Raw genomic sequence first — 144,179 nt, 5'->3', positions numbered from 1 at the left:
GTAATCAGGGTTATGCTATCCAATGTATCCTTTTTCAAAATCATATATGAGGGAGATTTGGCTAATAATTCAAGGAAGTTAAGTGACAATGTGGAGGCTCATACAATAACTTTTTTTATAAATTTGTTGAAAGGGATGTGCAGAGCAGGACTAGCTGTTTAATTGATCTTGTTTAATGTTTCAATGTTCTACTCCTTTTGAGATAAATTTTATTCTTCATTCTTATGCGATGTCAATGAAATAAATACATATAAAATACAATATAAAATTGCCTCCCTTTAAAATACTAATTGAAATCATATATGGATGGTTGCATCATTAGAGTATTGGAAAAAAATATGTTACGGTACCTAGGAACATTTCTTTATGTTCTGATTTCAAAGCATATTCAAGTCCATTTTGTCATTTATTCTTCCGAAGGGGTAGTTACTAACGTAAGTCCTGAAATCAACTATAATGGACTTATAGTCCCTCAAGGCCTCACTCCATTGTCGAACACCAGCACGTGACCATTGGGTATCTTTAATGGAGTCAACTCTTTTGAAAGCATTTGGTTAAGGTCTTCACTTTCTACAGCCACTCTTGGAAGCACTAAAAAATAAAAGGTCGTAGATACTGTTATTTCTTCCAGAACTAAATGTAAAATTAAATTGATAATAATATTTGAAGCTAGACATTAATTTAGTCATACTACATATTTGTTTCAACAGCAAATAATACTATAAGTTTCTTTCTGGTTTGGATTAATATCAGTATGTTGGTTTCAATATCAAATTTTCAGTAATAGGATAGCAGTTTCAATATCAGAATATCAGTTTCTATATCACATATTTAGTTTCAGTAAACAGATATTGATTTCAATAGTGAGATATTAGTTCCACTATATGGTTCGTTGCCAAGATATCTCTTCCAATATTGGGATATTAAAATTGATATCCAAATATGAAGGTGTCAATATCTGAATTTCTGTATTATGATAAAGATTTCAATATCAATATATAAGATTATCAATGATGCAATTTTGGGATATAGCTTTTCAAAATCTAAAGGAAACATAACTCTGTTACTCTTTATTAGATAAAACTCAGAGAACTGTTTATTAACTTTGATACTTTCAATGATACTACTGTAAATATCACAGACTCAACAGACCTTTAAATTAAATAGTCAACATTTTTATTCTCTAATGTACTGGATTGTCAAGTCTAATAAACACAATTTTCTACCATTGTTAAAATGCAAGCAATTATCTGTCAAAACTTATTTCACTGCTAATATTAAGTCCAACTACTTATGATAGTGAAATGCAGAAAACTGAGTTAACTGACTGCCCAGATTATCTGCCAAAATTTTTAACTGATCGTTTTCTGCTACTGGCAAAGCATACATTGCTAACACACTTAATCTTAACTCAGTTGATTTAGATGTAAACAGATATTGTAGAGTAAGAACAATTGTATGCAGAACACTCTGAAACTGATAGGTGCTTTCAACTTGTATCACTAAATGGGTTCAGTGTGTGTGAACTGCACCAGCTGAAGCTATCAGAATTGGGGGTGGAATACTTTTATGAAGAGCTATAAAATTTTGGGTATTTCATTGATATATATTATGTAACAATTAAGTTTAATATTGATTTCAGTATAATTTTAATATGGATTTTAAAAGTTTTAACTTTTAATTCTGTTGTTTTCTTACTGAACTTTCATTTTCACCACACAAAACTATCATCATCGTTTACTGTACTATTTACTTTGGTATGGTTTCTATGGCTGGAGGCCCTTCCTAACACCACCTACTTTACTGAGTGCTTTTTATGTGGCACCAGCAGCAGTGAGATCACCAAGTAACTTCCAAGACAACTCAGCTGAGGGAGGAAGAGAGGGACAGAAACAGGTGTCTTGCAGTAAAGGAGATGCATGTCTACCTCAGTAGGAGAGAGAGAGAAGAGAAATAGGATGGTGAAAATGTGATGGGGGTACACTGAATGGGGTGAGTAGGTGGGTATGTTCACAAGATTGTGAAAGAATAGTGGGAAATGGAGAGGAGGAGAGGCATTGTCACTGCAAAGCAAACTTGTAAACCTGAAAATGTTAAACTCTAGTTAATCTATCCTGTAAATCCATATCGTATGAGTTGCAAAGTATCTCTTTCCTTCTAAGGAACTCATTATATGACAGGAATATCAAAATACCAATGTTCTCAGAATCTTTGATCCTTATTTGTCATTTATTGTATTTCTTGAGTTGTGATGTCATTATCATCATCATCGTTGTCATCGTTTAATGTCCGCTTTCCATGCTGGCATGAGTTGGATGGTTTGACTGAGGACTGGCAAACCAGGAGGCTGCACAAGGTTCCAATCTGATCTGGCAAAGTTTCTACAGCTGGATGCCCTTCCTAACACCAACCACTCTGAGAGTGTAGTGGTTGTTTTATGTGCCACTGGCACGAAGGCCAGTCAGGCGGTTCTGGCAACAACTACAGTCAAACAGTGTTTTTTTACGTGCTACCTGCATTGGAACCAGTCCAGCAGCTCTAGCAATTACCACGCTCGAATGTTGTTTTTCACATGCCACTGGCACATATGCCAGTAAGGCGACACATGCAATGATCACGCTCAAATGGTGCCTTTTATGTGCCACTGGCATGGGAGCCAATTAGCAGCTTTTGCAACAATCACATTTGAATGGTACTTTTAATGTTCCACAGGCACAAGTGCCAATCAGGTGGTACTGTCATCAGCCACATCAGCAATTTTGATTTTGATATCACTTGCTTCAACAGATCTTCGCAAGCATAGTTTATTGTCCAATGAATGAGGGGTACTCATAAGTGGGCTGGTCACACCCACTGGAATAGGCCACGAGTTATGATCTCACTTGGCTTGTCGGGTCTTCTCAAGCACAGCATATTTCTAAAGGCTTCAGTCACTAGTGATTGCCTCGGTAAGGCCCAATGTTCGAAGATTGTGCTTCACCACCTCATTCCATGTCTTCCTGGGTCTACCTCTTCCACAGGTTCCCTCAACTGCTAGGGTGTGACACTTTTTCACACAGCTGTCCTCATTCATTCGCAACACATGACTATACCAGCGCAGTTGTCTCTCTTGCACAACACATCTGATGCTTCTTAAATTCAACTTTTCTCTCAGGCCACTTGCACTCTGACATGTATGCACACTGACATTACAGATCCAGCGGAGCATACTGGCTTCATTTTTTGCAAGCTTACGCATGTCCTCAGTAGTCAAGGCCCATGTTTCACTGCCTTGTAGCATGGCTGTTCGTACACATGCGTCATACAGTATTTTACTCTGAGTGATAGGCCCTTTGTCACCAGCAGAGGTAGGAGCTCTCTGAACTTTGCCCAAGCTAATCTTATTCTAGCAGCTACACTTTCAGAGCATCCACCCCTGCAACTGATTTAGTCACCTTGGTAATGAAATCTATCAACTACTTCTAGTTTTTCCCCCTGGTATGCAACAGAAGCTGTTTTCTGCACATTTTCAGTGTTTATTGCCCCTGAGCATTTGCCACACACAAAAAATCTATTTTCCTGCTTAGCATTCCTTTGATATTGCTGCACCTCCTATCCATCCATAGTTTACACCGGGTACATCTTATGGAGTTTCTTCCAACCCTTTTTCTACAGATTGAGCAGGGTTATTTACCTGAAGGGATTTGTGGTTTGTCTGCCTTCCTACTTATTAAGACTTTGGTTTTAGCTAGGTTGACTCTAAGGCCGTTTGATTCTAATCCTTGCTTCCATATCTGAAACTTTTCCTCTAGTTCTAATAGTGACTCAGTAATTAGAGCAAGGTCATCAGCATAGAGGAGCTCCCAGGGGCATCCTGTCTTGAATTCCTGTGATGAATAAGAGGAGGCTGAGGACTGATCCTTGGTGGACCCCTACCCCTACTCGGAATTCTTCACTGTACTCGTTGCCAACCCTCACCTTACTGACAGCACCCCTGTACATGGTATACACAGCTCTCACTAACCCTTCATCTATCCCTAGTTCCCTCATTGGCCACCAGATAAGGGATCAGGGGACTCTGTCAAAGGCTTTATCCATGTCAATTAAAGCCAGGTACAGAGGTTTATCTATGGCTAGGTATTTCTCCTGCTGGTGTCTTACCAGAAATATAGCATCAGCGGTGCTTTTCCCTGGCATGAACCCAAACTGCATCTCTTCTAGACTGACTCTTTCCCTAATTAGTTGGGTTATGACCCTCTCTGTGACTTTCATTACCTGATCCAACAACTTGATACCTCTGTAATCATTTGTATCTAAAGCGTTCATTTTTGCCTTTCTTTTTTTGCCCTTTATATTTCTGGAATGTCTATTGATTTGATACATTCTGGCTTGTCATCAATTAATTTTGTAGTGTACTATCTTTCAAGTAGTATTTGTTTTTATTCTTAGTGTCATCTATTTTGAGTTTTGAATTTGGATATGGGTTGGATGAGTCTGCTCATCTAGACAGGTAAACGGAAACTACATCACATTCACATTTCATTTTGGCTTGAATTCCATTCTTAACACCAATCACTTTACAGAATGTACTGAGTGTTTTTTTATGCCACCAACACTAGAGGGGTGTCATGTCCTTGACAAGACTAAAGAGTCCAGCCCTTACAAGTTCACGTCAGCTCATGCATCCACTTCTTTACAGAGTAAGAAGCATGAGTGATAGTGATGAAAAAGATGTGTTATTGTTGGTTGAATTGATAAGAGCTCTTAGTATTCTGAGATAAGTGTGGGAGAGCAGGAAATGTTTGAAGTCTATGTAACTTCATGGTAAGAGCAATGACAGAGGCTTAGCAGAGATCAATGATGTGTGAGGCATACTGACAAATAAAGTGATACTGGATGATAAAGGTAGTAAACAAACAAAAGGGTAAGGTAGAGTGAACTGGGCACCAGTTGTCCAATATATCTGCCTACGAATATGCATCAAGATGAGCAAAGTGAGAGGAGAGACGAGAGTGGCAAAGGTGGGTTCTGTGCCAGAGAGTTTCATAAAGGAGTAATGGAGAGAGATTCAGAATAACAGCAATGGGATCCTGACTGGAAGTAATGTACAATAAACAGAAGAGATACAATTTTAACCTCGATCACACTAGAAACTAATACATGGGGAATTGAAAAGAGAAAGTTATTAGGAAATAAGCAATGGGTACAGGTAAAAAAAAAAAAGATCTATAGTGAACAGATGACCAGCAACAAAAGTAAAGTTTAGAAAGTGCAGTGTCAAAAAGTCATATCTATCTATCTATCTAATCTATCTATCTATCTATCTATCTATCTATCTATCTATCTATCTAACCAGGTTCACATAAGTCACTGCATTCCCCACCTCCACTCCCTACTTGTGCCTTTTTGGCAATACCCAGCCATGTATATTATGACCTCTACACCTTGAGGGTATGCCCTGGCACTTGCTATCATTTATCACTCATTTCCTTACTCTTCCATCCCATCTATGCTCTGATCCCCGTCCCTTGTGAGTATACCCTGGCATATCAATCCTGCTCTCTCTTGCACTTCTGCTGTCTCTCACTCTCTTTCTCTCCTTCTCCTGCTCTTCCCTCAGGCTGGGTAACCATATATTTTGTCTACAGCAGCACACCTGTTTCTGCCCTCATTCTTAATCCCTCTCTCTCTCTCTCTCTCTCTCTCTCACTCACTCTCTCTCTCTCTCTCTCTCTCTCTCTCTCTCTCCTTTACTTGCTCTTCTCTCTAGCCAGGTAACCGTATATCTCCTTTGCAGCAGCACACTTGTGTCTGTCCTCTTTCTTCTTGTTAACCCTCTCTCCCCTCTCTCTCTTTCTCTCTTTCTTTCCCCCCTCTCGCTCTGGCTGGGTAATCCTGTATCTCCTCTACAGCAAGACACCTGTTTCTGTCTCTGTGTTTCTGTTACACTCTATCCTTTTGTTATCTGACACAAGTTCACCTCCTCCAATGTCGCTCCCCTCTCAAAAACTCCTTGTCCTGCATGTTACTTAGTGACCCTACTAGTGCTGGTGCCACATAAAAAGCATCCAGTCCACATTGTAAAGTGGTTGGCATTTGGAAAGGTATCCAGCTGTAAAAACAATATCAAAACTGACCTCACTTGTGCTGATGCCACATGAAAAGCACTCAGTCCACTCTGCAGGGTGGTTGGTGTTAGGAAGGACATTCAGCAGTAAAAACCACACCAAAAGTGACACAGAAATCTGGTCCATCTTCTGCCTGGCCAGCTCCTCTGTATCCAGCCCATGCCAGCAAGGAAGGTTAAACAATGATGATGATGAAGAAGAATTTAGAAACTTTAGAAACTTCAAGAGATGTAAAATAAATCTTTTTGAACAGTCGACCTTGAAGTTGATAAAAGTATAAATAATAGCACATGAATATTAGGTTAAAAAAATTCTTAGATGGAAAAGATGTATGTGTATATATGTGTGTGTATGTATACATAAATATATGTATATATTTGTGTGTGTGTGTGTGTGTGCGAGTATATATTTTTGCAAAGTATTGAGATGATTGTTTACAGTCAAATGCATTAAACTGGTTGTATTGTATACTAGGTTGCCCAAGCGATTGTTTTATGGAGAGCTTTCAAATAAAGATGCCAAGTCATAAGCCAAAGAAGTGATTCAAAGATGTGGTTAAGAATAATTTGAAGATTCTGGTGTATGGACATTAGAAATTGGGAATTCTTAGCAATGAAGTGAACTGGCTAGTGTTGTATAATCAAAGATGGTTGTGAAAAGTCTGAGGCAATGTTATTGAACATGCAGAGCTCAAGCAATCCTTGCAAAAGGAAGAAAACAGAGAGATTCCAGAAGATTTCAATACAGAATTTAAATGCAATAAGTACAACAGAGTATTGCTTTCTAGAGCTGGTTTCATTAATCACCAAATATTGCATGTAATAAGGAAGTCACTGGCTGACTCTGATAATCATTTATGCAAAGGCCAAATAATTATGTTTGTCATGTCTGTGGAACACTTTGTCATTCACAAAGTGGTTTGACCAAATACTGTAATTTTCATTATCAACATGATCAAGGCTGCAATTTTTGCTTCCATAGTCACATTTGTGAGAAAGTATGTTGCTCTGGGGCCAGGCATAAGAGCCTCTTATGTTCCCACAGCTGGATGCTTATTGATGGCTTTTGGAAAGATGGCAATATTCTGAAAAGAAGTAGTAATCATAACTGTTGTACATAACAGGAACTGCAATTGGGGGATGAAATGTAAGGGGAAATGCCTAGTCTGCTACTCTTCTTCACTTCACAACTGAGTAGATGATAAGTTTAGTGTTCACTTTTTAATGTAAAATGCTTTCCTATAAATGTAACCAATGAGCATGCATAGCTTTGTAATTTCTTTTGTTAATTCAGTCACTTTTTAAATTTAATTATCTGGTGTATGTGAGTGCATGTATGAGTATGTGTTTGTATGTTAGGTAGAGGTAACAAGAAAGAAAGAGAAAGAGTGTGAAAAAGTGATGTAAAGTTGAGGAGAGAGAGAGAGAGAGAATGAGTGAAAGAGAAAATGTGCATCAGCACATACAGATACGTTTTTAGGTGTGTGAGCTTTATTTTAAATATTCTGCAACTTTTCACTCTCTCTCTCTCTCTCTCTCTCTCTCTCTCTCTCTCTCTCTCTCTCTCTCTCTCTCTCCTCTCTCTCTCTCTCTCTCTCTTATATACATGTACCAGTTTAGAAACTCAGCACTCAAGGTATTTAATATAAAGTAGTTCTTGACCTTTTAACTGTCAAATCCTCTGAATATCAAAAAGGCAACAAGAGATGAAATAATGAAAGCTGCTAACCAAATTCTTTTACAGATTAATTCAATTCCCATGCAAAAATGAAAGAAAACATAGAGAAACAAAGAAAAAGTACAGAAAAAAAAGAGAAAATTATTTTGGAAAGGAACATTGGCCAATATGAAACAATGTTTTCAAAAACTAACACTGACACTTTTACTTTTATGTAAGCTGCAGATTAGTAGACAAGAAATGTATCTAGTATGACTTTTGTAAGTTTGGAGGTTTTGATGTTGACAAAGAGATGTGGTCAAAGAGATGAAGTCAGTTGGTATAGATTTTATCAGGGATATTGTACAGATTAAAACTGGAAATGCAGTGTATGCTACAGGTTTGACTTATGGCAGTTTATAATATTGACTGAAGTACTGAGACAGAAAAGAGTACAATTGAAATTGTTACTCAGCTGAAAGAATCATGCAAGAGTATGTAATCATCATCATCATCATTTAACGTCAATTTTCCATGCTGGTATGGGCTGGATGGTTTAACTGGAGTTGGTTAGGCCAGGTGTTGCACCAGGCTCCATTGTCTGTTCTTGTATGGTTTCTATGGCTGGATGCCCTTCCTAATGCCAACCACTCCACAGAGTCACTGGGTGCTTTTTATGTGTGTCAGCACTGGTGCTTTTAATGTAGCACTAGCTTGAGTGCTTTTTATGCAGCACTGGCACCTAATATCAGTTCTACTGTGACAGACAGGTCTTCTTGAGTACAGCAATGTAACTGTATCAAAAATGGATTATGAATAATTAAATATATAAAAAGCACTCTGTATATCTTACTTAACATGAATATACTGTAAGAAATCCTCCATACTGTAGTATATATCTTGAAAAGGTGTCTCTCAAAAAGATGTATAGCGCTAACAATTACAGAAGTATCAGTCGCAAACAAAAAGATGCCCAGCAACATGGACCTAGCAGTTCCACAGATGTAGTTGAGCATTTTGTGCCTGTTCTTGATTTTGTACTTTTATACTTTTTAGTGTTTTTGTACTTTTTAACCCTATACAACACTATTAGTTGCCTTTTTAAGATAAATACTGCAGTATTGTGGCTTTGTATTAGTACATCCACATTAAGTAAGACATAGAGATTACTTTCCGGTACTAATACTACTTCTGTAGCTAATAACAAATGAAATATAAAGAATCATATTTATCTATCCTTCTGTCTGTCTGTCTGTTTCTGTCTGTCTGTCTCTCCCTCTCTCTCTCTCCACATGCACACTCATATGCACATATGTATGTATATCTATGTATATGTAAAAGATGCTTTGTGAATTTTGGGCCGCTGGGGTACAACTTACAGAGACAACTTGTAATGTGCATTGAGGAGGACCTTCATCCAAAGTATTCCAACCAAACCCTCCTATTCAAGCACAGTATATAAATTTATTTTGCAGTACATTGGCCACTAAGTTAGAATATGATTTGTGAGGTGATGTTGTTAACAGTTCAGATGACCATGCAGAGCTTATCTTGTTGGCTCATGTGTATGTGTGTGTGTGTGTGTGTGTGTGTGTGTAGTGTAGTGTAGTGTAGTGTGTGCGTGTGTGTGTAGTGTGTGTGTGTGTGTGCATGTGTGTGTTTGTGTGTATCTGTATTTGTGTGTGTGTGTTTATACATGCATATGTACATATGGTACATATGTACATACACACATTTATACATATATATATCTTTTTGCATGAACTTTCAATGTTGACATGTTTTCTGTGGCTAGATGACCTTCCTAGCTCCAACTTAATAGAGTGTGCTATGTGTATCTTATCATAGTACCAGTATTAACGATTGTTATGAAAAGCCTAAGGAATCTCTCAACCCTCAACTATATTGCAGCTCATTTTCCACAATACATTGAACACAGAGTGTTCTGAGTATATCCTCATGATGCGAGCACTAAAGAAGTTGTTTTGGTACCCCGCAACTTAGTAGGAAGGTCTCACTGCTCTATATTATCATTTTTCAGTGTAATCTAATGAACAGAGTGAGTAAAATGTAGGGAGATGAGAGAAAATGGATTATGATGAGATGAAAGAAATGAGAGTATAATGAGGACACCAATTTGGGTGATAGTGTGAAAGAGGAGGGAGAAATAAAAGAAACAATGCAAGAAGAGTAATGAAGAGAGGCAGTAAAGATAGAATGTAATGAGTAAGATAGTAAGAGCACAATGTAATGGGAGTTTCAGAGAAGAATGCAGGAGTGATGTATCATTGTAGAAATTGTCACTGACAAGAGAATGGATTAACGCCATTACTGAGCGACCTGGCGAATTGGCAATATAGAAGGGTTGTTATTGTCAGTTTGTAAGGGAGAGTACAAATAATAGATGGTCAAGGCTGTGATAGAAAGAGAGTGATGGATGTCAATAAAAAAGTGGTATTAGGGAGAAAGGAAGTGACGGTAGACAACACTAGAGGGTGAATGGGATAGCACACTAGATACCAATAGATTCAATGCAGTCATCTCTTATTCAAATATTGAGATAGGAAAGAAACACTTGTAGCAGTAACATCATCATCATTTAAAGTCTGTTTTCCATGCTGGCATGGGTTGGTAACATGTTTTCTGGTAAAAGATAGAGGGGAATGGTATGTGTAAAGTCATAGCCGTATATATATTACTAATTCTATAAATAGATATCTTACTAATTCTATATATGTTGATGATGATTCAGGTACTAACTGTGCATACATCCTGATGGTTAATGTAGTAACTCTGCATTTAAAACTAAATGTAATAACTGTATATTTAGAACTATATGTAGTAACTGTGTCTATATTACTGATGATCAATGTAACTGGTTAGTTTAGTAATTTTGAACAATATAGATAATTAATGTTTAACGGTGTATATATTATTTGGAGTTAATGTATTAATTGTCTCTATATTATTGATGGTTAACACCTAAATTCCAAGCAATAAGAAATGACATTGTTTTATCAATAGGAGTAACTATTCAAATGGAGTTTTATATTAACAGAAAAAGGAATGTTGAAGTAAGGAATAGCAAAGAATTTTTGACCACTGAAGGAGTTGACAGATTTGAAACTAAATGTCAAAAAGTGATCAATAAAGAGAATGCTAATGAGAGTTGTATGAAAATTTCAGCTCATAAACCAAAGCTTTATTCATTGACTACATCAATTACAAATTCATCTCTTGTTGCTTTTGTGCTATAATATCTTTGTTTATAATATTACAAAAGGCTTTCTTTGTTGCTTTGATTCTTTGATATCCATATTGGTTATTATTTCAACAAAACAGAGGAGATCTTTGGCCTGGTACTTATGAAAATATAGATTTTTGATGTGTATGTATCTTTCCACATTTCTAAAATTGCAGGAATTCTTACTGTTTGTTGATCATTATGATAATATGTATGAATATTTTAAATATAGGTTTATGCCCAGAGCTGTTAGCTGTTACTACTGTGTGGGAATATATTGTCAGGGAACCATCTCTGCAATTAGCATTGGTATTCCACTTGAAACTATTCTATTATATCATTAACGCCTTTAGGAATTGCAACATCACAGGGAGTTCTTTCTCTTATAAGTCTTCAGCATCAAACTCTAACAAAATGTGCATGTATTAACATTATACGTACTTGTGAGTATAGGATCTGTTGAGAGATTTAACCTTTACAATAGTTCCCATATAAATTAGCTGCCTTACTGAATTAGGTTCTTTGATTCCTTTGATTTCTGTGATGTTGCATCATTTGGGAAAATCCATTTATTGTAGGACAACCAGTAGATATTGGTGACATTAACTGGTTAAATGTATTAAGAGAATAAAACCACACCAGATGATAGCTTCTAACTTATACATGTGTGTATATATATATATATCATCATCATCATCATCATCATCGTTTAACGTCCGTCTTCCATGCTAGCATGGGTTGGACGATTTGACTGAGGACTGGTGAAACCGGATGCCAACACCAGGATCCAATCTAATTTGGCAGAGTTTCTACAGCTGGATGCCCTTCCTAACGCCAACCACTCAGAGTGTGTAGTGGGTGCTTTTACGTGTCACCCGCACGAAAACGGCCACGCTCGAAATGGTGTCTTTTATGTGCCACCCGGACAAGAGCCAGTCCAGGGGCACTGGCAACGATCTCGCTCTAAAACCCTACAAAGGCCAGTCAGGCGGTATATATATATATATATATATATATATATATATATATATATATATATATATATATATATATATATATATATATATATATATATATATATATATATATATATATGTCTGTACGTATTGTCGTCGTCGTTTAACGTCCGCTTTCCATGCTAGCATGGGTTGGACGATTTGACTGAGGACTGGTGAAACCAGATGGCTACACCAGGCTCCAATCTGATTTGACAGTGTTTCTACAGCTAGATGCCCTTCCTAAAGCCAACCGCTCAGAGAGTGTAGTGGATGCTTTTACGTGTCACCCGCACGAAGGACAGTCAGGCGGTACTGGTAAAGGCCACACTCATCGCGCTCGAGAAACCTCATGTGTCACCCGCACAAGAGCCAGCCCAGGGGCACCAGCAACGATCCCGCTCGAAAAATCCCAGAACCCCACACAAGAGCCAGTCCAGGGGCACTGGCAAGGATCTCGCTCGAAAAACCTCATATGTCACCCGCACATGAACCAATCCAGGGGCACTGGCAACGATCCTGCTCGAAAGACTTCATGTGTCGCCCGCACATGAGCCAGTCCAGGGGCACTGGCAACGATCCCGTCTCGCTCAAGGCATTTCATGTGTCACCCGCACAAGAGCCAGCCCAGGGGCACCGGCAACGATCTCGCCCGAAAGATTCCATGTGTCGCCCGCACACGAGCCAGCCCAGGGGCACCGGCAACGATCTCGCTCGAAAAACCTCATGTGTCACCCGCACAAGAGCCGGCCCAGGGGCACTGGCAACGATCTCGCTCGAAAGATTTCATGTGTCGCCCACACACGAGCCAGTCCAGGGGCACTGGCAACGATCTCGCTCAAAACATTTCATGTTTCACCCGCACAAGAGCCAGTCCAGGGTCACTGGCAACGATCTCGCTCGAAGGATTTTGTGTGTTGCCCGCACATGAGCCAGTCCAGGGGAACTGGCAACGAAACCGCTCGAAAAACCTCATGTGTCACTCGCAGAAGAGCCAGTCCAGGGGCACCAGCAACGATCTCGCTCGAAAGATATCATGTGTCACCCGCACATGCGCCAGTCCAGGGGCACTGGCATCGATCCTGCTTGAAACATTTCATGTGTCTCCCGCACATGAGCCAGTCTATGGGCACTGGCAAAGATCCCGCTCGAAACATTTCACGTGTCACCCGCACAAGAGCCAGTCCAGGGGCACTGGCAACGGTCTCGCTCGAAAGATATCACGTGTCGCCCGCACATGAGCCAGTCCAGGGGCACTGGCAACGATCCCGCTCGAAAGATTTCATGTGTCGCCCGCACATGAGACAGTCCAGGGGCACTGGCAACGATCCCGCTCGAAAGATTTCATGTGTCACCCGCACAAGGGCCAGTCCAGGGGCACTGGCAACGATGTCGCTCGAAACATTTCATGTGACACCCGCACAAGAGCCAGTCCAGGGGTACTGGCAAGGATCTCGCTCGAAAGATATCACGTGTCGCCCGCACATGAGCCAGTCCAGGGGCACTGGCAACGATCCCGCTCGAAAGATTTCATGTGTCGCCCGCACATGAGACAGTCCAGGGGCACTGGCAACGATCCCGCTCGAAACATTTCATGTGTCACCCGCACAAGGGCCAGTCCAGGGGCACTGGCAACGATCCCGCTCGAAAGATTTCATGTGTCACCCGCACATGAGCCAGTCCGGGGGCACTGGCATACGATCCCGCTCGAAACATTTCATGTGTCACCCGCACAAGAGCCAGTCCAGTGGCGCTGGCAACGAACTCGCTCGAAAGAATGTGTCGCCCGCACATGAGCCAGTCCAGGGGCACTGGCAACGATCCCGCTCGAAAGATTTCATGTGTCACCCGCACATGAGCGAGTCTAGGGGCACCGGCAGTGATCTCGCTCGAAAAAACCTCACGTGTCACCCGCACAAGAGCCAGTCCAGGGGCACTGGCAACGATCTTGCACGAAAGATATTATGTGTCGCCCGCACATGAGCCAGTCCAGGGGCACTGGCAACGATCCCGCTCGAAAGAATTCATGTGTCGCCCGCACATGAGCCAGTCCAGGGGCACTGGCAACGATCCCGCTCGAAAGATTCATGTGTCGCCCGCACATGAGCCAGTCCAGGGGCACTGGCAATGATCCCGCTCGAAATGTCTCCTTTTTAATTCTTTGAATTCTAGCAGAAGGAAAGATTTGTGTTTAGAAAACTGCCTCATCATTGCATCATTGGAGCATTCTGGTAACAATAACAGTAAAAATCCACATGTTGAAGTTTAGAAAAGAACTTTGTATTTTCATTGTTCCACATAGAGATTGAATTTGCAGAATATGAGTTAAATAGTCTATTTCTTTACCTAAACCTTCCTATGATGACATCTTTGGGCAGTTACTAATCATGTGTAATGCCTTTCACAGATATGCAACTGCATATAATCAACATTTTCGGCTGCATCTTTGGTGTTTAAGGGTTTCACTATCACTTTTGTGTATAAGGTAATTAGTAGCTATCTCTTTGCTCTTACACTTGAAAAAGTATATCCTTAAACATGTGATGGAATGTAATGATAATGAGCATGAGAGATTACACTTCCAGTCAATTTTCATATATATCATTCATAAAGAGTTCACTCATGACTCAAATGATGTAGCCCTCCTTAATTTTGAGCACTTAACTGAGTTATATGTTGCTGCTATTTTTTAGCAGACACTGAATAATTTATCTTAAGACTCTCTTGCCATAGTTTTCTGTAACTTTTGCTATTTGTCAGGAAACTTAGAGTTGCTGTTAGGAGTTTATTGGTTTTGATGCAAATAGAACAAATTTCCTTCATAATCCAGTTAAATATTCCAAATGTAGGTATCTGTACTGGTAACATTGCATTGTAAGACAATTGTAAAATATTCTTTTGTTACTCTATCTTTGCTTACAGTAGCTGTGTATGATAAAGTTTTATCATATAATATAGTATTTGTAGCATTCTTTGTTTGAAGCCAGAGAGATAGTTTGGAAAGTGGTTTTTCCACATGCTGCTACCAAATATGGACATATTTTATTGGTGAAATTCTATTGCAATATCAGTTGAAGATGTTGATATTAAATGCAGTTGTCTCAGGAGCCATTTCTAATATAGATATTCAAATCATCAGAAGCATCATGGATAACATTAGCGTTCCACTGCTGTACACTATAGCATAACAAGCATTAGATTTCTGTAATGGGAATTACAGTGGATTTAACACCAAAATAAACATAGCAGCACAGATAGTTTTTCCTTGGAATATTCTTTTTCTCAAAATTTTTATATCAAGCAACCTTTTTGATTGATGAGGATTGTTGACCAAGTTTTTGAATGATTTTCAGTAGTATTGTTTATTGCAGCAGGTACTTGTACCAATACTGTGACTTCAGCATCCATGCATCAAATGCCATTTTCTAATCATTACTTTAAGCTACACCTCTATTTTGAATAAAAGTTGTTCAGCATATCCCTTAAATTTCCATCCTTCCAGCCTCCTGCTCATCAGATACTATACAATGATCACTGATGGATTAGGTTAAACAGCTTAGGAATATATTTGAGCATTAAATGAAAAGTAAGCTTAACATTTTCATTGAAAAGATATTTTCCTACTTGCTAGTGCCATGACAAACCAGTTTCCTGAGCAAATTTGGCTTTTCATAGTTATTTTTTTCAGAATGTATGCATCGTGCACTAAGATACAACTACAAAGCACAACTTGCTGGATTTCCATTGGACATTTTTTGTACATCTTCATAGAAAGTTTTAAAGTAGATAGCGTATTTTTTACTGTACTAACATAGTACAATATTCCTCTCTGGTTGAATTTCAACTATGATAAAGGTAGAATCAAAAAGTTTCTGGACTAGTTATGTTTAATAGAAATAACTTATGTACCAAAGTTTTAACATCATCCCCTTCGAAATAGTCACATAGCACAGGATTTCACCAGTCCCAGCATTTCTACCACTTTTGGAATCTGGTCTGGAAGTCATTTTCCATATGCAAGTCAAGGGACTTCAGTGATTCACTCTGGATCTTGACAATGGTGTGAAAAAAGCAACTTTTGAGTGGCATTTTATTTTGAACAAGAAATGGAAGTCCACGGGTGCTAAATCTTGTGAATAGGGAGGGTGCAGAAGTAACGCTAAGTTGTTTTTGGTGAGAAACTCATGAGTGAGGAAAGCTTAATGACAGAATGCATTGACATCACGAAGAATCCAATCCTTCTTTCTCTACAGATCTGGTTGCTTTTGCCAAATATATTCCCTCAAATACTTGAAAATGTCACAGTAGAACTCTCAGTTGATGGTCTGGCCCTGAGGGACGAATTCTCGATGTACAATACTGCGGATGTCAAAAAAAAAAAAAAACAGTGAACATGCTCTTGATTGAGCTGTGGCTGTGTCATGTCTTCTTTGGTCATGGTGATGAAGGGCTCTTCCATTATGATGACTGCTGCTTCATCTCAGAGTTGTACTCTTAGACCCAACTCTCATCACCAGTGATCCTTGACATGAAGGATGGTCATCAGCAGCAGGCTGATGGAGATTTTGGCAGACTTTGATGCGATGTTCTTTCTGCTCAGTGGTCAGCAGGTGAGGGACAAATTTGGCAGAAACACACCACATGCTTAATTCTGACGTTAGGATTGCTTGCACAGACCCATACAACACGCCAACAACATTAGTAATGTCATTGATTGTCCTCCAACGATCCTCATGCACAAGGTGATGAATTTTCTCCCTACTTCTGGGAGTGACGCTTGTGGCAGGTCTTCCAGATCATTCATTGTCTTCCAGGGATGTTCTCCCACTTTCGAAGCATCCATACCACTCAAAACATTGTAAGCTTGCTGAAGCATGTTCAATGTCTCTGTAGCAGACTTTCCAAGTTTAACCCAAAATTTCATGTTGACTCTTCGTTCCTCTCCATGACAAAATCACAGACTACAGCACACACATGATCACAAAAACACTAATTTCATAACTTGCAAAGTAAACACAGTGATGTCACTCGACACATTGTCTCATGAAGGTTACTGCTAGCTCTCATTGTGCACACAACTGTGTGCTGCCATCTGTTAGCACACTACATAACTAGTCCAGGAACTTTTTGATACCAGCTCATATTAAGGCTGATATTTTTCTTTTCATTCCAGATCTTAGATAAAATAATTGATATTTCTGAGGAGAGGTTATTTTAAACAGACATCATTCACTTTCATCCTAGAGACATTTTCCTTTCATTCTGTTATTCCCCAGATTGTCTTATGTTAAATAATTTCCTAACTATTTTCAAGGCAAGTATATTCTATGCATTGTTTGAACAGTAATAAGGATTTCTGTTACTTGTTGGATACTTGGAGCACCTCATAAGGTATTCATTTCCATCATACTTTTAGGATATTTTAGTTTTGCAGAGATTGTTGTACTCTTGAAGAATCAATTAAACTTAGTATTACAAGCTACAGAAAATCCCACCAGTCTTAGAGACATGCTGTTGCTCACAATGGTGAGTTGTTCTCACTACACAAAATGTATTTACAACAAGGTGGACTAGATAATTTGGTAGTTAAGTGGTTTATCTGTAGAATCAATTCTAATGCTGAGAAAAACACAAAGCGTAGATTTTCCAACCAGTTGTTTAGGTTTTGTTGTTTTTTATCATCTTTACCTTTCTATCTCATGTGTCTGCATATAATTTCCAGACTGTTTTCTAAAGTGTACACAATTTTATTGGTCTCTCCATTTCTAAGTACATTAACAAAATCTAAAATGAAATAAATGTATCATCATCCTACTAACCCTGTGCTTTGAATTATATATAAGTTTCTTCTTGAGGAAATAAAATGTGCATAGTGTTTCTTTAAACTTCTTGTGAAAGTGCAATTGTCTTAGGAAATACTGCCAGTGTAAATACTCTCTTTCACGCACACACATACATACACATTCTTTTCTGTTTTTTTTTTCTCTCATCATCATATTAAGTTTGTTTATCAGGACTAACATGATTTGGACAGTCAAGTATTAATTCAAATATATTGACAACCTTGTGACATCTGATCAAAGAAATGTAGTGTTTTGATATCTTACCTAGCTTCTTTCAAATTATCCTTGGTCAATCGTTTTATCTTATACTAAAATACATGTTTATATAAACTCAAACAAATATGTCTTGGTTAGCCACACAGATATGTATATATGCATGCTTTATGAACATGATATATTTACATTTTGGTATAAAATGTAAAAGAAATACTGCAAGTAGAGTGGTACCGAACAGTTATTTACAAATTTCTGACTTTATTTCCTTAAATATCTCATATAAGTATTGTAATAGTTACTTTTTGTCTTTCTTTATTGAAATTAGTCTTCTTCAGAATTACTTTAAAGATACACAACAGGCAAGTTCCTTTTATCATTAAAGATAATTTACCATTTGCTTAAATTGTCTGCATCCATTATAAAAATGGACAGACTTTTTGGTTTTTCTGATTTACTCCTTGAAATTAATGCCACAAACAATTAACAACAAACTAGAAATTGATTAAGTAATTATACATGAGTTCCTGATCATCTGATATTAGGATTGAAGAATCTCTTATTCATATAGAAACACCAAAGATTGTATTGGTAGATTACTTTAATCTGAGGGAACAAAAGAATAGAATACCATCATTTCAAAGGTTTAATCAGTAATAATTGTTACTATCATACAAGACAATACTGGAACCTTAAATGGCATTGTTTTATCTATTTTCTAACGTTCAATAGAGATACTAAACCAATTATGATATCTTGCTTTTCATGTCTCTAATGCCACTAAAACATACACACACACATTGTTGTGTAGAACTCAGCTTATGTTATTCAAAACCCTGAGTAAACTGTCCATTTTTGATATGATAAATATATCTATCTCAATTATAGAGCACATTGAGTTGTATATCAGATAATGTTTGTACTATATAAAATATGCTTTAAAATGTTTTGCAAGGCTACATAATATTATTCTATATTATTAAGTAGGGGAGAAACAGAAGAGACATTATCTGATATTTTTGTTGACTTTGCCTGGTTAGATGTATTGATATGTTTAAAATACAATTTGAATTATCATAGGTTGATATCTATTCTCCACCAAGTAGTGCAGTTATTCTTACAACTTTACATATAACTGTTAGTCCTGGACAGTCTATTTGAGACATGTGTGTGTTTGAAATAATAGTAGCACTAGCCTTTCAAAAGAAGCACTTCTCCAAAGCTGCAAGTTCTTTTGAGTTCACCATTCAGGGCACCAGCATGAATCAGATTGTGTCACATGGGTTGGATTTGAGTTACCATCTCACAAGTGTCAACTGTTAGGTAGTGCTTAATTTTCTTTTCCTGCTCCCTTTCAAACACTGCACTTCTACATAAAGTATCCCTACTGCACCCACTGGCAGAACAATATTCTGGATACTGAGGTGCCTTGGCAGACCAAATTGTTACTTGGACCTTCTGCAAGTGAGTGCATAGTCCAGAGACAATACATTCCTTTGCAAAATGTTCAGATAAGGTGGGAAAAACATATCAGTTACATAGTGAAACTGCACATCGCAAAGTATCTTCTGTATAGCAAGCCCCTTCAGGGAAAGCATGGTAGTGATGGTGGTGATGGAGAAAGCTCTCAGGAGGTGACTACCTAAAAATTACCTAAAAGGTTCATCCTGATTTACACTGGTACTTCACCTGTTGAAAGCAAAAGACAGTTGATGAGAATAAACATTCATTCTATAAAGTTAGGACTACCATTACTACAAATGTTGTATTTTTCCTACATGCTCCATAGTAGAAAGGATCCTTGACCTGGATAGACATTTTCTAATCATGTCTGAATTCACCAGACCAGAACATAGAAATCAATCTTGAATCATGATCATCTTTGATAATGAAGAACAAACAAAAAAGAAATTGATAACTTTATGCAGATGATTAAAGAGGTAAGAAGGTTGATGTTATTTACATAGCAATGTGTTTGTGCTTGGTTAGATGTGACAACATCTAAGTTATTGCTTAGTGTCAAGAAAAGGTAGATAATTTTTTGTGGACTATAGGAGTCTGGTGACAAACACATTGATCATTAGAGATCTTATAAGTGTTTATTAGTTTAAACCGCATTAATATTATTATTTATTAGTACTGTCTGCATTGAGTTATATCAAAGTGTATTAATAAGGAGTAATTGTATGGAGTGGACTACTTTAGTGGTAGCAGATGTGTGTATAGAGTGACTTTAAGGTATAATGAGTATGATATAGCAAAAAGATTAATGACTTATGACTTAGGAGCTCAAACTACATTGCAGCTTCTTCATTGTTTTCATTCTGCTTGCATGAGTGAGTTCATCTAAATTTGTATATCAAATTCCACTCGTCATGTATCTTAGATTGACTAGTGCCTTACTTCAGGGATGATTTGTTTCCTCAGCACAGATTTCACTCAGTGAAATATAATAAATATGTCATAGATCTGTGTGTGGGAGATACATGCAAGTATAATGATAACAATATTTTACATTTTCTAAGGTGAGATAAATTTTGTTATGCAATATAATGAAGACTGTATATTGAATTAACCTTGGCATATTTCTGATAATTATCTTACTATTATTGAATGAATGAATGAATAAAAATGTTGATGTCTGAGTAAAGTGAATGTAGCAAAATGAAGAATTGCACTAGATTATGAAAAATATGAATCTCCATCTGCTTCATAGTCTTATCTGCTTTAATGAACTTGCTAACCAATGAAGGAGTCTTAACATGGACCTGCTGAAAAGGGTTGTCTGATTTCACTCAAATCAAACTGTACTGTTTTAAAATCTGGCTGTGAATATTGAATGATGTAGTCACAGATTCACTCTCTGTAAGGAAAAAACAACATAAATGCACTTTGAATGTTTTTGATCTCAGGTTTACTGATTCAACAAAACCATGTGGTTAAAAAACAATAATGATAGCAAAAGCAAGACTGTAGTTAATAAAAAATGATTTCCAGCATAGGTAAAGGACCACACATGCTATTGAAGCAAGTATAGTCAATTAGATGAACCTGCAGTATTTGAGAAGTACTTATTTTAGTGATCATTAAAGAATGAAAAACAAAATAAATTAAGAATTGCTTTTCAAGCACATAATTTCAGATTCAGTGTCATATTGACTTCAGCATGTAAAGCAACAGAAATAAATACTGATAGTCTAATGTTATATATTGGTATCAAACTTGGCCTGACAGCTAAAATAAAATATTCATGGTCTGTGATGTTTAAATATATATATATATATGTATATATATATATATATATATATATATATATATATATATATATATATATATATATATATATATATATATATATATATATATATATATATATATATATATATATATTTAGCAGCTCTATTTATTTTACAAGGTAGAATATGATACAAACCATACCAGATTTTGAAGATTTATATGATAATACTTCTCTGGAAGGAGGGACATGTTTGTTTGTGGCTGCATGTGTGCATATGTATAGCTGTGGTGGTTTAGAATTTTCAAACAAGATAAACTTAATTATGTAGTTTGTAGGTACATGATTTATATTTATGAAAATAACATGTAACATTGTGTTAGGTTACATATATAGGTGTGTGCACCTACATATGTATGTATGTAAGTATATACAAATACAAACAGAGAAATGTAGACAAATATGCATGTACATATATGTGTATATGTACATTCACATACCTCCCTTTTGCATACACACGCATATGTAATATGTATATATATATATATATATATATATATATATATATATATATATACACACGCACACACACACACACACACACACACATATATATATATACATACATACACACACACACATAAACACACTTACACACTTACACACACACACACAGTTGAAAAGTCTACCCACTGCATTTGGTTAGAAGGCGATGATGAGCAATGGCTAGAAAAATACTCTCTCTTTTACTTGTTTCAGTCATTTGACTGTGGCCATGCAGGAGCACCACCTTTAGTCAAGCAAATCGACCCCAGAACTTATTCTTTGTAAGCCTAGTACGTATTCTATCCGTCTCTTTTTGCCGAACAGCTAAGTTACGGGGACGTAAACACACCAGCATCGGTTGTCAAGCGATGTTGCGGGGACAAACACAGACACACAAACATATACACACACACATATATATATAAATACATATATACAACAGGCTTCTTCCAGTTTTCGTCTACCAAATCCAGTCACAAGGCTTTGGTCAGCCCGAGGCTATAGTAGAAGACACTTGCCCAAGGTGCCACACAGTGGGAATGAACCCGGAACCATGTGGTTGGTAAGCAAGCTACTTAACACACAGCCAGGCCTACGCCTATTGAGCTTTATTAGATAACCAGTTGATCTAGCAAGCAGGGCCTCATATCAGTGAGGAGGGCTGGTGCGCGCTGATGCTGTCAAGAGGTAGGCCCTGAAATGGCATGCATTCTCTCTTGATGACCCCTTACACTTGCTGGCTTCTGGTATGCAGAATTCTCAACTAGTAGTACTTACATGTTCAAGTTGTTTGCAAAACATATATATACATATTATATGTATGTATATATGTATATGTACACACACACACACACACACATACATATATATATTATACATATGTATATTATATGTGTATATATATATGTATGTGTGTATATATATATAAATATATATATATATATATATATATATATATATATATATATATATATATATATATATATATATATATATATATACATATATATATATATATATATATATATATATATATATATACACACATATATATATATGTATATATACACATATATATATGTGTGTGTATATATATTATATATTATATATATATGTGTATATCTATCTAATATATATATATATATATATATATATATATATATATATATATATATCATCATCTTCATCATCTTCGTTTAACGTCCGCTTTCCATGCTAGCATGGGTTGGACGATTTGACTGTGTACTGGTGAAACCAGATGGCTACACCAGGCTCCAATCTGATTTGGCAGAGTTTCTACTGCTGGATGCCCTTCCTAACGCCAACCACTCAGAGAGTGTAGTGGGTGCTTTTACGTGTCACCCGCACGAAGGCCAGTCAGGCGGTACTGGCAACGGCCACGCTCAAAATGGTGCAATTTATGTGCCACCCGCACAAAAGCCAGTCCAGGGGCACTGGCAACGATCGCGCTCGAAAAATTTCATGTGTCACCCGCACATGAGCCAGTCCGGGGGCACCGGCAATGATCTCGCTCGAGAATCCTACGACGGCCCCGCATAAGAGCCAGTCCAGGGGCACTGGCAACGATCGCGCTCGAAAAATTTCATGTGTCGCCCGCACATGAGCCAGTCCGGGGGCACCGGCAATGATCTCGCTCGAGAATCCTACGACGGCCCCGCATAAGAGCCAGTCCAGGGGCACTGGCAACGATCTCGCTCGAAACATTTCATGTGTCGCCCGCACAAGAGCCAGTCCAGGGGCACCGGCAACGATCTCGATCGAAAATCCCACGAAGGCCAGCCAGGCGGCACTAGGTCCCACTTGGCTTGCCGAGTCTTCTCACGGACAGTATATTTCCAAAGGTCTCGGTCAGAAGTCATCGCCTCGGTGAAGCCCAGTTTTCGGAGGTCGTGCCTCACCACCTCATCCCAGGTCTTCCTGGGCCTACCTCTTCCGCAGGTTCCCTCAACTGCTAAGGTGTGGCACTTTTTCACACAGCTATCCTCATACATTCTCGCTACATGACCATACCAGCGCAATCGTCTCTCTTGCACACCACAGCTGATACTTCGTAAGTTCAAATTTTCTCCCAAGGTACTGATACTCTGTCTAGTATGCATACTGACATTACACATCCATCGGAGCATACTGGCTTCATTCCTTGCGAGCCTACGCATGTCCTCAGCAGTCACGGCCCATGTGTCACTGCCATGAAGCATGGCTGTTCGTACACATGCGTCATACAATCTGCCTTTTACTCTGAGAGAGAGACCCTTTGTCGCCAGCAGAGGTAAGAGCTCTCTGAACTTTGCCCAGGCTATTCTAATTCTAGCAGCTACGCTTTCAGCGCACCCACCCCCACTGCTAATTTGGTCACCAAGATAGCGGAAGCTATCAACCACTTCTAGTTTTTCTCCCTGGAATTTGGGAGAAGTTGTTTTCTGCACATTCACAGTATTTATAGCTCTTGAACATCTGCTACATACAAAAACTAACTTCCTAGTTAACCTTCCTTTGATACTGCTGCATCTCTTATGTGTCCATAGCTTGCACTGGGTGCATCTTATAGAGTTACTACCCACTCCTTTTCTACAGATCGAGCAGGGCCATCTACCCGAAGAGGTTTGTGTTTTGTCTACCTTCCTACTTATTAGGACTTTGGTTTTAGCTAGGTTGACTCTAAGGCCCTTCGATTCTAGTCCTTGCTTCTACACCTGAAACGTCTCTAGTTCTGATAGTGACTCAGTGATTAGTGCAAAGTCATCAGCATAGAGGAGTTCCCAGAGGCATCCTGTCTTGAATTTCTCTGTTATAGCCTGGAGGACTATGATAAATAGGAGGGGGCTGAGGACAGAACCTTGGTGGACCCCTACCTCTACCCGGAAGCCATTACTGTACTCATTTCCAACTCTCACCTTACTGACAGCGTCTCTGTACATGGCTCGCACAGCTCTCACTAACCATTCTTCTATCCCTAGTTTCCTCATTGACCACCAGATAAGGGATCGGGGGACCCTGTCAAAGGCTTTCTCCATGTCAACGAAAGCTAGGTACAGAGGTTTATCCTTGGCTATGTATTTCTCCTGAAGCTGTCTTACCAGAAATATAGCATCAGTTGTGCTTTTCCCAGGTACGAACCCAAACTGCATCTCATCTAAACTGACTCGCTCCCTAAGCAGTTGAGCTATGATCTTCTCCGTGACTTTCATTACCTGATCTAAAAGCTTGATACCTCTGTAATTATTTGTATCTAAAGCGTCACCTTTATCTTTGTAGCAGTTGACTATGATGCTGCTACACCAGTCATTGGGAATGACTCCTTCGTGTATCACCTGGTTCGTAATACGGGTGACTAGGCTATAGCCGACACTACCAGATATTTTGAGCATCTCTGCATTGATTCCTGATGGGCCGGGGGCTTTCTTTGTCTTCATACTCTTAATTGCTTTATCTACCAAGGTACTGTCGATTCGGATAGCTGGTCTCTCTGTTGGGTCGACATTCGGCAGACTCTCTTTCTCCCATTCATTCTCTTTATTGAGCAACATTTCATAGTGGTGTCTCCAAACCTCTCCCTTTGCAGCCTCATTTAATACAAGTGAATCATTATCCATGCAGACACATTTCTCTCCTACGACATCATGATTCTCTCTCACACATTGTCTTGCAACACGAAATACCTCAAGTCTTTGGTCCTCACGGCGCAGAACATTGGCAAATCTTTTCTTATCTGCTTCCCCTCTGGCTAAATAAACCTGTCACCTAGCTTCCCTTCTGGCATATTGGTACAATTCCCTGCTACCACCGTTCTTCCAGTCCCTCCAAGCCTGTTTCTTTTGTCGAATAGCCATGTCTACCTCCTTGTTCCACCACCACGTTATTTTCGGTCGAGAAGAGACTTTACCCCAGCCACAGATCTGGTCGGTGGCTCTCAGCAGGTTGTTCCGCAGAAATCTCCAATTGTCTTCCACGTTGTATGATGCTATATCCCCTTCTATTTCGTCAAAATCTTCAAGTAACTTGTCTCTAAGTCTCTGTCCATTTGCAGGGTCTTTAAGCTTCCACACCCTTCTCCTCCAAGCCGGTCTACTTCTGGGCACCCATATTGCTTTGATCCCGAAGTCGCTAACTACTAATCGATGTTGTGGGGTACATTCTTCGCCAGGGAAGGTTTTGGCATTTATAAGCCGCTCTCTTTCCCTATTTCTGGCGAGGACGTAGTCGATTTGGTCTAGAGTGTCTGCCAGATCGGTAGGTGACCAGGTGACTGGCAGGTTTCCTGAAGTTGGTATTGCAGACCATAAGATCGATTGCATCACAGAACTCCAGCAGTCTGGTTCCCTCCTCGTTGCGGGAACCGAAGCCATAGCCTCCATGTATGCCATGGAAGCCTCCAGCACGACGTCCGACATGACCATTGAAGTCTCCAGTCACAAAGAGAAGGTCCCTGTCACTCGTCAACGAGGTAGTTTGCAAGAGGGTGTCATAGAATTGGTCTTTCATCCCCTCCGGGAGCCCCGGTTGAGGGGCATAGGCTGAGATGACAGTAGCTAATCTATGATGAAGCACTAGTCTAATCTTAAGTACTCTGTCACATACTCTAACTACCTCGATTACCTTATCAATCCATTTCTCTGCTAGAAGTATTCCTACGCCCCCGACCCCGTCAGTGTTCCCTGTCCAGAAAATCTAGTACCTATGTTCTTTGCCTGTGAGGAACCTCGCAGAACCTCCTGTCCATCGTACTTCCTGGATGCAGCACAGATCTACGCGTCGTCGTTCAAGCATCTCAACAATCTCACCAGACCTACCTTTCAGTGTGCCGACGTTGAGAGTGCCAATCCTGACCCTGGGGTGGGGGAAAGCAGTGTCGTGTACCTGAAAAGATATATATATATTGATATATAACATCAATATAAGATATTGTCTTATATATATATATATATATATATATATATATATATTATACATGTTGTGCTCAAGAAGAACAGCCATCAAGCCAAGCAAAACCACAGTCATGGCAGATATTGGTGTCATGCAAATGGCACGTAAAAGCACCCATGCACTCTCAGAGTGGTTGGCAATATGAAGGGCATTCAGCAGTAGAAAACCATGGTAAATCAAACTGGAGTGTGGTGCAGCCTTGCAGCATGCCAGCCTGGTCAAACCGTCCAACCCAAATGATGATGATGAAAAAGATGATATATATATATATATATATATATATATATATATATATGCACAATATATATATATCCTATTATATTATATGATATTATATTTTTGAACTTAATAAATTATATATGCATATTTATGTACAACTGTTTAAACATATTTGCAATGGTATAATACACACACACATATGCTTTTGTGTATATTTGCATGTGCTTGAACATGAAATATTTATTAGTTTGATGTATTTCTGACAATCTTCCAAACTGCTTTTCACATGCACAATCGGCATTTTAAAATTTTTATTTCATTCATGTTATTAGTTGTAATTGATAATTGCACATCTAAAAGATTGGTTCATCATAAATCATTGTTTTATTTTATTTTTTAATATCAATTCAAACATGTAAAATGAATGGCATTAAGCACATAAAATACTCAGTGGAATTATTTCTCTCTTCAAAAATTATCTTTTGATGTTGGTTTTCAAATAAATCACTGAATTCTTACCAATATTTTTCATTTCCCTTTCATCGTATGCTTTCTTTAAAATACTGTACATCTCTTTGTGTTTGTTTGCTGAATTAAATACTTGAGACATCAAACAGAAATGCACTGGGGGGCATTATGTAAACTGGTTTAAAATATTCATTTGAATATGTTGTACTCTCACTTTCCCCACTCTTCCACACTGAATATGAAGCTTCATGCTTCTGTAAGAAACTTATACTAAAATATTTAAGAATGCAGGGTTGTTAGCAACACTTTAAAATTTTGAATTTTTTCCCTTAGATTAAATTCATTTTTTTCCTTCTGTATTCAGTCTCAGTAAAGTTTGGCGCATTGATTTTGATTTCTTTCCTCATTATTTGTGGCAGTGAAGAAACCTCTTCATAGTTATGTGATTTGCTAGAAACAGTAACCAAATTTTCTCAAATCACAGTCTACTGTTTTAAAATGGGAAGGCATACTGGATAACATCAGATATAAAACAGATGGAACAGTCCTGGCTATAGACCTTTGATAAAAGGTCTGCTGAAGTCATAAAATCCATTGGAATACTTCCCAGCATGACCATTAAAGTTACTTGCCATGAAGATATTGATATTGTCTTTTATTGTTATGGTAGTCTGTGGAAAGGATTCACAAAAGCTGTCCTTCAGATCTCTATTAGTTTGATATGTGAAGCATAAACACAGATAAATGTCACTGTTGTATTAATCAAGACTACTTTTAGTTTAATAGTTCTATCACACACCCTGACTACCCCAATCACCTTCTTCATATATTCTCCACCAAAACAATATGTACACCACCTATTCAGTCACTACCACCCACCCAGAAAAATTTGTATCTATGTTGCTTGCCCACAAGTAGTCTAGCTGAGACTCCCCACCATCATACCTCTTGCACACACCACACTTCTACATGCCTCCACTTGAGCATTTCAACAATTTCGCCAGACTTGATTTTCATTGTACCAACGTTGCCTGGAAGCAGCAAGTCCTTATGTATAGTGAAAACAGGTATTGGTTGCAGTTTAAATGACACTTTTTTTCTGTCCCATAAAACCTTCATGGGTACACAACTGCTTGTAGGGATATGTGATAAGATACAGTTTGGGAAGGGGAAAGATAATTCTTTTCAGCCAAGAAATAGTATCTCTCTTAGAAGTACTAATAAGGGGCTCTATATCCATTATATTTCTTTAACAATAGTGTCTATTTCAAAATAAAACTTAGAAGTTTATTATATTATCAAATTTTCAGTGACTGGACACCATATTATGTTATAGTATTAATGTTAATAACTAGTGTTAAAATAGATAAAAGAAATTATTTAAATACCAAGTGAAAACAGTAGGGAATTTTTTCTTTCCACAATAGAAATGGGATCAAGCATTTTTTGTCTTCATTGTGCCTGTGTGAATAAGATAATGGTGGTTATCAAATATCGAAGCTCTTCACATTTTCTTATTAGTATTTGACAACTATCAAGCAATTGCCAATCATATTTACAGACACAGTGACTACTATCTCTCTCTTTCTCCACACACACATACACATATAAATATATATATGGTGTCTGGGCTAAATTTGATAGTTTGCATGAAAGGAGAAGAAAATACAATATCTCATCCAAAAATAAAAGTATTTCAAGAAATCAAAAATGTCAACTAGATTATGGCTGGGAAATAACACTTTACTCAAAGTAGCCACCCTCAACTTCTACCATGGACTCAAGACAGCTCTGGAACCTGGTATATGCATTCCTTAATGCATCTCTGTAAAGATCTCTTTGATCTTAGCCACCTTCTTGGCTTTCATGTTGTAGGTAGAGTGGTTGGTGTCTTTCTCAACCGTGCCCCACACATAGTAATCATGAGATTAAAAATTCAGAAATTATGTGTCCAGAAATCGGGGTAGATGAAATTGTCTGACAATCACTTCTGATTCTTTCTGGAGATATGCCAAAACGCTGAATTCTTCTGCCTCACATGTGACTTTTCAACAGCAACCTTCTCCAGCCAAGGACTGACGACAATCTCCACCACCTTCAAATAGCTGTCTGAATTGGGCCATCGGTATTTCTACTTTCGTTACTTCCTTCGTTATGACTCTTTCCTTAAGCTGATTTCTATGTTTCATTTCCATTCCATTTCTGCTTCTTACACCTTACATCATTCTTCCAATCTATGTTACAATTTCTTCTTCCCAGTATTGCTTGCCATTTTTGTATATTCTTACATATACCTTATCATCTATTCTAAAGAAGTTTGGCATGTCTTTAATTGGTAAAACATGACCATCCTCAAGTATAGCAATTAATGTATATATTCATATTATATTTATATGGTAGTTAGTCCATTGATGTTTGATGATGAGAAAGTTTGTGTATATAACACTTGTTCAGGAACTTTTTGATACCACCTTGTATGTCTGTACATACATATATATGGTCTGATCAATAAGTATCTGGATTGTTGTAATAATAACGAAACTAAAGTACACAGAGTGAAGCCAATTTGTAAAGATTGACCTTGAACTTTGTTGTGCATGTGCACTAAGTTTTAACATTCTAACTCACATCTGCTGTTTACAGCAGTGCTTGGAAGGAATGTGTGTAGTGTGTGATTATAGCATTGAGCATGACAGAGAAAGCTGAGCAGAGAATCGGCATCAAATTTTGCCAAAAGTTTGGTGATACCTGCTCAGAGGCCTACGTAAACTTTTCAAAAAGTTTACATCATTCTCGACTTGATCAAGGAGATTTTATGCAACTGAAACCGAGGTGTCTTTTTGGTCAGCTGAAAGCAGTTTTGGTAGAAGCTTAGCGGACATGCATCTAATACTCAAATCTTCAGTCATAATGGACTAAACTGAATCACAATTTATCTGCACATCCTCTGATAACTCATGGAGGATGATTCGACGATTTCCCATCACAGCTGCAAGCACATCTGCAATGTTTATCTCAGTTCTGCTGGTTGCGGGTCACCCAGAACATTCGTCAATAGCGACATATTATCAGCCATCTTGGAAACATCTGAACCACTCGTACACTTGTGTGTGGCTCATACACTACTCTCCATACACTTTCTGCAACTTTGTGTAGGCCTCTGAGGAGGTATTTCCATGACAACTTCCTCTGTCATGGTCAATGCATCAATCACACATTACACACCTCCCTTCAAAGCACTGCTGTAAACAGTGGAAGTTGGTTAGAATGTTAAAACTTAGTGTACATACACAGCAGAGTTCAAGGTCAATCTTTGCCAAGCAGTTGGACTCTGTGTGCTTTAGTTTCGTTGCTATGGCAACAGTCTGGATACTTATTAATTAGACCTCATGTGAGCATAAAATCTATGTATGTATGTATGTATCTATCTATCTGTCTGTATGTCTGTCTATACACTTGTGTATGTATGGTTGTGTGTATGTGTATGCTTATATGTGTGTGCATATAAATGCATATAAATAGTGGTTCAGCAACAGAAACCAATAAAATAAGTACTAGGCTTAAGAAGTAAGTCCCAGGGTCAATTTGTTTGACAAGACAGTGCTCTAGTATGACCACAGTTTATTGACTGAAACAAGAAAAAGTAAAATAAAAGAATATATTTATATTAACTATACATACACACAAACATATATGCATATGCGGGTAGTGCAGGAATCATGACAGATGAACTGTAGACAGGAACTTCGCTGTGGTTAGCTAGGGAGTTGGCCTGCAGCAAAGTGGACTTCCAGACAAAGAAGGGAAACAAAATAATGCTAGCAGTGAGAGTTAAATGAATCTGAATTAACTAAACAGTAATAACTGGTGACTTAAGCCCCAATGTGCATAAAGCAATAAACGTTTGATAAACATATTCTTGCCTCCACTAATTTGTTTGTGTATAGCCTAACAAAGCTATAACTGGTGACCCCAACGATAGAACAGCAGCTCTCATAATCGATACAAACATGGCAAGTGGCAAAACAACACACACGCTTCCATGTCTCTGGCAACGTCTACAAATGACACCCCCGCATAGCAACCATCTCACAGACTGAGAATGAATTCTCAAATCTTCATGCAAGTCACCCAAATCTCACCATTCCGACATTTTCCAAACCTACATCCCAGCATGGGGGTGACACACCACATCTCCACCACTGCCCTCTCCCCAGTGCATGGTTGTGCACATCATCTATCACTAGACAAACTTGCAATTGCAAAGGCCGAATTCAACAATATGGAGGCATTGGGAATAGTTCGCCGATGAAGTAGTCCCCGGTCATCACTCCTGCATGTGGCCCCCAAATCCAATGGAAGTTATCAACCTTGCAGAGATTACCACAATCTCAATGCAAATATGACACCTGACTGCTACCCCACTCCATTCGTACAAGATTTCTCAGCTCAGCAAGGTGAATTCTTGGTTTTCTCAAAGGTTGACCTCATCTGAGGATACCATCAAATACCAGTACAAGACGATGATGCACTGAAAATCACTGTGATCACTTCTTTCAGTCTGTACAAATTCCTATGTACACCCTTTGGTCTGAAAAACAGCACAATCATTCCAATGCTCGATTTTGTCTTTGCATACTTAGCTGATATCCTTATTGCAAGCCAAAGTGCAGAGCTAAATAAGCACCTAGAGACTCTTTTTGATAGACTGGGACAGTATGGTTTAGTAATCAACCCACCAAGTGCGTCTTTTGGGTGTGACAGAAATCAACTTCCTGGGAGATACACCCTTGGCAGAAAAAGTGAAAGCTATTCTATCCTTTCCACACCCCACCACAAGCAAGCTTTACACTAATTTGTGGGCATGGTAACTATTTACTATCACTTCATTCCTTCTGCAGCAAGAGTAATGAGACCCCTATACAAGGCACTGTCAAAAGAGGGTTCAAAAAGATAGGTGGAGTGGGATAGTACAATGATTTCAGCCTTTGAATCCACAAAACAAGCCCTGACTAAAGCTGTCCCATCCTCATATGTCAGCTTGGACTGCACTCACAGTTGACGCTTCTGACACATCAACAGTCTGTGGCGATTGCTCACCTTCTTCAGTCGACAACTATGACCCCCTGAACAGAAATACAGTGCTTTGGACAGTCAACTACTGGTTGTCCATCTAGGTGTCCGTCACTTTCACTGTTTCCTTGAAGGCTGCACATTCACAGTGTTCATAGACCACAAACCACTCACTTTTGCTATAAGCAAGCCCTCAGAGCCTTGGTCTGCATGCCAGCAATTTCTGAGTAGACCACAGACATCCAACACATAGCTGGCAAGGGCAACCCAGTTGCTGACGCACTCTCTCGTGCTCCTACCCACTCTCACACCTACCTAGCACCAATAACAGAAGGCTTGGATTATGAAGCTATGGCTGCAACTCAACAGAGAGATGATGAGATCAGGGCCTACTGCACTGCCATCACATCACTTTCTTTGCAGGATGTACACTTTGGCTCTAATGGTACAACCTTACTGTGTGATGTATCCACTGGGAAGCCACAGCCAATCATCCCATCAACCTGGCGCAGAAAGTTTTTGACGTCGTTCATGGACTTTCCCACCCAGGTACAAAAGCCACATGGCAGCTGCTGGCAAGCAAATTTATCTGACACAGTATGGCTAAGCAAATCGGGGACTGGACCAGGACCTGCATCCCCTATCAACAAGCTAAGATCCATCAACACACCAAAGCACCCCTCGGCAACTATTAACCACCTCACGCCCAATTCATCTATGTTGACATCAACCTTGTTGGCCCCCTACCACCTTCACAGGATTCCTTCTATCTACTGTTCTTGGTTGACTGCTAGACCTATTGGCCTGAGGCTATCCCTCCCTGCAGCACAAAAACACAAGAAGTCAGCCAAGCCTTCATCACAAACTAGGTCACCCATTTCGGTGCCAGACAGCATCTCATCCGATAGGGGTCCACAGTTCACCTCAAAGCTGTGGAATGACTTGTATGACCTTTTTGAAAACACAATGGACTGCACAACAGCCTACCACCCACAGGCCAATGGATTAGTGGAGAGATTTCCCTCCCAACTGAAGGAATCCCTGACAGCCAGATTTAACAGGCCAAATTGAATTGACCAACCCCCTTGGGTGATGCTGGGAATCTGCACCACCCCAAAAGAAAATCTCAACACTTCCCCAGCAGAAATGGTGTATGGTGCCCCTCTAACAGTGCTAGGAGAGTTCCTTCTGAATATGAAGTCAGACCCGGATCTCAAAAGGTACCTTGCTCAACTGAGAGATAGTGTGGGCCAGTTGCACCCTGTTCCCATGTCAACACGTGATACACTCAGATCATCTGTACCAAACGACTTCTGCATGGCTAACTTTTTGTTCGTTCGATGTGACACATGATGAAAACCCCTCCAGTCACCCTACGATGGTCCACATCAAGTCATACATTTGGGAGATAAATCATTTCAACTCCTAATTGGTGAACAGCAAGACAGTCTCCATTGATAAGTTGAAACCAGCCTATCTTGATATTCACAGCCCTGTTCAGGTAGGCCAGATACCAAACAGGGGCTGCCCTAGGCAGATCACACCAACCCTTGACAAGGAATAGCCACCAAAGAACCGAGTAACCATACACATGGGCAGGACAACTAAAATGCCTTCCCGGTTCCAATGACAATCAACAGTTCTGGCAGAGAGCTATGAACTGTTGACAAGAACTGTGCTGTGGGCTAGCTAGGGAGTTGGTCTGCAGCGAAGTGGACTTCCGGACAGAGAAGGGAAACAAAATAATGTCAGCAGTGAACGTTGAATGAATCTGAATTAACTAAACAGGAATAACTGGTGACTTAAGCTCTGATGCACGTAAAGCAAAAACTTTTGATAAATATATTCTCATCTCCACTAATTTATTTGTGTATAGCTTAACAAAGCTATATGCACTTATATATATATATATATACCTAAAATGCACTTCATGATAAAATTATTTGAGCACTTTCTACCTTGTCTTATTTTTCTTCTCTCTCTCTCTTTATATATATATATATATATATATATATATATATATATATATATATATATATATATACACCAGTCTGTATGTGAAAATGAATTAAAATCATTGATTTAGCTGTCAAATAGGACAAAAAGATAGTAAAAGTTATTTTGCAGGGCCCTTTGAGATCTGATAGCCACCATTAACACAGACACAATGAAGATAATAAATACTTATTACTTTCAGCTCTGCTATGATAAGTAATATTCTCTACCTTTTCATTTGCTACTTAAATTCTTCAAATCATTTTAACAGTAGTTATGACTGTTGATAACATAAATACTGTTTAATGTCCATTATAAATCATAAAGGTTCTTTATATCTGTTATTCAATCTCTGAGGATATGACAATGTAATCTGCTTATAAGTTTTTAACATAACAAATATTATTGCTATTGAAACCTGTGTAAGATAGCATAACAAAAACAATAGCTATGGAGAGCAGTGTAAGGAAACTTGCACTATAATGCAAGTCCTCGTCTGAGTATCATCTTTTAATATATAAGGCATGCAAAGCAATTCTAAATATTGTTCATATATGCAATTTAAGCTTAGATAATATTAGATAATTGTTTGTTTGTTTGTATGTATGTATGTATGTGTTTACAAACATATGTATGCATGTATTTGCATGTATTTCATTTTTTTAATTTCATTTTTCATTTTATCTAGTTTCAGCTCATGAGCTGTGGCCATGCTGGGGCACTGCCATTTGGTGTTGCTACATAATTTTACTTTACAAATGCTTTTCAGTAATTGACATTTGGTGCATGAGAGAGTTTGATGCAGCTGCACTTATCTGCACCTCCTGCTGCGAAGTTGGTTCATCTGGGACACTTGACACGAAGACGTCCAGCTTTATTTTGAAGATACCTACATCCACCCCATGCAGGTCTCTCAGGTCCTTTGGGAGGATATTGAAGAGTTGTGGACCTCTGAAGCCCAGGCTATTGCAGTATCGTGCCCTACATCTTGATGGCAAATTTGGAGTCCTTGGCACTATGCAGTGGCACCCAGTTCTATTATTTTTGTAACTTTCAATGCCAAAGTTTGGGACAAGTCCTTCAAGGATCTTCCAGATGTATATTATGGCATATCTTTCTCACCTACGCTCTAAGGAATAGAGTCTTAATCTCTTGAGTCTTTCCCAGTAGCTTATATGCTGCATAGAGGTTATCTTCTTTTTATAGCTTCGCAAGCTATGTATAAATGTATGTATGAGTTTTGACATTCTGAGTGCTGGGTCGTAGAAATACATTTGGTTGGTGTCAGGGTGCATAATAAAACCACTGAGAGTGAGGGACACTGACTGTCCTTGCAGCATCCTTCTAGGAAAAGGACACACTGATATAAAACCTATGATTTCCTGTGGTTACTGGTCATCATGCTTCAGCCTGTCACTAGCACTAATCATAGAGTCTCAGAAAGTGGTATTCATGTTGTACAAGGGTTATCATTATAATTCAGTGATGTACAGATGTCTCTTTATGGTGACCTCATTTATAATTCAATTGACTAAAAGTTTTCTGGTGATAGAAGAGGGGTGATATGGGCAGACCTAACCAGCTGGAAATGCACAGTAAGTTACAGCTTGTCACCTCTACTTCAAACCATGCAAATCTGCAACAGGACTGAATAGTCACCTGAGATGTCAAGGATGGAAAGTTAGAATACCATTGATGATGAGGAAGCACAAAGAGACAGCATGTATGTGTTTTATTGCACACATTGCTTGTGTGCCTTTGCTTATGCATGTCACTCTCAATAATCCTTTTGAAAGTGGTAATGTCTGACACCCATTTTATTGATCATTTTGGTCGTGGTTCATCCATGAGAAGTGGAATAAATAGCAAGCTACCATTTAGACAAATCACTTTGGAATGATTACCAAAAAAAAAAAAAAAATCTGCTCAGGCACCACTGGAAATCCTTCTTCCCCTCTTTTCTTATCAAGTCCAGAACTGCAGAGCTGTAGTGGAATTGGTATTTTGTTTGCAGAAACATGAATGGATAAGGTAACTCAGATAGTAAGGGTATGCAATAGAATTATTAAATTAGACATAGGCAAAACAACTATGCCAATTTCTCCACATATGCACAACATTCAAAACTTGTAGGTGAATAGAAGGGTTATTTTTATGGGTTTCCATAAAAATAAAGATAAACCATTTCGTAATAACAGATAATAATAACTTTACTGTCACAACTGGAAATTTCAATGGACATATTGGGCAACCTCATGAAAACTGGAGTGCATGCTGATTATCAGTTTGGCACAAAATATGAATAGGTATCAAAACTCCTGGAGTTCTATGATGCAAATGATGTCATGATCTTCAACATGAACAGAAAGCATTGGGTCACCTTATCACATGCCAATCAGGTGAACACACAAGCAAATATGTTCTTATTGGAAATTGTGATTGGTGGATGATTGTGAAAAGCCCAGTGTTTTCCACATGAAGAATACACTTCTCAAGACTGACTAGTTGTTAAGGAATGGCTTAAGGAATAATCTGACTGAGATACAAAAGAGGATTTGAAGGAAGAAAACCTGTTGGCCATAGATTCAGAAAGGGATAACTAATGCATATGATAGTAAGAGTTACTGCCGTTTTTTTTTTTTTTAACTAAAACTTTTTAAAAGGTTTAATTAAAAAAACAACTAATTAATCAATAATGTATTCATCCTTGTTGTTTACAACTTCTTCCCAACGTTCAATAAGATTTTCAATACCTCATTAGTAGAAATCACCCGATTTCGACTCGAAAAATTGATCCAACCAAACTCTCAATTCTGTATTGAATGAAACTCCGCGCATAGCATTTGAAGAGATCGAAAGAGGTGGAAATCCGTTGGTGCCAAATCAGGAGATTATGGCAGGTGTGGCAGCACTTCCCAGCCATGCATTTGAATAGCTTCCTTGGTCATACTGGTGATATGAGGGTGGGCATTGTCGTACAGCAGAAGAATTCCATGCTGCCGATTGGGTCTTTTCTCTTAAATAGCCGTTTTGAGTCACTCTATCTGTTGAACGTAGAGTTTCGCGTTGATAGTTTGGATCTATTCAAGCAATTCATAATGGATAATCCCTTCCCAGTCCCACCTACGCACAACATTGTTTTACGTGGATGAAGATCTTGTTTCATGCGCGGAGTGGGGAGATAGAGTTATAACAGAGAAAAACTGGCAGTTTTCATGAAACAATCTATTGAGTCAACACATCAGACATGTGAGTAATGCAATTCCAAAGCAAACACAAAATGGTGGAACAATGTTGTAGATATTGACATAACAGTAGAAGTACAGTCTTAAAAAAGACTGTGAGAGAGGCGCAACAGAAAAACAAATCCAAATGACTAAAATAAAGCTAAGTGAGAGGTATTTCTAGCAAAGGGAGAAGCAGAAAAAAAGTTTGCACATGTTTTTTCACACGAGGATCAGTAACATGTTCTGTTCCACATTGCCAACAGTGTAGAAAATTATAGAAAGTGTTATTTCAAAACAGAATGAGAACAGGGTTAGTCTGCAAAAGACATCTCAGCCAGTTTGGCTTTGACCCAGAAAGAAGTTCCACTGATGCCATATTCCTTGTAAGACAACTACAAGAGAAGTATGTGACTAGACGTAAGCCACTATACCTGGCGCTCATAGATCTATAGACCTTTCATAGGATCCACTACATCAGGATTTGGTAGCTCTAGAGTAAAAGCTAGGAGTAAATGAATGGCTTATGAGGGTCATACAAGCTTTGTAACAAGGGGCTGTAAGCAAAGTGAGAATCAGAAATGAAAGAATTTAATGTGGAAGTAGTTTAGATTATCATCATCACCATCACCATCACCTCCTTCTCATCATCATCATCATTTAGCATCTGTTTTCCATGCTGGTATAGGTAAGAAAGTTTGAGTAGGGTTGATAAGTTTGAGAGCTGCACCAGGCTCCAGCCCCAGGTCAACTAAAGTCTTGTGAATGGATTTGATTGACAAAAGTGGAAAGAAGCTGATTGTATAGATATATATGTAAATATATGTATATGAGTGGGAGTATTTATGTCAGTTCCTGTCTCTTTACCACGGTGTTATGCGATAGATGTAAACAGATATCACCTTTATTTCTATTCTTCCATGAAAACACATCTGGTTATGAGGAATGTTAACTTACTTGAAAACAGTTAAGGGTTGGTGACAGGAAGACTATCTGGCTGTAGAAAATCAACTTCAACAAATTCTGTTCAAACCCAAGCAAGCATGAAACAGTAACATGAAATGATGAGAATGAAATATATATATATATATATATATATATATATATATATATATATATGCATGCATGCATGTGTATATGTATATATGTGTGTGTGTGTGTGTGTGTGTGTTTGTGTGTATGTATGTATGTGTACGTATGTGTGTATTCACACACACACACACACTGGTACACACACATACATGTACATGTAGATATGTAGCCTAGAAGATATAAGATGAAATGAAGAGATTGTTGGCAAAGTAAGTTCACATTATTTTCATTTCCAAGTTTAAATTGTTCCACTTATTTTGTTAATATGCTTAGGGGAAAATGAATACCACAAATTAACTATTCCTCACAGCTATAGGTTTTCATCTACCTGGTGTTTATTTGTTAGTCATTGGACAATATTTTAAATAGAAATCGTTGATGCTGGAAATAAGTGGAAATAAATAAAAAAATAGAAAAAGTCTTAATGCTAAAAATCAACGATAAAAGTATAAACATATTCATATTAAATGGAAGTGGCTGGAAAATCTGAAAATATTATGTGAAAGGGAAAAGAACTAAAAAACAAGGGTAAAACCTGAAAAGATTCCATCACCACTACCACCATTGTCACCATCACAGTAATCATCATCATCATCATCATATAATAACAATAACAACAACAACAACAATAATAATAATAATAATAATAATAATAATAATAATAATAATAATAATAATAATAACAATAATGATAATAAAACTAAAAATAATAAGAGCACCACAACAAACCACAGCATGTACCCAAAGCTGCACTCGGTAGTGCAGTGAAAGCACGTGATAAAAATAAGACTACTGAATAATAATAATAATAATAATAATAATAATAATAATAATAATAATAATAATAATAATAATGGTTTCAAATTTTGTCACAAGCAATTTCAAGGGGATGAACTCTATGTTCAACAGATAGAGTGACTCAACACGGTTATTCAAGAGAAAAGACCTAATCGGTAACATGGAGTTCTTCTGCTGTACGACAATGCCCGCCCTCATATCACCAGTATGACCAAGGAAGCCATTCAAACGCATGGCTGGGAAGTGCAGCCACACTTGCCGTACTCTCCTGATTTGGCACCAGCGGATTTCCACCTCTTTCGATCTCTTCAAATGCTATGCACGGAGTTTCGTTCAATACAGAATTGAGAGTTTGGTTGGATCAATTTTTTGTGTCGAAATCGGGTGATTTCTACCAACGAGGTATTGAAAATCTTGTTGAACGTTGGGAAGAAGTTGTAAACATGATTAATTATTTGTTATTTTTAATTATACCTTTTAAAAAGTTTTAATTTAAAAAAAACGGCGGTAACTCATTTGCCAACCCAATAATAATGATAATAATACTTTCTTTACTGGCCAACAGGGCCGAACACAAAATATAAAGGACAATACACAGACGTGGGACAGAGGGGTTAAACGTGTAAACAGCAAAAACAAAACAATTAACAAGGAGATAAAACCGACGATGTGCTTCCCCAATAGGGGGAGTTCTACCCAGAGGTGACCAAATGAACCTCACACACTTTCGACCCCCTAACACCAAAGGCACCTCAAGTAGGCACCCCCTCCACCATTCCATCCGGCCTACAGGCACACACGGCTATTCTTGCTACATTCCCCTGCTTTTCAACAAAATTACTGGGTGACAACACCCCCCTCTCCAACCTCACTTTCCTTTCCAGGTGGAACCTGAAAAAGTCAATGAAGCCTTGGCAAAAGAGGAACGTACCCGTCTTCAACATTTTCAATCACGTCCACCACAAAACCTCTTCACAATGGACTTGGATGATCGCCGGATCCGTCCTACACGTGACAATCAATGTTCAACAAAGCTCCAGAATTCAACAATGTGTGGAGGCTGTACAAGAGCATGCAGAATGGTCTCATCACTCCGCATACATCTTGCACAAGCTCGTCTAGCAGCACAGCTGTGTCTGTAGAGAGTTTATCGTGAACCAGCAGAGCTCCCCGGTAGCACTGCCGGGCCAGGGATTTCTGGAAGTTATCCATAGGCCTCGGCCCGAAAGTCCTCCAGAAGAGACCAGCCATTTGATCCCTCCCGATGCCCAGACCCTCTCCGAGAAGGTCGTTACTCTTGCCCTCCACCAATCCACTTTAGAACTTCAAGATGGAACTTCCACCGACTACGCTGCCCAACTGACTGAAGGCTGTGAGCGCTTGGAGACACTCTAGGTGCCAAGCGCCCTGCCTCGATCTACACCTGATCCAGGTCTGTCACCCCGTCAAGGAAACGAACTGCGGAAAAGCGTGTCCAACACACGACGACCACACCTGCTCTCCGGTAAGGTATTGCTAGAGATGTCACAGCCTCAGCGCGTGTCTGCGCATCATCAACCATGGCATGTTCAGTTCTCCACTGATAGCAAATGGATCGTCTGAAAAGCGGTACCTGTCCCTTCCACAAGAAGCAGAAGAGCAAGCGCACCAGCTCGTTCAGTCACGAAGTGGGGCAAGGGATGATAGTCAGGTGGTAATATATGACGGATGCGATGTACGCATTCGCCACCTTCGCTCGACCTTTCAGGGACAGCTACCTCTCGGCACATTTCTAGGTGAGACTGGCCACCCTGTCTATCACGTCACCCCAGTTCTTGTCCACTTAGAGGTCCGGACCGAATCAGACCCGAGCAACTTAACCGGTCCTTCCGTCCAGCGCCCCACAATGCTGTTGGTCGGCAAGGACCTGCCTCTCCAGGTTCCGAGCTTCAGGCCTACTGATTTCTCCTTGTTAATCATTGCTCCTGCCACCACTTCGTATTCCTTTAGGGTAGTGCCGACCATCTCGATTTCAGAGACATTCGACCCTATCACGGTAACGTTGTCTGCATATGCCGACACGAACCTTCCGCATCCTAGCTCACACGGGATGCACCTCAAAGCATCCAGTTTCTGCAGTAATGGCTCGAGTGCCAGTACGTAAAGAAGGGGTGAGAGTGGGTATCCCTGACGGACCAAACGTGCGATGCTAAACGATTCCGACAGGTGGCCATTTACTTGGATCACCGAACAGATGTCGCTGTATATTGCAGCAATCCAGCCTCTGAAAACGGGACCATACTCAGCTTCCTTGAGGAGAGCCTCCAAGTACTGATGGTCGACCCTATTGAAAGCTTTCGATTGATCCAAATTGATCAGGTCCCCACCAATGCCAATTTCTTTACTAACCCTCTCTATAATGTATCACGTGAGGTGGAGGTTGTGAATAGATCTGCTGGGGGTAGTGCAAATCTGCGCATCACCCACCAGTATGTCAACGACAAGCGCCAACCTCTTGCTAACACCTTGGCCAACATTTTGCAATCTGCCTTTAGCAGAGACATAGGCCTAAAGTTATCAACAATCTCCCCCTTGTTCGGATCCTTTCTCAGTAGCACCACTACACCTCGGCTCATAGATCTGGGAACTCTCCCGCTCTGCTGCTAGTTGCAGTAGAAACCCTGCAAAAGCTCACCGAACAAGTCTGGCATATGAATATAAAGCTCGAAGGGCAGACCATCAAATCTCAGAGACTTCTCGCTCCTGCAGCTAGCCAACGCGTCACATCGGCATTTCGCAGAACTCTACATCCCTGGCTGAAACCTGCAGTAGACCATCGAGGTAGGAAGTGAAGTTCATCTCCGCCTCCAGACCACCAATTGCCTTGTACAGTTCAGCAAGTGCCTCTGAAATTCCGCACAAATCTGCTTGGTCTCCTGTAGCGTGCGCTCGTCCTGACCCCTCAAAGACCGAATTGTAGTTTTATTACCACGTTGCGCTTCCTGTTTTAGAGCACGTGCCCTAGCTCTGACAATGCAATCTTCATGCTTGATGTTGAAGAATTGGTTCAGAGCCAATCTCGCTGCCAGCATTCGGTCGCTATGCCTTTACTGAGCACCTCTTCTAATTTCCTAACTAGGTCTCGCTTCACTCTAGTCTTTTTAATCGCTAGTTCTCTGTTAAATTTTACAGCTTCTACTCTAATCTCCCGTTTCAGGGCTACCCACTATTGGTTGTTGATGACTTCATTTGTCATCTTTCAGTAGACTAACTGGCTAAGTCTATCTCTGAAAGCTTGACACGCCGGGAAGGACGCGTTCAGCTTCCAGTATCTGGGACCCTGCCTATAAAGCCGATCGAGGTCAACCGTACAGATCTCAAATTTGTGGTCTGTATAGCTGACGAGTTCGAATTGTGGACATCCTATGCTATCCCTATATGTTAGCCTACAAAATATCCTATCTAGATAAGATATGGATGACCCGACGCTGTTTGCCCATGTCCACACCGGGGCATTTGGGTAATCCAGTCTGAACCTGTCAGCTAGCTGGAAACGACTGAGCAGTTTTGCGAGGGTTGCGCACCCACCTTTTCTATCCGCTATCCCCACTCAATCCACACGTGCATCCTAGATGGCGTTGCTGTCGCCCACTAACACTAAAGAACGAGATGTCCCTAGAAAGACCTCCAAACGTCTGAAGAAATCCGGCTGCTCCAATCCAGTTGGAGCATACACAGTGACCAGTCTAAAAGCACTGCCTTCATTATCGTTCACGTCCAAGACCACCGGCTTACTTTCCAGGTCCAGGAAGATCAGCCGTATCTCGAGATCCAGACCTCTTCTGAACAACACCGCTACCCCACCCCATTCCTGGTCAACTAAGAAATGCAAAGATCTAAAAATCGTCAATAATGGGTGCTAAGGTACGTGTGTCTGCGATCCTGGTCTCACAGATGGCTATTATCTCCAAATTCAGTCACCTGAGGTCATTGAGCAAGTGACCGTGCTTCCAGGATGACCACTGGCCACGTACATTTATGTAGCCTACTCTTAGCACCGCCATATTTGCCTAAAAGGAAAGAAAGAAAGGGGAGGAGTGTTACTTATCCTCCCCGTACCGTTGGAGATCAGGTGATTTCACCTCAATTTCTTCGTTGAGCTCCTTTGGAAACCCTTATAGAAACCTTGCATTGTCATTTACTTGAGGGATCCTGACATCGTCTGGAAAGGCATCCCAAATTGTTTAGAAAGTGTCCAAATCCATTCTCACCATCACTAAGTCCTTTGACACGTGCTAGTCCAAGAAGATTTTCCCCCACCTTTTTTCAGTTTCTTCTCTTGATGATAAGGGGGCCATCAGCTTTTGTTGGCCCTCCTTACTAACACAAAGTTAACTGCTTGCTTTGTTTGTTTGTTGCTGTTCTTGTTGCATTTGTGGTGTGAGTTTCCTTTTGGGATTTATTTTGCCTACAGTGGGGTTTTTGGTGCTTGTGGAGCTTTAGTTGATGACTGTGGTACTGCAGGAATTGTCTGAGCGTCTGCGTTTGTTGTGGGTGTGGGTGTAGTTTCCTTGTTATCTTGTTTTGGTGCAGGACAAGATGTCTCGCCTCTGTGATTTCTTGTAGTTTCTTTATTTATTCTGTCCCCAACCATCATCAAATTTCAATGTCGTAGAACCAATGTTTGTTGCAACCTCCTCCTCTCTGTGTGGAACTGAATTCGTGTTTGTATGTGTATCTTTTCTGCGTGTTGTTCGTTTTCGAGCTTGGTTGCGAAATGTTGGTTTTTGTGGTTGACCTCTCCGGCGGTTTTCTTGCTGGTGCTGTTGTTACACCTGTCACCGCCGCCTCCATTGTTGCTTTTTTTTTGCTGCTTTCCCTGTTGGTGGTGGTGATCTTTCTACAGCTGGTGCTGTTTTTGTTTTTCCAGCCTTGGTGTTGGTGTCAACGGAGGTCCACGCTGAGGGCAGCGTGCTTGAAGGTGTGTTGCTTCACCACAAGCGAGGCAGTGAGGCCTTCTGCCCTCGGTGATCAAAGGTTCCTGAGGCTGACATGGTCTGAAATGTTCTCCAACTCTTGTAGTTTTATTTGAATTAGCATTTCCAAATCCATCTCCACCCAGTCTTCTCTTTGCGTCCGTTGGACTTTTAGGAGTGTGTCGCTGCCCTCCGCAATCCCGCATCCCACGAGTCACTATATGTTGATACCTGGTGTTATTCGAACTTTTATTGTACTTTTGTCCATGTAGGACGGGTATATTATAAGCTGGTCAGTTTTACGGGATCCCACCCAATGCTTCATAACCAACTCTTCTGTTTTAAAAAGGACAGAGATGGTACCAAAACTCCAGGCTCTTTGAATGAACTTGAACTTGTCTCTGATTGATCTCAGTGCCATCTCCACGTGAAGGTGGGAGGGTTGTTCTGCTCTCCGGGACTGCACCGAGACGTAACTATACTTTACTGTCTTCTCCTCAAATTTTACTTCCACTTTGGCTGGGATTGCAAGGTTCGCCCAGGTTTTTCTCTTTTTATGAGTTTGTGATCCAGGGCTCACATCTCTTTGTGTTGGAGATGTCTATCACAGAGTACTTTTGTTGACATTTCGCAGCTGCTGCAAAAGTACTCGTTCCACTCTCACTGTTGATAGTGATGGTGGAATTATTCACGTTGTTACTGTTATTGCTATTTCCAAATACACCTGCCTCTCTGCTACTGATATTGACGTTGCTATTGATTGTGTTCTCATCGATGTTTCTGTTGTCGTTATTCCTTCTGTTATTGTTTTCTGTCAAGCTTCTCTGCTCCGTGTTGATGGAGTTGTTATTTTCTGTGTTGTTATCAGTTATCATGGTATTTTCCACATTATTTCTGTTTGAGGAGTTGGCAGTTATATTTTTGTTGTCTATTCAACTATCGAGTGATCACGTGGTCTTCATTGTATGGCTTTTCTCAGTCGTAACAGTTCTTTGTTCTTTGTGGTTAATTCTATCGCTGTCCATAAGATAGATGACTTTCAGTAGGATCCTTTCATGGTCTAATGTTCTTCTATTATACAGCATCTTTCAGACTTTTATCTGTTCATGGCTCATTGACTGCATTTAGTTTGAAGGCCTCTAATAGATGGAAAAGGGAAAGATTTAAAGTTGCCTATGATGAATGTTTAGAAGGATAAAAGAAGTACAAGACAGGAGAAAAATTACATAGTAGTTAGATAAAATCACAAGGAAAATCAAAAGAAGCTACCATGAGGAGCTTGTAAAGAGGCAGAGAAAGCAGCACAAAAAAGACAATGTTGTACATTATCTCAAGTACTTTGGCTGGCAAACATCCAGCATCCAAGTAAATTCAAACTAATATAAGAGACACTAAAAATAAAATCAAAATAGAGAAAGTGATAGGCTGGGCATTTCCCTGAATTGTTTAACAGGCTTCCTTCTACATGCAAACTTCATAAGAAAAAGAAAATTAAAAGAAATCTGGAAAAGATGTTGAGAAAATAAAAACAGTAAATCTTCATCTGAAATTATAAAAAAAATCCTTTTTTAATTTGTTGTAAAAATACATTTTCATAAGAAATAAAATTTATATACTCTAGCACTATGAGGCTATATTTAATTTCTAATGAGATAAACATGGAATTATTTATATAAAATAATAAAAAAAAATTTTACTCACAAAAGACAAATAAAATTTCAATGAAGAAAAAAATAGATTTCTTTAACAAAAAGGAAAAATATAATACTCTCCTTTTCCTCTTATCTTGAAGTAAATTATATGGGGAAAGTACTGAAGTCTTTTGAGAATGAAATTTAGAGTTCACTGAGGACAAAATCCAGACTCTAGAAAAAAAATTTAAGAAATGAAGTAAATAAAAGAATAAATAGCAAGTAAGAATGATGTTTACAGAAGAAATGGACGTCTGGGAGGAAGAAGTAATTTGGAAATCATTGTGAAAATTTCAATCATCATCATCATCATCATTAGTTTGTAGTTCTATACTGTTACATCTATGGAGTTTTCTATTTACTAATGTGTTTTGTGGTTATTGTTGATCTCACTCTTTTACTCAATGTAAGTCTCCCACTGCTTTCCTTTTTGTTTTTTCTTTTGTATTTCAGCATTATACATTCTGCAATGTCTTGGATCCTTGTGGCAAAAAAAAAAAAAAGAAGAAATCATTATTATTAATAGCATTTGCTTTTCATTTCTAAAAAATAAAAGTTGTGTAAAGAAGCACCAATTCTCAGAACTCTAATTGTGTAAAGAAGCACCGATACTCAGAACCCTAATAGTCTCCAGGGCATAGGTTCTTTTGCAATTATTAACATACATGATAATGGGCTGTTACAAACCCAAACCCACATAAGAAGATAGAATTTTTTTTTTTCTTTTGAGAAATAATAATGAGAATTTGTGGGACTGGGGGACACTTTTATACCAACATTTTCTATGTAATTCAGTGTATTTTCAATGATAACCTTTCTGCTCATAATGATTTGCATATGGTCTGATATATTTGAAATTATTAATTTTAAATGGAAACAAATTTGTAAAAAATGGTTCATTACATGATGAGACTGGTTGTGGTGTTTGCCTTGAAGTAATGCGTAGAGTATATTATTCCAATCAAACTTTTGTAGTTCACAATCTGGAACTTTGTCAAGTTTCGACCTCAGAGTATCACATTTGTGATGCAGCTCAATTAAATAATAGTAGCATATTGATAGTAAGATAAAAGGATAAAAATTAATGAGTTGGGATATAAGGTGGGGGTGCAATTAAAAATTAATAATTCCTCTGGCATAACGGTCATAATATCTGAGTCACAAACAAAGTGGAACAAAGCCAAAGTATTCCAGAAAATTCATTGAACAACTTCATATATTCTTCAGTAAATTTTCTAATACTCTTTCAGAACTGCTTCTTTGAAATGACAAACTATTAACATATGTACAGAATAAAAGAAGTTTGTAAGTAACTTTTCTTTTTATCTTTCAGGATTAATTTGAACATTCTCTGCTGCCAATAAAAGGCAACCATATATATTTATATGTATATATATATATATATATATATATATATATATATATATATATATATATATATATATATATATATATATATAAAATGTAAACCAGATTAAAAAAGGAAAATATTTCCTATTCAAACTCTCAAAAATCAGTGGTAGTAGTAAGACACAAGGGTTTTGGCAATATAAGTGAAATATATCTCAACAAAAAATAAACGTTAAATAACAATAAATATCTTTTTTTTTTTCATAGGATTAGAGATTCCATACCAAGTTTGGATGTTAAATAATGGTGGATTTACTAGCTAGAGACTCTAATATGTGAATGAGTTCCTCCAGTTTAATCATTGCACATGTAGATATATTGGCACTTAACAAAGTATATTTCACTTAAATATCTTCATAACTCAGAACAAAACTGTTTTTAACCCATGAGATTTAACTAGAGTGCAATGATTATTTGAAGAAAATAAAAACAGAAATGTGTCATAGCAAATCCAAAAATCTCAAACTTAGTCTCCAGTGAGGCAATGAAAATTTCAATAATCTGTTTATTCTTTTACTTTTTGATGGTCATGAACTTAAAATTGAAGTTGTTTTCTCAAATGTCAGTGATAAATGAATAAATGAATATATATATATATATATATATATATATATATATATATATATATATATATATATATATATATATATTTCTTTTATTAGCCACACAGAGCTTTACACAGAGGGAGATAGATAGATAGATAGATAGATAGATAGATAAATAGATAGATATTGTGTTGACTCAAAAGTTTTGCAATATTTTGATAACTTATTTGCTTTAGTCATCAAGTTAAAACAAAGGCAGTCTAGTATTCAAAGTACAGGCCATCATATTACACTGTCTGAAACCACCTTTCTGCCATTTCTTTAATCCCATGCTGATAGCAGTTCTTGTTTTTTGAGGTGAAGAACTCCTTTGCTGAAGTTTCCATGTCCTCTTGGTTAATGAAGCATTGCAAGTGCAGAAAGTGAGTAATGAATTAGAACAAGTAATAATCAAAGGGATCTAGACAGGGACTGTATGTTGGGTGTGGCATCAGTTTGATTTCCTCAAGTTCTTGGAGTTTATTCTGGGTTGTTCAAGTGTTATGAGATCTTGTGTTGTTTTGCTCCAGAAGAATTTGCTCTCTGTTAGACAATGTTGAGTATTTTTGCCATACAAATGCATGTATCCACAAGTTGCTAAGCTTCTCTGATACTCTCTGAGTATTACTTGCCAGATTTGCCCTTATGAATCCAGAGTTTTAGGCCTACCTAAACTTACCTGATTATCGAGGTTCTTGCAACCCATGCACAATTTCTCAACCCATTTGGTTACTGTCCTACGATCAACTGTGCTTTCACCTTACACACAACAAATGTTTTTGGTTGCTTCCATGGCATTACAGCCAGCTTGAACTTATAGAGCTTAAGTTTCCAAATTAGACTATGTCGCATGTTCATATGTGCAGCTTCACATATGGAGTGAATAAATGCACAACATGTCAATGCACCAACTACCATGGTACTACCAGCTTCAGTGGGTACCTTGCATCACTTGAATCATGTGATATACATGACGCAAAATAGTACATATGCAAATATTCCAAAACTTTTGCCTTGCCTCAGTATATGTATATGATTAGGAGCAAAAAGAAAGGGGTTAAAAAATCCAAGCAGATATAAATAAACCAGTTTGAAAAGAATTTGATTAACAATATCCAACAATCAGACACTGGTAAATGTAAGTAGAATACAGATTCCAGGTAAATCCTCATGTATGACAAGTAGATCCAAATATTGCTTAGAAGAATTTTGAAAAATTCGGAGTATTTGACAATGAAACACACACACACACACACACACACACACACACACACACACACACACACCTTTTTATCTTTTTTGTTTTTATTTTTTCAGTCATTAAATGACAAGTCTGCTAGGACACCACTTTGAAAAATTTTTTGGTCAAGCCAATTGATTCTAGTACTTATTTTTATTTAACCTGGTACTAATTACATCACTAACTTTTGCTGAACTGCTAAGTTATGGAGATATAAATGCACTGAAACCAGTTGCAAAGCCACTGAAATGAAAGTCTTTATTTCACCAAAGAAAACATCAGTGTATACTTCAGTCTCTTAGTTACACTTGATTGCTTCATGTTATTATAAGTCATAAAGCTGGTCATTTGGTATAATGATAGCACGTGTTAACTTAGTGCTAACAATCTCATTTCATAAAAATTACCTAATAGTAAATAGTGGGTCATCTAGATTTATCACAATATGTTAGTGTACAGATTAATGTACATAACATTTTCCATAATAATAACGAATTTCCCTTGCAAATAACAACTTAGATTGAAGCAAAAATACAACAGAACTTCTAGTCTTGCATGGCTTCATGTTGCTGCTATTGGAGAAGAGAGGCATCTCATGGTGGTTTAATCACTCAGAGAATATGGAAAACCAGACTTATTATCATATAGTTAATTTCTCAGCTGGGAAACATGCTTGTTATCATAGAATAAGAACAGTTTTGTGAGCTTGTTCAGAACTGGTTGTCACAGAAAGACATCAGTGTGAAGTCATATGCCTTATAAGGCATGGTTGAATGATTAAAAAGTTTACTGCATAGTCATAAGGTGTTGGGCTCTATTGTATTACATGGCATTTTGAGGAAGCATCACAAGTTGACCCTAGTTTTCTGAGTGAAAGTGGACAGATGGAAACTGTGGAAGCTTGTTAGATGGAATCGGGCTGTAATTCAGAGGACAAACTATGTCACACTGTGTAAAGCTGATTTCATCATAAATTACATTAAGAATATACGTCTGTGGAATACTCAGTCACTTATATACAAATTCAAAGTGCAGGTAATTCAGTTGGTTGAACAACTGGATACATTCATCAAAACTGATTGAAAATTCATTTACTTGCTCATTAGTTTGACATTTAAAGAGATCAAAAATGAATATATCTTGGAATAATTGGTTGGCATTTAGACTTGTTTGTGTTGTCTTTAAGCACTTAAGTCTGTTTGTTTCTGCAACAGGGGTGGAACATTGTTTACTAGTTACCTCAATTTTACCATGTTAGTATAGGAAGAATACAATTTGAAAATGTAGACATTTGCAAAATCTAGGTGTAATTGAATATTCAGCCAAATATTTTTCTCAGAGATATCAACTTAGAAAATTGATGTGGAACCTGGTTCCTTCTGTCAGGTGTATTCAACCATTTGAAATTTTTGCTTTGCTCAAGGGGTGAGACAATTCACAATAGTTATATTTAACCTCTAGTAATTATAATGTAAATGTTTGGAAAATTTTACTAACAGTCATTAAATGAATTTGAACCTAATGTATAGTTTTGAATATTAGATCAATTTACAATATTTCAGTAGAGAAGAGCATTCTTTTATTGCTTAAATACCAACTGTTTCTCAAGAATATTTATGAATAGTATCACTATTAAATATACAATGTTGCTGTAAGTCTGATAACAATTGTTTGTAAAGCTCAAGCATTATATTCTTTCATGTGTCTGTCTTGAATGTATTACATTACAAATTATTGTTATAGAATCTGCTAGTGCTATAGTTAATTTCACAAGATAAACATGAATGAGAACATAAATATCAAACAAATAAAAGATATATTAATGAAAACATTCATGCATTATATCTGAAAGACAAAATTTCATCTCTTACACTGAAATATGTGCTTATATATTTGGCACTGAACATCATTCAATTGTCTAGGTATAGCTACACCTTTTTATGTGCACATATAAATATTTAAATATATATAGTAAACATCACACTTAACAATGGATTTAGGCAATGAATTGTTACATCTTACGATATCTTTTAAACAAATCATCATAATTAATTATGCACACATCTGGTTTATGTGCATGTTTTTCTCTATTAAGATTTTAAATGATCTTGAAATCTATTTTTATTATCTTATGGCATATTACTGAACAAATACAAACTTTGGTGAATTCTGAAAGATACTTACTACTTACAAGTTCTACTAACTTCCAAATAAGGCTAAGTTTCTGGTTAAATAAAAAATGGCATCAGTGATATGTTAATATCTTAAGTTAGTGTTAACTCACTTAATGTAGCAAGCATTCAAATTTGTAATAAAAATATTTAAGTGTTATGTAAATTTGAATATTGGCTCAAAAGCTTCATCTTAAAGAAGCAGTTTATAAAATTTTGAGTTGCTTATGAGATGTATAATTAATAATGGATGTCTTTAGAAGTCCCATAGAGTGATCATAAATACAGTGGTCAACTCTGGATTCAATGACATTAAATAACTGGGAGATAATTAGTTTCTTAGACTTGGTGTGAGTAATTCTGGTGCTTTGCTTGTCTCCTGTTATAATTTCATTCACATGTAAGATGCATTCAGGAATTAGCCCCTGTATTTTGACTAGTTTATTTTTCTACATACCCAGAATTGATGAAAGGTTGTGTTGGCTTTGAAAATATAAAGAGCTGTAAGTAAATACTTCAAGAATTTTGTGCAACACTCTAATGATTCTGCCAATCCTCCACAAGACAGAACATTTTAGAAAGTAGGCCATTATCTTGAGGTAAAGATTTTTTTATTTCTTGTCATTTCTAAATATCTGAACACAGATATAATGATAAAAAAAAGATGCAAAAACAAAATTTAAATACTACACATAACTGAATGCAGTTTTAATTGGAAAACATTTTGGACTGGTTATGTATTGTGTTTGCTGGATAAGAAATCGATTTTTATCAATCTTTGCAAAATGTCTATGCTCTTATTCGACCCCAAAATTATTTCTGTGGCAATAGCTAAAGGCCTTATTGACTAGAGGTACAAATGTGAACCTGGAGATGGCTATACCTACAGGGTTACTGTAAGTTTCTGCTTAGTTTTTTGGACATTTTCATGAGTATTTTTGCTGAAATGTTTCTCTTCTAGACTAACTTTTGTGCATATCTTTTGTTCCTATTCCCAGGGAACAATATGCTAGTTTCAAAAATTGCTTTAATGTTTTAATCTGTTTGTTATTGTTGATATGAAATAGCTTGTCCATTTCATAATTTGCTCTAAACCATTTATTCCATGGCATTGCAGACAACTCATTATCATTTTCAGACAACTGTGAATTATGTGGCTCATTTCTTATACATCATCATCATCATCATCATCGTTTAACGTCCGCCATCCATGCTAGCATGGTTTGGACGATTTGACTGAGGACTGGTGAAACCGGATGGCAACTCCAGGCTCCAGTCTAATTTGGCAGAGTTTCTACAGCTGGATGCCCTTCCTAACGCCAACCACTCAGAGAGTGTAGTGGGTGCTTTTACGTGTCACCCGCACGAAAACGGCCACGCTCGGAATGGTGTCTTTTATGTGCCACCTGCACAAGAGCCAGTCCAGGGGCACCGGCAACGATCTCGCTCGAAAAACCTCATGTGTCACTCGGACAAGAGCCAGTCCATGGGCACTGGCAACGATCTCGCACGAAAGATATCATGTGTCGCCCGCACATGAGCCAGTCCAGGGGCACTGGCAACGATCCCGCTCGAATGATTTCATGTGTCGCCCGCACATGAACCAGTCCGGGGGCACTGGCAACGATCCCGCTAGAAACATTTCATGTGTCACCCGCACAAGAGCCAGTCCAGGGGCACTGGCAATGGTCTCGCTCGAAAGATATCACGTGTCGCCCGCACACGAGCCAGCCCAGGGGCACTGGCAACGATCCCGCTCGAAAAATTTCATGTGTCGCCCGCACATGAGCCAGTCCAGGGGCACTGTCAACGATCCCGCTCGAAACATTTCATGTGTCACCCGCACAAGGGCCAGTCCAGGGGCACTGGCAACGATGTCGCTCGAAAGATATCATGTGTCGCCCGCACATGAGCCAGTCCAGGGGCACTGGCAACGATCCCGCTCGAAAGATTTCATGTGTCGCCCGCACATGAACCAGTCCGGGGGCACTGGCAACGATCCCGCTCGAAAGATTTCATGTGTCGCCCGCACATGAACCAGTCCGGGGGCACTGGCAACGATCCCGCTAGAAACATTTCATGTGTCACCCGCACAAGAGCCAGTCCAGGGGCACTGGCAATGGTCTCGCTCGAAAGATATCACGTGTCGCCCGCACACGAGCCAGCCCAGGGGCACTGGCAACGATCCCGCTCGAAAAATTTCATGTGTCGCCCGCACATGAGCCAGTCCAGGGGCACTGGCAACGATCCCGCTCGAAACATTTCATGTGTCACCTGCACAAGGGCCAGTCCAGGGGCACTGGCAACGATGTCGCTCGAAAGATATCATGTGTCGCCCGCACATGAACCAGTCCGGGGGCACTGGCAACGATCCCGCTAGAAACATTTCATGTGTCACCCGCACAAGAGCCAGTCCAGGGGCACTGGCAATGGTCTCGCTCGAAAGATATCACGTGTCGCCCGCACACGAGCCAGCCCAGGGGCACTGGCAACGATCCCGCTCGAAAAATTTCATGTGTCGCCCGCACATGAGCCAGTCCAGGGGCACTGGCAACGATCCCGCTCGAAACATTTCATGTGTCACCCGCACAAGGGCCAGTCCAGGGGCACTGGCAACGATGTCGCTCGAAAGATATCATGTGTCGCCCGCACATGAGCCAGTCCAGGGGCACTGGCAACGATCCCGCTCGAAAGATTTCATGTGTCGCCCGCACATGAGCCAGTCCGGGGTCACTGGCAAACGATCCCGCTCGAAACATTTCATGTGTCACCCGCACAAGAGCCAGTCCAGGGGCACTGGCAACGAACTCGCTCGAAAGATATCATGTGTCGCCCGCACATGAGCCAGCCCAGGGGCACTGGCAACGATCCCGCTCGAAACATTTCATGTGTGACCCGCACATGAGCCAGTCTAGGGGCACCGGCAGCGATCTCGCTCGAAAAAACCTCATGTGTCACCCGCACAAGAGCCAGTCCGGGGGCACTGGCAATGATCTCGCACGAAAGATATCATGTGTCGCCCGCACATGAGCCAGTCCAGGGGCACTGGCAACGATCCCGCTCGAAAGATTCATGTGTCGCCCGCACATGAGCCAGTCGAGGGGCACTGGCAACGATCCCGCTCGAAAGATTTCATGTGTCGCCCGCAGTTGAAAACAATGAAACTATGAATTTTCATATGTTTTCTATGTAAGCAAGGTACTATGGTTAAAAAGTTAGTTTTGCAATTATGTGCATCCAGGTTTTACCACATGTTGTGGCTCCATGGGTAGATCTTTCATCATTGCTTCAGTTGATTGGTGTCATACAAGCAAAATTAGGAAGACAGAATTAACCATGTATTATACTCCTACTCTATGTTGGATGTGTTGTTTTGTCCTCTGGACCTAATGTGAACTTCATGCAGAATAGCCTCTGCATTCCAGTGACCAATGAGTGGGCAAAAACAACCACTTCATGGCCTGGGGTGGATTTTCTTGAAAAAAATATTTTTATATTGGGTGTGAAACTGAAGGAGGCACTCTGAAAAGCTTTCTCTCCTTGTGTATGGGAGAAAAATGCTTATCAATTAGCTTAAGGAATGTTTAACTTATGCTGGACTTGATATTAACCATTTAGAATTTAAACTGGCCATATCAGGCCCAAATATTCAACTTTTTTATGTTCAGAGTGGCCAGATCTAGCCTCTTACACTTACCCTACAGTGCCATTCTTGAAAATAAACAACCACATCATTGAAATCTTGAAGTTACAAGATAAAGCATGATTAGTTGAAAAGAATATGAATAGGTAAGGATTACATTTGACAGTGTAATCTGAATGTTAAAAGGTTAAGGGAGAAAGGGATTGCAAAGATTATATTTTGGCAGTATTACCTTTGGGGGGGGGGGTGAGTAAAGGATTTCTCCTTGAACTTGCATGTCACTAAGATGTTGTAATAATAATAGGCTACCAAATGTGGTTAGCAAAACATGATGTTAATGTAGGTAAAATTTTCTTTAGGCTTGTAATAAGATTTGTGTGAGTTAGTATGTAAATCAAATGACACATCCAAACAGTTGACTATGATTTGGCTGATTTCTATTATTATAATAAGCCCAAAAGAGTTGAAAACCCGGGTGATATTTTTCCTTAGTTTATCTAGAGTGTGTCTGTTGATATCACTAAATTTTGCCTATGTAATGTCTCTAAACAAACCAAATGCAGCAGACAGGAACCTGTAACTTAGGGCAATAATCAGTGACTAATGAGGTTGCAGTTGTTAGTGATGTAAAATGAATTTATTCACAAGTCACATGAAATACTTTTGGTTTCACTGTTTATATTTTAAGTCTGCAAGTCTTCCCTCGGATATTTCTGTGTGATTCTAGTTCTTAACAACTACTGGTACATATTGTCTGCTTCATAGAAATTCTTAATTTTATCAGAGAACAATAGAATGTTTTTGAAGATATCAATTTATCTTGTCAGATCGAACCTTCTGAAAAGAATTAGAATACTTATGAAACTTCAGCTTCAATGTCAGATTCAGGAGATCTCAAAGCTATCTTGGTTCTTAATTCTAGGTGGGAATTTCTTGGAGTTACTACCAAAGTGTTCCGTATCTTAGGGAAGTAGCACAGAGTTATAGAAGGTCTTCTATCACATCCTTCTCATGAGGTGGTCAGTAATCTCCCCCAGGAGTCTTTTTGTGGGTTGTGGGAAGGTGTGAGTATATTTTTGCTCAAAAGTCCCAGTTATAGAAAATCTGTAGTTAATGTGAATTTTATATAGATTTTTATCAAGATGAACCCTCTACTCTGTATCAGGTATTTGTTTAATACAAGCAGTGGAGAGAATTCTTGTAATGCACTATACATGGATCGAAAGTATCTAACAGAATTGGTGGTTATTTTGTGTCAAACACAAAGTGCATCCAGCTGCAAATATAAGGAGGTTTCCACTTAAAGAATGAGTCACGGTTTCTGACTTAGCATTTAGATGCATTCTGAGTGCAAGACAGATCTTAAGAATCTGTCTTTAATGAGCAAAACACAAACACAATTATTTATTACTATTGAGATAAGTCCAGCATTTTTTAACAGCCTCTATTTCATAGTATAGTTTGCAGCCTTCTTTAACTATCATATGTGTTTGGCCAGTGTAGTAATGATTTGATGATCTGATTCTTAAAAATACTGAACGACACAGTGTGGTGGTTAAGGGGTTTTTGTGAAGAGCTCTTCCATCAATCTGATAGAGTACTTTCAAGATTTTGTGTGTAGGACTTTCATAGTAGCCAATTTTCTTTTGGCAGAGCTCATCCCAGATATATAACATAGAACGTCGAATGATGGTAATTGCTTGCAAGTAGAGTGTTTATTAAAATGATAATAATAATAATGATAATAATAATCGTCATCATCATCGTTTAACGTCCGCTTTCTATGCTAGCATGGGTTGGACGATTTGATTGAAGACTGGCGAACCAGATGGCTACACCAAGCTCCAATCTGATCTGACAGTTTCTACAGCTGGATGCCCTTCCTAACGCTAACCACTCTGAGAGTGTAGTGGGTGCTTTTACGTGCCACCGGCACGAAGGCCAGTCAGGTGGTACTGGCAACGGCCATGCTCAAAATGGATAATAATAATAATAATAATAATAATAATAATAATAATAATAATAATAGACCAAGCAACAACCCATCAGTACCTGAGAAGTTCAGGGACTGAAAACAGAGACTGAAGGTTTCTTATTGGTGGCATAAGATTAAAGCTTGCTTACCAGAAACTATCAGCCTAACATTCTTCCAAAACGGTTCTGATTCTAAATGCAGATTCTGCAACATATTTGATGACATGACAGACCATCTCATTTTGAGATGTCTTATGCTGACACCAAATGAATATGTAAACACTATAAAATCAACACTTCTGCTTACTGGTACAAACATCATCCTGAGCCAGTCGTTGAAGGTAAAAATGTTACTATCCTATGGGATTTTCCAGTCAACACCGACAGAACAATCCATGCTAATCGATTAAACATAATTATTAAAGACATGGAAGAAAATACTTGTAGACTAATAGATGTAAGTGTTCCCACTGATAAAAATATATCTGTAAAGGGATTTGACAAATTAACTAAATATATAGACATGGAAATTGAAATACAAAAGATATGACATCTCAAAGCAAGAACTGTTCCTGTTATTGTAGGTGCCCTAGATATGATAAAAGAGGGATGTCAGAAACATCTAGGCAATATCTCAGGAGAACCATGTCTCAGAGAAATCCAAAAGATTATGCTGACAAGTACTGCCCACGTCCTTAGAAAAACCCTATCACTTTAAATGTCTGTTGTATTACATGAAGATATTTCACAACTGCCCCTGCCACTTGCCCTCCCCAAGCTTTCAATAATACCGTAACATCTCTTACCCTTCACTCACCCTAGGGTACTCGGTGTGTCCCAGCAAGTGATTGAAACAAACATGCAGATTAAAAGTAAATAACAATAGCAATAATAATAATAATAATAAATGCCCTGATGCAGTACCAGGCAGTAGCTCTCAAGACTTCTGACCTTAACTGAATAGAAGTGTTATCATGTACATTGATTTGTCTTGGTATAAAAGATACAGCAAATATTTTGCTCAATACCACACATTTGCTTGTGAGTTGTTTGACCATAACCAGTTGAGCATGTTCTTTGGTGGTTGACAATATGTGCATCTCTGATCATGAGCAGTGGTGGCTGGGGAGCATCATAACCATTTGTTAAGAAGAGTTCTTGGGAGTTTGAATTATTCACCTCTAGAAACATGAGTGTTTTGAGCAGGATGGGCTACTCAACCTGAAGAAAATTCTAACTGGGTCTCACTTGCAAAGTCATGCGCTATTTATCTTGATACAAGATCACCATGTTGCACACAAATGGTTGTGATGCATGTGCCTGGTGTATCCTTATCAGATGGATAGTCATGATGGGTATATTGGGCTTTGTATATTTTACCTCTGTGTCACTTTAATGGTATGTATTACTCTCATTCAGGTATAAAAAGATGTGCTACAGCAAATATTCTGCTCAATACCACATATTTGCATGTCAGTTGTTTGCTTAACCAGCTAAGCATGCCCCTTGGTTGCTGACGATATATGCATCTCTGACCATGAGCAGAAGTAGTGAGGGAGTATCATAGTCATATGTTGAGAGGAATTCTTTGGGGTTCGAATAATTCACCTCTGGAAACATCTTTACACAACTCTTATTCAGGGACCTTTTGAGTGGGATGGGCTACTCAACTTGAAGAAAGTTCTAACTGGGCTCCACCTGCAAGGCCACGTGCTGTTAATCTTGATATGAGATCACCATGTTGCACACATATGCTTGTAATATGGATGTACTCTGATCAGACGGGTAGTCATGATAGGTATACTGGGCTTTGTAGATTTTACTCCAGTGTCACTTTGATAGCATGCACTGATCTCTCACTCAATATTAATAGTAATAATACTTTCTATTATAGGTACAAGGCCTGAAATTTTAGGGGAGTGTGTTAGTTGATACGCTGACCCCAGCACTTGAGTGGTACTTATTACATTGACCCCGCCCCCAAAGGATGAAAGGCAAAGTTGACCGTAGCAGAATTTGAACTCGGAATTTAAAGACACCTGAAATACATGCATACATACATACATACCTGCATACACACATACAAGCATTCATACATACATACATACATACATAAATACACAGACGCATACACATACAGAGAAACAGAGATAGATAGATAAATAGATAGATAGACAGACAGATAAATAGAGAGAGAGAGAGAGAGAGAAAGAGAGAAAGAGAGAGAGAAAGAGAGAGAGAAAGGAGACAGGAGTAGGTGAACAAATAAAAAAAGTAACACTCATCACATTCTCTTGGAGTTGTGTTTAATAACAGCTTGACTCATATCTGCATTTTAAGTTTTCATGGATGTAGAACATGTCTGCATGGTCAGATGTGCAGAGTCAAATGTGTGTGTGTGCGTGCATGTGTGTGTGTGTGTGTGCGTGTTTGTGTGTGCATGCATGTGAGTGTGTATAGAGAAAGAGAGAGAGAGGAGATGAGAGAATCCAGTGTACATCATATGTATTAATGTGTGTATGTGTGTATATGCATATATATATATATATATATATATATATATATATATATATATATAAAGGACACAGGTTTCGTGTGTCACATAGCTAGCTAGAGGCGATGGCTTCTTGGAGCTAATTCACGGCAGCTTTCGTCCTTATTTTGGGACTGCCATGTTGGCTTGGCGATAACTATTAATTTCCAGTACCGCTGCCGTAGTCTCCTTTAGAGAGACTTAGAAATATTAATAACTCTATTTCTGAAAACCAGTGGATAGATTCCACTGAAATTAGATAAATAACCTTCGAGCAGATAGTCAGCAGCGCCGCCTGGCTAGGGCTTGGCTGCTCTGCATTGACAAGGGGCAACACCCTGAAACTAGTCTGCAGATGCCAAACCAGCAGGGGGACACTGCTGACCTCCCCTGTTCGAAGGTTATAAAGGACACAGGTTTCGTGTGTCACATAGCTAGCTAGAGGCGATGGCTTCTTGGAGCTAATTCACGGCAGCTTTCGTCCTAATTTTGGGACTGCCATGTTGGCTTGGCGATAACTATTAATTTCCAGTACCGCTGTCGTAGTCTCCTTTAGAGAGACTTAGAAATATTAATAACTATATATATATATATATATATATATATATATATATATATGATGCTTATAATATGGATGCATATATTTATGATTATAATATGGATGTATATAAACTTTTAAATGCCATTAGTATACACATGTACTTACACGTGTTATATAGTTGTTTGTTTATCTGATTATCTCAGTAAATCCAGTTAGGAAATGTTGTCAGAAATAATTGAATGAAAAGACCACAGGTCAGAGTTGGAGTATTGTTATTGTTCATGTTGTTGTTGTGGTGGTGATAGTGTTGGTGGCAGTAGCTGCCACTACTTCTCTTGCCGTTAATGCTGTTTAAGAAGTAACATCTATAATAATAATAATAATAATAATAATAATAATAACAACAACAACAACAACAACAACAACAATAATGTTTGCATAAAGTTGGGATGTTTGTTTGCTGATTTTCCACCATTGATTGATACTTTGTTGTTCCTCTGAAATCAAAAATAATTTATTAGAGATATAAAGGTCAATGAATTATCTATTGTTTCAAATGTCAAATCCAGATATGAATGAATGTATGTATGTATACAAATAAACACACAAATATATATACATGCACACACACATACATATACACATATATATACACACACACATATATAATGTATATGTGTGTGTGTGTAATGTATATATGCATCTATAAAGTGCATATATATACATATATATATGCATAGTACACACACACACATATATATATATATATTAAGCATATATAATGTATGTAAGTATGTGTGTCTATTATGCTACATACATTCATCAGTAGCGTTTCATTGTGATTACACCTAAATAAACTAATTTAGAATGTTTAAAGGGAATCCTTATTCAAACTTTAAGGTTCTGTAATGATAATGCCTATCTTGAGTTTCTCTCTCTACGCTAAATGTCAGTCTATAAGCATAAATATTCTCAATGGAAACTCTTTCTGATTATAATGTATCTATATATTGCTCTCTCATAGCATTTCATCAACTATCTGATTTTGTCATATATATAAATGATATATGCTGTACTATAAGAAACTGTAATACTTTCAATTTAGCTGATGATAATAATATTCTTTAAATGTGATAATTATAAAGTTTACTCAGAATAAGAAAAGTAATCTAAAACATAGTGAGGAAATTTCAAGCATTGAGGCAAATATCTCTAAATACTTTATACACTGAGCTTGTAGGCAACCTCTGCATGACCACTGAATAATGCATATACTAAAAGAATGGAAAAGAACTTCAATCATAGATCTGTTTTATTCTGATCTGACCTGGGGCTAAACAACATCATCATTATCAAGGTCATCATCATCATCATCGTCATTGTCTTCATTATCATCAGCATTGTCTTCACCACCACCACGCTGCTGCTACTGCCACCACCACCAAATCCTGTAAATGATTCATTCAAGCAGGGTTGATCAGGAACTTAGCAATGGTAATAACAACTATATCATTGATGAGTCACTCTATAGCACTGCTCACTGCAATTCAGTAATGAAAAATGTATAGTCTTAATTTTAAGTATAGGAAACGATCTTTTATCTTTTTACTTGTTTTAGTCATTAGACTGCGGCCATGCAGAATCTTTAGTCAGATAGATCAACCCCGGTACTTAATTTTGTTTAGATGGTCCTTATTCTATTGATCTCTTTTACTGAACCTCAAAGTTACAGGGACCTAAACACACCAATACCAATTGTCAAGCAGTGGTGGGGTACAGACACACAGATTCACACACACACACACACACACACACACATATATATATATATATATATATATATATATATGTATATATATATGTATATATATATACAGACTATCCTCATTTAACGACCTAGTTACATTCCAACAGCCCCGTTGTTAAGCAAATTTGTTAAACGAATATTCATAGGGTACGTATTTTTTTTTATAGGTATAGTGTACTGTACATACATATAAAACAGAATACCGTACTGTATAAAGTATATGCAGTACAGAGCCAAGAATCACTAACATAAATTATTGAAAAATGAATAAGTAACAGTAAGATTATCACAAGGAAAACCTTAAAAGTTAGGATATGGATACTGTTTTATTGTAGCTTAGACATTGTAAGTATGTTTGTGATTCCTGGCCCAGTACATAAGATGCCTAATAAACTTTTCTCAGGGTTATATAGAAAAGGTGAAAAGGTTTAAAGGAAACTCAAACATAATAACTTTGGATAACGATTACAAAAGCAACTCATTCTTGACATCAAAATGCATAAAAAATCCCGTCAGTGTTGTTTGCTTTGTTATCTTCTTTTTTTTCGTCATAAATTTCTCGATAACATCAGAGAAGTTCAGTTGTCTGCCTTTCCACCTTGGAAAATCGCTCAAAATTTGGATCCATCGCCTCAAGTTTTAGCATAGCAGTAGTCTGTAATGATTTTCATTTTTGTGTCAAGGTCAATAGCTCTCCCTTGTCTCTTGGTGCTTCCTGCTGCAGGTGAAGATGTATTCTTCCTCTTTGGAGGCATCTTGTAGTATGGGGTGCAAGAGGTAATGGAAAAAAAGAAACAAAATAGTAATATAGGTACTGTGTCACTGTGTTGCCTGGCTGACCACAGGCGGGAGAGTGAGAGAGCGAGCATGTCAGAGGGTGAGGCTGGGTGCTCGGGATGCACTGCCGTCACAATGGCAGTTCTTGTACAGTGCACGATATGACAACCAAAGTTTTTAAGTTTTTATATTTTGTAAAAGATGTAATGGCGGCTCGTAAAGTTCTTCGTAACTCCGAGTGTTCGTTAAATAGGTAGGTTGTTAAATGAGGGCAGTCTGTATATATATATATGTATGTATGTATATATATATATCAGTCCAGAAATCGGTCCATGTGAGTCCAAATATTTGAATATATGTTGAGAGATTGTCTTAGCCCGTTTGCCTTTGGACAGTTAATTTCTGTAGTTATTATCAGTGTATTTTGGCGATTTAAATAATAGTTTTGAGTATTATTTCCAGCAGGTAGATATACTTAGTATGACCTTCGATTAATTGTGATCCTTCAGCTATTCAATGCTTGGGGGGGGGGGGGCTGCAATCGCTTATATTATTGATTTTGTTATCATTTTTAAATTGTTACACTAGATAATAATTGAGTCAATGATACCTTTGCAAATTATTTTCTCATGAATTATTTTTTCTTGTGAATTGTATATATATACAATTTGTATATGTATATATATATATATATATATATATATATATATGATGAGCTTCTTTGAGTTTCCATCTACCAAACCCACTCATAAGGTTATAGTAAAAGACACTTGCTGAAGGCGTCATGCGGTGAGACTGAACCTGGAATCATGTAGTTAGAAAACAAGCTTCTTATCACACAGCCACACCTGTGCTTGTGTAGCTATATAGAATTTTCTAATGTCGAAAATGATATTGGAATATGTTAAACCATTTTCAGCTGTAATGGAAGGTCTGACAGTCAAATGAGGAACAAGCCTAAGAATTATACCTTAGGTTTGGTCTTTTTGCTTGTTTCAGTCATTGAGACTGTGGCCATGCCGAGGCACGGCCTTGAAGAATTTTAGTCAAATGAATCGATCATAGTACGATTTTTTAAAAAAATTTATCTATCCTTTCTTCTCTGCTGAATTGATGTTATGGGTATATACACATGCCTACACCGGTCTTCAAACAGTGGCTATGGGACAAATACACACACACATACATATATATATATATATATATATATATTTATATATATACCTGCCAGGAAGTGCTCTTTCATGAGTTTTTGGTGACCATGTAAAGTACACTGCGGGCAGGTGCAGCTATATGGTACTTTGGATATGTGTGTATATATATATATATATATATATATATATATATATATATATTAATACAAATTTGGGATTTTACCAATAGGACTACAACTTCAATTTCAAGACAACCTTATTTTCTGGAGTACACATAGAAAGTTATATCTAAACTACTAATCTCATAATATTATCATTTTAAATCCTACTATATCATGCAATAAAATAACATACATTAGAATTAATTAAAAATTATATAAACACATTTTATAAAAAATATATATACCATTACCTGTTATTAGTCTGTGAGGAAAGAAGATAATATTAATCAACGCTACACGTATTTCTGCGCTGGTGGTTTGTTTTACCAGGCTATACCTAATACATAAATCCACCAGTGCCTCCTCAGGTTATTTTTCTTTATATTATTATTATTAACGGATCCTACCTAATCATACAAAATTCTAAGATATCTTCATTAAAAATAAGAATAAAAATAAGAATATCTATATATATAATTTCCTAATATATTTATACAAAATTTAAAAGTTTTTAAAAATTAAAAAATTATAAAATTTAAAAAAATTCATAGAAATTTAATAAAATTAAACACCTAAAAACATAGTAACGACATTATGTATATATATATAAATTGCTATATATATATAGAAATTGCTAAACATAAAGAAACCCTCATTGTGGAAAATAGATTCATTTCCTAGTTTTATTCAATAAATTTATAACATATATAGAGATTTTTTACTTTTTTAATATTATTAGCTTACATTTGACATAACAATGGTACTAGTATTGATAGGGGTAAATTTTACAATAAATTATTAATTCCCGTAAAGTTTATATAGATAGGCAGTTTAATTTGATGTGATTATAAAATAGTCAATGCGGGTTTCTTTAAATTTAATTTCTCCAAATAAATCTTTCAGAATCCTTCCATTCACTAAATTTAATAGTTGACTCAATTCATCACCTAGTTTAACACTACCACTTTGCCCTTAAGTGCTGTTTAGCAACACTACTTTGGTGCAAGTCTTCAGCCCAGCTCTTTGATTTGATAATAACTTTGCTGTTCCTCATACCTGTCACAGAGTTCTAAAAAAGAGCCTTGGGTGATGCTCTTTCTCCTCACACTATAGCATGAAGAAAATATATGTATCAAGATAAGTGCAGGCAGGGCTGTGTGGTAAGAAACTTGCTTCACCAACCACATGTTTCTGGGTTCAGTCTCACTGCATGGTGCCTAGGGCAAGTGTTTTGTATTATACTCTCATACCAACCAAAAGTGTGAAAACAACCAGAAACAATTTCAAGAGAATTTGGGCTCAGTGTAACATTATGCTGCTGAAAACTGTTATACATTTTGTCTGATGCTTTATCAATTCTGCTGTCTATTATTACCATCAATTCATTTACAATTCTGATAAATAATCGATTATTTTCTTAAAACACAAATATATATTAAAAAAATAGATCTACAGCAAAATATTTCTCCACCTACAACTTAACTTTGCTCCATTTATAACTGAATTAGCCAATATTTTTGTATTCATAGATGTTCAGTGCAACACAACTTTTAGCAATACTGTCTATCGTGAAATATTTTACTTATTATTTAAGTAATTTATAAAGAGAATTTTCTTTATATATATATTATCTGCTTTAGTGACTTATGTTGCTAATGTTCTTAGGAAAGGCATGGACATCACATGTTCTTTTTCTCAGTGTTAAGAATATTGCTAGGCACCTAGCCTAATTAACAAAGAAAAACAAAAACAGGAGCTCATACTATAGAGTTTTTCTTTGTCACACAGTGACAGTTGTGGGAAGAAAAGTCTAGAAGCATATTGGCTTAAATATATAGGTACATACATATATATATATATATACACACACATACATACACACATTAATATATACATATATATATATATATATACATACATACATACATACATACATACATACATATACATACATACATACACACATACATATATATATATATATATATATATATATATATATATATATATATATATATATATATGTATATATGAAATGTCTCCTAGCCCTGTATACTGTTGTATTTGTTTATATTTATCTTGCTTCCTGAACATATGCAGAAGAGACAGAAAAGTTTGAAGCATGCAAGTATGGCTTCATGGTTCCTGCCATATTGGAAAACCATAAATCATTTGCTATGATTGTGGACCAAACGAACTAACTCAGGATTTTTTTTACTATGTATTTTTATGTATTTTTAGTTTGGTCATATATTTTAGCTGACAGTCAAATATAAATTGGGTTTAGACACAGTGAAAACCTATTATATCCTGAACAGCTACACTAGAAGGCATTTTACTTGACAAGTATAGTTGGTATATTTTAAAAGGCTGTAAAGAACGGCAGCATTTCTAAAGCTTTGTGAATATGTATATGTTCTTATATGCATGTGTGTGTGTGTGTGTGTGTGTGTGTGTGTATGTGCTTATATGCCTATGCCTGTGTGTATGCCCACATGTGTGAGTGTGCTACATTTCTATAAATGAGTGTATGTGTGTATGTAAGTATTTGAGTGCTATAATTATCAAATTTTCATGATTAACAATTCAGTAATTTGTTTTACAATGGGAGTCTACATGTTAAATACAAGCATTGTGCAGTACACCACATGTACAATAGTTGGAGACAAACAGCAGTATTACATATATACAGTTGTGGGAGCATACAGTTGCTGAGTTGCTGTAAAATTTTAGACAATGAATTTCTGAGAGAAATTAGTCAGAGATGTCATCCACATGAAACAAGAGTTATCACATTTATTGCAATAAGCATTAAATATGGTAATTATAAATAAATATGTAAGGAGTAAAATGTTATATTAGTTAATTACTAACAGATTTTCCATTATTCTGGCAAATTCAAGAAACACCTCCAGATTTATTTCAGTTTTATTAGACTTCATCAGGGAAATACAAGCAATATTGCATTTGCTGAAAAAGGGATAAGTGAATCACTAAGTAAATATGATACATCACAGTGTATGAGTAGGTGTAAAACTGTTTAAAAAACACATACACTTTTCCTTGACTTATGACCTATGCACCTTACAACCATCTGTACTTCCGACTACAAAAAATAAATAAATAAATTGACTTTTGGACATTGGGCAGCTGCGCATATGATAACTATGGCAGCATCTGACAATGCAGGCCTCCCTGAGACCCAGGCATCCACTGCCTGCCACTTTCTCTCTCTCAATCACTTTTAAGCATCAGTTATGTTTGAATGAAAATAGTGCTGAAAAATATAAATCTGACATGTGACCAGGTCGACTTACAACCTATCAGTCAGAATGGAACTCACTTGTAATTCAAGGAGAAGTTGTACTTACGAGTCAAAGATATGCATATAGATATAGGAACAATGATGCAGATAAGAACATTACTTAGCAGTCTTGTGATTTCATGTTCAATCCCACTATATGACACATTGAGTAAGTACCTTTACTGAAGCCTTTTGTTCACCAACATTTAGTGAGTGCAGTTTTACAAACAGCACTTATACTACACTCCATCATTTATGTTTCTTAGGGATTATTTTAAGGATTTTACCTTTGCAGAATCCAAGTCAGTTACTAACAACCTGGCAAGGCTTTTGCATGTTTGTGTGCATGTGGATAAGTTTGCCTTTGTGAACGTGCATCTGACAAAAGGATGCAAGTGTGTTATGTTTAATTACTGTTTATGTGTGTTTATTTTAGCAAAATGCTGAAATAATTACATAACAATAATAGAAAAATTATGGAATTGTGATTTTTCACCTCATCAGTGTCCAACCATAAATACATACACACACACATATATATACACACACACACACACACACATATATATATATATATATATATACATACACACACACACATGTATATGTATATATACACATAAATGCATATGTGTGTGTGCATTTGTTTGTTTGTGTGTGTGTGTGTGTGTAACGAGGCTGTTGGAGTTCTAGGATGCAAATGATCTGATGATTTGCAACACTAATTTCAGGAAATCAGCCTACTACCTGATCACCCATCAAAGGTCAGATTAATTACAGCCTCACTAGTTAGTGACTTCAGAATTAAAGTTAGAAGGACTTGGAGAAATAAACCAGTCTAGAAAAGGAGGTTATAGAAGCTCAAAGACCCAGCAAACCAATAGAAATTTAGAGAGATTGTGATGGAAGCTTTTGATGAAGAGGAGTTGGAGATGTATCACTTAGAGGACAATTGGAAGTTCCTGTGGAACAACTTACTGAAGGCTACAAATCAAATTTGTGGCTGGTGCAAAATCCCAACTAGGTGGTGGTGGTGGAACAAGGAGGTAGACCATAATATAAAAACAAAGAGATAAGCCTAGAAAGACTTGGAAAATGGTGGTAGGAGAGAATTTTATCAGGTGACTTGAAGAGAAGCTAAATGAGAGATTTACATTGTGAAAGAAAAAGCTGAAATAGGTTTTCTATTGTTTTACAGTGTGTGGATCAGAGATGTGAGGTGTTCTAGATTGCAAAGTAGTGTATCAGAGAGAATAAAGATGTGGCAGGTGAGAAATGTTTGCAAACTAATAATGCTATACTTGTTCGTAGTGATTCAGAGAAGAAAGATGCATGGTTGCTAAGTATGAGAAATGCAGAGTCTTTCAAATACTGAATCAACTAAGGGATCAGCCATCAAAGTTGAAAGCAGTATGATATATAAGGCAATTAAAGATATGAAGACAGAGAAAGCTCCTGGACTATCAGGAATCACTGCTGAGATTTTTAAAATATCTGTCGGAGTAGAATACAGTCACTTCTATAGTTAATCAGGTTATCCAGGAAAGTGTCATCCCCACTGACTAGTGCAGTAGCGTTATAGTTAACTGCTATAAGAGTAAAGGTGATGCCTTAGCTAGTAACATGTATAGAGGTATCAAACTACTAGACCGGATTATGAAAATTACAGTGAGTTATATTTCAATTGATTAGGAATAGAATTAAAATAGATGAACTTCTCTTTGGTTTTGTCTCTGGGAAGAGTGCCACAAATGCCATCTTCCTAGTGAAACAGCTGCAGGAGAAACATTCTGATCAAAAGTAAACCATTGTACTTAGCTTTCATCACATCAGAGAAAGCTTTTGAAAGAGTCCCCCACTCTATTATCTGGTGGTCTCTAAGGAAGTTAGGAGTAGATCATTGGCTTATTAGAGCTGAATAAATTATATAAGGTAGAGTAAAAGCTGGCCATGGATTACAGTCACAAATTTAGTGTGGAAGTAAGGGTTCATCAGGGGTCAGTTCATCATAGTCCTCCAATGCCATAACAGAGGAATTTAAAACTGACTATCCATGAGAACTGCTATATGCCAATGACCTTGCTCTAATAGAAAAATCTGTAAAGGAATTGGAGAAGAATTTCCAGGTATGGAAGCAAAATCAGGAATCAAAGAGCCTTAAAGTTAATTAATCTAGCAAAGACCTAAGTTGTTGTTAGCAAGAAAGTAAATAAGACTGTTTTTCTGACAAGTATATGACCTTACTCTATGTAGAAAAGAGTTGGAAGCAATTCCATTTGTTGCACCCATTCCATTTATTGCACATAACAGGTGCAGAGGAATCACATACAGGTTAAGAGAGAAAGTTGTCTTTGTATAAGGCAGATGCACAGGAACAATAAGCACTTAGGACACTTGGGAATTTGACTCTCTCAAATGCCCAGGAAGCTCTTTTGAGGTTGTAGATTCTTTTACTTAAGTGACCAAATTAGCAATGGTGGAGGATGTTCTAAAAGTGTTGTTGCTAGATTAAGAATAGGATGGAGGAAGTTCAGAGAGCTGTTACCTTTGTTGATAACAAAAAGACTCTCTCTCAGAGTGTATGATGCTTGTGTATAAATGGCTATGCTCTATGGAAGTGAGACATGGGTCCTGAATCCAGAAGACATGCATAAGCTAGAGAGGAACGAAGCTAGCATGCTCCAATGGTTGTGCAACATCAGTGTGCTGGTACAATAAAATGCAAATGTGCTGAGAGAAAAGTTGGGCATAGGAGGAATCAAATACAGCAGGCAAGAGAGAAAATTACATTGGTTTTAATATGTGATGCATATGAATATCACTACCCAACACTCAAAGAATATTTGTCTTGCAAGTTATTTGCTGACCTCACTGATGCAGGTGCCACATACAAAGCATCCGGTCCACTCTGTGAAGTGGTTGGTATTTGGAAGGGCATCCAGCTACAAAAACCATGCCAAAGCAGACCTCACTGATGTGTGTAAAAAGCACCTGGTTGACTCTGTAAATGGTTGGTGTTAGGAAGGACATCCAGCTGCGAAAATCATGCCAAAACAGACAGCGGTGTCTGGCAAGGTCATCTGGTTTACCAGCTCCAGTCAAACTGTCCAACCCCATGCCAGCATAGAAGATGGATATTAAATGATGATGATGATGATATATACATATATGAAGTATTTATATGTTCATTTAGGGATCTATTCTTTTGATCAATTGTATCTGGAAAATGAGAATCATTTTACTATGTTCTTTTTTGGAGACCCCAGATATTTGTAAGTTTCTATGCAAACCAATTGTTACTTAAACCAGTGCACTTATGATAATAGAAAAAGCTAAAGCCTGGATATAAGGGCTATAAGTCTTTCTTCAGTTCTCTGAGAAATGCTTGGATAAATATAAGGACATAATTACATACATACGTATAGTCTTGTGTGCATGCGTGTGTGTGTGTATACATATACACACAGACATGCATATATATGTGTATATATATATATATATATATATATATATATATATATATATATATATATATATATATACACACACACACATACTAGAGTAAGCACATAAATATGAAATAAGGTTGAATAAAATAGTACTCGAATACTGGAGGTAGAGTAATATGCTTTATTAATAAAGCTGCAAAGACATTACAAAAACCGTTTTTCAGAGGTTCACATTCCCGTTTGTTGGACAGTTTTGATTGAGAATCTCAGCAAAAACTGTCTGATGAACAGGAACTTGAAACTCTAACCAAAACTGCTCGATGAACGGGAATGTGAAACTGAGTAACAGCTTTTGTGATGTCTTTGCAGCTTTATTAATAAAGTATATATACACACATATATATATATTACATAGAAAATGCGAGCAAGAGAAATAATATTCTTAAGATTATAAATCTTGTAAAGTTATTACACTTGGAAAAGTCCAGGACAAGTTATTACATTTGGTAAAGTACAGAACAGGAAAGTTTTCATTTAAAATATTGCAGCTAAGGATAAAATTTCTAATAAAATATTTAGATTTAGAAAATATCAGCTTTTGTTAAAACTAAAAATTTTACTACAAATTATTACTTCTATTTGTTATTACTTGTTACTTTTATTAAAAATAAAAAAATAACTCAAAATATTTTTTGCACTTTGAAAAATTCATATTTTTAAGTATTAATTAAAAATTAGAAATTTGAAAGTAGGTTGTGAAAATTAATAGTAGTACATAATTAGTTAGTACAATAAATAGAATAATACAAAAATTAGTTACAAACCAGCCTAACTCTGGTTTCTCTCTCTCTTCTTCTCTGTCTCCCCCTCTCTCTCAGCTCCGTTAACCACTTGCTTCTCCCAACACTTTACTTCCACTCCCCCACCCCACCCTATATAAACTAGCTCATTCAGATTCCCCAACCGCAAATTTTTAATATCTTGCCACATGGGGTAGAAATCAGATGTTCAGATAAGCAACTTTGTTTTCCAACCTAGCACGCATCTAAAACCTTTTTTACAGCACAGATTATAATTACATCACAATTCCATTTCTTTATCTGTCTATGTAAACACATTTTCATCTTCCATGTTTAGAGAAAAAACTCAAGATCCCTTACGCTCAATACAACTCTCCCTCTTTCTCCCTTCTTCTCTTACCCACTCATTATTGTTATTTATTCATTCATGCATCTAGTTTTGTCACCGATTGGCTGACTGAAAACTGTTGGTTATAGCTCTAGTTAAGAATGCAAATGCCCAATTCTATTTCTTTATTATTATTACTATTCATTCACACCAGCAGCCAGAGTGTTTGTTGTTTTGCAGTGCATCTGCCCTTCCTGCCCCCACCACCTGTACTGAAAGTCTTTATCCTTTGATCTGTATCAGATGTCTTTCCTCTGAACACCACCAAAGGCTTAATACTCCCCCATACCTACATAGGGTTTATCTCCTATGCAATGTAGTAGTTATGTAGTGCATAAAATGATGGCGTAGTGTATGTAGGTTGAAGGCTAATGTATGTTTATGAGTTCTGCCAAATGCAAGCTTTCTTTTCAAGTAAATGATGCTGCCGTCCCCCATCCCAGAGTTTCGTGGGCCCACACCTTCCACACCCTCAGAGTTGGCACATTGAAAAATAGGTCTGGTGAGATTGTTGAGATGCTTGAATTGAGACATTTAGATTTGTGTTGCATCGAAGCGGTAAAGTGGAGAAGTTCTGCTAGGTTCCTCGCTAGCAAAGAACATAGGTATAAGATTTTCTGGGTAGGGAACAATGATGGGGTTGGAGGCATGGGTATACTTTTTGCAGAGAAATGGGTTGATAAGTTAATCGAGGTAGTCAAAGTCTGTGATAGAATACTTAGGCTTAGATTAGTGCTGCAACGTGGATTAGCAACCATTATCTTGGCTTATGCTCCTCAGCCAGGACTACCTGATGAACAGAAAGATAGATTTTATGATACCCTCTTGCAGACTACCTCATCGACAGGGACCTTCTCTTTGTGGCTGTCGACTTCAATGGGCATGTTGGGCAACACGCAGGAGGCTTCGATGATGTACATGGTAGCTATGGTTTTGGTTCCTGCAATGAGGGAGGAACTAGGCTGCTGGAGTTCTGCAATACAAATGATCTTATGGTTTGCAATACTAACTTCAGGGAACTTGCCAGTCACCTGTTCACCTACCTGTAGGGTGGACACACTAGTCAGATTGACTACTTCCTCACCAGGAAAGTGGAAAGATGGCTATTTATAAATGCCCAAACCTTCCCAGGTGAAGAATGCACCCCACAACATAGATTAGTAGTTAATGAATTCAGAATCAGCTTAAGGATCCTGTGAATGGACAGAGATTTAGAAACGTATTACTCGAAGCTTTTGACGAAATAGAAGACGATATAGCATCACATAATGTGGAAGACAACTGGAAGTTCATACAGGAGAACCTGTTGAGGGCTACTGACAAGTCCCTTCTCGACCCAAGGTAACGTGGTGGTGGAACAATGTAGTTGACAGGGCCATTAAGGAAAAGAATCAGGCATGGAAGGACAGGAAGAACAAGGAACTGTATCAGATTGCCAGAAGTGAAGCTAGGAGACAAGTTTACTGAGCCAGAGGGGAAGCAGATAAGAAAAAAATTTGCCAATGTTCTGCTTTGTGAGGACTAAAGACTTGAAGTGTTTCGTGTTGCAAGACAGTATGTGTGAGAGAATCGTGATGTCATAGGAGAGAAATGAGTCTGCATGGATGATGATTCACTTGCATTTAATGAGGCTACAAAGAGAGAGGCTTGGAGACGCCACTATGAAAGGCTGCTAAATGAAGAGAATGAATGGGAGAAAGATAGTCTGCCAAATGTTGATCCAACAGAGGGGACCAGCTCCCGAATTAACAGTACATTGGTAGATAAAGCAATTAAGGATATGAAGACAGAGAAAGCTCCCAGCCCATCAGGAATCACCACAGAGATGCTTAAAATATCTGGCGGTGTCGGCTTTAGTCTAGTCAACCATATAGTCAATCAGGTGATACATGAAGGAGTGATACCCAATGACTGGTGTAGCAGTACCATAGTCAACTGCTACAAAGGTAAAGGTGATGCATTAGATACAAATAATTACAGAGGTATCAAGTTGTTGGATCAGGTAATGAAAGTCACAGAGAGGGTCATAGCCCAACTAATTAGAGAGAGAGAGAGTTAGTCTAGACGAGATGCAGCCTGGGTTTGTGCAGGGAAAGGCACCACTGATGCTATATTTCTGGTAAGACAGCTGCAGGAGAAATACCTCACCAAAGATAAACCTGTGTACTTAGCTTTCATTGACATGGAGAAAGCTTTTGACAGGGTTCTCCGATCCCTTATCTGGTGGTCAGTGTGGAAACTAGGGATAAATGAGTGGTTAGTGTACAGGGATGCTGTCAGTAAGGTGAGGGTTGGCAATGAGTATTGTGAAGAATTCCGGGTAGGGGTAGGGATCTACCAAGGATCAGTCCTCAGCCCCCTCTTATTCATCATAGTCCTCCTGGAAATAACAGAGGAACTCAAGACAGGGAAGAAAAACTAAGAAGAAATGATGACAAGGTAAGTGCGTAGACCTGGAATCAAACAATATTATGCTGTTATGTAAAAGAGTAGAAGAAAAAATAGTGAAAGAAGTGATGGGAGCAAAAATATAAAAGTATTTAAGGGTACGAAAAATATACAATAACTAAAAATGAAGGAAGGTAGTATTACGGTGGACTTATAAAGCGTCTCCAAGTAGAAAGTTAATATTATCTCGAACCACGCATAATCAAGACCTACGTATTAGCAAGACTAATTACTGCTGAGGGTTTATAACAATAAGTATAAAAAGACTAAGGTTAGTGTATATCTATTAGCAGAGTATTACACACAAGGCTATCGCAACTCACTACCTGAACTTATACCCTATTACGAGGTCGTAACTAAGCAGATATTACAATAGAGTTGTGTGAATAATTATCTAAACTTATTATATAAAAAGTTGAGTTTATATCTGCATTTAATTTTTCGTTCATCTTGGGAGTTTATTAATTTTTTGTTATTAGTGAATAGTATCTCAATAAACTCGTTAGTGCATAAGGAGCAGAATTTACTGCCTGTTCGGTAAGATTAAGCCTTACAAACTATTTCCCATTTTAAATTCTATTTTATTCCTTTCGATTTAAGGTCCCATATGTATTTGCTAAGGCCAGTGGAATTAATTAAGTTGCTATTCTTAAAAGAGTGCATATGTTGGGCCACTCGGGATTTGATTTTATTAGAGGTTTGAGCCAATGTAAATCGTGTTTCAACTGTGTCTATTCTTATTATAATCATTGGGAGTAACTACACATTGATATACGACATTCTCTAAATTACATTTATTGTTAAATTTGCATTTAGTTTTGTCTCTGCATGCGCAGTTAGTTATTTTCTGGTCCCTATTATTATTATTATTATTATTATTATTTGGAGTGTGGCTTGATTTATTATTTTAGAACTTGTTCAATTTAAACTTGTTAAAAGATGAGATGATGTTACCAACGTTGTTAGTAGTGGAGTATCCAACCCCTAAGTTCATACTATAGAAGATGTCTTCATATTTTTTATTGTCTTTAATGAATATTTCGATTATATTTAGAATTTCTTTAATAATATTTGTTTTAACGTGCTTCCCATATGGGATTATTAACCAGGTTTTTTTTCTTTGCTATTTCTATTATTAGGTTTATAATTTTTATCTCTAAAGGAATTATCTTCTCTACATCTTCTCTGAATTATTAATATATGTATATATATATATATATATATATATATATATATATATATATATATATATATATATTATATATATATATTTATATATATGTGTGTGTGTGTGTGTGTGTGTGTGTATGTATGTATGTGTACATATATATATATGTGTGTGTGTGTGTATGTAAATATATATATATATATATATATATATATATATATACAGCATACAAATACTTAAAATTTTAATAATAATTATTACCTAAACGGTTTTTATTCTCATGCTGGCCACTTGATATGATTGGTATTTTAAATAATGATCTTATCCTTATTTATATAAATTTATATATAATAATATAGATTTAATCAAAAGATTAAATGTGATACTTAAAATGTTTGAGGCACCAGAATTTGGTAGGGTAAAAACCAAAAACAAAATCAAGAGATTTGGTGAATAAAATTTGAAGAAAAGCAACAAAAATTCAATAGGTTATAGTAGTACGTACGTTTCGTACAAACTTCATTTATTCATGTAGTGAGAACATTACATAAAATGTGTAATGAAAATGTACTCCTCAGCTGCGTAATGGAATTTCATTTTAGAAAGTCATTTTGTAGATGTGTGCAAAAAACAAGAGTAAGAGAAGAAAAAATACCATCTTGACTGGGCTGCCATTCAACTGGTACTTATTTTATGAACCCTGAAAGGACGAGTGGCAAAGTTGACTTCGGTAGAATTTGAATTCAGAATTTGAAATGCCACAATACATTTTGTCCGGTCTGCTAACAATGCTGCCAGCTTGCTGCCTCAAGGATAATGTGGCCATTGCAGATGTACGCAATAGCCTCAAGTAGAATAGAAAGGATGGAACAAAGATGCAGTGTGTTTATCAGAAAATGACTTGGTCTTCCAAAACCACTGAATACAACTGCACGATACGGAAAACCCGTGCTGCAACTACAGATAACATCAATCGCCAAAGAATATAAGGCAGGAAAGTTAAGGACAGTAATGGTGCTAAGCTATTCAAAAGATCAGCACATCCGAAAAAACCCTCCAAAGGTACGAACAGGGAGGGAATGGAAAGTGAAAGAGGAAGTAAACAGGTTGACTGGAAAGCTAGGGTATGCCGATATAGTCGGAGCAATGCAAGAAGCAAGAGCTGGTCTAGGGTTGCACAATTTCAAGCCATTTTGCATGAGAAGTGTAAAAGAGATGAAGGAGGCAGTGGTACATGAAGTGAGAAAGGAGGAAGAAGAAAGGCAAAATGTACATTTGGTAGAATGTAGTCAATAGGGTCAGTGCCTGAGGTGGGAGGAATATGTAGTCAGTTGCAGAATCACATGGAAGGAGATTTGGGCTTGAGAACAAGCAAGAACATCCTTCCTGATCAAGTCAACCTTCAATGTTTTACCTTCACTAGTGAATTTAGTCCGGTGGAACATACAAACAACTGATGAATGTAGGTGTGGAGAGAAAGCAATGGTAAGACATGTTCTGTCAAACTGCAGGCTAGCACAAGACAGATATACATGGCAGCACAATCAAGTCCTCGGTGGTATAAGCACAACACTCAAGGAGAGAATACCTAAAAGTGGAAAAGCAAAGAAAAATATACTTCCAGAAGAAGGGAAAAGGACATAAGGCCAGGCCTTCAAATAAAATATACGAGACAAAGGAAAGATGGAAGGGATTCTGGGAGCTGGCTACAGATTTGGAAAGACTGTTAATATTTCCACTCATAAAAACAACAAAAAGACCGGACTTAATCCTATGGAACACAGAACGGAAAATTGAAATTTTGCTAGAGTTGACAGTGCCATGGGAAGAGAACATCATTAATGCAGAGGAACAGAAGGAGAAGAGTGCGGAGAACAGGGATGGATTGTCGAGTATTCCCCCCTGGCAGTGGGGGCTAGAGGCTTCATTCAAAGGAAAATGATGATGTTATTTAAAAGAAGGTTTGCATTTTCAAGCTCAGAGCTGAGAAAAGTAATAAGGAGGATGCAGAAGGCAGTCAAAAAAGCCAGCTTCTATATGTGGCTGAAGCGAGAAGACCCAAAATGGCTTGAAAGGCATAACATGATGACTGGGAAATAGTGTCACTAGTTGAGGCTTTCTGACACTTAAGCAGCATCACTGATTGACAGGTGGGTGAAGGTAGCGATCTCGTTCATAGTGCACCCTCCTGTTTTGAAGGCTTGTACCACCAAACAGCTGGTGGCCTCTAGCTACTGGAACAGAAACTAACAGGACACTGTTGGAAGATAGATTTAGAGGGTGTGACCAAAAAGTACACGCCCTTCCCCTCCAGTAGTCAGTTGAAGCTTAGACAGTGTCATGTGACAGTCAACTGATGCTGTCTGCTGGAGCCTACTGGTGAGTATATAAAGGGAAATTTGGCATGATGGTCAGCCGCCTGCTGACATTCGTTGATGCTGCATCGAAGAAACCAAAAATACAAAAGAAAAAAGTAGAAAGAAAAAACATGCTCAACACCAGAGCTGAAGACACCTAAAGGGGGACCTCACCACAATGATAGAGGAATAGGGGCCAAAACTAGATGTGGTTCCCCCTGATGATGTCTTTAGCCACTGGATCCTATAAAGGAGCTGTTGAGGTAGCAAACCATGAAATGTAGTTGGAATTCCTCCTATGCGCTACAGACGAAATCTGTGGTTGATGCAGAGTTCCATCTAGACCAAGGGTGACATGGTGATGGAGTAAGGAGGTTAACAGTGCTACAAAAGCAAAAAGACAGGTTTGAAAAGATTGGAAAAATGGTGGAAGCAGAGAATTATATCAAGTAGCCAAAAGGTTATTCAGGAAGGTACCATACCCAATGACTGGTGTAGTAGCATTATAATTAGCTACTACAAGGGTAAAGGTGATGCCTGAGACAGAAACAACTACAGAGGCATTAAATTGCTAGACCAACTCATGAAAGTTACTGCGAGGGTTATAGCTCAATTGATTAGAAATAAAGTTAAACTAGATGAGATGCAGTTTTGTTTTGTACCTGGGAAGAGTACCATATATGCCATCTTCCTAGTTAGGCAGCTGCAGGAAAAGTATTTGGCCAAAAGTAAGCCATCATACTTAGCTTTTGTTGACCTGGAGAAAGCTTTTGACAGAGTTCCCCACTAAGGAAGTTAGGAGTGGCTTGTTAGAGCTGTACAAGTCATGTACAATGGTGCTGTCAGTAAGGTGAGAGTCAGCCATGCATACAGTGATAAATTTAATGTACATGTAGGCGTTCACTAGGGTTCAGTTCTCATTGTAGTCCTTCAGGCCATAAAGTTAACCCAGTTGTTGTTAGTAAGAAAGAAGATAAAACTCTCTTTCCATCAAGTAAATGGTTCTGCTCAATATGTAAGAAAGTAGTTGGAAGAAATTCCATTTGCTGCACCCAGTGTAAAATATGGACGCATAAGAGTTACAGTGGAATCACAGGTTGATTAACAGATAAAGTTGTCTTTGTATGTGGCAGATGTGCAGATAAGTACTAAGAGTGAATGTGACTTAGATTCTCTCAAATACTCAAGAGGCTCTCTCGAGTTTGTAGATAGTTTCTCTTACCTAGGTGACCAAATTAGTAATGGTGGAGGATGCTCTGAATGTATTGTTTCTAGAATAAGAATAGGGTGAAAGAAGATCAGAGAGCTATTACCTCTGTTGGCAGCAAAAGGACTCTCTTTCAGAGTGAAAGGTAGACTGTATGTTGCATGTGTGTGAACGGCTATACTCCATGGTAGTGAGACATGGGCTCTGAATGCAGAAGACATGGTGAAAAATGAAGGCTGTATACTCTGTTGGGTGTGCAACATCAGTGTGCATGTACGACAAAGTGCAAATGTATTGAGAGAAAAGTTGGGCATAAGAGGAATTAAATGTAGCATGCAAGAGAGAAGACTATGTTGGTTTGGATATGTGATGTGTATGAATGAGGACAGCTGCATATAGATGTATGAATCACTGAAACTGGATGGTACTGATGGGAGAGAGAGACCCAGGAAGATATGGGATGAAGTGGTAAGGACTGATCTCAGGATATTAACTGAGATGTCTGGCAATATAAGGTTCTTGAGAAGACCAGCCCACATCAGCATAACTGAGTTCTAGAATCGCTGTGTCCCATCCACATTTAACAAGAAAACTTCTCACACACTCTGCCACAACAAACCAAACTACATCTCTTCACTTCCTTGCATTTCCCCTTCATACACTATGTTTACCTCTTACTCCCCAATCCTGTCCTCTTGGCTCTGTCTCACTGTATCATTGCTTTCTGCTAGCCCCGACCTGTATGTTACACACACATGTAACAAGAAAACGTTTCACACACCTACCCCAACAAACCAATCTATATCTCTACATCTCTTCTCTTCCTCACTTTTCCTCCTTCATACATTAAGCCTACCTATCACTTCCCAATCCTGACATCATGGCCTTCTTCCTCTGCATCATTACTATCCAGTAGCCCTCTGACTCTATATATACCCAGGTTTTTGCCACCCCCTTTGCACTCTCTAATCATGTTTCCTCGCAATATCCTCCTACTTATATTATAACATCTGAACCTCAAAGTATGCCCTAGCACTTGCCATGATCAATATCTCTCTTTCTTCCTTTACTCAACCATCCTATTTATATTCTGATCCCCGTCCCTTTTGAGTATGCCTGATACTTTGCCACCATCTCTATCTTGCTGTCTCCCACTCTCTCTCTCTCCTACCCTTGCACTTCTCTCAGGTTGGGTAACCATGTAATTCCTTTGCGGCAGTGCGCCTGTTTCTGTCTTCATTCCGAATATCTCTCTCTCTCTCTCCCCCACTCAACCCAGGTAGCCTTGTACCTCCTCTACAGCATAACACCCGTTTCTGTCTCTGTGTGTCAAGATCACCTCCTCCCTCAAAAGAGACTTTTTTTGTTTTGCAAATACTGGTTGACCGTGTTAGTGCAGGTGCCACTTAAAAGCACCCAGTACACACTGTAAAGTGGTTGGTGTAAAAACCTTGCCAAAACTGATCTTGCCTGTGCTTGTGCCACATAAAAGCACTAAATCCATTCAGCTGAGTAGTTGGTGTTAGGGAGGGAATCCAGCTGTAAAAATCCTGCCAAAACAATTGCAAGATCTGGTGCAAACTTCTGCTTAGCCAGCTCTTGGAAACCGTCCCACCCATGCCAGCATGGAGAGTGGATGTTAAGTGATGATGATGATGATGACGACAACGATTACAATGACGACGATGATGATATATGAAACAAGCAAATTAGCTAGTTAAGAAAATCTATCATAGATGAAAGCAGTAATTATTATTGCCACTTAAACATGGCTGCTCCATAGAAACAGAAGTTACTGCTCCAGTTGTTTATTTGATGCAATCTGCACCCAATATATATTGCAAGCAGGGGAGTGAACCCCTACCGTCTCCCAGCCATGCGGCCACCAGACTGTATGGTTTCGACCTCTTCATGATCATCCCTGGTGGTGCAGATTGAATTGAATAAACTACTGAAGGAGATATCCTCCTGGTGTTAAAATAAACAGTAATGTTGGTCCCAATGGAACAGCCATGTTTGGTCGGCAACAAAAATTATTTCTCAGTATAATTACTGCTTTCATCTCTTATAGAGATTTTCTTGACTAGTTAATTTGCTTGTTGCAAGATCAACGACTGAGTGCTACTTGTTTTCTATATATTGCAAGCTGGAATGAACTACTGTTATCGCTAGTGGATGAGTATCCACCACCAAGGATGACCACAAAGAAGTCGAAACAGTATATATAATTCAATAGATTTAATTGTAATAGTGTAATAGTTATTATTTCTCACTTTTAATTGTAATTGCCATATCTATCATACTTTAACTTCTCATCACTTGGCACAAAGCTACTTTCATAAATACTACTCCTCACTTTAATTGAGGGTTCTTATCTTGCAAGGTACTTGATAACTTCACTAGTGCCATGTAAAAAGCACTCAGTACATTCTATAAAGTGGTTACTGTTAGGAAGTGTATCCAACTGTAGAAACTATACCAAAGTAGACAAGAGCTTGGTGCAATCCTATGGCTTGCCAAATCTTGTCTAATAACACTGGAGAACAAATCAAAAAAAGTCTTTTGGTGCCTCAGGTTTTAGATCTGATTTTAGGTATATTCAATCCTCTGAATAAAAATGTGTCCTTCATTTTTTTTCTAGCAGCTCTGCTTTTTGAGATAATGTACAGCTGTTTGCACACGAATCTGGGATAAGCCACTGACAGGGTTATTATAGAATTGGAAATGGTCTGTAATATATTAAATTTTGTATATCTGTGGTATGGAGAGAACAGAGGAATCACAATGAAGATTGTTACTTCTGTCTGGTTAACATAAAGGGCATTAATGGACATAATCAGAGTAAATGGATGTATCCTGACTTAGACTCAGCAAAAGACTTATTGTACACTCAGATGAAATACCTATTCCATCATTCATTAATCTAGAAGATGAATCTTGTTCTTCACCTGTAAACAATAGTCATGATGTCAGTGATTTTGAAGAGACCTCATCAGTGGCACAAATTTTTAATCAGCCAGAGCTCAACGACCTCGTCAGGGAGCTAAATAAGCAAAATTGTTTGTTTCTAGACGAGCAGAGAAGAATTTATTGCATCCAGAAACCAAAATCATATATTATTGCAATAAAGAAAGAGATTTGCTGCTGTTCATTTCACAACAATTTTCAAGGCTTGCTGATGAAAATGGGCATATCACAATATCTACCAAGCGAATGGCAGCTGTTCATAGACAGTTCTAACTGGAGCTTAAAATGTGTGCTTCTGCACAATGGAAACAAATATGGATCAATCTCAACTGGTCACTCAACTAAGATGACTGAAGAGCAAAAGACAATTGCCCTGGTCCTGCAGAAAATATCATACCAGGGTCACCAGGTCAATGTGTGTGGATCTGAAGATGGGGAATTTTCTCCTGGGCTAGCAGAGTGGATACTCTAAATATCCCTGCTTTATCTGTCTCTGGGATAGTAGATCTAAGGATGGGCATGGGACAAAATAACAGTGGCCTCTGAGAGAAAACATGGTGGTAAGAGAAAGAATGTTATTTCAGAACCATTAGTTGACCAGAATGAGATCATTTTACCACCACTACACACCAAATTAGGTTTAATGAAACATTGTGTAAAAGATCTGAACAAAGAGGGGAGATGCTTCAGCTACATCTGCAGTAAATTTCCAGTGCTGAGAGTGGAGAAGCTGAAGGTAGGTATTTTCGACAGTCTACAAATTAGAGAACTCACAAAAGATCCACATTTCAAAGATTCAAGGAACAATACTGAGGCAGATGCATGGTCTTCTTTCACTATGGTTGTACAGAATTTTCTTGGGAACTATAGAGCAGATAATTACACTGAACTAGTAGAGAGAATGCTATCTTCTTTCTTTTAACTTGGCTGTACAATGAGTATCCCCTTGGATTGTTTCCCAGAAAACCTTGGTGACCTAAGTGAAGAGCAGAGGGGACAATTCCACCAAGATTTAAGAACTATGGAAGAAAGATCACAGGGACACTGAGATGCCTACAGGATGGCAGATTACTACTGGTCTATTCAAAGTGATTGCCCTGGTGCAGCTCACTGCAAGAAGTCTTTGAAGTGCCACTTTTTATGAGATATCTAAGTAAATGAACTTATTTCATTATTATTTTATTCTCTAATGTAAATTCTTCATAAATAAGAGAAATCTACATATGTATGAATTCGTTTTATTAATCCAGAAGGCAAAAATAATTATTTGTAGACATCAATCTTAGTGTCCAATTGGTTGTATGCATTAAAGTTAGGGTTATATTATATCTCAGTAACTAGAGGTGGTGGAAAAATATTAATGGCATATTTAGAATCAGAGACCAAAACTTACCTAAAAGAAGGTATAATATCTCAGGCACCAATTTCATATTTCATATTTACTCTAAGCATATCTAGGTGGGGAAAAATTTCCAATTGGAAGCCCCCACTAGTATGTTCTTAAAGCACTCACAAGTAATTTTTGCTGTTTGAAAATGGTTGCATCAGCCAAAGTCTAAGAAAAGTGATGGATGAAGTGTAGGATTTTCTCATTTTAAGAAGGATGACCTACAGCAGTAGACAAGGATGTAGAGGCTCCTGAATTAACTATAGTTCTATGAAAGCAAACTACCTATAATATTCAACTGCATCTATTGTGGCTCTTCTCACTCTGCAATAGTAAAGCAAATACCATTCCAGTAGCATGTCTAGTAAAACTGAACAGCCTCACAGACAGATTGATAATATATTAAGATGTAAGTAGAAATACGTAATTATTGCTGTTTGCCCTAATTTTAATCCTAAACATGTCCTTAGCTGCTTACTGAAACAAATACACAAATTTATTTTATTATGTGGGTATCGTAAAACTTACATTGTATTAGTTGAAATAGCAGAAATAGCAGTTGGAAATAAAACCTAGCAAGATGAATGGAAATGATAGGTCTGAAGAATTTAGGGCAGTTTTTGCTTTTCAATGAATTTCTATTGAAGTGTGCTTTAATGATCCATTTTCACAAGAGTTCACATTAGCTGTTCACTCGCTGGAAATACCCCATTAATTATTCTAGAATTGAACTATAGAGGTTGTTAATCCATGTGAATGACTAAACAGAGAGACAAACTCTGCAGAATACTACACTTTGGCAAAGTCTGGTCATGCCAAGGAATTATCAATTCATTCGAGAGAATATTCTTATAGTACTAACAAAAGACTTTTGCCATGGTACCACATATATAGATGGATGTTACCATTTGATTTTCAAAATGTAGTCGTGAAAAATATTTTTCTTGAATGCAGACAAACAAGCTGATTAAACAGGAACTATATAATATGCAGTAAGTTACTTTTATTATATATTGTTAACTGACTGAAGCCTGCTTTTCAGAACTGTCTTCTGTGTACTTCCATCAGAACAGATATGGCTTCCATTTTGCCATTTATATATTCTTTGTTATTACTTTTTGCTGCACCCATATACAATAGGTTATTCTATATTCAGACAAATATATCTTTATAGTTATCATCATCTTTATTTGCTTTTTTACTGTTGATATCGTCCATAAATAAATACTTTTACTAACTACGACACAGCAGGCAGAGTCGAATGCTTGTAATTGATTTGTTGTTGAGAATGGCAGATAGCCATAGAGATAGAGCCTTTTAATTCTAACATATCTTAATACTAACTAAAAAAAAAAACGTATTATATATACGCATGTATGAAGGGATGAATGCATGGACAGATGTGTAGGTGGATAGATGGATGGATGGATAGATGGATAGATGGATAGATAGATAGATAGATAGATAGATGGATAGATGGACAGACAGACAGACAAATAAATAGGGATGTATATGCAAATACCTTTAACTCTAAATATCTAAACTGTATATTCTACAAGAATGATGTCAATAATAATTTTAATATTAGTGCAAGACAAAATCTCTTGAAGAAGGATGTTGTCCATTCAGCTGATCTTTGTTCTGGATCCCTGCTTATCAAATTCAACTCTTACAGTATTTGAAATAAGGTAAATGGAAGTAATATATACTGCAAAACATTTTCTTCACATCTCCACTAATTCTGATGTCTGCCAACCCTAAAGTATAAAACTTTATGTTTTGATCTTGGGATAATTCACATACAAAGCAAAAGTTTCAGTATATGAATTCAGTTTCTTCATATTTTACTGATGTGATGAGAATGTCAATGATACAGAATATATTATGCATTATGTAGCTTACTGTCACTTTATCATATTTTTATTTAGATTGAGCTAAAGACCAATATGTTGATAGTACAAAAATCTATCCTCTAGTTCTTTTCACTTTTTCATTTATTGGAAACAATTTTAATTGTTATTGGGTGCTAATGAAAAATTGATACTAGACGAAAATGCATGGAAATTTAAAATTTGAAAATATGGAATATGTTGTCAAAATGTTCATCATCTTATTGAGAGACTATAGCACTACTTATAATACAGAATAGAACATGTTATTTTAGGTAGACAAAATAGAATATTGCTCTAAGGAGAAACATGTATTTCAATTTGCTTCTGGAATCAAAAGACAATAAACATTTTACTAATGCATTCATTTTCAAATCCTAAGTTTTGCTAGCATTTTTGTCAGGTAACAGTTGTTTACTGGTCTCCAATAAAAACTGAAATTATTTCCAGGAAATGAAAGAAGTGAATAGGCTCAAAAGATATTGGACTATAAACTTATAGGATTTGAGCCTAATCTAAATGCAAGAGTTTCATTAAATATTCTAACTCTAATATTTAATCAAATTGAATAACTTGCCACTCTTGTCTGATCAAGAATTAGTTTCTTGTGAACAAGAACAATGGTAAGTATTTCTATATATAATGTTTCATTATCATTGTAAGTGAAGTTAAATGGCTTTCAAAAAGGATTTGAAAATACATTTTGCTCTTAGATTCCAAGAGTATACATTTGGTTTCTTTAATCATGCTGTGCAAACTTTTTGTCAATTCACACATCTTAATGGAATCATAATTTTGATTGAATAGCAATTAATGTAGCCATAGAGAACTCTTTAAATTTTTAACATAGCTTATAGCTATGACAGATTTATTCTCTGTAATTAATATGGTTCCGTTTATGTTGGTGTTTCTTCCTTTGTTGACGTCTTAAAAGTGCAAATCACAGGAACTTCGCTATTCTATCCACTTTATTTGGTTATCATCCTTAACAACACTATATCTAGGTGTAATAAATACATCTTCCCCATTTTACTGAGGCAAATTCTTTGTATACACACCATATTTAGTTACATCTGATTTCATCAATTTTATGTGACATATAAATATAAAAATTAACAAGGTTAAAACCAAATGGGAGGAATATCATTATGAGAGCAAATTTGAAATGAGATGATTCAATAATAGCACAAAATGAATGATGTCATTACAGAATACTGAAAGCACCACTTCTGTTAGGTTTGACATGGTACAAGGTTCACAGACAACAAATGGACCTGTGCACTTGCTGAATGGTATCCAAGAGATCAGAAAAGGCCACTTGGAAAAGGCCACTTAGGAGGTGTGGAGCCCAATTGGCAACAATTTTGGAGGGTCCCAGGTTCCCAGTCAACTTTCACCTTGGACATTCCCTCCCCACCACTTCGGAGATATTTTTTTTCCTCATTTTGTTTTCAGGTGCAATCAACTAATCTCACCTCCTAATATACTGCAGAGGACTTTTTACTCCTTTGTGGCATATTAGGAGATCAGAATAGTGGCTGTTTTTTTATGCCTAATATACTAGGAGCCAAGACAAGTTGTTAGCACACACACACAAAAAAAATAAAATAAGGAAACATATAACACCAAGGTGAGAGGAGGATTCCAAGGGCCTACTCCACTCCGATTACAGTGGATAAAATGTCTTTGTGGTATATTAGGAGATGAGATTAGTTGATAGAACAACAAAAAAGAAAAACGAGGTAAAACATTATTTCTTACTGAAATTGAGTTGGGTGTTGTTAAACTATAAATTTTAACTACATCTAAACTACCTATGCCTTTTAAATATATTCTGGCAAAGATCCCAAAGAAACTTTTATTTGTTGCATGTTGTTACGCTGAAAGAGATATACATAAAATGCAAATTAATAATAATTATTAATTAGAAATTTTCAGAAGCTGGTTATATACTTACCAATTATATTTTTTCCATAAGCTCTATTGTAAGACACAATCTTGTCTGTGTGGTAGGAACTTTGTTCCTTAGCTATATGTTTCTGAATTTAGCACCAGTGTGTGACATCAAATGTCTCCTACTATAGCCCCGTGTGTGTGTATGTCTGTGTGCGCATGTGTGTGTGTGTGTGTGTATTTGTGTATGTGTGTATATATGTGTGTATGTGTGCGCGGGTGTGTGTTTGTGTTTGTCCAAAACCTGAATGGGTGCCATTGCAAAGAGATTTTCCCTTTTGAACGAGAGACAAGAAATTTTATCTCACCACCTCCATTTTTCTATCTCCTGCTATACACACACATACATGCACACACATACATGCACGCACATACATGCACGCACATGTGTGTATGAATACAATTCTCCACAAAATAAAGATACACATATATATACAATCATACACATAAAAATAAAGTCCTTGACCAAACCACTATCAAAAATAATTGAACTTTTAACCTTTATCCATTTAGCTTTTGCTTTTATCATCTTTAAAATTTTTTGTTTTCTTAAATACATGCACACATACATGATCATCATCATCATCATCGTTTAACGTCCGCTTTCCATGCTAGCATGGGTTGGACGATTTGACTGAGGACTGGTGAAACCGGATGGCAACATCAGGCTCAAATCTAAATTTGGCAGAGTTTCTACAGCTGGATCCCCTTCCTAACGCCAACCACTCAGAGAGTGTAGTAGGTGCTTTTACGTGTCACCTGCACGAAGGCCAGTCAGGCGATACTGGCAACGATCTCGCTCGAAAATCCTACGGAAGCCAGTCAGTCGGTACTGGCAACGGCCACGCTCAAAATGGTGCATCTTATGTGCCACCCACGCAAGAGCCAGTCCAGGGGCACTGGCAACGATCTTACTTGGCTTGCCAGGTCTTCTCACGCACAGCACATTTCCAAAGGTCTCGGTCAGTAGTCATCGCCTCGGTGAGGCCCAATGTTCGAAGGTCTTGCCTCACCACCTCAGCCCAGGTCTTCCTGGGCCTACCTCTTCCACAAGTTCCCTCATCTGTTAGGGTGTGGCACTTTTTCACGCAGCTATCCTCATCCACTCTCACCACATGTCCATACCAGCGCAATCGTCTCTCTTGCACACCACAACTGATGCTTCTAATGTTCAGCTTTTCTCTCAAGATACTTACACTCTGACGGGTATTCACATTGACATTACACATCCAACGGAGCATACTGGCTTCATTCCTTGCGAGCTTACGTATGTCCTCAGTAGTTACAGCCCATGTTTCACTGCCATGTAGCATGGCTGTTCGTACACGTGCGTCATACAGTCTGCCTTTTACTCTGAGTGAGAGTCCCTTTGTCGCCAGCAGGAGTAAGAGCTCTCTAAACTTTGCTCAGGCTATTCTTATTCTAGCAGCTACACTTTCAGCGCACCCACCCCCACTACTAACTTGGTCGCCCAGATAGCGGAAGCTATCGACTACCTCTAGTTTATCACCCTGGAATGAGATAGAAGTTGTTTCCTGTTTGTTTACAGTTTTTATTGCACCTGAACATCTGCCACAAACAAAAACTAACTTCCTAGCTAACCTGCCTTTGATGTTGCTGCACCTCTTATATGTCCATAGCTTGCACCGGGTACATCTTATAGAGTTACTACCTAGTCCTTTTCTACATACTGAGCAGGGCCATCTACCTGAAGGGTTTTGTGTTTTATCTACCTTCCTACTTATTGGGATTTTGGTTTTAGCTAGGTTGACTCTAAGGCCCTGTGAATTCGATCATGTAATTATACAAATAATATGTGAGTATATGCATATATACATACCTACATCTACATGTATATATGGATGCATATTTGGGTACAGGACGTTACAAAAAAATGTGGACAAAATGAAAAACAGGACATAAACAGAGTACAGAAAACACAATGGCCACATAGAGAACATTTCCTTCACCAGCAGCCACCATTCTAAAACTAAGCGTTTCGAAGAGTTAGGGCAGGACGCATTGTTAGAATGGCTCTTCCAGGAGAAACAAATTAAGTTTGTAGTGTGGAGGAATATCGTGGCGAACAGAAAACATGACAAGAAAACGAAACAGTGAAAATAAGCAAGAAGGGCTGGTAGGGCCAGACGTGAAAAAATATATATGTATACTGAATGCTGTGATGAGACGAACTTGAAGGGAGAGAAAAGAAGTTCGCGCTGGCTTGGCAGTAGCCAAGATAAGAAAGGAGGCAGAAGCTGGACACACGTGACCAGCGAGGGGTAAGGAGAAAGAGTGATAGAGAAAGAAAAAAAGGGGTGGAAGTAGAATATAGGTGAGCAACGAGAGACAGGGAGGAAGAGAGAGAGATATAGTAGTAAAGGGTAGAGGCAAAGAACAACAGAAGGAAGAACGAGAGGGGGAGAAAGATACAAAGATATATAGTCGTTTCAGAAATATAAAGTTAAAACTTACTTGCAAAGATGATTCGTGCGTTCGATCATGTAATAATACAAATAATATGTGAGTATATACATATATACGTACATGTATACATAGATGCATATCTGGGTACAGGACGTTACAAAAAAACGTGGACAAAATGAAAAACAGAACATAAACAGAGTACAGAAAACGCCCAGGCCACATAGAGAATATTTCCTTCATCAGTTGCTATCATTCTAGCTCTTATTTATTTTCACTGTTTTGTTTTCCTGCCATGATTTCTGTTCGCCACGATAATACCTCCACACTACAAACTTAATTTGCTTCCATGGGAAGAGCAATTCTAACAATGCGTCCTGCCCTAACTCTTCGAAACGCTTAGTTTTAGAATGGTGGCAGCTGATGAAGGAAATGTTCTCTATGTGGCCTATGTGTTTTCTGTACTCTGTTTATGTTCTATTTTTCATTTTGTCCACGTTTTTTTGTAACGTCCTGTACCCAAATATGCATCTATATATACATGTAGATGTAGGTATGTACATACATGTATGTATGTATGCATATACTCACATATTATTTGTATTATTTATATATATATATCAAATACACTTTATTGAAACTGTGCACCAGCATAACCGCAGCCACTTGGCTGAAACACATAAATAAATAAATAGATAAATAAATACAAGCACAAACACACGCACACACACACACTCATGTAGCTAATGCAGTTTCACACCTCTCTTTGAAAAATGCATTTTTTTGAAAAAAAATTTTCAGATTCGTACATTTTAGATGTTGGAGATTAAGAATATGCAAACATAAAAATTTTTAGATTTCACCCCACCAAATTTAAGATTTTAATTTTGTTTACTTTGAAGAGATTGTAGCGAAATGATGAACATATCCAAATTGAAATTATATATAGACAAAAACATTAAAGTGAAAAGAATTTGCGTTTTATGTGTTTGCCTTAGATAGTTGTAAAACTTTTCCATCTACTCATTTATTTGGCTGTCTATCTATTTATACCTATCTGTTTATTCATCACTATCTATCTATCTATCTATCTGTCTATTTATCTATCTATCTATCTATCTATTTGTCATCTATCTCTTTATGCACATAACTCTATGCTTACTGAATTTAAAATTTTGAAAATGTGGTTTCTTGCATATTCATAATTTCTGTCATTGGAAACATAGGAACCTGCTGAAAAGAAATCGGAAATGTCTGTTTCTTTGTGTGAGTGGGGTGGGAGACTGTGCGTGAGGTCCACTGAAGAGGCAAGGTGAAATTTGAAAAGTTAAAAATTTGGGAGATGGGGAGGTTGAGGTGGACATTTGAAATTTGGAAAAGGTGGTTTTAAGAAAGAATTTCAGAAAAAGTTCAAGATTTTAAATTGTTGGTGGGGGATAGGGTGGGGAGGGTGAAATAAAAAAATGTTCTTGTTTTGCGTACTTGTAATCTCTGACATTTAAAATGTAGAAATTCAAAAAAATATTTTCAAACATCCCTTGGTCTGATATTGATATTATCTTGACAGCAAGAAAATCTTTAATTTTAAGGATCATAATTGGATTAGAAGTGACTCGACGAACTACTTTAATATCACTATGTCTTCGTCAGTTTCAGCCCAGCTGACAGACCTTGTGGGTCTGTATCTCCTGTCTCAAATCAAGAAAAGTTCTCCAAACATTTCTGGTGGGCTCTCTAGGGACGATGTACACTTGGTAGTAAATGGTTTATCGAAACCGTAGACTGAGCAAATTAAGAAGTCATTAAGAAAATTTCTTTTGAATTTCTTTAATCTCAATATTGTATTTGAAACTGACACAAAAATCGCCAACTTTTTAGATGTCACACTTAATTTAAACATTAATTATATTATTCATACAGCAAATCAAACCAAACCAAATATTACAATATATAAACATCTCTTCTAATCATCCGCAATTAACCATCGATAGTATTAGAATATCCATTAGAATATCCAACTTATCAGCAAATGAGGAGATTTTAAATGCATGTGCACCAATTTATAATCATGCCTTAAAATTTCCCTCTGCCATTTTCTCTCAGAGACAAAAATCTACCAAAACAGTTCTTCAAAATTCTTAAACTAAATTTCCCCAAGCACCATAAATACTACCCTATATCTAATAAACACTCTATAAAATTATCTTACTCTACCACGCCTAATTTGGGTTCAATTATGGCATCTACAAACAGAAATAAAATTCAACTCCAAATTACTAAAAGCATAGATGACAAGATGGAAGAAGTGTGTTGAGAGAAAAATCAGTTGGAATGGGATATGGAGGTGGACCACATCTCAGTTAAGTTTTCTGATTTGTTCATCCTATGATATCTTGCAATCACCTGCAAATCTAGTATGACAAAATGTCTCAGAGAATGATGTATGCAAATGCAAATGCAGAATGATATATGCAAACGCAAATAGGTCAGAATACTGAAACATTCTTTCCAAATGTTCACTAGCATTGAATAGATATACATGGAGACATAATCTGGTCCTTAACCCTTTTGTTACCAGCCTGGATGAAACCAGCTCTGGCTCTGAGTACAAATGTCTTGTTTTCATAAGTTTTGAATTAAAATCTTCCACCAAACTTTAGTCACAATTTATGCTCCTAACACTAGCTGTATGATAACTAAGTTATTTTACTAAATTCTTTGTTATATTTAAAGTAATTGAAAGAAACACAGAGATTTTTGTTAGAGTTAAATATGTAAGAATGTGCATCTGTATATATGTGTTTGTGCATGTATATAAATATTTATCTGTATATTTATGTGTTTTTCAAATTAAGTATCATAAAAAGAAAAATCACTTAAATGCATAAGAAATATAAACAAGTATTCTAACCTATTTAAGTATCTTCCACGTAGCCTCTTGTTGGTGAGTAGAAATTTAGTTTCCATTTGGTTCTGCATGCAAGTTAAGATATTGTAACACTTTTGTGTGATGTTGTAATAATAGTAACAGAGTTCCTCATGTTAATACTTAAAATTTTTCATATAACAATCCACATAAAGAAACATTATTTTTGACAAGTTTCATATTGATTGCCAAAGATTTACAGTATCATGCACATTTCAATAAAATCTAAACTAAGGTGAATCTTGAATTATTTCAACTCCATTTTTGACATAAAAAATACATTCTACACCTACATATATAAATATTTTAGAAAAATCAGTTTTTTTTTTTTAAATATCATTTTACCAGAAGATTGTACATTGTTTCATGTGCTTGATATTAAATTATTTATATATATTTTTAACATCTATATTTTCCTGTCTGCAAGTGTAGAATTCATTTTTTTGTTTTGTTATGTCTTTGTAAATTTACATATAGGTCTTCATAAATATGTAGTTCTTTTTAGAACTGGATAACTTTTCAAATATTAGCTAAGAAGTAGCAATGGAATCAGTTATTAATTGAGCTAATCATGAGAAGCTGAGTAAAAGGTTCCTCATCAAGGCAGCTTATGACTATGTGGTCAAATATCAAGTAGGTTATTCTGAAAGTATACACTGGTTTTAGGCTTAAGGCTAAAATAACAACAATAATAAAATAGTGTCCATGTTTCTTTTCTTATATATCAATTTATTTTAATTGATTAGAAATCATATCTTAATAAGCAGTAAGTTTATTGATTGAATTAATCTCAGTATGTTACAAATATTGCTTTTATCAGTTATAGAGTGATATAAAACATAATTTCAGCAGACTTATGGATTTTTGCAACAGTTAAATATGTATGAGTGTGTATGTGTATATGTGTGTTTGTGCATACCTACAAACATTTATGTGTATATTTAAGTATGCATATGCATGTGTCTTTCAAATTGTCTTAAAAAGAAAAATTACTGAAATGAGTTAGAATATCTCTTTTATCTTCTATCTTTTACTTGTTTCAGCCATTAGACTGTGGCCATGAGGGGGCACTGCCTTGAACAATTTTTTTTAGTCAAAGGAATCAACTCCACTATTTTTTTTTTTTTTTTTGTTAAGCCTGGTACTTATTCTATTAGTCTTTTTTGCTGTACCATTAAATTACAGGGACATAAACACAGCACCACCAGTTGTCAAGCAGTCGTAGGGAACAAACAGACATAAAGACACATAGAAGCACACACACACACACACACGCAGAAGTAATTATTTGGACTTTGGGTATATGTCTATTAGTATGCCAATTAAAACACATTCACCATTTGGGCTATTTGATGTCATCCACAGTTACAGTATAATTTTCACTAGATCTACAACAGGAATTTTGCAGTAATCATTTAGTTTATAATTGATGAGGGAAATGGAAAATGGATTTTGTACGAATCTTTATTCAATACAATGGTTGTTTCGAACCATGCTGCAGCTGTCCCTTATGAGTAGATGTTGTGCATCTAGATGTGTTGCATCAATCAGGGCAGTCTGTGTCACCTCAGGTGCTTGGTGTAAAAAGATATAGTGCTACGTATACTGAGTTCCTCTTGGTATTTTGTATTTACTTGTAGTGTGTATACCCACATACTACAAGTGAGTATAATATGCCTGGAGGAACTCAGTATATATAGTAGGATATCTTTTTACACCAAAAACCCAACTACCTGTCCTTTTTGTAAGATAGCATAGTGTTTATTGTGGGAGATTTGGTTATTCATTTCTAGCAGAATGACTAACTATATAGAAGTGTTCATATGATGAAGCACTGTGTGTAGCCTTTCAATGAAGTAGATATGCACCAAAGCTTATAATTTCTACTTCATTTCATGAAACACCAATGTATAAGACGTTAGTTTTTGATTTAGCATAGTGTTTTGCAAAGAAGAGCTTAGGAAATGAGAAAAATGCATTTAAATCTTTAAAGAAACATGATTAACTGAATGGAATGAATGACACGTTGCAGCAATAATTTAAAAAATAGCAGATATTAAAATAATGAGGAGACATTATATTCACAGTGCAGTAGTTTAAGACTTGATTAGATTATTGCATGATTATCTTTGGACAGAAGGTCAGTATAAAAGTTAACCCAACTAGTAACTATGTTTGAGGTAATAGTTTAGCTGTTCAAATTTCACCTTCATTATCTTTGATTTTCGTATTTCTGCCCTTTAGTATATAAATACCATTGTTATGAAAGATGTTTGATGTAACACTTTATAGAGTTTAATACCTCATATTTAAATCTTCTAAAACTGATATATGGCTTACAAATTCCAAAGTTGTCAAGCAAGTTGTAAAAATAAACCAAATTTCCTAATTCTCCAAGGATTAGCAACACAAGTATTATTTGGGCATAGACACACTGCAATATACAGCATGACAGGCAAAAGAATATGTTGAAATTGAAAAAATATTAAACCAATAGATTTAGACATGCCTATGTGATAAAGAAATCCATTGCATAATCAAGTAGTTTGTGTTCAATACCACTGTTTGTTACCTTAGTCCTCTACAGCAGCCTTTGGTTGACCTACGCTTTGTGAATAGAATTTGGGAAACAAACTTTGCAGATGCTTGTTTCACATATGTATATATATATGTGTGTGTGTGTGTATAATGGTATAAGCACATGGTATGAAATGAAAAATTTGTTGAAGAGAACTCATTAAAATAACTACCTAATAAAGTAGTACAAGGGTCAAATAGAGCTGTAGTGTAGTTATAATCCTATAGCTGAGGCCAGCAAAAGAACAAAGGAATGAAAGAATGTAATTGATGTGTTACAGTAAATGATCATTGAGTGATAAGGCTATTACAACAAATAGCCAGTAAATGAGGAATATTACCTGCTCTATAATGATATTGTATTATAGTTATGTATAAACATTTCATTACCAGCAGATAAGATGAAATGACCAACGAGCTTCACATTATCATGTCAAATTTTGTGTACAAATCTCATAGGAATGATAGAAGCACTCACTGACACTGCTTTCCTGTGCATGTTGGACAAATTAGTCTGACAAAGCCCCTCTAAGTCATTTTCTGAGAAGCATTACCAACTAATGATTGTTGATTAGATTAATTGAACGTTAATCCTTTAAATCTTAAGACTTATTCTGCCCTTTTAATTTTCATGAAATATCTCATAGAACTTTTGGTTTGTTGAACAACCTCAAATATGGTTTAGAGTGGATCTTAGCCTCACCAGCTATGCCAGTTAATTCTATGTTAATCTCCAGAGAATTACCATTCAGTTATTATTCTGTATTGTTAAGTAATAAACAAATGCACAGTTAAAATATTCCTTTAGAGGAAATACTAATTGGGCACCTAAAGAGAAATTTTCATCTGAGATGATCTTAACTCAGTAATGTGCTTCATACAGCCAAAATACATTTTTGAGATAGTTTTTAGACATAGATACAATACTCAATGAAGTGCTGATGACAGGATAGTTTCTATCAGTTTTTCAACCAGATGTCCTTCCTATCTCCTATCACTCAAATATCTCACTCACCAATATATTCCTGTTCATAGAATAAGTCTATTTTAGAATATACAGCTGAGTAGCCTGCCATTGCTAGGTAATTTTCACAATAGAATGCTTTTATTTAAGTTTTTTTGCATTTTGTCAGACTATGTCTTTCCCAATGGATAGGCCTCTTGATCAGGATGGATTTCTGCATTATTTGGGGCAATTTATAATGACTTGATAAATAATGTTTTTTTGCTTTTGGTGCATGAATGAAAAACTTTTTCTTACTTCCTACCCTTGAACATCCAACATAAAGCTGATCATGTGCAAAATGGGACGCTTCAAGGTGTAAACTGGCAACTGAAAATGTTCGCCCTTTAAGACTCACTGGAAGTTGAAGTCTTTGGAACTGAAATGGCACATCAGAGGGATAAGAGGAATTTGGGGGATCCTCTCCTTTATCACATCCTGTTGTAAGGACAGCTTCAATCATATTTTTCACAACTAATTGAATGAGGTTGTGTAGTGTTGGTAGGTCTAAATCTTCTTGGGATGCAAATTTTGAAAATCAAATCCATTTTTCTTGATGATACACAATTTCAGATCCTTTTGGTGATATACACACTTACATACACTCTCATTTATGTAGCAGATTTCTGAACTATATACATACACTTACATACACTATACTTTTACTGCTTAACTCTTTCAAGAAACTGAAATTGCTTTACTTGATTCAAATTCAGTTCGAAAGTTGCAAACTAAAACAGTATGCATCTTTAGACCAATTAATAATGTATTCATTTCTATATTTATTTATTTAAAATAAGTTATATGCAATATATCAAGACTGACACAAGTCTGATCATAACTCAGTAATTGATGATTTGAAAAAGAAAAAGTTTTGGCAGATCTTCAGCTCTGATTATGTTCTAAATTAGAAACAAAAAGAAAATATTCTAGAAACAAAATTCATTTATTGTTCTTTTTTTACTTAGTTGAATTGCAGATTTTTTAATAATTTCTATTTTATTATTTATTTTAGAGGTCTCTGTTTTTTTTTTGTTTTTTTTTAGATCAGACTATTCAATTTTAAAAAGGGAAAAAAATATTAAATTGCTACGTTTCAAATATTTTTTACTGCATCAAAAATGCCAAATAGAAATGATTCTGGCAATAATTTCTTAATGGAAACAACTCACTGAATCTTTTCATGATTGTAATACTAGCCAAAGGGTTCCTCTACTTTGCTGTAAAAAGGCACCAAAATTAGGTACAACCCATCATTGTATATGTAATTATGTTGTTCTTGTTTGTGTGTAAACAAGATCCACTGATGATCTCTTCCTAGTGAAGCCTCAACAGAAGTTCTTAGAAAAAAGAAAAATTACTTTGACTAGAATTTCTTGATTTGGAGAAGTTAAGGAATGCTACTCAAGAACAGATTATCATGATATGCAATCTGGCGGTCTCAATGAAATGTGGGTGTAAATAATTTGCTAGAGACAGCTATACTAGTAATATATAGAAATGCTGTCTGTAATCTGAATGTTTAGCACAAATTTGCTAAGGAATTTAACATGCATGTAGGTATCCAACAAAGCTCAGTTCTCAGACCAAACATTTTATGACTGAGATTTTAAAGATTGGCTGCCTATGGGAACTTCTCTATTTTGATGATCAAGATTAAGAGAAGAAATTCAAGTGAAAGCAAATCCTAAAATGTAGAAGACTTGAAGTAATATGAGCAAGGACAAACATTTTGGTTAGCAGGAAAGATTATAGGACTCTGCTACCATATGATATGCAAAAAGAAAAACGTATGTAGGATTTTAAATTCTATACCCAGTATACATTATGGATGCAGAAGAGGTGTAGTAGGATAACAAGTTAGAGAAGAGGGGTCAAGATGCATCCCAGACGTTCATTAACATTTGTTAACATTTATTAACTTCAAAGATTTATGAACTTCAAATGCTCATCACTGAGCACCCTAAGAACAAACTTTGCAAAAATTTTGTGCGTGTTTAGATCTTCATGAATAATTCTGTGTACAGTTGCCACATCAACTCCAGACTGTATGCTTTTTGTCTTTATAGACACACTATGGTCTTCATCTAGAAAATAGCGAATTTTCTCAACCAGCTCTGATGTTTTAATGTCCCTCTCCCTCCTATATCTCTCATCATTTCTACCTCTTCTTTACCATTCTTGACCCTCTTGTGCTGAAAGCAAACTTAATCAAAAAGCAGTCTGGAGTATTTCATATGTTCCTGAAGCATCTTTGCTCTGTTCAGCCCAAAGCTTTATTGCATAGCAAGCTTCCTCACATCCCAACTATATTCTGCAAACTAGTCATCTGTGACAAGCAGTGTTTAGTAGGGTGTGTTCAAAGTACTGTTACAGTTATCTCCTTTAATCTAGAATAAAAAAAAATTGGTAGGTCAACTTATTAGAAGTATTGTAATGATATTCAAAAATTATGATACTCTTTTATCTTTTACTTGTTTCAGTCAATTGACTGCGGTCATGCTGGAGCACTGCCTTTAGTTGAGCAAATCGACCCCAGGACTTATTCTTTGTAAGCTTAGTACTTATTCTATCGGTCTCTTTTGCCGAACCGCTAAGTTACGGGGATGTAAACACACCAGCATTGGTTGTCAAGCGATGTTGTGGGGACAGACACACAAACACACACACACACATACATATATATATATACATATATACGACAGACTTCTTTCAGTTTCCGTCTACCAAATCCACTCACAAGGCTTTGGTTGGCCCGAAGCTATAGTAGAAGACACTTGCCCAAGATGCCACACAGTGGGAATGAACCCAGAACCATGTGGTTGGTAAGCAAACTACTTACCACACAGCCACTCCTGCGCCTCCAGTGTAGATCACTGCTGGCCTCCAGGTGGCATTGTGTGTACTATGTGTTTATATGCATAAATTGCCCAAGTTTTCAGAGAGAATTCTGGAAATTTATTTTAAAGTTATCCTTAGCTATGGCTACTATAGGTAAGAAATCTGTGAATGTTAGTTATAACTGCCTCACCACAATGTCTCAAAACGACTGTACTTGAGTAGTCAGCAGTAAGAGCACCATGAAATTAATTGCTTCAAACATTCATATTTCCTAGCAGCTGATGGCTGCTGTTACTAAGGTGGTATATCTAGCTGTAGAAGGGAGAGGGATGTTCTGAAAGCATAAGTGCCAGACTAGAATAAGATGGCTATTGAATGTGAAAGGCTAGAAAGAAACGAGGCAACATAATGCTAGTTGTATAAAGTTAGTGTAATTGAATGACAGAACACAATAATGAGCTGAGAGTAAACATTGGACATTTGAAGTATCATATGTGATGCAGCAGAAATGTTTGAGTTAGACTGGAGAAATATGAAGGAGGGATGACATTTGCCTTAGAAAGTGTCAAGCTTTCCAAGTAAGAAGGAGCCCATGTAAAAGAAAGATCAAGAAATAAATATAGAGATATGAGGGACTGAGAAATAAATATGGAGTTATGAGGGACCAAGAACTACATGAGTTAAAATCACATTCTACAACACACCATCATGCTGGTGATGGTGGTGGCTGTTGTCATGTTTGTGTTGGTAGCAGTGTTTACATTTGAAACTGCCTCTAACATTCACAGATTTCTTACCTGTAGTAGCCATAGCTAAGGATAACTTTAAAATAAATTTTCAGAATTCTCTCTGAAAACTTGGGCAATTAATGCATGTAAACACATAGTACACACAATGCCACCTGGGGGCCAGCAGTGATCTACACTGACAGCCATGTGAATTTCAAGTTTCCCCTCACAATTTATCCATATATTAAAGGAGGTACCAAACAATCAGTTGCCAGATAATCAGTGGGGTACTTGTATACTTCTAGACATATGTGTTATGCATCTGCCTGTCAATGTGTCTATCTATCTGTCTATCTAGCTATCTGTCTGTCTGTCTGTTTACCTACCTATTTATCTATCTATCAATCTATCTATCTATCTATCTATCTAACTATCTGTCTATCTGTCTGCCTGTCTGTCCATCTGTCCACCAACCCACCTGCCTACTTATCTACCTACCTGCTTATCTACCTCCTTACCTACTTATCTACTTACCTACCTCTCCACCTACACATCCATCTGTGCATCCATCCATCGATCCATCCATCCAATGTGCTTTATATTCTTTCTTCATTGCATCATGCTTTTCCATCTTGGCCCAAATCATTTAATTAAGTTGCTTTCCCAACATCATGGGGACCTTCCAAGTAGTTTTTCCAATTTCTTGGACGCCACTTTGCAACTGAATTGGTCTACCTATTCTCTTGTGAACTTGCAACTTGCATATGGCTCAGTGGGACTTGTACTTTTGATACTCTGTACTCATATCATTTTAAAATTATCACATTTTGGACATGCTTTCACAATGATATTCCTTGCATGGTTCTTTCTGTGACCCTTTGCATTATAGACAATCAATGTTCTTCTTCTTCATAGTATCTCACATCTCATTTGCAAATCAGAGCACAGGTACGATAGAGCCATTGAAGAGCCTGATACATGTGGTCTTGGGTAGGTTTGCTTTCAGCACATACTCTACTGGGGCAAATGCCTTTTATCCTGCCCTTATTCCCGTCAAGATTTCAGCATTCATGCCTTAGTGCATGTTCACTGTGTGCAGACATACTCCTTTACCTCCTCAGTTTATCACTCCTCACTCCTATTCTGCCTTGTGCTACATTTTCACATTGCATGTATTTTGTTTTCATGCTGTTTACTTTAAGGCCTACTGCTCACTTATAGTTGTCCAGCTCTGTCTGCAACCAATCTGTTATCACAATGGTGAGTCTTGTCATCTGTGAACTGGGGTTATGTTAGTAGCTTGTTGTTGATGTTCATGCCACATGTCCAGTCGATGTCTCTAATGACCGTTTCTATGGAGAGATGTTGTTTCCTTTTCTGATATCTTTCTCAATTGAAATTATTATTCACACATATATACTTATTTGTACACATGGCATCATCATCATCATCATTGTTTAATATTGGTCTTCTATGCAGGCTTGCAAAGTTCCTATCTAACAGATTTCACTTATGAAACATGAGATTTGGACCGAGAACACCTGCTCAATGTGTCATGCTAATGTATGTATGTATGTATGTATGTATGTATGCATGTATGTATGCATATACATATGTATGCATGCAAGTATACATAAATAAAACTGAATAATGACATGACATGCATGCATGTTATGTCATTATTCAGTTTATTTCAAGATTTCTTGCCAATAGAGAAAGAGTTGGCTTCTAACCTAGATCCAAGGCTCATTCCATTGGAATTTCAACAACATCAATGGTATTTTTGCATGTTTGTGTTTATATGTGCAGTATTTGGAGTCAGTGCATGAGCAGATTTGTACGTTTTCTTTCATAACTTGAAGGAATGTGTTTTGTAGTTACAGTTTCTTCTATAACTACAGCTACAAAGAACCTGTTGAACTGTTATATTGTTGTTTTCATTCTGTTCCTCAGTTGTGTTGTTGATGTTGTTGTGTTTGGTCATGTTGTTTGTAGTAACTCTCTGCATGGTTATGTCAAGTTTCAGTCAAAAATTACTAAGATTTTGAATGAAAGGCTCCCTCAGTTAATTTATCTGAAGATAAACCAATTTAACCAGGCTGATAGTTGTGGCTTCAAATTTGGAGATAGTATTTTTTTTTTTTTTGATAAGCCTTCTCCTAAATATGTGATGTGTCGTTTTTTTTGTGTGTGTGTGTGTGTATGTGTGTGTATTCCTTGTATATATGCTAATCAATTACATGCAGTAATATTTCTGCTTCCTTCTAATTCTTTTTAGCTTCATAAGCTAAATGTCCCACAAAAACGGGAAAAGGTATCAACAAGCCTATGGCAGGTACTTATCAATGAATTAGTTGTGCAGTAATAATTAATCACACATCAATACCCTAACTTATTAAAAACATTGGAGATAGTTTTTAGTTTTCTTTTTCTTTCTGTTATGCTGAATATTTAGTATATTTATAGTGCTTTCTTTCTATAAATATGTAATGAATCTTTTAATGATAAAATATACACTGATTTGACTTTGCTTTAAGATATATTAAATTAAACATACACGATTTTCAAAATTGATAAATTAACTGGACTAATGGTCATTGAGAGAATGAGAAAATAAGTAGCAATAAAATACTGACTCTGTTTATTTGATAATATCTAACTCAACAAATAAAATCAAAATATTCCCTTTAATTGATATTATCAACATTACATACATTTTGCGTGCTTGCATGGGTCAGATAGGCTTTCTCAAACATAACTTATTAGCATTTCTCTTAGTTCTTTGTTATATCTTACACAAGATTCAGTCTCTTGTGTGTGTGTGTGTGTGTGTGTGTGTGTGTGTGTGTGTGTGTGTGTGTGTGTGTGTGTGTGTAAGTGTATGTGAGTGTGTGTTTGTGCGTGCATATTTTCTTGAACCACTTTGAGTATTTAGCTGTCATCGATTTATCTACTCTCTGCACACACATGCACACACACACACACGCACGCACACACGCACACACACACACACACACGCACACACACACACACACACATGCACACCTATATTTAACATCATCATCATCATCATCATTTAACAGCTGTTTTCCATGCTGGCATGTCTTGGATGATTTGATAGGAACTGGCAAGGCCTGGGGCTGCACCACACTCCGTGATCTGTTTGGCATGGCTTCTAGAGCTGAATTCCCTTCCCAACACCAAACAATGTACAGAGTGTACTGGGTGCTTTTTATGTGGCACCTTCGTTTTAGGATATCAATTCTGTTGTGGTAGTTAGGTCTTCATAACTGCAGCAATGCACCACATGTCTCAGTCCTCTGTCCTCTCCTTCATATAGCTCAGCATTTTGAGATCAGCCTTCAATATTTTAGCCCATATCTTTCTGGGTCACCCTTTTCCACAAGTTCCCTCCACTTTAAGTGATCAGCACTTCTTTATGCAACTGTCCTCTTCTCTGCACATCAGTGCAGTCTCCTCTCTTGCGCACTGCATATATTTCCTATTATGCCTAACTTTTCTCTCCATACACTCGCATTCTGTTACATATATATATTGATATTGCACATCTAGTGGGCATACCAGCTTCATTCTTCTCTAGTTATTGCATATCCTCTCCATTCAGAGCCCATGCCTCACTACCATGTAGCATTGCTGTTTGTACTCATGCATCATACAATCTTCCTTTCACTCACAGAGAGAGAGAGAGAGAGAGAGAGAGAGAGAGAAAGAGAAAGACCTTTGGTTGCCAACATTAGTAAAAGTTTTCTAGACTTTCTCCATCCTAATCTTATTCTAGCAATTACTCTTTCTGTACAACCTCCTCCACTTCTAATTAGGTTACCTAAGTAGCAGAAATTATTTGCAACTTCTAGATAGTCTCCAGGACATTTGAGGAAATCAGTTTTCTATGTATCTGTAATCTTTATGGCCACTTACAAACACTACTTTCTCTGTTAACCTTCCTCCTATTTTACTGTAGTTCTTGTGTGTCCATAGATTGCACGGGGTACAAACCCTGTCTACATACTGTGCAGGGCCATTTACCTGAAGGATGAAGGGTCCTGCCTGACTTCTTCCTTACGAGGACCTTGGTCTTCGTTAAGATAACTTTAAGACTTCCAGATTCTGTTTCCACACCTGAAATTTCTTTTCTAATTCTGTTACAGATTCTGATAAGAGGGTAAGATCATAAGCATATAGTAGTTCCCACGGACGTCCAGTCTTAAATTCCTCTGTCATGGTCTAGAAGACAATGATGAATAAGAGGAGGCTGAGGACCAAGCCTTGGTGAACACCTACCAATACACTAAATTCATCACTGTATGCATAGCTAACTTTTAACTTTCTAATAGCACCCTTGTACATGGCCTGTACTGCTTTCACAAGCCATTCATCTCCACCTTTTCTCCAAGACAACCATATCACATGTTCACACACACACACAAATATATATATATCTTCCAGTGTCACGTAAAAGCGCTTATGCTGGTGTCACATAAAAGTGCTTGTGCCAGTGCCACCTAAAAGTGCCTGTACTAGTGCCATACTAAAAACACCCAATACACTCTGTAAAGTTGTTGGCATTAGGAAGGACATCCAGTCATAAGAAACTAAAGAAAACAGACAACATAGAGCCCAGAAGCTGGCCAGCTCTTGTCAAACAATCTAACCCATGCCAGATGTTAAAGATAATGATGATGACGACGACGATAATGACGATGATCATGATAACGATGATGATGTTGGTGATGATGATGATGATGTTTCATGATTATTGCTTTTCAAATTGTTAACTATACTCAAATAAAACGTTGAGAAGCGGCTTTTCTCTAAAAGAAAATGTAGATTTAATTTTTTTTAATATTTATCTGGTTTTTCATATGGGATAAATTACAGACTGTCCTGAAATTAGTTGTCATATTTCACAATTTCCAAAGCACAAAATTCTGTAACCTGAAGTGGCCGTAACATGATGGATACCTATATCTATATGTATATGTATATTACTTAATGTCAAAAAAATAAAAGAATGCTCAACACATGTTCTAGAGTATGTAGATAGATTTTTTATTGATTAAAACTGAAATTGAGAGTTTGTTTCATGACTTGAGTTTCATGCCAGTGTGATCGTCAGTCCAAATTAACATAACTCTGTATTGGTGCTGTATACATATGTCAGTTTTTGTGCATGGGTGGTTTGGTACTCATGTTATTTCATGGGCTGTAGGTTGTATCTATGGTGTGGTATTTGTATTTCATGCAATTGCAGTTAGGGAGTGTTATTAATTTGCTTGTGGTAAGTTGATAGGTGATGGTAGATGCATTAAAAAAAGCAAGCTGTAATACTTACATTACACTAAACAGGAAAGTCAAAGGTCTAATAATAAAAAATGACAAACGATAGAACAGAAAGCCTTGCAAAACGACAAGCTTGTATAACATTGAGAAACAACAAATCTGACTTTATGAACAACCTCTAATGTCAGCTAATAAATCCCACCAAAAAATAATTAAGAAAAATAAGTCAAAGGTTCTTAGCAAAAATCAACTCAAAAATCTGACAAACAACCAGACTCAAACAATGGCACTACACCACAAATGTCATTGATAACATAAATGATAGCATAAATAACAAAAAGTCCTACAAGTTCACACTTTTTGGTATCGTCAACTTCTACCCATCCATTAGAAAGTGCCTGCTGCTAAAATTACTGAACTACACTAAAGGTTTCACTGAAATCAGTGACCAAAATATAGATGTTATCATTCACACACAATGATATCGCTATTATTACATGACAACGCAACATGGGTTAAAAAAGATAACGATGACATCTTTGATGTTATCATGGGGTCACTCGATGGTGTGGAAACATGTGAACTTGTAGGAATATACATTCTAGACCAGATAAGCAAAATATCCTTGAAGACCAGCTTAGGCCTATACAGGAATGGCAGTTTAGCCATATCCCAAAATATGAACGAAACTATGTTTAGAAAAGACCTAATAAAGGCATTTAAAGATCTAGTCCTAAAAATAATGGCAAAACAAATCTATCGATAGTAAGCTACCATGGTGTAACATTGAACCTGACAACTGGAAAACACTACCCTTACAGAAAGACTAATGATAAACCTTCATATACAAACAAATTCTAACCATCTATCATCTATAATAAAAACCTCATTTGCAACATCACCAGGTGAAGCTTGAATACTTCATCTGATAAGGATATCTTCGACTAGTCAGTAGCATTCTACAAGTGGATTTAATGAAGAGCTGCAATACATAAAAAAAGCATTACAAACAGATGCCAAAAAAAAAAAACATCATCTGGTTCAATCTAACCTTCAACTTGGATGGAGCAACTAATGTAGCACACACCTTCCTAAAACTAATCAGCAAGTACTTCCCAAATTAACCACAAATACCACAAATTATTCAACAAAAACAAATAAAAGTCAGCCATAGCTGCACAAAAGCATTAAGCACACCATACAATCATAAAATAATAGAACATTTAAGCATTTTCAACACTCCGAATGAAATTGCAACTTCACTGGTTGTAGAATAAACTCATTTCTCAGAAATTGCTTACACACTAACATAATCTATAAAGCAACAGTCTCACAAGAAAGACAAACAGAAGTGAGCTACATTGGTGCTGCTAGCGTCACTTTCAAAGAACAATGTACATTAGCAGTTCAGCATAAAAGACCGATAGAATAAGTACTAGGCTTACAAAGAATAAGTCCGGGGGTCGATTTGTTCGACTAAAGGTGGTGTTCCAGCATGGCTGCAGTCAAATGACTGAAACAAATAAAAGAATATATATATATATATATATATATATATATATATATATATATATATATATATATATACACAAGAACGTACACATAAATACATATGTGTATATGTAGATGAATTAGGATGAGTAATGCAGATGTGTACCTTATGAATTTCTTGCTTGGATGTTGACTATCTAAATGTTAAACAGTGGGAATATGCACTAGGATGCCACCACACCAGTAATCCAAAAATCCACAAGAACATCTGTAGACCATATATAATAAAAAGAACATCAATGAATGGAGTTAGTTAACTGCATTTAATGTTTAGCTTAGTTTACATGTTTAATTAACCTTGTACTGTCAGTGTAATATGAGACAAGATAATTTGTTTTGTTAATTTCTTCTGTTACTCTTCCATCTATTTTCATCTTTTTCTTCTGGTATTCTGCTTAAATGTAATTGCCTTTTTTATGATTACATCAAAGGGGCATATGTGACTTTTGATGAAATCAATTAGCTTATTGCTTGTTGTAATGTTGGGACAAGTTATCTTTGATGTGGACTGTTGGGGAGGATCTCCACAGTACACAGAGATAAATAAGTACTTGTTAATGCTGAAATGGTATAAGACAAAACTGGTTTACTGAGGCTAATGAAATATGTGTAAACTAAACAATAAATGCAGTTAGCTAACTCTTTGATGCTCTTTTAGTTTATATGCTTATATGTATGAACGTATGCATGTGTGCACATGTATATGCTTGTATTCCATATACTAAATTCCATTCAAAAACACACTATTGAAGCCAAGTCTGTCATATCAGTCAATGTGTTTCAAAGTGGGACTGAACTTGGAACTACATAGTTACAACACAAGATTCTTAGCATTATGAGGATTCCTGTATCTATACAAGATATTTTGTTGAATATTGAGTTACTATTGTAGAAAGATGCTTCTGATAAATTAAAAAACCCCAGTGAATTTTTGTCTACAGGAAATGGTATCTTACAGTAAAGAATAAAAACGAAGAGCAAATGTAATTAGCTAAAGTCATGAAGGTGAAAAACAAAATAGAAGTTGTCTAAATAAACAGATTTACAGTGATGTCTTTAACTCCATCTTTATACAGCTGAGGTGAACTTCAGTACAATGTCAAACTATTTCAATGTAAATTTGAACTTTTCAACAAGTGATAGTTTGAAGTAAAGATTTTATTGATAATTTTCACATTATTTGATAGTAAAAGAATGAATGAGTATATATTTCCTTGATAGGAGATGCTGAATGTATGAAACCGCTTTCAAGTACAGTGAGAAATGATAAGAAGTTTGCAGTACATTTCACCTCACAGTTTGGATGTGTGTGTGTGTCTGTCTTTCTGTCTGTCTTTTTGTATTTGTGTCACATTCAGTTTTCCATACTAACACAGGTGTGATTTCAATTTTAAGGAGCAATTATTTTTACACTCGAAAGAGATTCTTAATATTGAACCTCTTACAAAGTCAATAATGTAGTTACATTGCAGTTACTAGACCAAATAGGAATATCAGCCAAATCTACTCCAAATCACTTTTTGTCATCTTTAAATAAAACTGACAGATGTACTAAATAATGAAGATGTAGACAAGGATGGGTGAGGTTCATGTTACTGTGGTTAGAATACTTTTGATCTTAAATCTGCTAATCAGACCTGACTTGGGTATGGATTCAGACAATAACAGTTGTGGTAGCAGCAACAGCAACACAATTAGCAACAGCAGTAACAAGTTACTGTTTGAAAATATAGTAGTGATTGGAGTTTGATTTGTTTGTCAGATATTCTGTAACAGGCAGTTATGTGTTTAGCTTAAAGGGGAGCAACATACAGACCATCAGAAGGTTTGACTCATGGCTTTTTGGTCAGTAAATTCTACAGAAATCGTACTGATTCTCCAATTAATAATCATAAATAATTAATAGGTAAATGAATTGTCATGGTTATAACAATGAATATATGATCAATTAAACTCTCTGCTCATTGAATTAACATGTAAGTGACTGAATATTCCCAAGCACATGTCAAGTAATAATAAAATAAACTTCAGGAAAAATCAGTGATACTGTTTGTGATAAGGCTGGATCTTTGACTAACAAGAACCATCAACACTCTCCCACAACTGTTTCCAGCCATACAATTTCACACACAGGGCTCAGGCTGACCAGAGACTATGGTAAATGATGCATGCCAAGATGTTATACAATAGAATGAAGCTCAGAACCTCATGAACTTGGCCATTTTGTGTCCTCAAGTTAACAGATATATTTCTTTATGGGGTGACACTGCTAAGCAGTGATGTGTATAAATACAAACTTGTAACCAGTTCAAATATGTTTGAGGCACGTTCGAACCCACAAGAAAGCCAGTTATTACATTTTGTAATGGAGAAAATTTCTCGCTGAAGAGAAACACATCTTAACATGCTGCATAGCAGTGGATAAATTAGTAATTGGATAATGTAGCTTAAGTTAAAATCTAGAGTACAAGGAAACTATTGATGGCCTGCAATGACAATAATAATTAGACAGTCAGAGAATTCTTGGGAACTTTGATAAGTTCATTTGCTAAGATGACTGAAGAATCTAATGGTTTTGATCTCTCTCTAGTTCTTATGTAACTGAAAGAAAATGAAGAAATAGATAGCGTTACTATTTTGCCTGCAAACCAGCGAATGTAAAGTGATAGACTACATATCAAAATTCAAAGATCAGGGTGTTCATGCTCACCTTAGGAGTATTTTTGTCTCCTTGTACATGTAAATGTGCTTCAGGCCATCTAGTTATTGAAAATAAGTAGCAGAGCTTGTGAGAAGTTTGCAGTGATAGACTAACATTTGCATTCATCTACTGATTTTATTTACATTGTGAAATATGACTCATACCTGTATCAAGGTTTGGATTCTTTGAGCACATGAAGCTTGTAGTGCAACATATATTGCTATAACTTCAAAGCAACTGCGTTAACTCGTTCAGTATACATTAATTCATGTTATTTGCCAAAAACAACTGAATATGTGTGTGTGTGTGTGTACATAAACAGTACACATACACTTATGCACTCTCTTTATCCATCTCTCTCACTTTCTTTCTCTCTCACACACACACAAATATAGTGTGCATGTGTGCACAAGTTCATGTGTTCATGTATGTTTACACACTGACGCATGTACATTCTCTCTATATATATGTGTGTAAAATACAAGTGTTTTGTGAATACTAGTTGCAGAAAGAACTACTACTACCACTACTACTACTACTACCACTACTACTACTACTACTGGTGCTGCTGCTCAGACATGTGTATACATATATCTTTTATGTTTCAATGTTATACAGTGGCCATGCTTGGGCACCAACTTGAAGAATTTCTAGTTGAATGAATCAACTCCAGTACTCGTTTTTTTTATTTTTTAGTGTTTGGTACTTATTCTAACAATATTGTTTGCTGAACTGCTAAGTTGAGGTGATGTAAACACACCAATATGGATTGTCAAGCAGTGGTGGGGGACAAACACAGATACAAACACTTATATATCTATATCATATCTATATCTATATATATATGTGTGTATATATATATATATATATATATATATATATATATATATATATATATATATATGAATTAACAGAAGGAAATAAAAATCCAAGGCTGTGAAAGATTTCAGAACATTTATAAAGAGAAAGTCCTACAGCTGTTTCCAGGATATTTTATATATCCTTTCATCAGAGACGGTGCAAGAAAATGGTTATTCTAGAGAAGATATGAAATAGAGAGTGAAGTGGAGGAATGAAAACGGATGTGAGATTTGCAGGGATATTGTATCTGCAGTTCCATTATTTAAGTAGGAAGGTATACATATAAGTTTCCTGTACCTTGTGTGTAAGTTCCAATAGTATATTATGGTAAGCATAATTAGCAGTTAAAATAACCATCTTAGGGATAAGAATATCCGTTCTTACTACTGGTATCATTTACCTATATTAACCCTGGGCATGGGTATGCAAGCACACTATGCTCCTCGGGTACAGGTAATAACAGAATAAACAAAAGTTTGTCAGGAATCAAATTTAAATAAGCAGAAAATGGAGAAAACTTTTGATCAACAAACAAACAAATTGACCAATATCAGCTAATTTTTTTAACACAAAACATAAAATAACATTTCTTACGGCTGTTTCAGCTGCCAATGTCAGTCAGTGCTTACAAGGAAAATTCTAAAAATAGTATTCATCATCTTTATAGCACATTCGATCTAGTACATGGAGCTTCATCAGAGTGAATACAAATACATAAAATAAAAGAAGGGAAGTGGGAAGAGGAAAGAACAGGGCCTTGAGATGAAGCTAGAAGGCTCAATATATTAAAATCATACCATTTTGCAGTGTGAACCTTGAAGTCGATAGGCAGAGTGAACAAGCAAATGATCTAGAGAAATGATTTGTGGGTTATCTATTTATATAGGGGTACCAGGGTGTATAAATGGTAGTAAAATAAAACTAGTGCTAAAGTAAAACAGGAATTGCCAATATATCTAGAAAAAGGATAGTACTTCTGATTTCATAAATAGAGCTGATTAATATTTATCCAAAAACAAACCCATAAAGTTTTTAAAATGGTGTACTTACTGAAATATTCTAGAGACCAACCACCTGTTGTCCTTAATGAAATTTACCAAAGTCCAGCTATCTCCACAATTGGTCAGATATATTTAAACCAGGGCAAGCTCAGTCCATTACAGGGGTAGATCATCATCATCATCGTCATCATCGTTTAACGTCTGCTTTCCATGCTATCATGGGTTGGACGATTTGACTGAGGACTGGTGCAACCGGATGGCTACACCAGGCTCCAATCTAATTTGGCAGAGTTTCTACAGCTGGATGCCCTTCCTAACGCCAACCACTCAGAGAGTGTAGACCATAAAAAAAAATAATAAACCAGTAAATAAAAGTTGTGGGGGAGAAGACTATGTAACAAGTGGCATAAAGCTGTTTATGCCCTTCTACACCATCTCAACATAACATAACATAAAATAAAATAAAAATTTAAAAAATACGATAACTTCTACCAACCATACAACAATAACTTTTTACAGTTAAGGGAAGACTACTGATAGGGGAGGTGAATACTAGTGAGATTACCTTCAAAATATAATGCTAAATCTGACATCTGAGATAACCAGCATATTTCCAAGTGGTGGTTAAACTAGACAAACAAGTAAATATCTATATGTTCCTGAGTGCATTCACCCTGTTAGACATATGAGAGGTCAAAAGTACAAAATTCCAAAATTATTAAACGATTAAAAGTTAAATTACTTGCTAATTACAAACATGGTTACAAACTCAGAGTCCTACCACTATTTACTAAATCTTACTTAATATATATTATTATTAACATTAGATTATTCATATTACTAAACTTATCATTATATTAACCTTTGCGTGGGTGTAGCCATATGGGGTCTACCACAAGAATTTCACTTCCATTCATTCCCAATAAGCCTAAGGTTAATTATAGCTCATGGGAAGTCGTCTGCTGCAGTGCTCAAATACAGACCTATACAATCTAGAGAGGGAATCAGTTAATAATAAGTTATTAAGTATAAGTTATGTTCTACGAGGGGGTGGGGTCCTAAGTGGGAAGGACTAATTGGGTCCACTATAAGTGGAGGTAGACCAATAGGTCGGCTGAAAAATTAAGTCCAGATTCAAGCTAGTTCAAACAAGCTCACCCTTGGTATAAAAGGTACAGAAAAGTAAAATTAGTTGCCAGGGGGTTTAAACATTGGGGTTAAGTACCAATGCTTTCTGTATTCCAAATTAGGTTCTTGATTGAAAGAGCTGGCATTTGTTAAAGGGGTGAGTAGGTAATATTAAGGAGAAATGGCTTAATAAATATATTATGTAGTTAGTTGTTATGGGTGGAGGGTGGGATTTAAATTCAGATATGTTGGTGAAGGGATAAGGGTATTACTGTTGGAACACCCATAAGGGTCCCAGATATATAATACTATTAAACGAGTTATATATGCTTTCATTTAACATTGAGGGCTACTATTTCTGTGGTGAAGGGCTCTTGGTGCTATTTTGGGGAATGGTGCAAGGGCCTCTAATGTTACTTAGATTTAATGAAGATAAACCACCTCTTGTGCAGGCAGGCTATGTTTCTCTTTTTTCTCAAGTTCAGTAATGGGTGTTGTGCCACTAGTATGAAAAATATTTCATTGATGCAAAGATGGTATTTCTTGATTTTCCATTCTAATGCAAATCTAGTATCTTTATCTTTGAGTTCCCGAATATATTTACTTAATCCAGTCGAGTTAATCCTATTTCTGAAAGAGAGTTGGTGTGTGGCTAGTCTATATTTCATTTAATTTTTGGGTAGCTCCTATTTCTTTCCTTTTACTAAACTGTGTTGTGACTGTGCACTGGTAAATTACATCTTTACTTTTAAAGGTATTTTCGAGGGCACAGTTATCCTTGTCCCTACAGTCACATGAATTGGGCTGGGGGAATTACTTTCTGGTGGAATAGTACTAGGTTAATTGGGTTATTATGGTTTTGGGTGTTCCCTTTACTAAAGCTGGGTTGGTTATGAGGTTTATTGTTTTTATTCTTATTATTGCTGCTGAAAGTGTCTAGTATTTTTTATTATTCAGGGAGGAAATAACGCTGGCTAATCTATGCGTGAGATTATAACCTATCTTTATTACTCTACTATTAATATGTTTAGAATACCTGCTATTCTTATCAAAGTGTTTATTTATAATGTTAAATCGATAGAATCAGTACCAGGTCTAAAAGTGGGTACAGGGGTTGATTCGTTTGACTAAAAATTCTTCAAGGAGGTGTATCAGCATGGCCACAGTATAATAACTGAAACAAGTAAAAGATATTACACACACACACACACACACACACACACACGCACGTGCACACACACACACAAAAGAAGTTTTTCAAAATATAAAAGAAACTGTTGAAATCTTTTCCAAAGTTTTTTAGTAAATCATACATGCCATGCTTGATTTCTAATGTTCCTGAATCTGGTAATTCCACATGAGACATGCATGACCAGAAAGACCTAATTAGCAAAGCTGAGTATTTTTAAGAAACAAAAGACTAAGAAAATGAAAGAATTTTGTTAATCTGGTATGAGATGGTGAATTTTCTCTGAGATAATCTCGTTTAGTTGATTATTTGGCATCACTTGTGTAGTTTGAAAGATTTCTATTGAACTGCCAAATGATCTTAAGAACCTTTTGTTGTTTGTAATGTCAGCCAAGCATTAATTTGTCCTTGAGAGCTCAATTTTAAGGTGCTGAATGCTAGTTAGTATTAACTGATTTGACAAGATGATCAACTTTATACAAATGAAAGAAAGTTGAATCATGCAGGTCAGTGAGCTTGGTCAAGATTATATTTCCTTATTCCATTATTTACTCTATATTCACTGCATTTCACTTCACTGCACTAAATCTTTCCATATCACAAGCATACGTGTTTCAAAGGCTATTGTCTTTTTCCTTCCACCACCATGACTACCACTATATATATATATATATATAATTTTTAGACATGAGCTTATCTCTGATTATAATAATCATGACAAATAGAAAAATTTCCTTTCATCATAAAAAGTGTATAAATATGCAAAAACCTAAACTATGAAGAGAAGGAAATGAAATAAAGAATTAAAAGAAAAAGATTTTTTAGACTTTATAAACAGCAGTTTTATCGCCATCAACATAACAATGGCAGTTTACAGAATACTTCTCTTTGTTTATAAATTCAGCTGTCTACAGAATGAAAAATCACATAAACATTGTACATAATTTTTTACTTTTCTGACCATAATCTTTCTATTATGTAATCAGGATCTTCAAACTAGATATGTTCTTACATTTGTCAGTTCTTCTGTCAGTATACCATTCTCCTCATAGCATCAGGAAATCTAAAAAATTCCTACACCTATTTGAGCGTGTTGAATTAGTGTTTGAATTGCTGACTTGTCATACTCTTTACAACTTGAAACAAAAAAAGATATATCAAATAAATTTAAGACATTCACTTATCCATAGGTAGATTCTAATTTCCTTCTCAAACTCTCAGAATCAGCTTTATATCCAACTGGGTATCAGCATAAAATATGTAAATATATTTTTTTCTCTTAGATTTATCTTTAACATTTTACTTGATCTTTCCTTTAAAGCTCTAATAACTATCCTAGACCCCAACCCCACTGTATAGCATATGGAAGAGAATTTCTAGAAACATTACAGTAAAGAAGAAATACATCATGCTTAACATGTTAGTTTTAGTAGGCAACATCCATTTTATGACTTCTCATTGCTAATCATTCAAGTATCATCTTTTTCACTTATTTAATTTGAAATTCTCCTTCAAGTATAGAATATTTGGCTCATATATGCAGGTTCTACTTTTGATTTTAAAATGATGGGGAATTTTTTTTCATCATTTCTTTTTGTGTAGAATTGGTGATAAAAGAATTCAGAAAAATTAAAATGAAACAAGAAAGCAGGTGTGATAAAAGTAGCATGTTTTCCGTTAGCATTTATTTTTCCATTTTACCATGAATTAAATGGTTATAACTACATGTAATTCTATTAATATATATTAATATTTTGCATATGGTATATAGTATGTGGTAGAAGGATGAGTAGATGGATGGCTAATATAATACAAATTGAAATAAAGATGTGAAAATGGAACTAAGGAAGACAGAACAACAGTTTTCACTTATATTTTTATATTCCAGGGTTTTATCAGGGGAAAACAGAGGATGATGCTGAGCCGCTGTCTTTTACTCATACAGATGTATGAGAAAGGAGTGGAAGGGAGGGGAGGTTGTGACACGTGCTAACGTTACATTCTGTTGCTTTGATGGAAACTGTAAACTCCCAAGTGTGGCATTTCTCCAAGTGATTTTTCAATGATGTGTTTATCTGTGTTGCTTGATGTGGATATGGTGACACAAGCATATATAATGGTGTTGAAGAGTGTAGGTGATAGTGTATCTAGTGGTGCAATTAAGCGTATAGAGGTGATGGTGAATATGGTGATACTGTGTTACTGTGTGTATACAATGGAGCTGATTTTGTGATGCTTTTATGTTTGAGAGCAGGGGGTGGCAGATGGATGGATATGTTGGCAACTACAATGATGGCAGTGGTAGTACTTCAGTGTATAACATTTATAGTGTATGATGAGATGATGGAGATGGTTGAAGGAGGAGTCATGGTGACAGTGATGGTGGTTAACACCACTGCTGTGTGATGCTGGCTATGATGATGTGTGTCGTGGTTCTTTAATTGTGTGGTTGTACTTTTGTGGGTGATAGTTATGATTTTGTGATTTTTCATGTTTCAGACTATCAGGATGTGTTGTATTATGAGTGTGTAGTAGTAGTGCTTGTAGTTTATGTGGTGTTGGATACGTATGGTGTATAACTATGAAGATTGCTGATTACTTATTTTACTGATAAATAGGGCTCTGAATGTAACACATATTGACTTGGTGATTTTCATATGATAATCAACACAGATATATAAAATTACCTTCATTCTTTTATAATCTCAATTATAGACTTATGAAGTTAAAATGTTGGCAGCATTTTTTTTTTATAATACTCTGGTTATTGTTAGCTTTGTTAGGGCTTGTTGAGTAAATTATTGGCCAAATGAGCCCACCATTTTATTTCAATTTTCAGCTAGAGCAGTTATATCACATTTCACTCAAACAGTTAATGTCATGTCATGATATAACGACTCATTTTTTCTGTCCTATAAAAATTTCAAGCTTTATCTTATGTAAGAAATCAATATTTATGTAAGAAATCAATATTTTAAGGTTAACTATTACTGTTTAAAACCAGGTTACTTTGATTGAGCAGTCCTTATAACCAAAGGCTTTCAATCCATGACCATCCCATCTGTTTAGAACTATATAAGTGTATGTTAATTACAGGACCTGCTGAAGCAATTCATCTTACCATTGTTCTTGTTCTCAACTTGTTCTCACGCTTCTTCTGTGTCTAGCATATCAACTATCTAATCATTTACTTTCTCTGTTGTCTCTTCATATGTGTTGTAATTGGTTATACTTTTGGTCTTTTTTGTTTGACGCAATGAAAAATACAGGTTAAGTTGAAAAATGGAATTAGATATGTAAAGGTAAGAAGAAAGACAATAATTTGAAACATACTTCAAGAAATAGTAAAACTAAAGAGGATTTGGGAAGATTATTTAGCTAGAATAGAGGATTGAAAGCTCCACAAAAAATTTCTTCAAAAATTATAGAAAGGATGGAAGGATGACATTGAAGAATAAAGGGAGATACATAACTGGTTTGAACCAAAATGGCAATGGATAGGAAGAGGTAAAGAGGCTTACAGAAGGATTGCTATATACTAAAGAGAAACAAACAAGGAGAGAAAGAATGAAAGGGAAGAAGGAAGGAAGAAAGGAAAAAAAACAGAAAGAAATATCTATTTTATCTGTGTCCTCATATTTTAAATAGTAGGCTATAACCTGTGGTTTATTTGGCTACTGCTTTCAATAGTTCAACTGACCATATGCAGTCTGCCTCCTCAGCTCATACTTTAGTTGAACCTCAGCTTTTCAAACCAATTAATACACTTGTACAATTATTCAGTTGAATCTAATAAATGCCAAAATTAATGCTGCAAAAGTGAAATATGAAAAACAATTCCTGCATTGAAAAGAACAGCCTTGGAGATTAATGGGAGTAAATGATGAAATAAACTTGTTGTTTTAATAATTAATTTATATAAATATTTTTATTAATTAATTTTATCCTCTAGCTTGGCATCCGTGTTTGATATATTTAGAAATAAAAGTGTTAAAGAAAATGTTTTCAGCTAGAAATGACTAGTGCAACTTTCCAATAAATGGAAACTTCAAGTTCCTGTAATTGCAATATTAATTTTAGCCTGAAAAAAAAAGACAATTTTCTTCAATTTAATAGTAATTTGATTGATTAGTCCAATGAATATTGACAATACAAATATTTTTTTAATATTTTAGAGGAATAAACTATCCTTGTTATATATCCTTAAGCAATTTTCTAAACTCTTCTAAAAAAATAAAAGAATAAAATTTTATACTTTTATGGAATTATTACATTTCTTGTAATACTCAGAATATGATAAATAGGCTGGATTTTTCTCCTCGGTCACACACCATTTATCTTCCATTCTACTTAATCATTATATTTCTATGTGTGCATCAATGTATGATAGCATTTATTATTTTATTCATTTTAATTCTGTTTGTTTTTAGCCTGTTATGAATTAACAGTAATATTTATAGAGAACTATAACTGCTTAACGTTAGGAATGCTACACAAGTAAGCTGTAAAATATATGCTAGATTGGATAGATATCAATATATATATTAAAGAATGTTGGCTGAGACAATTAACTTTCAATTACGAAATAACTGTTGCTTTGCATGACATTTGAATACATCAAGCAAGTTAGAAAACTAACGATCAAAGAGAAAAGGGACATTAAAATCTCTTGGAATACAGAAGGAAAATGAAATTGAAGTTAATGTCAGCGTAAGAACGGATGACTTCCAAATAAAAATATAATTCAGAATATGTCATTGTAAAATTACATTAAGAATATTAAATGAAGCTGAAAAAGAAACTTAATGTTTGTGTATATCAGTGATAAAATACTAAAGGCTCATAAGTTGTTAGAAATGGTAGAGACAGACTAAATCCCTTTTTGGTACTTGTTTACACTTCTCTATATTCTGCCTTCAAACGATTTATGATTTAAATTTATTTTTCATTCTTCTCTAAAAAACTAAGTACTACTCATGTGCTAGACATCGGTTCATCTAAAATACTTCACTTTTGGAAATATGTAGCCTAATACCAATGTAAGCAACTAACTCAAACAAAGATCATGTGAAAAGTACAATGAAATACACTAACAGTTTCCTATTGTAGCTGACAAAAAATTACATATATCCAGTTTTGTGTTAATCAGGTGTGATTTAAGATTCCACATTGAGACCAGCAACTATTATACATTTCCAGAAACAGAAAACTTTAACAAATCTGGTAAACATGCAAAATAAAACTGAATCAGATTCAGTAAATATCTCGTAGATATGTAAAGCAACTTAAGAAATCTTAGAGAATATAATAATTTACAATTATTTCATGCATTGGGCATAATGCAATCTTTCTCACAAATCAAATTTCAGCTATACTCTCTGGTTTATTAACTGCCAAGTTTTTTCCCAACCCTCAACCAACAATAACATTATGACATTTCTAACTTCACATTATCACAGGCAACAACACTCCTAAACTTTCCTACTTCACTGAATCTTATCTTGCCATACAAACACTAAACAAGTGTAAACATGTTCCCTTTTAGGATGGAGTCAAGCATTTGTCTGGTTCATTTGTTTAGTGTTGTGTCGCATGCATGAATATGTGACAAACAATTTTCAGACAAGGTTATGTGTAACAAGTTTTATATCATTGTGTTTTACAAAGGTGCTTGCGAAATAATATAAAAGGTGTACAAACTGTTTGTTCCATCATTAGTGAATTTAGTCAGTCGGTGTGGCTAGTAATTAATCCAGTAGTTGTTGAAGGTTAAAGGTTCATGCTAAAAGAATAGAGAGCAAGCATTGCTCTAGCTACATAGCATGGTAGTTGTCATGGCCAGGAGTAAAAGAGAGTTAGAAGTCCTAGCCATAGATAACAACTGACAAGTTACCTGCCCAGAAGAGGGAACAAAAAAAAGGAGGACTAGGGTTTTTATACCTCCCTAGTGGAAGTGCTGATGAAGTGCCACCTACCAACAACAAAATGAGGGAACATAACTCTATCCTGTTCCCTTTAACCTTTATGGCTCTTGCTACACTACTCCCCCACTGTGACTGTAAGTCGAAAAAAAGTATGTTGTAGCAAAAGACTAAACTAAGGAACAAAGTAGAAGTGAAAATATCAGGAAAGGCATGCACAGAATGGAAGAAAAAGGAAAAACAGTTTAAAAAATGGAAAGAGAAAATAAAACCTGCAAAAATTAACACCAAAAGTTTGAAGACGCAGCATGTGTCACATAAGAAAAATGTCAAAAACATGCAATGAAAGTGCATGGAAAATTTCAGGGCACAATATATAGTCTTGCACAATTTCTTAGGCCAGTGTACACAACACCCTGCACTGGGAGTTGTGACGTGTGGTGGTGGAACGGGAGATGCATGCTTGTGTGGTGGTGGTGTTTGCGTGAGCATGATGTTTGCAGATGCTGGAGATGGAAAGTGGATGGGGATATTTGGTTCTGGAGTGAGAGCTTCAGAAAGACTCACTTCACCCTATTGATTGAAACAGTCTGTTTAGATCCATTAATGTCTATGGAAAACGTTTTTGATGTTTTTCCCAGAACACGATAAGGCCGCTTACAGGGTTGAGTAAGAGGACCTCTCACAGAATCGGCCCTGAGGAAAATGTGGGTCCATTTATCAATATTTGCTGGCACAGTAGCAGGTACAGTCTGATGTCTAGAAGACATCGGTGGGAGATCTGAAAAATAAGTCTGTAGTCTATGTACATAAGATGAATGATCTTGAGTCGATAAGTCCGCAGGTGCCAGCACTTTGCCTGGTAAAGATAGTGGAGATCCGTATAATAACTCCGCAACAGAAAATCCCAAATCCTCTTTTATGGAGGAGTGACAACCTAAAAGAATGAGAGGCAGGTACTTGCTCCACCTTTGAGGATCAGGGTAGGTGTGGAGAGATGCTTTTAATTGTCTGTGGAAGCATTTGACCATACCGTTTGAAGCTGGATGATTGCTGGTCATATGGATATGGCGAACTCCCAGGATAGCAGAAAGTTGGTTGAACAGCAGTGACTCAAATTGTCTTCCACGATATGTCATGATGTGTAAAGGAACACTAAAGCAGGAGATCCAGCCCAAGATGAGGACGTGTGCCATGGATTCAGCACTAATGTTGACAAGTGGGATGGCTTCAGGCCAACATGAAAACCAGTCAATGCAGGTAAGAATGTATGTGAATCCGTGGTTAGGTGGCCAAGACCCAACTAAATCGATTTGTATATGTTGGAAGTGGGCATCTGGTTGCTGAAACAAACCAAGAGATGAGCGATCATGGCGATGAACCTTAGAACATTGACACTGAAGATATGCGCGTGCCCGTTCAGTGATTTGGAGTCTCATATTTGGCCAAAGAAATCAAACTGACAGGAGCTTCACAGAAGCTGTTATACCAGGATTTGATAAGGTATGCAGGGCGTTGAAGACAGTGTAATGATGAGACTCTGGTGAGAGTGGATGGGGTGAGCTATTAGAAGTATCACACAATATCTCTTCAGCTGAAGCTGGTAGCAACAAATACTTGGCATGTCGCGAATTCCTCAGATGAAACGTCCAAAGATGATAATTGTAGGAACAGAGGACAATAAACAAACAGGGAAATGAGTTGAGGCATCAGCAACAATATTGCAAGAACCAGAGATATGTTGAAGATTGCTAGAAAATCGCAATATAAAATCAAGATGTCGGATCTCACTCAGTGAATACTTGTCCGACTTGGTAAAAAGAACAAAGGTAAGAGGTCTGTGGTTTGAGAATATCAAAAACTCCCTTCCTTCCAGGAAAAGACAAAAATGCTACACCACAAGATAAATAGCGAGTAATTCTCTTCCAAATATGCTATAGTGCATCTCAGCGGTCTTGAGCTGGCAGGAATAAAATGCCAGTGGTTGTCAGAATTTCTTGGTCAGCTTGCTGTAATACTGTACCCACAGCTGTATCTGATGCATCTACCACAAGTGAAAGCTTTACATCGGATTTAAGGTGGACTAACATTGAAACATTAGCCTGGGTTTGCTTGACAGTCTGAAAATCAGCGACAAGTGACGGTGGAAGGGAGATAACTTCATTCTTCTTCTTATGATCTTTCAGTGATACTGTAAGTGAACTGCACAGTTTGGAATGAATCAGCAATAAAAATTCACCAATCCGAGGAAATGGTGAAGCTGCTGAAGAAAAGATGGAGGAGGAAGCTTCTGAATAGCTTGTACCTTCTCTGGGAGAGGACAAATCCCATCACAAATTCCAACAACGCAGAACCAAACACACATTATACTATGTTGATTTTGAGTTGATTATCACATAAACACAGAAAAAGTAGCGTTAGATGCTGGATATGGTCTTCCTTCATAGAAGTTGCGATGAGTAAATCATCAATATAAGCATAGACTAAGTTGAGACCACGAATGACCTCGTCTATAAAGTTTTGAAAGATGCTAGCTGCATTTTGCAATCTGAAGGGCATTGAAAGGAATTGAAATGAACCAAAAGAGGTAGTAACATCAGTCTTTGGTATATCGTCTGGATTTAAAGGGGTCTGGTGATATGCCCAGACTAGGAAACACAGTACTACTGTGCAAGGTAGAAGAAAAGTCTTGAAGGTGTGGAACGGATTATCTGTCCAGAATTGTAATAGTGTTTAATCCTCAATAATCACTGACCGTAGCTCCTTTGCAGACCAAATGGAGAGATGAAGACCAGGAACTAGTAGAAGGATGAATAAGCCGTAACTGGAGCAAGTAGTCAAATTCCACTTTTGCAGTCTTCAGTTTATCAGGAGGAACACAGTGGGGATGAGCAAACACTGGTGGACCACTGGTGTTGATAAAATGCCTCATAGAATGAATGTGATCAGAGACTTTGAAGGTTAAATCCATAAGCTCTGTGAAGGAGTCGAGCAGAGAATGGTATGTATCACTGGATACAGCACTAAAAAATATTGGGCTTACAACAGGAGTGAAAGCTGGACGACCAAGAACTGATAAGTCTGTTGAGCAATCCAACAAACACTGTTGGTGCCTTATAATTTAACACACTCTCCGGTAAAATTTCCACTTATTTCCTATTTTTATTTTCCCAAAATTTTCGTTGCATCTTGCAACCTTTTCAATAGTCTTGACTCTTTCCGTTATTTACACTGCGTTCCTTTTTGTTTATTTGTGCACATGTGTGTGGGTCAGTGTGTGTGCCTATGCATACTTGCATGCATGTATGTATGTATGCATGTGTGTGTATGTATATATGTGTGTTTATGCATATGTATGTATGAGTGTGCATCTGTATATATGTATTCTACACATTCATGTGCTTGCATGTCCATGTTTGTGTATTTTTTATGTATGTGTGCGTGTGTGTGCTTGCATATGTATGCACCTCTGTCTCCTTGTGTGTGCATGTCTGAGTGTGAGTTTTGCAACTATGTACTGTGTTTGCATGTATGGATGTGCATCTCTATATTTGTGGACACGTGTCTCCATATGTATCCTTGTGTGAAGTAAAGTGTGTGTGTGTATATATGGACATGTGTTTCAGTCTCCATTTGCATATGTGCGCTTGTGTGTTGATATAACCTATGTACCTATCCATCTATATGTTGATCTGTTTATTTTCATATCCATATGCTTACATACATGTGCATATACACATATATACATATACCCCCCCACACACACACACATATATATTTATTTATATATATTTATATATCAATTAGAAAATGGAGGATAATATGCTGAACCCAACGACTTGCAGACAGTGTATCCCGTTGAATTCATTAATTTAATTCATAGCTAAAGTGACAAATAAAAAAAAAAAACACAAAGTACAGGTGTTTATGACAAACCATGTTATTTTGACAACCGGGTTTACAGATAAAAGTACAAAGTACATAAGGAATTAGAGAATGAACATAAGTTTAATCTTACAGCTGTTTCGGCCTAGATTTAGCATGCCCCATTCTATCCAAATAGTTCCTGCCGGAGTGATTATCAGATGAAATGCTGAAATAGGGGTACATGCACGATTCGCTAGGCCTCTTCAGAGATTCACAAAGAATTTCATACAAATATAGAGTAAGAGGTAAAAACAAAGGTGAAATAGAAACAAGAATGGGGCATGCCAAAGCTAGGCCGAAACAGCTGTAAGATTAAACTTTTGTTCATTCTCTAATTCCTTATGTACTTTTTACTTTTATCTGTAAACTTGGTTGTCAAAATAACATGGTTGTCATAAACACCTGTACTTTGTGGGGGGGGGGGGTTGTCACTTTAGCTATGAATTAAGTTTATGAATTCAACGGGATACACTGTCTGCAAGTCGTTGGGTTCAGCATATTACCTCCATTTTTTAGTTGATATACAAATTTAGGGTACCCCCCCCCTTTTACCAGCTCCCATTTATTGCATTTGATATAACACTAGTGTAACAATAATTGGGTACCCTCCCAGCAGTATATTGGATAGATACTATCCCTTAGTGGGTTGAATCCTCAACCCCTAACTCTGTCGCATTATATATATGTATATATATATATATATACTATGTCTGAAACAAAAATTTTACTATATTATACTATATCTGAAACCAAAAGATAGAATGGTTATGGTGGGAATGCCTTTATCCATAGGTCTACATGATTAATGATGACCTGGAGCTAAACAACAACACTTACAAACATAGGAGTCTCTATTTCATTAGACTAGTAAGCTAAATGATATCTCTGTCCAAGCTTATCTGATACATCATCTTCCCTCTATTCACCATCCCTGTCATGTTTTTATAAGTACTACTAAAAACTTTCCTTCCAGAAATGCAGCTCTATAGAATATTTACTTTGTCCAAGCAGTTGTTGTTTAGGCCCAGATAAGCTGTAATAAACTAGGCACATAATCAAAAGCATTCCAATTTTTAAAGGTTTGTAAAGAGTTCTTACCCTCTTTTAAGACAGTAGGAGGTCATTTGCAGATGATTTAGCAACTATTTCAAGAAGATCAAGCAACTGCATGAAGGCTATTTTATTGACTCAGTCTCCAGAGATACCAGCTTTCAGAAAACTGAGCTGACTACCACCTTCATTTATTTGTCTTACATATATCACAGACATGACTTCTCTTCTGGCTAAATAATAGAAAAAATGTAGAAAACACTTTGTTTCCAGAGACATGTTTTAAACTTAAAACATTTAACTGCTGAGATACATGTAAATATATCAACTGGATGAAACTCTATACAAGGACTAATTTGCAAATAATAATTAAATTTGATGTGCTAATTATAATTAAGATTGTTTATGTCAATGGCTTTCAATTCATAGAAATAATGTATAGATAGAACAATGTGACTGTTACATTGAATTGTTGTGCAAGTTTAGCTAATTAATGTATTAGTTAATAGTTCCAATTGATATTGTCAGCAATATATTTATTTGCTCTGGGCAAATTCTGTATAATTAGTAGATTATTATATAAGTTTGTGTCTGAGACTGAGATGCTTAATTTATGCTGGCATAATCCACCAAGCTGTAAATAAGCATAAAGCAAAGTTCAAAGAAATTGGTGATGATTTACATCAACAAAATTTATACAATGAAGTTCAAGACTTTTGATGATTTTATATGAAGATAAAGACATCATCTTTAGACTTACCATTTAATATTAATTTTTCTTAAAAAAACACTTGAACTGAAAGTATGTTCTATTTTTTTAAACCAGCTATACACAAGCCTTATCTTTCGCCAAACACTTGCATTCTTAGAATTAACAACACCATATTTCAATACATTGCCATATATTCTCCTGTACTTGAAATGAAAAGAAAAATTGGTCACCAAAAGAATCTCAATCTGTCTTTCCTATTCACTAACAATTTTCTAAAGAAGATAGATTTGAGCTTATATAAATTGATGCATATGTCTTTTATATTCATATCTTCTGCTTAGTTTTACCTTTATGGGCGTTTGTGCCTACATTTAAACACATTCACAGTGAGTACTGAAGTTACAAATGTATCGTTCAATTAAAGCAGATTCACTACTTTTATGGAACAGCGTCACTCAAATAAATATATACATATACTAACCAAACATTATCTAGACTAATAGATAAATGAATATAATTATCACTGAAGGTGAGGAGAATGACAACATGTTGATGAAAGAGAGAGGGGGAAAGGGGATGAGAGGCAGAGAGAAACTTGGAGATATTAAACAACAATAATGCTTAATAATGTTCCTCCCTACTTTCTAACAAAAATGATATTTGAAAAAATGGACGTTGATATGTGTGACAAAGATAACTGACATAAAGAAATAAACTGTATAGTACTAGAGCCTGGAAACAGTAATATTGAGGACTAGACTGAAGAAACTGGGTGGAGAAGACAAAAATTAATACTGCATACATTACAATCACTAGCATAGCTAGGGGTGGGGCGGTAGGGGCAGTCTGTCCTGGGTGCCACTTTTAAAGGGGCGACACTTTTGAGTCTGCTGTAGGCAATGTTTTCTGTGGGATCTGGCGGTGGAAAACAGAAGGGATGCCCCAAGCAGCACACTTACAATGGATGCTACTGTGCTGGGATAAAGATGGATAAAGATGCTGGGACAAGTAATGGTGGAACTTGTCAAGCAGTGGCAAGAATAAGACAGCTGCAGTGGGAAATGGACAGCAGTGGTAGGAATGATGTAGTGGAAGGGAGATGCAGCAAGAGACTTAGGGAAGGACAGGTTTGATGAAGTAAATGGACAAGAGAAAAATAGTGGAACAGAGATACTCAGAAAACAGAAAACATATACAGGGTGGCCCAAAGTAGGTTTACAGTTATCACGTAGGCACTTTAAATTTCTTTTAAATTAAAATATTTTATTACATTTAAATTTCTATCTTACAATTAACTAAATTAGCATAGAATAATGGTTTCATATTTTTTTATAATTAAGATCTAAACTGTTAATATATGAATGTGAAAGTAATAGTTGAATAAGTGCAAACTTACTTTTGGGCCACCCTGTATATGATAGATTGGATCAAGAAAATGGGCAAAATGTGCAGTTTGCCGGGAAATATCTACATATTGTATTTGAGTGTAAGTAACTGAGGATATTATAGACAGTTTAACAACGCTGCTCTTTTGAATTATAGCTACAGTCAATTCAACAGGGTATTCACATAGTTGCTATCTACCCAGATTCCCTTCCAAGGCTTGTACACAGCTGAGGCCATAGAAGAAGACGCTTCTCAAAGAAAGCATGCAGATGGAGAAAACTCATTTATTGCTGAAGAAATTACTTAACAATTTGAATAAGATGTGTGTGTGTACAAATATTACAAATATTCATAAATATATATTAGTGAGCAAGAAGATTTCACATGTCAAAGTAAGGGGCAACAATATAATGAATTTACAGTTTATATATAAATGTGTATATGTATATGTATGTATACATGTATACCTACATAGATAAACACACACACATGTATGTATATGATAGGCATCTTTCAGTTTCTGTCTACCAAATCCACTCACAAGGCATTGGTCAGCCCAAGGCTTTAGTAGAAGACATTTTCCCAAGTTACCACATAGCGGGACTGAACTCAGAACCATGTGATTGGGAAGCAAACTTCTTACACTCAGCCACGCTTGCACCTGTATAATTGTGCATATATATATATATATATATATATATATATATATATGTGTGTGTGTGTGTGTGTGTGTGTGTGTGTGTGTGTGTGTGTGTGTGTGTGTGTGTGTGTGTGTGTGTGTGTATGTATGTATATATTGGTTGCAATAACATTAACTTGTACCTGAGAATTAAATCTATAGCAAATGAGTGAGCCTCTTTATCTTGATGGGTATGGAGAGTGCCAGTGCCTGAGGTAATGACGGTTCAGGTCAGGGGTGATGTAGAAGAGTCAGGGAGCATTTATCACAGGGTAGGAGTCGCAGGAGTTGAGGAAGTGCAAGTTTCTCTTCTTGTCTTCAACTTTTGATCTCTGCCTCTTGAAATATATATATACATACTTACATATATACATACATATATATATATAAATGAGTAGCAAATATGTACAGGTGTACATTACAATAATTTCAAGTGACTCCTTTAATTGATTAATGAAAACATTATGTCATTGCAAAGAAATCATTTTTGTCAGATGAGTGCATAGACATCAAACACAAAGGAGAAACCAACTGCTTTAACATAATCACCAAAGATATAAGTAGCAGAATCAATGGAAAAATTAGAGCTCCGTTGGTGAATATATTAAAGCAGTTGTTTTTTCCTTTGTGTTTGAAATCTATGTGGTCATCTGACGAAAATGGTTTCTTTGCAATGATGTAATGTTTCCATTAATCAATTAACAGAGTCGCTTGAGACGGCCATAATGAATTGACATTTGTATATCTTTGTTACTCATATTTTATTCACTTACCCTGGAATCTGCACTTCGGAAATTATAGAAAGTATTTTTGTATTTTTATATAAAGTATATGTTTGAACAACCAGGAACGGATCCCTTCACTAAGTTGGGTCGTGTTATCTGCATACACTGCAAGAATATCAGGTGCAAACAATTTAGCACAGAGTTTGATATCCACCTGATATTATTTTGGTGTGCAAATTAGATCAACCTAACAAGGTGCCTCAATTTAAGTATCCAACCGAATCTTAATTATACTATGTGTGTGTGTGTGTGTGTGTGTGTGTGTGTGTATGTATATATTTATGTATATATATTTTTCAAGAGGCAGAGATCAGGGGCAGACCAATGTGGGACCTGAAGGACACATCCCACCTCATGAAAAGAAGTGTACCTTTCTAAATAATGTTATTATGCCTTTTTCTCCTGGAATTGTATTCCCTTCTGACCTTGTGTTCTCCCATCGAAAATTTCTGGGACCGTGCCTGGTGATCAAACATGGTTCAAAGTATACAAAATTTACACAAAATATTAAAAAAACACAAGCAGGTGAAACAACAAACAAACTGGGTGTACTAGTTTAATGCTCAGGATAAATGGAAGAAATCTTAACTGCTTCAAGCCTACACATTTCTAAAGAAAGGAATGAGGAAAGAGAACAGATGGAGAGAAAAATATGTGTCTGAATTAAGGGTTACTGAATGTTGTATTGACTGGAAGGAAGGAACTGGTTGGAAGTATGGGTGGCAAGGGAGACAACTGTGATCTGGCAAAAAAAATTTGGGCACAAGCATGTATACGTGTGCACAGATAATGTGTGTGTATGTATATGTATGTATTGGGGGATACGTGTGTATGTGTGTGTGGGCCAGCATGTGTGCACGTTTAAAAATTGTGAGCATATAAATATGTTTGTATGGGAATGTGCATATATGTGTGTGTGTGTGTGTGTGTGTGTGGGTGTGTGTGTGTGTGGTCAACATATCTCTCCTCCTCAGCAAAAAGATTTGTTATGTTCATGGACAAAGTAAGCCTTTTATCAATTTTTGATATGAGAATTATGAGAAAAATTTTCTCCATTTTATTCTTAACTTTAAACATAAATTATTGCTAAGATAACTTGTGAATAAACTAAAAGGGTTGTCTTAAGTTCTTTGATAATGAACCTGTTGTCTTGCAGAGGAACTCTTGAATCATCAAAACGCATAGCAGTAAAGTGAGACATTGATAATAAAATAGAGGCACTATGTATGTGTAATGACTTTATTTCTAGCAAAGATCATAAAATAAGTTTGCTTCTAGCATAAATATAGGTTAATAAACTCAGTTAAATTTGAAATCAATGTTTTAGTAATATTCTATAGAAAAAGGCAGCAAGCTGGAAAAATATTTTGCATGCTGAGCAAAATGCTTTGCAGCATTTCATCTGTCTTTATGTTTTGTGTTCAAATTCTGCCAAATTTGACTTTATCTTTCATCCTTTCGGGAGTCAATAAAAGAAGTACAAGCTGAACACTGGGGTTGATGTAATTGACTTGCACTTCACCCTACTTCACTGAATTTGCTGGTCTTGTGCTAAAATTTGAAATCAATATTGTTCTACAGAAAATTAATAACATCAGGATAACTACCAATTTTCCTAGTGTAGTAAACTCAAGAAGTCTTTTCTTGGTTCAATAGTGTAAGCAATAAGAGCATTTCCAGGTTCAAGAGCTGTTGGGTAGCACACTAGATTTTGCTATGATATAAAACTTAATATGAAATAATGACATAAATAAGCACTCAACCTAAGGCAAGAGATCAAAACAAGTTGGTTCATTTAGTGTAAGCATGGAATTATGTGCTAGCATGGATATCTGCTGTCTTATTGGATTACTTACATTAGATACCTTAAACATAATCAATTTTAACTTCTACTACTGGGATAATGTGTTAACTCTCTCCAAAACTACAAATGTGCATCAAGTTTTCAATCTTAAAGTTATTTACATTATTTACATTATTTACTTTTGACGGATATTTGTCCTTATCTTGTTTGTTGTCAACACAACGTTTCGGCTGATATACCCTCCAGCCTTCGTCAGGTGTCTTGGGGAAATTTCGAACCTCGGTTCTCATTCCTAACGATGTTACTATTATTATATTATTATTATTATTACTATTATTAATCAGGTCACTGCCGTGAATCGAACTCGGAACCTTGGGGTTAGTAGCCCGCGCTCTTAACCACTACGCCATATGCCCGTGGGCACTCCAATAATAATAATAATATAATAATAGTAACATCGTTAGGAATGAGAATCCAGCTTCGAAATTTCCCCAAGACACCTGACGAAGGCTGGAGGGTATATCAGCCGAAACGTTGTGTTGACAACAAACAAGATGAGGATAAATATCCGTCAAATGTAAATAATGTAAATAATTCCTCATCTCTTAAATATAGAACTGTACTTAAAGTTATTGCAGAAACTAAATTAAAAATAGTTAATACCCCGAACTTCACACTAAATGTGAGTACAGGTTGATATAAGCTTATATCAACCTGTACTTGTTTACATAAATATGGAGTGCCAAAGAATGTCACTCTATTCTTTTTTTATCAGAGCGCATAGGTAAAATCTGTCCTCCTGTGAGGAAATTTTTAATGGGTGGTTTCTTATTATAACATCCACTCTGAAGCTTGTGAATTCAAGAAATAAATTCCCAACCATGATATCTTAAAAAAAAATCGTCATAATACTATTTGGTTTGAAATTTCATTCTAATAAATATAGGTAAAGACTTCCTTATATAAGCACTTCCTGTTATCCATAGACATAGGAAATATTTTAACTGTTGTGCACTTAGATTACTTCCAACTTTGACGTCAATACAAAGCTGATTACATGTCATGTCATTAGCTGACTACAATGATTGAAGCTGAATGCTCAGGCAAAGAGATTTCTATCAAACCATTTAATGGATTATGCAATACATTGGCCATCATATGTATATGAGGCATGGATCAAACCAAACAATATGAACCTTTAAATGAACTTGGAGCACAATGTGAACATATCAGAAAAAAATTTCAAGATATGATTTTGTAACTACACCTTCTCCTTGAAAAGCAGTGAGTGATGCATTAGAATGAAACTTTCAAAACTATATCCAATTGTTGAAAGAAAAGGCAGAAATACAGAAAATCAACTGGAAAACTGCTGAAAACTGTAAGCTTTGTGGGATCACCACAGAAAATAGAGCCTTTGTACTGATAAGAATGGATTCACCATCAAGGCCTCCCTTATGCCAGGATAAAATCTAAACATCAAATCCAAACCCTCTAACCCCTATATGCATGAGAAAACTTTATTCTTCAGTATTGAGCACATTCATTCAAAATCGAAGAAATACTTTAACCAGTTTTGTCATAAACCTCAAGTAAAAGCAAAATCTTGTGCTGAACCATTATTTTTCTAAAAAATTTAATTTTTTAATTATTTTTCTTGCTTTCATATCTATAAAGTTACATACCTATGCACACACACACACACACACACAAACATTAATGATCTCTCTGCACCACTTATTATTTGCCTGTAGCTGGTTGCCTACAGGCAAATAATATTACTAAGTGAAACCGAATTTATTGAGTGAGATACCTTTTGAAAAGTCACTTGACAACACACATCTGCACCAAAAGATGCACCACAATCAGTTGTACAGTATCTCATGAAGGACAGATGCAAGATGAGTCAAAATGAACCTAGTGATTAATAGAGAATCTCATGAATTCCATTTTCTGTTTCTCTCATTTGTTTCATCTATATACATAGGCACAGGCGTGGCTGTGTGGTAAGAAGCTTGCTTCCCAACCACATGGTTAGAGGTTCCTCGTGAGTGGATTTGGTAGATGGAAACTGAAAGAAAACCATCATATGTGTGTGTATATTGTGTGTGTGTGTGCATGCTTGTGTGTATGTGTGTATGTCTGTCTGTCTGTCTTTGTCCACCCACCACTCTACTTGACAACCAGAGCTGGTGTGTTTATATCCCTATAAGCTAGCGGTTCATCACAAGAGACTGATAGAATAAGTACCAGGCGTTAAAGAAGGCAAAAATAAACACAAGGATCGATACATCCAACTAAAAATTCCTCAAGGTGGTGCCCAAGCATGGCCACAGTCTAGTCACTAAAACAAGTAAAGGATAAAAGATAAAGATATGTATATATGTATACATTTATATATATATATATATATATATATATATATATATATATATATATATATATATATACGAGTGTGTGTGTGTAGATATTTATATATATATATATCATCATCATCATCATCATCATCGTTTAACGTCCGCTTTCCATGCTAGCATGGGTTGGACGATTTGACTGAGGACTGGTGAAACCGGATGGCAACACCAGGCTCCAGTCTAATTTGGCAGAGTTTCTACAGCTGGATGCCCTTCCTAACGCCAACCACTCAGAGAGTGTAGTGGGTGCTTTTACGTGTCACCCGCACGAAAACGGCCACGCTCGAAATGGTGTCTTTTATGTGCCACCCGCACAAGCCAGTCCAGGGGCACTGGCAACAATCTTACTTGGCTTGCCGGGTCTTCTCACGCACAGCACATTTCCAAAGGTCTCGGTCAGTAGTCATCGCCTCGGTGAGGCCCAATGTACGAAGGTCTTGCCTCACCACCTCAGCCCAGGTCTTCCTGGGCCTACCTCTTCCACGGGTTCCCTCAACTGTTAGGGTGTGGCACTTATCAGGCAGCTATCCTCATCCATTCTCACCACATGTCCATACCAGCGCAATCGTCTTTCTTGCACACCGCAACTGATGCTTCTAATGTTCAGCTTTTCTCTCAAGATACTTACACTCTGGCGGGTATTCACTTTGACATTACACATCCAACGGAGCATACTGGCTTCATTCCTTGCGAGCTTACGTATGTCCTCAGTAGTTACAGCCCATGTTTCACTGCCATGTAGCATGGCTGTTCGTACGCATGCGTCATACAGTCTGCCTTTTACTCTGAGTGAGAGTCCCTTTGTCGCCAGCAGGGGTAAGAGCTCTCTAAACTTTGCCCAGGCTATTCTTATTCTAGCAGCTACACTTTCAGCGCACCCACCCCCACTACTAACTTGGTCGCCCAGATAGCGGAAGCTATCGACTACCTCTAGTTTTTCACCCTGGAATGAGATAGAAGTTGTTTCCTGTTTGTTTACAGTCTTTATTGCACCTGAACATCTGCCACAAACAAAAACTAACTTGCTAGTTAACCTGCCTTTGATGTTGCTGCACCTCTTATGTGTCCATAGCTTGCACCGGGTACATCTTATAGAGTTACTACCTACTCCTTTTCTACATACTGAGCAGGGCCATCTACCTGAAGGGGTTTGTGTTTTATCTACCTTCCTACTTATTAGGATTTTGGTTTTAGCTAGGTTGACTCTAAGGCCCTTCAATTCTAGACCTTGCTTCCACACCTGAAACTTCTCCTCTAGTTCTGATAGTGACTCCGCAATTAGGGCAAGGTCATCAGCATAGAGGAGCTCCCAGGGGCAACCTGTCTTGAACTCCTCTGTGATTGCCTGGAGGACTATGATAAATAAGAGGGGGCTGAGGACGGAACCTTAGTGGACCCCTACCTCTACCCGGAATTCATTGCTGTACTCATTTCCAACCCTCACCTTACTGGCAGCATCTCTGTACATGGCTCGCACAGCTCTCACTAACCATTCTTCTATCCCAAGTTTCCTCATTGACCACCAGATAAGGGATCGGGGGACCCTGTCAAAGGCTTTCTCCATGTCAACGAAAGCCAGGTACAGAGGTTTATCCTTAGCTAGGTATTTCTCCTGCAACTGTCTCACTAGAAATAAGGCATCAGTAGTGCTTTTACCTGGCACGAACCCAAACTGCATCTCATCTAAATTGATTCGCTCCCTAATTAGTTGGGCTATGACCCTCTCTGTAACTTTCATAACCTGATCTAACAGCTTGATGCCTCTGTAATTATTTGTATCTAAAGCGTCACCTTTACCTTTGTAGCAGTTGACTATGATGCTGCTACACCAGTCATTGGGTATGACTCCTTCATGTATCACCTGGTTCGTAATACGGGTGACTAGGCTATAGCCAACACTGCCAGATATTTTGAGCAACTCTGCAGTGATTCCTGATGGGCCGGGGGCTTTCCCGGTCTTCATACTCTTAATTGCTTTACCTACCCTGGTACTATCAACTCGGATAGCTGGTCCCTCTATTGGGTCGACATACGGCAGGCTCTCTTTCTCCCATTCATTCTCTTTATTAAGCAATCTATCGTAGTGGCATCTCCAGACCTCTTTCTTTGCATCCTCATTTAATGCAAGCGTACCATCATCCATGCGAACACATTTCTCTCCTATAACATCACTATTCTCTCTCCTACACTGTCTTGCAACACGAAATACCTTGAGTCTTTGGTCCTCACGGCGCAGAACATTGGCAAATATATATATATATATATATATCATCCTCATCGTTTAACGTCCACTTTCCATGCTAGCATGGGTTGGATGATTTGACTAAGGACTGGTGAAACCGGATAGCAACACCAGGCTCCAATCTGATTTGGCAGAGTTTCTACAGCTGGATGCCCTTCCTAACCCCAACCAGTCAGAGAGTGTAGTGGGTGCTTTTACGTGTCACCCACACGAAGGCCAGTCAGGCGGTACTGGCAGCAGTCATGCTCAAAATGGTGTATTTTATGTGCCACCCGCACAAGAGCCAGTCCAGGGGCACTGGCAACGATCTAAATATACATATATATATACATGATTGTGTGTGTAGATGTTTATATATATATATATATTTATATATATATATATATATATATATATATATATACATATGATAATGATGATAAAAAACTCTCAAAAGAGCTGAACAGCAGCAGGTCTTCACAGAAGAAACCCACCTTAAGCCCTTAACTTTTTACAGTCTATGGTAGCCAGGCTAAACTGCATTCAGGTCATGACTCCTGGCTGCCCTATTGCAGACACTTTTCAGCCAGTTGGTTATCGAAAACTTCAGCATTTAAACTGCATAAAGATTTTTATCTCGATGTAACTCCTTTTTGTTGATTCAGCTTTCAAACTCTAAATTAGAAGAGGAGATAATTTCAAGAATCAAGTATTCTCAGCAATTCACATGCTATTAAGTTTGATTGTCTGGAAACAAGAAGTCAGCTGGGAACTTATGCTTCTGATTCAAATTTATTCGTTGTTTCCCCTTTTTATGCAACCGGACACTCTGAGTTAGTCCTCTTTGGATTGTTTTGTTCAAATATGAAATTAATCTTGGCTTGCTGTGATGGTGACACACTCATTAAAGAAACTTAGAGTAGTGACGCAGTTGATAGAACAAGGGACAGAAAGTGCTATATACACTTCTGTAACAATAGTGTGATCTAATAGAAAGCTACTGACAACAAATGAGAGATGGATGGCATTCATGTCTTCATCCATTTCTCATCTCTTGGTTTGGCAGTTCTCTATAAAATGAGAGATGAATGGAGCTATGGTTCCATCCATCTACAAGAAATTCTAATGTCAGACATGGTCAAAAGAATTGCTAATGTTGAAAGTGTGGAAATTACTTTTATCAAATTCTTCTAAAGCAAGAGCTCACTGGTGAATAATAGAGGTGAGTTGGGCATTAGTAGATATGACTTTATTGAAATTGTACATGCAGTCATTAAAAGGAGAAGGAAATTCACATTCTTAGAGTAAGAGTATTTTAAGGAAGTAGTTTATCCATGAAGGGAGGAAGACATTGAAGTGTTTGGTGAATAAATGAGCTACCTATAGAGTGCAATGTTCTTGGATAGTGGAAGGGGGACTAGTTAGTTTGAACTGACAAAGATACTATCACACTTAGTGTGTGTGTCTGTTTAAGTTAGTGGGCCTGGAAGGGTGGTTGGAGATAAATGTTTGTCACAAAACTTGTGTGACTGGCAAGTAACTATGATGCAGTGTAGAAATAATTTTTAAGTCTCCATTAGAGAGACAGGGTGAAATGTCACGAAAGAAAATTTTTAGTGTGAATATGCATCTCACTCAGAAAGAGATGTGAGAAATGTCATTTAAGATACTTTTAGCGAGGAGATGTAAATGTGTGTCTGTATTAGAGTGAAAGATAAGGAGGTGAGAAATCATCTTGTACGTCATAGACCAAAGCAACACAAAATCAGGTTGCACTCAAACTGACTCTGGTGATAGTTGAAAATCTAAATTCTATAACCATACAAAATAATCGATATACTTCTCTTATAATTTTAGCTTTAAAACTAGAATACCTTGTATGATCATAGCCAACACTAGTCATATTTGATATCATAAGTGATTAGCAAGGATATAAGCCAGCAGGCATGGTGATCAACTTGGATGGTGTCCAATGCCAGTTATCAAGAATTACCAAAAATTGATGACAAGTGGATTTGATCTGAAAGAGATGCTGTGCAATTGAATCCAGAATGTGATCTGTTTCAGGAACCTCCTATATAGCAGTACTTAGCATTCAAAATCCTATCAGTTCTGTAATGAGTAAAGGCTATGGCATATCAGTTTCCATATTTGGTGATAACAGTCCGTATCAGGTGAACCAAACCTATGTTTCAGCCAACCATTGTTCTAATGCAACTGTGTAGGTACTAAGCATAAGGGAAAATTTTGTGCAGTTTTGAGCCAAATCATGGTGATAAACTGCGTCATGTAGGATGGTACAGTGCAGAGAATAGCAGAGGAGCCAGGAGATTTGTAGAAGTTTTCTTGGTCAGCTAGAAGCCATACTTTCCCAATCTGGTGTAAAAAGATCTCCTCTCAGCAAGCACTAAGACTTGAAATTTTCTCCTTTCACACACTGGCTACTGGTATTCAGCATAACAGCTTTATGTAAAGTAACCATTGCAATATTAATCAAGGAATAAACATGACAATAAAATTTAAATATTGTGATTGGTTTTATTTGGGAGCAGTATGCAGCCAGGTCAAATAATCCAGCTTCCAGCCAACCAATTCTACAAGTACGATGCTGCAAGAGACAAGTAGTTCTCTGTTATTTATAATCAGAGCATTGGTGCAGAGAGGAAAGGTTACTTATTACTGAAAGAAAGCAGTGCTGAAATGTTATATTCTCCAAGCATTTGAGACATCAAGAGAATATGACTGCCAATGTTAGCAATTCTTGCCAAAGCAAATTGTTTAATAACCTTAAACTGAAGAACTGTGCATTTCTTGATCAATATGAAATGTTGCCACTCTCCTCTAAATAGAAAAGTAAATCAGTGCAACATGAAATGTTACACGTGGAGCACCTGACAGAACGATATCAGGCATTAGAATTTACAAATGACCCAGAGAGAGAAATAGCTGCTTGAGGCACAAGTATTAGAGTGTATGCAAGAATATGTAAGTGATGCCTGAACAAAAAGAGAATTCTGCTAAGAAAATGGACCCAAAGAAAAAAAAAAAAAAAAAACAGCAATCAGATAGCAAATATCACAAACGATGAAATAATAGTGCAAAAATTGCACTTTATGCAAGATTAACTGTGATGACACCAGAAAAATGACAGCAGATACAAAATGAAGCAAGTCTACAGAAGTGAAGAAATGGTGTGAGCTGACTACACCGAGGCTTGTATTACCAGTTTCTGAGGTTTTAAACGTTCTACCATTTAACCAACAAGCCATTTTGTCAGGAGAATAGTCATGCAAAGAAGGAATGGAGAAGTTAGACACAGTCACATGTATGTATGAGTACATAAAAACATGCCGGAGTAGTAGCTCTAAAACCACCTCACTTAGTTATCCAGCTAAGAACCTCAGCCTAATAAAATCCCCTTAAAAGGAACAAAAGGCTTTGAAAGAATGGTCCACCCAGTAAATATTTACAAGTCACATAAGAGGTGCAGCAATATCAAAGGAAGGTTAACTGGAGACATAGTTCTTGTGTGTGGCACATGCATAGGGGCAATAAACACTGAAGATGTACAGAAAACAGATTCCATCATATGCCAAGAGGAAAAACTAGAAATAGTTGATAGCTTCTGCTACCTAAGCAACAAAGTCTGTAGTGGGAGTGGATGCTCTGAGAGTGTAGCTGCTAGAATAAAGATAGCCTGGGCAAAGTTCAGAGAGCTCCTCCCTCTGCTGGCAACAAAGGACTTCTCGCTCAAGATGAAAGGTAGACTGTATGATGCATGTGTGCAAACTGCCATGCTACACAGCAGTGAAACATGGGCCATGACTGCAGAGGACATGTGTAGGCTTGAAAGAATTGAAGCTAGTATGGATGTGTAATGTCAGTGAGCATACATGACAGAGTGTAATTGCCCTGAGAGAAAAGTTGGACAGAAGAAGCATCAGATGTTGTGTGCTGGTATGGTCATGCGTTATGGATGGATGAGGACAGCTGTGTGAAGAAGTGTCACACTCTAACAGTGGAAGGAACCTGTGGAAGAGGTAGACCCAGGAAGACCTGGGATGAGGTGGTGAAGCATGATCTTTGAACGTTGGGCCTCAAGGAGGCAATGACAAGAGTCTGAAAACTTTGGAGATGTGCTATGATTGAGAAGACCCAACAAGTAAAGTGAGATTGCAGCCATGGCTGATGCCAGTGTTGCATAACCGGCCTATTTAAAAGTATCTTTGAAGCATCAGGTAATATGATGTGCTTAAGAAGATCTGTTGAGTCAAGTGAATTTGAAATAGTAGTTGTGGCCAGTGCTGCCTGACTGGCATCCATGCTGGTGGGATGTAATAAGCACTGTTCATGCTTGGGTTGATGCTAGTGCCACCTGACTGGCTCTCCATGCTAGTGACACATAAAAAGTACCATCTGAACATGGTTGATGCCAGTGCTCCCGATTGGTTCCCCTGTTGGTGGAATGTAAAGAGCACCATCCAAATGTGGTCGAAGCCAGTGCCACCTGACTGGCTTCCCTGCTGGTGGCATGTAAAAAGCACTCACTACACTCTCAGAGTGGTTGGCATTAGGAAGGGCATCCAACTGTAAAAACCTTGCCAGATCAGATTGGAGCCTAGTGCAGCCTACTGGCTTGCCAATCCTCAGTCAAACAGTCTAACCCATGCCAGCATGGAAAGCGGACCTAAAATGATGATGATGATGATGAAGTCAATCAACATTAGACAGCATGTACCTGTCAACAGCAATAAACATTAAAGAGAGTTATGTTAGCTTCCAACCAGATTATATTTCAAAGGTTCTAGAAAATCTTGCCCGAGGTTATAAAAAGTTTGTGAATTTAACTCCTGCGCAGAACCAGTTCAATTTCCTCAATGAAAATTGTCACATTGTTCCACAACATGTACTCTTATCTCCATCTCGTCCTTATATAACTCTTATCTCCTTCTTGACTTTGTATGTACATGCTCGACAAAGACAAATATTACAGTTCTATATTTAAGAGATGAGAAATTATTTACATTATTTACATTCGACGGATATTGTCCTCATCTTGTTTGTTGTTAACACGTTTTGGCTGATATACCCTCCAGCCTTTCGTTTCTTTTATTCTTGTTTGATCCTGCTTGCACCACATGTTGACTTGAAAAATTGTATGGCATAGTGGTTAAGAGCGCGGGCTACTAACCCCAAGATTCTGAGTTCGATTCCAAGCAGGGACCTGAACAATAATAATAATAATAATAATAATAATGATAATAATAAATGCCCAGATACAGTACCAGGCAGTGGCTCTCATAGCTTCTGATCTTAATTGATTGAAAGTGTTATCATGTACATTGTATTGTCTTGGTATAAAAGATGGGCTACAGCAAATATTCTGCTTAATACCACAGATTTGCTCGACAGTTGTTTGACCTTAACCAGTTGAGCATGTCCCTTAGTGGCTGACGATATGTGCATCTCTGATCACGAGCAGAAGTAGTGGGGGAGTATCATAGCTATGTGTTGAAAGGAATTCTTTGGGATTTGAATAATTCACCTTTGGAAACATGGGTGTTTTGCTCAACATCCTTAAACAAACCTTATTCAGGTACCATTTGAGTGGGATGGGCTACTCGACCTGAAAAAAATTCTAACTGGGCCCTACCTGTGAGGTCATGCGCTGTTTATCTTGATATGAGATCACCATGTCGCACACATATGGTTGTGATGCATGTGCCTGGTGTACCCTTATCAGATGGGTAGTCATGATGGGTATAATGGGCTTCGTATATTTTACCCCAGTGTTACTTTGATGGCATGCACTGCTCTCTCACTCAATAATAATAATGATAATAATAATAATAGCAACAACATCGAAAAATACCTTAAGAATGAGAACCCAGGTTCGAAATTTCCCCAGGACACCTGAAGAAGGCTGGAGAGTATATCAGCCGAAACGTTGTGTTAACAACAAACATGATGAGGACAAATATTCGTCGAATGTAAATAATATAAAGATAAATATCCTTGTGTTCTAATTTCAATGCATGCATAGATCTTTCAACATAATTATCTTGCTTCTCTGTTATGTTTTTAATAATAATGGATAAGTCACATAGCAGATTTAACGAGGACATTGTCTTTATCATATATTTTGTAAAGCTTTACATATCACATGCATACTTGCAGAAATGTTGGATCCTTCTGATTTGACGGGCAACACTTTTCATTTATGTTTTATGTAGTGTTTTTGGTACCGAAACACTTTCAAACTTTGCATACTTGTATATTTTGTGTTATAGAACAGATAAAAATGTTTGTATTCGAAGTTATTTCATGTAAAAAATTGTTGTATTTCGGTAATTTCAACCAATCACTGACGTCTATTGAGGTGAAAACAATTACTGCCGTGGAATGTAAACAACATGTTCTAACGGTGTCATGGGATCTTTTCCCTTGAATAAAATTAGTGCCGTAGTTTGTCAACAACAACTATCCATGGTACTGTTATTTATGACATCGTTCGTGCGTTTGTACTGGTTTTAGCTTTAGGGCTTTAGGGTTTGGGTTTTAGAGTTAGGGTTAGTTTTAGGGTTACGGTTAGGGTTATCAGTATTTTTGCCATAACCTCACTCACAACCCTAACCCTAAAACCCTATAACTCATAACCATAACTCTAAAACCAGAACCCTAACCCTAAAACCTTACTAGGGAATAATGATATAATTAAACAGGGAATAACACTCTTGACACCGGCAAAAAATATTGTTTACAAAAACAGCAGTAACTGTATTCAGCTGAATAGACGTCAGTGATTGGTTGAAATTACAGAAATACGACAACTTTAACATGAAATAACTTATTAAGAAGAAAATTTTGTTAAGAAGGCTAAGAAAAAAAGATGTTTTATATGACACATTCTACCAGTATCTCAAGTTTGAAAGTGTTTCGTTAAGAAAACAAGTGCCCGTCAAATCAGAAAGATCCGAAATGTTTCTCAGTAATACATAAATATACTTTGTACATATGTAATATATAAACTATTTAAAATTATGTATGTATGTAAACATCGTTTTTGTGTTTAGTTTGCAAGATTCTTTATGTGAATTCATGAGTTGAAACAAATTTTGTTGTGTCTGAGGAAAGTCATTAAAAACGCACGCACAGGTTCAGTTCCATTTTATATTATTAGTCAATTGATTAAATACCTATTCATCTAACTAATTAATCGCTTAACTTGTCGGTGAACTGATCAGACAAACCATTTGACTAGTAATAAAGGAGTGGAACTGAACCGGTGCATGTATTATTAATAGTGGAGTAATGACTCTCAAGAAAAAAGTATGGGAACATATTCATCATGTGGTCATTTCTATTTCAGAACGTAGCCTCTTCACGTTATCAGCAATGACATGAACATTATAAAGACTAAATCCATAAATTTTTCAAGTTAACATGTGGTGCGAGCAGGATCAAGCAAGAATAAAAGAAACGAAAGATGTGAATTATTTACTGAATGAAAAACAAAATTTGCGCAGTACGACCCGAAATATAACAGTTACGAAATAAATGAAGCATTAGAAATATTAGATGTATTGCTTGAAAGTGTTTTTGTTTTTCCTTTGTTAAACGGATGTCTTTTAATGATGAGAAAAGTAATTTTAGTAAAGTATTTAAAGAAAAGATTTGAAGAATGTTAGTATAGTTTCTTGTTCGCAAGTGTGTATGTGAGAGAGAAAGAGAGAGAGAGTGCGTGCGTGTGTACCTGCATGCATTCATTTCTTCTTTGTTGCATGTGGTTGGCGGTGTCCGGCAAAATTTATCTGTATGAAAGGTGTCAGGCTGCATATTTTTCAGGTGTTAGATGTCACACAAGGTTCATGCTGTGAACTTGAAGAGATGTAAGGCAGCTGTATACTAGCTCTTCAAAGTTGGAGACACCAATTTAAGAATGATGATTAAAATAAGATGCTGATTTGTATCAGATTTGTGAGAAGTAGGAAGCTTGAACGAAGATATTTGTAGTTTCATAATATAATTTTCTTTTTTATTTCGATACTAGTTACACGAAGTTAATCCTCGAGAGCGACAGCGTCTCGACAGAAATACACATTAAAGTCTGGCTGTCACAACGAAGGGCTATTATGTGTATCTATCTTTGTAACACATACATGTATGCATCTTTGTAATAGTCCTTCGTAGTTAGCAAGAACATTGCGACGTATAAATGCGTTAAAGTATCGATTAGAGAAGTAGAAAGAAAATTTTTTGAGTGAAGCAATATACATTTCTGTCAAAGCGTTGTAGAAATAAATGTGAGAAATTTCACTAAAGGTAATTATAGTGAGAAAGCGAGAGCGAAGGCGAGAAATTATCGATTATAACAGGGGGCAAAATAGCATAAATGGGGCAGTACCGAAGATGATTCAGATGAAAGCCGAAATATTTAGGTTTATATAGTCTCACACGCACGCACGCACACACACACACACACGCACGCACTCACGAAACACCGTTTTTGTATTTAGTTTGCAAAATTCTTCAGTTTTCCACTGTTGCCCAACTTCAACACTTTCTTGGGCCTGGTACGAAATACACACTCTTTCTTAGTCATTCTAATGACTGCATGCTTAACCAATTTGCGATTGTAAGGGAGACAAGATATGGCATACACGCACACACCCACCAAGTAACACATGCATACATATATGCATATATACACACTCAGCCCCTCCACTTACCCCTAGCCACCCACACACATATCTATGTATCTATATATATAAAAATGAGAATGTGGGTCTGTCTGTCTGTCTGTCTGTGTGAATCCCTAAAACTCGAGAACTACGCAACCAATTTCATTCAAATTTTACACATGCCTTAATTAGGGTTCCAGTTGTGTTTTAGTCAAAAAAATGTTTAACTTCTTGCAGAGTTCGAGCCCACGGCAACATAATATCTCCTCCACTATTTAAGTATTACGTGTCAAAAGTGAAACAAAAACACCCATGTCAAATACTTTCACTTTAAAAATGAAACTATTCCACTAACTGAAACAATCACATTTCGATACTGTAATGACATACTTTCAGAGAGAGAGAGAGAGAAAGAGAGAGAGAGAAAGAGAGATGTATATGTATACATATAGATGTATATGTACACATATATGTATAGATATAGAGAGAGAGAAAGAGAGAGAGAGAGATGTATATGTATACATATAGATGTATATGTACACGTATATGTATAGATATATATATATATAGATATAGATCTATATGCATACATGTATATGTATACATATGTGTAGATGTATATATATATATATATATATATATATATATATATATATATATATATATATATATATATATATATATATAGATGTACATGTAATATGTACATGTACATATATACATGCATACAGATATCTATACATATATACACCCATCAC

The sequence above is a fragment of the Octopus bimaculoides genome, chromosome 12 (assembly GCF_046866305.1).
Source record: "Octopus bimaculoides isolate indiv1 chromosome 12, ASM4686630v1, whole genome shotgun sequence".
NCBI classification, from domain to species: Eukaryota; Metazoa; Mollusca; class Cephalopoda; order Octopoda; family Octopodidae; genus Octopus; species Octopus bimaculoides.
This window is presented reverse-complemented; position numbering follows the sequence as displayed.